General features: G+C 36.6%; 5 protein-coding genes and 1 long non-coding RNA gene across 10 annotated transcripts; 2 read left to right on the forward strand and 4 right to left on the reverse strand.

Annotated features, from left to right (window-relative positions):
- Nucleotides 1-37,104: 37,104 nt before the first annotated feature.
- On the forward strand, nucleotides 37,105-39,290 carry LOC113347169 (protein ECERIFERUM 26-like). The gene is made up of 2 exons (XM_026590772.1): nucleotides 37,105-37,668; nucleotides 38,177-39,290. Exons 1-2 carry the CDS (start codon nucleotides 37,234-37,236, stop codon nucleotides 39,089-39,091), a joined length of 1,350 nt encoding a protein of 449 aa, XP_026446557.1. The 5' UTR covers nucleotides 37,105-37,233; the 3' UTR covers nucleotides 39,092-39,290.
- A 7,946-nt stretch (nucleotides 39,291-47,236) lies between these two features.
- LOC113347170 (dymeclin-like) lies at nucleotides 47,237-53,866 on the forward strand. Of its 3 annotated transcripts, none has more exons than XM_026590773.1 (18): nucleotides 47,237-47,739; nucleotides 47,869-48,120; nucleotides 48,892-48,955; nucleotides 49,048-49,177; nucleotides 49,263-49,410; nucleotides 49,721-49,969; nucleotides 50,059-50,143; nucleotides 50,875-50,977; nucleotides 51,204-51,329; nucleotides 51,408-51,521; nucleotides 51,768-51,886; nucleotides 52,055-52,124; nucleotides 52,225-52,317; nucleotides 52,485-52,574; nucleotides 52,779-52,901; nucleotides 53,007-53,098; nucleotides 53,259-53,316; nucleotides 53,420-53,866. In XM_026590773.1, exons 1-18 carry the CDS (start codon nucleotides 47,553-47,555, stop codon nucleotides 53,477-53,479), a joined length of 2,163 nt encoding a protein of 720 aa, XP_026446558.1. In that variant the 5' UTR covers nucleotides 47,237-47,552; the 3' UTR covers nucleotides 53,480-53,866. The 3 variants fall into 3 exon arrangements, with proteins under 3 accessions (XP_026446558.1, XP_026446560.1, XP_026446559.1); XM_026590775.1 differs by having other exon boundaries at nucleotides 49,266-49,410; XM_026590774.1 differs by having other exon boundaries at nucleotides 53,423-53,857.
- Nucleotides 53,867-59,226: 5,360 nt separating this feature from the next.
- LOC113347171 lies at nucleotides 59,227-64,552 on the reverse strand. 3 transcript variants are annotated; one of them, XR_003358778.1, is made up of 9 exons: nucleotides 64,070-64,552; nucleotides 63,724-63,976; nucleotides 62,732-63,632; nucleotides 61,608-61,677; nucleotides 61,453-61,527; nucleotides 60,717-60,852; nucleotides 60,303-60,393; nucleotides 59,962-60,018; nucleotides 59,227-59,548 (listed from the first exon to the last, which is right to left on the reverse strand). It is a non-coding gene; the product is annotated as an uncharacterized LOC113347171 (long non-coding RNA). The 3 variants fall into 3 exon arrangements; XR_003358777.1 differs by having other exon boundaries at nucleotides 60,303-60,852; XR_003358776.1 differs by having other exon boundaries at nucleotides 59,962-60,852.
- A 2,737-nt stretch (nucleotides 64,553-67,289) lies between these two features.
- On the reverse strand, nucleotides 67,290-68,590 carry LOC113350751 (secreted acidic protein 1A-like). The gene is made up of 3 exons (XM_026594874.1): nucleotides 68,421-68,590; nucleotides 67,562-67,677; nucleotides 67,290-67,402 (listed from the first exon to the last, which is right to left on the reverse strand). The coding sequence occupies exons 1-3, from the start codon at nucleotides 68,588-68,590 to the stop codon at nucleotides 67,290-67,292; spliced, it is 399 nt and encodes a 132-aa protein (XP_026450659.1).
- Nucleotides 68,591-82,325: 13,735 nt separating this feature from the next.
- On the reverse strand, nucleotides 82,326-87,298 carry LOC113350752. The gene is made up of 7 exons (XM_026594875.1): nucleotides 86,748-87,298; nucleotides 85,915-86,666; nucleotides 85,677-85,812; nucleotides 84,887-85,069; nucleotides 83,003-83,081; nucleotides 82,726-82,910; nucleotides 82,326-82,620 (listed from the first exon to the last, which is right to left on the reverse strand). Exons 1-7 carry the CDS (start codon nucleotides 87,296-87,298, stop codon nucleotides 82,326-82,328), a joined length of 2,181 nt encoding a protein of 726 aa, XP_026450660.1.
- Nucleotides 87,299-113,660: 26,362 nt separating this feature from the next.
- Nucleotides 113,661-114,618, reverse strand: LOC113350753 (uncharacterized mitochondrial protein AtMg00810-like). The gene is made up of 2 exons (XM_026594876.1): nucleotides 113,939-114,618; nucleotides 113,661-113,742 (listed from the first exon to the last, which is right to left on the reverse strand). The coding sequence occupies exons 1-2, from the start codon at nucleotides 114,616-114,618 to the stop codon at nucleotides 113,661-113,663; spliced, it is 762 nt and encodes a 253-aa protein (XP_026450661.1).
- Nucleotides 114,619-144,179: the final 29,561 nt, after the last annotated feature.

A 144,179-nucleotide genomic window follows, 5' to 3' on the forward strand; every position in this document is an offset into this window, starting at 1 on the left:
ATGTTCAAATCTATAGACAACTGTCCAATCTTAGTATGCAAATATTTAATGGCAGTATCGTTCTTTTGTTGATTTTCCAGTACTGTTTCCTTCATACCCTCCGTGACAGAAGTAAAACCCTGCATAGTTTGTAAGATGATATTGAACTTATCTTCTACAGATGAATATTTATTATGTGCTTGATGTTGTTGTGGTTGCTGAAACTATTGTTGAAAATCATTCTGTCAACCGTAAGCTTACATAGGAGCTGTTGCTTGTTTGTTTGCATAGCTGAAATTTGGGTGATATTTTCATCCAGGGTTATAAATACACGAATATGGATCTGTTTGAGCATAGCTCGGTTGAACACACCAAGCGTTGGTATGTCAAGTTTCATTGTCATATTTTAGTGTGTTCAAAACTCATCCAAAGTCGCTTGATTAAATACTAGAGTCAACTTCATTTAGGTTAGACTAGAAAGTCTAGGAATGTTGAGACATACAAGTATTACTCCGAAGACCTGGAGAATGTGAAGAAGTAGCGAACTACAATGACGACATCATCCTTCCACTTGAGGTTAATAATGTTAACTTGAAATGTTTCATTCCTAACGTATCTTTCAAGTCGTGCTATATTGAAAACATAACTGCGAAGCTGTATATACTATACATATTGTATAATACTCTAGTAATATGACATGATCATAATAGTATGATAATAGTATTAGGGAATTAGACTACGAAGTATAACGCTTATCTTTTGAACTTCGTAGATTTGACATCGACATAATCTTGTATATATTATTATGATTATATGAATGGGTTATGGTGAAGATTTAATCCTAGGAAACAATGTTTTACATTCATTTAAAGGAAGTACATTTATGAACTTGTTTCGTGAATCGAAAGGGAAATAAGTAGGCTTATAAGTCCGTCTATTCATTGCAAATATTTGGATGACCAATATGTGTGAGTTGGTAGAACTGATCGTAGCTATATTATGTATCTTAGTATAACTAATCACAATACCTGACTTATGATTTGGTATGACTGGTTTTTATTAATTAGTGTAACCGATCCTAAGTAATCACCATGTGTTAGTATGATCGATTATTGTAATCGGTGTGACTGATCCTAGTAATTAGTGTAACCGATCCTAGTAATTGGTGGGACCGATCATGAGTATGTGTAATCGATCCTTGTAATTGGTGTAATCGGTCCTGGTAACTGGTGTAATCGGTCCTGGTAACTGGTGTGACTGATCACAAGAATTACCATGTGTAGATGGAATCGATCCTGGTAACTGGTGTAACCGGTCCTGGTAAGTTGTGTGACCGATCACAAGTATTTCCATATTAAGGTATAACCGATCCTAGTGATTGGTAGAACCGATTGAAACCGTGTATGTGATTTGGTATCTGATCAATCACATAATTGTCTTGGAATATAGGGAAACCAATTCTAAACTTGTTTGGAAGTGTGGTATGACCGATTCCAAGAATGTAAATCCATGTGAATATGAAATAAGGATTTACAGTGAAAATATGTCAACATACTTTGAACACGTCCAATAACTCTTATTATTTATTGTTCAAATATATTCCTTAGTACTCAAGGAGATCATGTGCCGAAATATATTGAGAATCTTTTAATTAATATTTTTGGTTTTATATGCTTTAATTACCCGCAATTAAATGCATATCTCTAGAGAATAAAAATTAGTAATGTGCATTTACTAATTGAAGATTTTCTATTGAGAGATTTCGGAAATATTGGACAAGCTTTTATTGGAATTATGAAAGTCGAATCTTGTTATTCATTGCATATCTTGATAATATTTTCGGTTTTGGAAATTCCTTGATGTCCAAACATCCTTAGTCTATAAATACCTAAGTTTGCATTTCTATCAAACTATCATAAGAGCCAGGCAAACCTCATTTCTTGTTGTTTCTGGTGGAGCCGTCTATTAGGAGAGGAAAGTATCCTAATTAGGTGAAATTTCTTACGACCGCTCGTTTAAAGACTTATGTGGGATCAAGAAGCTCTATGAGTACCGTTGGTGGGAAACTAAATAATTGCAGTGTTATTAGTTTTCGATTGATTTGATTGACTAACTGTAGTTTTCAAGTGGTGTTGTGCAGGTTATTTGAAGATTAAAGAAGATTTGAAGACGAAGAAGATTTGCTATTGGTTCTCATATATTATTTTGTGCACAAACCTTAATCGGATGGGATCCAACTATAATCGGATTTATTCGATTGATTAGTTGCGTGAGATAGGCATCGCTTTATAGTTTCTATTTGAGATCTATACTGATTGATTGTAAATCTAAACTTAACTACTTTGGTAGTTATTGGATAAAGTGATCTAACTAGACAAAGGAGTTTATTAGATTAAACGGAAGAGCCTTTGCGTATGACTTAAGACATCTTTATCTTAAATAATCAATAGAGTTGTTACCAAACAGATTCGTTGTTCCTTTGCTGTTTGGAATATGATCAAAAGGAATTGTACCACTGCATGACCTTCGAAGTCGGAAGCGCGGGATACTGAGGAAACTAAGTTAACTAGGGGTAGTTGCTTGGTCTCAACTATACGAAGTTGGTGTAAATTTTTTATAGCGGCTTAATTATGAGAGTATTCAATTTTGGATTAGGTCCCAGGGTTTTTCTGCATTTTCAGTTTCCTCATTAACAAAATCTTGATGTGCCATTTACTTTATCTTTCCGCATTATAATTGTTTTATTATAATTAAAGTAAATTGCACTTTACATTAACTCCAATATACTTGATAGTGATCTTACAGAGTTTGGTTAAGTCCGAACCTATTATCAAGTAACATACTTCATTGTCTTATTGTCTCGATATTTTATCCATAGTCAATCACACAAGTTAGCTTGATGTTGTATTGTCTCGATCTCGTATCCATAGACAATCACACGAAGTGTGAACCGATTATTTGTATTGTCTCTACTTTGTCCATAGACGATCACTTTCGGTAGAGGACTTATAGGTTGAAACAAAAAGATTGTGGTGTATTTGGGTACCCTCGTCTTTTGAGGATCATACCCTTGCCTCTGATTAGGAAATATAGCATTCACCTCGGCTTCATGTTCGAATGTATGAACAACTGTTGAAGCTATTTGTTGGACCATATTTCCATATTACCAATTTGTTGCTCTACATGTGAGAAATCTCCCACCTCGTTAACTCTTCTGATACTCGAATCGTTTCTTGTGTAAAACTGTCGAGCATTCGATGTCATACTCTCAATAAAAATAGTTGCCCGTGAAACTGTCTTTTCAGTAAGTGAACCACCAGCGGTTGCGTCAATCAAGTTCCGTTGCTCTGGAAGTAACCCTTCATAGAAATACTGAATTATGAGTGTTGGTAATATGTTGTGATGGGGGAATCTCGCCACTAATTTTTTGTACCTATCCCAATATCCATAGAGAGACTCCTCAGTAATATGAAGAATACCACTAATCTCTTTACGAACATAGGCTGCCTTAGAAGCAGAAAAATACTTCTCTAGAAATATCTTTTTCATCTCAATCCATGTTGTAATACTCCTTGGAGGAAGGTAATACAACAATTATTCTGCTAGATCTATTAAAGAGAATGGGAAGGCGTGTAGCACTGTCGTATCACTGTCTTTGGTACCTTTTCTGAGACTTGTCATCTTGTGATGGAATTTTTGAAGATGACGGTCTTCGCCTGGAAGTCCCTTGAACTTCGGTAAATGGTGAATAATATTCGACTTCAGATCCATTGTGTCAGATAGAGTAATGCACAATAGTTGTGAATCTAAGCATAGATATGTCAACTCTCGCAGCTTCTTCTCCGAAGGTGGAGGTGGTGGAGGATTTGCATCGTTCACCATCTCTAGCGTAGACGATTCTTGTTGTGGTTGTTGATGTGCTTGTAACATCGTTCCTTTACGAGTTTGAATTCTGCACCTTGGGTAATCCTAATCTTTCAGCGCCAAAGATCAATTAACTGAAACCAAAAATATAGAAAACGAAACTAAAAACTAATAAGAAAATATAAAAACAAAATAATACTATAACAAATAACAACTAAAGATACCGACAGCTCCCCGGCAGCGACGCCAAAATTTAATAGTTTTCGTAAGTGCAATCAAATTAAATCACTTATTTCCATACAATTAACTGGTAATATAATGGAAGCAAGGATCGTTCGCACGAAAAGCATTGAGTTTTAGTTGTCAAAGTGTCACAAAGGGGGGTTTGTTTTAGATTTTGAACAAAGTAAATAAAAGCAATTGAAAATATTAAGTTGTAAGCAATAAAGAGAGAGATGATCGAGGAATCCTTCTTCGTTAATAAATATTCATTGAAGTAGTATATTCATCTACTCGTCATTAATCATAGATTATCACGAACAATAGAATAACAGGTATGCTTAGCTATTCTCAAAATTCCTTAAGTCACTGGATAACAAGCATGCTTAGTCACCAGATTCTATCCGCCTGAACCCCCTTGAGGTACGCTTACAAGATATAATTTAGTAGAATGCTTTAGGGTTTGTGAATTTAGGTTTGGTCCTAGTAGTTAGACTCGGTACGCTCGGCCTACTTGCTAGGGTTGTGTTCACACGTGATTGCTTTACAGAATCCCTCTACAAGGTCTCATGTTCTCTACTTGTGTAAGGAATTATTCAACAATTACGGGTATCCTAACCCTTACTAGCGATAGATTAAATCAACAAAATATATCCAGTTAGCCACCTAAACAATCTATCAATCAGTCATAAGTATTTTTCATAATAAACACAAACGATAATCATATGAAGAAATCAAAATAGATTCATATACTAAATCAAATCTTATTTAAAACTTAAAATTCATCCTAAACCAATAGGTTTTTAGCTACTCATGGATGTAGAAACATCCATGGTATACATATAAGAAAAGTAAAGAGATAACGTTGCGAAAGAGGAACCGCTCTGAAACCCTAGCTTTCGCTTTGTGTGTAGTTTCTTCTCTCCAAGACTTATAATATCTGACCTCCCTTTACATGCCCTAATACCTCTTTATATAGGTTTACATTGCTTGGCCTTCAAGTATCTAAGTTGGTTTAAGAACCCGACCCTAAACTACGAAAGAAAGTCCTACAAGATAGTTCGTGAATTTTGGCCTTTAAGGAACACGTACCAGTATGCATACCATCTTTTTAGAAAAGCGTCCAGGAACTTTTTATTATACATACCAGTATGCGTACCCTCCAGTCTACGAAATTCAGAGTTTTCATGGTACACGTACCTGTATGCATACCCTCTTGTAGACGTCGATATTCGATAAGCTTTTTTTGCCCATAACTTTTTCGTCCGAACTCGGAATGACCTCATTCATTTTGCATTCTTTTTGTAGTTGAATTCTTTTTAAGATGGTGATAGAAAATCCTGAATTTGACTGAGTTAACCTTGGTATTTGTCACGTGTCTTGATTTTGAGCACTTTTGCTCCATTTCGTCGCACTTCTTCCACATCTCTTTGGATTGGGCACTTGGATACTTGGAATATTTCTCTTCTTAGATCTTTTTATCACTTTGTAGCTCATTTTTGGATGATTCGCCTAATAGATACAAATAAGAGAAAACAAGAGCAATAATACGAAAATATGCAAGAATAATAGCTAAAAAAGTATGGAATGGACACTAAAAATATATGAATTATTCAGTTATCATTGCTCAATCTAAAGGTTTTTAAAGTCCAGAATATCCCGATCATGTCCTTAATATCAAGAAGGCATTATATGAATTAATATAAGCACCTCGAGCATGGTATGAAAGACTTACTACTTCACTTCTCAGAAAAAAGAGTTCTCAATAGGTGGAGCAGATAAGACACCGTTTACCAAATGGAGTGGAAAGGACGTTCTTATTGCTCAAATCTACATAGATGATATAATCTATGGATCTACAACCGAGAAGCTTGCCAAAGAATTTCAAACTTCTCTTGGTAAGGAATTTGAGATGAGCAATGTTGGGGAATTAAGATTCTTTTGGGGTCTAAAAATTCAACAACATAAGGATGGAATTTCGATTTCTCAAGAAAAGTATGCAAAGGATCTCGTTCAAAGATTCGGTCTTGAGAAATTTTTTCCCAAGATAACTCCCACACCCACGACTGGGAAGCTGCATAAAGATGAGAAAGGTGTTAATGTTGACCAAAATTATACGGGTCCATCATTGGAAGTCTTCTATATCGAACCACAACAAGACCCGACATTTCTTTTAGTGTTGGTTTTTGTGCTAGATTTCAAGATAGTCCGAAGGAATCTCATCTTGTAGTTGCTGAACGGATCATACGATATGTACATCGTACTATCAGTTATGATCTCTCTTATACGTTCGATACTAACACTGATCTCACACACATATTCTGATACATACTGGGAAAGTTGTGTGGAGGATAGAAAAAGTACATCGGGAGGATTCTGCTAAGTGGAGATAAATCTTGTTGCTTGGCATAGCAAGAAACAAAACTCACAATCTCTATCCACCTGTGAAGCCGAATATATTGCTCCAGGTTCGTGTTGTACTCAAATTTTATGGATGAAACAAATGTTTACTGATTATGGAATCAATACTGGAACAATAAAAATCTTTTCTGATAACTCAAGTGCGATTCGAATAACTGAGAATCCCGTTGAACACAAACACATTGACATAAGATACCATTTTTAAGGGATCTATTTGAAAATGGTATTGTCAACATTGAGTCTGTGCCATAAAAAAATAGTTCATATTCTCACCAATCCTCTAGACACCGCAACGTCTCAACACCTTCGGCAGTCTATTGTTGTTGATTTGGTTCATTAAAAGTTGGAAGCATTTCCCCTGAACTAATTCATATCGTTTGGGCAATAAAACTTGAGCTCCATTTAAGGAATTGTTGTCATCTTATTCCAAAAAAAAAAAAATCTTTTTTTTTATTAAAATAAGGTCACTTGTGTAGTTCTCTTGGGAATGTCCTTTTTTTTTTATTAAAGTAAGGTCACTCATGTTGTTCTCTTGGGAATGACATCAAATGGGGGAGAGTTCTTTTTGAACTTATGCTTAATTGCTATATTTTTGTGAGGAGAGTGGATGTGGAACATAAAGGGGATGCTTGTATCTTAAATCTCCGGGATGAACACTAAGTATTTTATACTTTGTATCATCTAAATTAAAGTTGATATGTATTCATTTTAAGTCTTGAAGTATCTTTTGTTAGAATTTGTTACAATCCCATTATTTTCATACCTTTGCCAATTTTTATTGACAAAAAGAGGGAGAATTAATTAGTAGTTTCGCACTACATACATATGGTTTACGGATCATTATGTAAGGGGGAGTGAATCAAAGTCTATAGGTTTCACCTATTATGCAAAGATGGAAGTATTCACTAAGGGGGGGAAAAATATCACCGTAGTATTACTTCGAAGTTGTGATACAATTGAACTTTGGAGAAGATAATGATATTATGTTTCTGTATAACGACGATTGAAAATATTTGTTTTCAAAGTTTTTATCGATATGTATCTTCAACAACAACAATGTTGAGTTGAACACGTTCAGAATCATTGGCAACTTAAAGTAACGAAGAATTCATGGAGTTGGAGAACCAAGGAAATCAAGCATGACGGATTTCAAAGTTTTGAAGCTTTATTTTTTAATCCATATGTATTGATAGTTTTGTCACTAAAATTTACAAAGTGGGAGATTGTTAGAGCATTGCTCGGTCGAACTCACAAGTGTTTCTATCTCAAACTTGTTGTCAAATTTAGTTGATCAAAACTATATCATGATTTATAGTCAACATTTAGTCAAATCTCAGATTAGGATAGAAGTGTGTAGTTGAGTACCAGGCATCACTGAGTTCTACCGTTTGAAGGCGAAGATCAACCGAAGATTTTGGAGAACTCATCAACAAAAGGTAAGTGAATACTGAACCACCTATTACTCAAGTTTTCACCTTTTTATCTATGATATTTTGTCACATGACTAAAGTATATTTTACATGCACAACAAAAATTCCGAGTCAAGTTTATCTTGATTAATTATTCTGGAAATATGTCGAGTAATCTTAAAACATTGGTTCATACTTGATGAGTTTGTTTAAGAACAATTTATTGTTTATGACCTAAATCGTGATTCAAGATTATCATTTGAAAATAGCCTGGAACAGTGATATGTGTCATTGATATTATTCGGGAATGTTTCAAATTGACCATTAAAGAGATATATAACTACTGTAAATATGGATACATGACAATGCGCATACCAGCTTATATACTGGAGCAACTTTTATAGGTCCGGAGCCGCAGTACATGTACCCAGTACACATACCGACGTATGCAAACCATAAAAAGTATGTTGACTCGTGAACTCGGGTTGGTACGCATACCCAGTATGCAAACCAGAAAAAGTATGTTGACTCCTGAACCAGTTTGGTACGCATACCTAGTATGCAAACCGGAAAAGATTTGTTCACTCCTGAACTGTTTTATCTTAAGGGTATACAAACCCGGTACACGTACCATGATAAAATAACTCACGAACTGAAAGTAAGTACACGTACCAGGTACACATATTTACCCATTCAAATATTTTCAGATGCATTAGAATTATTTCTATGAGATAATCGACATTTCAAAAACTCTATAAAAAACACATTTACACATATTTGATCACATTATAACCTTAGTTGTGACTCAAGATTAAAGTCTTAAGTGTTATAGCTTATAGTTTGTCTGGCTAGGTTCGGCTAACCTTTCATGAACAAGTCATTGTACACGGTTCAGTTACGGTTCATCCTAACCAGAGCGTATATTTTGTTGTGTTAATATCAAACCAAAGATTCATCTAACGGTGGATATTAATTGCTTGATTCCAAATCTACTTTAGCTTAAATATAAAGCAAACTTTGATTTTGAAAGTCTATATAAGGAGAACCTCAAGCAACTGGGATCTTTAAATCGCTGACACTTTTCTTTTTTGTCCTAGTAATATACTAGAGTTGTCCTCTCCTCTAAACCTTTTTAGGTTTAGCGACTAAAAATACTTCTCTTAGGGATTCATTAAGCCAGGTCCAACGATTTATCTTGATACTTTGTGTATCCTGATATTGTTACTGATTGTTGAGTCTCACTCCAATTAAGCGAGATAGATAGAAATCGCAAATTTCTTCATCTCAGACTTTGTGATTCCACAACTATATTCATCCATAACGATTCTTTATTAAAATCGGAATATGAATTACTTGTGAGGTGAATAATAATCTAGGCTTCTCTTCGGGAGTCGTAAGTACCGGATTTTGAGGGTTACTAGAATTTGTCTATTGCAAACGATTTCCTATCTCACCTTGATCTTTGATCAAAACGGAAATCACATATAGGCTTATCTGTGGGAGGAATATTGGTTTAAAGTCTTCAATTGAGTTGAAGCAACTCTTAGGATGTAAAGGACGTCAGCTAAGGGAATCAATTCCGCAGAGTCTTGCAATATTCAAGATGCATAAGGAGCACGACTGTAACTGAATTACTGTGACGGTGGATTCAGTCTCAACTACATTCCAGTCTGAAGTTATTTGTAGTAGGCTAGTGTCTGTAGAGGCTTAATACAGTTTGGTGTTCAAATCTGGACTAGGAAACAGGGCTTTTCTGCATTTGCGGTTTCATCGTTAACGAAATTTCTGGTATCTGTGTTATTTATTTTTGCGCGTTATATTGTTTATCTTTATAATTGAAATATCACAGGTTGTACGTAAATCAATCAAAGTAGATACTTCCATCGTAATTGTTTGATACGACTTGATTGATCTTGGATATTGATCTTTGGTATCGTCAAATTACTCTCACATTATAATCAGGTTCACGGATTTGTCTCCATTTACATATTGATTGTGAGAGGAAGATATATAAACTTCTAATATAATTCCTGATTGAGATTCATTAAGTTGTAACCCTCGGAATTGTACTTGAGTTTAATCTATACATGATTCCTAAGGAAAAGTTGATGGTGTATTTTGGTTCCCCCGTACTTTCAACAACTGAAGTTTACTCGTATGGTCGATTCCGTATCAACTACATTCTAGTTCGAAGTCTGATAGCAGGCTAGTGTCTCTAGCATCTTAATACAACGTGGTGTTCAAGTTTTTGACTGGGTCCCAGGATTTTTCTGTTTTGCATTATTTTTCCTCATTATTTTTTTTTTGGGTGACTTGTGTTATTTCGTTTCCGTAATATATTGTTTATCTTTATAATAGAAGTATCACAAGTAGTACGTTAAATAACCTAGACAGTATTTAAGACTAAAAGAATGTATAGAACCTGCAAGATTTATTCATGAGAATTCGTATATTGAGAGATAGATTTTCGGACTCGCTCTTGTTGGAATTCGGATTTATAATAGTTCGTGTACATACTTAGTTATTACTTGGATATTGATTTTTCAGATCATCCGAGTTAAACTTGTCTTCATATCACGTTTCAGATCCTTATTGTTGATGTGTGCTACAGATTGTGACAATCTTTTCCATATAGGTTTCCGATTTAAAATTTGTTGGTATATTTGACACCCCATCTTCTTCAATTGGTATCGGAGCATGCAAACACCGGAAAGAAGTAACAGTTTATATTTGAAGTGATCTGAAATCTATGGACATGAGTTCTGTCTTCATTAACGTACCATCAGCCTTTTATGGCACAAATTACTTATGGTGGAAAATAGCTATGTGTTTCTCCTTACAAGCCGTGATTTTTCTACATGGGTAAAAGTTGTCAAAAGCTATATTTATCCAACAGTTACTGTAGATGGTATAACCGTTTCCAACAATATTGGTGAATATGACGCTAATGAAATTCTTGCTGCAAATCCGAATTAATTATGATCGATTGAATGCTATTATACATGTCATAAGCACAAATATTCAACATCATATATTTATATATAAAACGTCGAAGGTTTTCTGGGATATCTTAGAAACCGTATTCTAAGAAAATACCTCAGAAAAGGAGGCATGGCTTCAAAGCCTAACTTATTGGAAAACCTTCATATGGATGATGAAGATTTGTTTACGAACTTTGTGAAATAGTGAACGGCTCCTATGCGTTAGGAAAAACTATTTCAGAAAAGGATATTGTTTTGAAAATTCTAAGATCTTTACCAGCTTTGTACGAGTCTAAGAAACATGTCATCATACAAAGAAACGATCTTTCGACTCTTTCACAAAGTGATATTGTTAGAAAATTAAATATCTTTGATCATGAATTCCACAGTAATACCGAAAAAGGAATTTCATTTAAAGTCACGAAAAACACTAATAATCCAGAAAAAGGTAAAATTATTTATGTGCCAGAGAAATATCATAAAAGTGATAATGAATATTCTGAGAAGATCTTGAAACATATGTGTTTTTAATCACTAGAGAGTTTATAGATTTTCTACGAAACATAAATAAATAATTCTCTAAAAACCTTTCGTCTCATCAAATCATCCTCACAATAATGATAGTGATGATGAAGATATGCCTCAGTGCTACAAGTGTAGACGTTTTGTCCATCTATCCAATGAATGTCTTAATTTAAGGAAATACACTAGCAAGGATCTTGCAACAACTTTTGATGATGCATCTGATTGTTATGATTCAGAAGAGAAAGAAACTGCATTTGTTTCTCTTATTGCAGAAAAATGTCAATTTTAATAAATGTATCAATGTATACTACAATCTTGATAACGGTATTGATGATCCTTTATCAAAATTTCCGAGTGACATGATGGACGCATCACCCTCTTATGAGAACTTTATTTTTTATTTTTCAGGATCACCTCAAGTGTCTTTGTTTGCATAAAATAATAATTTGATTCCTGCATTAGAACAAGCACTTTCAAATCTAACTTGTGCTTTTTGTTCCCTAAAAGAACATGATTTGAAATATTGTTTCAAATACAAAAAGAAATTGAGAGTTGTCAACAAACTCCAAAGGAATGCGGCTAGACTATCAAATGTGTTGCAACTCTTCCGAGAGTCAAATTTCAAGGTTAGTAAGGCTAAATCTACTTCTCTTTCAAATTTTAATAGAGGGGTTCCTCGGGGTGAAAATAACAAGATCCAAGCATTCTAAAATTCATGGGATTGTTGAATCAAAGCATAATTCTAGTGGTGAGCTAAATACTGCTCACCCAAACACAAACTAATTATACCGGGAAGTGCATCCTTATCTCATGTGCCCATTAATAGTTAAGGAACCTTCACAATAAGGGATTTTGTGAGTGGTTTTTGTTTGTATCTTGATTATATTAGATAAATCATTTCATTCTTTACTTGTGTGATTTGGTGGAGGCTCTAGTATTTCGACTATTTCTTCTGTCAAATATAGCCAAATATTTTGTATTAAAAAAAGGGAAATAATTATTCACATCTCCCTTATTTTTGGGCCTTGCTCTATAAGAGATGAAACCGTATCAAAAGATTACGTGACCTTCTTGAAATAATGGTATTCAGACTTAAATTCCCTATGTGATTATCAGAATTATTTTTATGTAACTAAAATGAGTTGTATCTGACTCATGGTAGTACCATGTTATTATGTGCGTCCAAAAAGACAAATATGGGTACCAACCTACCTTATGCTTTTTGTATAATATTCTCTCTGTCTATCTGACTCCTAAACAAGAGACGAGAACATGATCAATTCGAATCTCTACATAATAAGCTAGGATAGTAATATGCACTTTGAAAAATTTAATCATATTGTTGACATTTGACATTTAAACTTGACTCCTTCGAAGACGTTAAAAGAAATTCTCAATATACTCTGGGACACATTTCTCATCTCAATCAACATTTTCATTCTTAATTAATGTAATGTTGTTAATGGCAAACTAAAACTCTTGCAAAAATAATTTTGAATGTTTCTTTTTAAAAGGATAACTTTTATATTCAAAATTGAAATTCTAGTTCGTGAACGGTAAAATGGTCTATAAGTTCTGCAACTGTTCACTGGACACATGTTTCTTCTTTCTTGGTTTTACTATTTTTGGTATTTCTTCCAAAAATTATGTGTAAAAATATTATTTAAGTATGATTTGTGTGAATTCTAAAAACATATACGACTATTATTTTCCTCAAATCCACTTTCTTCTGGTGAAAACGGTACCCTATGGTTGTTGATAACTCTACAACTATCAAGGAAACAGTGAAAATTGATTCAATGAAAAAGAAATTATGTTTCAAGAGGAAGAAGAAGAATATGAAAAATCCAGGAAAAAATTGTTCTGACCATCATAGGCTTGCATATTTACTTAATCGCAAAAAAAACTAAATTAGAAGGTGAAGAATCTGGAGATGCTTTTATTAAATCACTACAAGTTCAATAAGCATTGTCCTAGCAACATGAACTTCTAATAAAATGTCTCAAAACCAACCATCATGAACCTTACGTACCAATGCCCTTCTCTGACAAAGAATCTGGAGATGATGATGAATTTCAAAAATCTTTGTTCCTAGTAAACTCCTTGTAGGAATTTATTCTTGTTGTCTTAAGGAGGAAAAACTAGTATTTTTAAGTAGTTTGCTAAAACAATTCTTACATTACTACTCCTTATCATCTATCAATTATTGAAGTTTATTTTGTTAAATTTTATTTTGATGATGGTATTTGCAATACTTGATCTTTATTGATTATTACATGTGTATTACTTATTTTTGATGATATGGTTCTTTGTATTATCATTGATGTATGATTAGAATGTATTCTCATGAATATTTCTCTTATTAGTTGCACACTTTACTCTTTGTGTTCTTTATTGGCTAAAAGAGGAGTAAACTATTGAGAAATAAATTGCAATGTTTGATCTTCATGATTATACTCAAATTGCAGGGATTTCAAGAGAATTCTTTGATTTTTACCTTCTTCACTGGCTAGATCATCATATCTTATGAATTTATATCACAAAAATTACATTATTTATTACTCTTTCTTATCTAAACTAATATGAGAACTTTTTTAGTGATGGTTTTTCACATAATGAATAGTATTTTTGGATTCTTCTAAAATCTAAAACCATTATTTTGAAGCTTCATTGTTCGTAACTGAAGAGAAGTGAGAAAAACATTGGAACAAATTTATATTTGTTAATGTCCAAGGAAAACCCTTCTGTTGTTTAGAGTGAGGTTGCGTTTTTCGTTCTCTTTGAGAATGACATTAATGGGGAATAGTGCAATTAAAATTAATGTGAAATTGTATTAGGTTACGACTTTGAAAGACTTTACTAAAGGATTCGTGAATCCCGATCAGGCTATCTTTTAACGGTAGTTTTTGTTATACAAATCTTGTTCTTATTGATCTTCTAAGTTTTCAAAACTTTAAAACAGATCTTTGATTAATAAAAATCACAAAGTACTCTTCGTATAAACTTTGTGATTCCACAAGATAATATCTAAATCACTTCTGGTTTGACTTGTTTAGATTAGGAATCTCTATAACTTTTGAAGATAATATGTTCAACCTAATCTTGAGTTTGCTTGATATCTTATTTTCTTGAAGATCCCTCATAGAATATAAGCTTTCTGTTAGAGGCAGAATTGTCAGAAGAGTGTTCACTTAGGTAAAATAAAATTCTAGGCCTTTAAAGGGTGTCAACTAGGGGAATCGTGTTGCATAGGATTTTGCAAGATCCAAGAGACGTAAAAGAGCACAACTGAAGTTGAATTACACGTAGGTCGAATAGATCTCAACTATATTTCAGTCTAATGGATGATAATAGGCTAGTGTATGTAACAGCTTAATACAATATGGTGTTCAAGTTCTGGACTAGGTCCCAGAGTTTTCGTCTTTGCAGTTTTCCTAGTTAGAAAAAATTTGGGTGCCTTGTGTTATTTCTTTTCCTTATTATATTGTTTATCTTTATAATATAAATATTACAAGTAGCACGTTAAATAACCTATACAGTTTTTAAGCCTAAAAGATTCTACATAACCTGCAAGATATACTGTTGAGAATTTGTATCTTGAAAGATTGCTACAAGACTTGATCTTGTTGGAATCCGATTATGTGATAATTCAGTCACATACTAGGTTATTACTTGGATATTGATTTTTCAGAACGTCTAAGTTAACTTGTGTTCATATCAGGTACCGGATCCTTACTGCTGGTCTGTGCTACTGATTATGACAAATTTGTACATATAAGTTTTTGAATGAATATTTGGTAGTGTACTGGGTACCCCTTATTTTTAAGAAACAAACAAGCTCAAAACCAAGTCAAACAGATGAATATAGAAAAGGATGTTAAAAGAGACCTAATAGGTTAGAAATTTTTACGTCGTCATGGATCTTCCCGAAGAAGCCTGACATGAGAGTATATTTTGGAATCTTATTGCAACAGGTCACTTCATGCCCAAGTTGGACGATAAGTATATGAAACCACCACTATATTACAGGGACGAGTATTTTCTTCAAGGACCATACATGTTAAAATTATGCTACAAGTACAATGAATTTGTCGCTAGGAAAAGCGGAGACAGATTTGCGGCACATGATGCATATATTAAATGGAGAGGAGAGTTATTTATCATTTCGAAGTTTCTTTGATAATTTAATCTTGCACTTGGAAATAGAGAGGATTTTTATGCAATTACAAGATTAATGTGGTAGTCTAGTACTGTAATTTTAGTTTATATTTTCAATGTACTAGTGTAAGCAAGTTCAAATTTGAATCAACCTAGTCTACAATTGGTGGTGGTGTTTATACATATCCTCCGGTCACGCTATAATCGGGCGTTATTTGAAACAACATCAACAAATTTTTGGATTAATAAGATGGGAATTCTGCTATAAAAAAAATTAAGGTACAGTCAGTCGTTGTGGTCATCCATATTCGCCAATTCTGAGGTTTGTCATATTGGTTCGCTGTCAGTCCCAGAATCGACGGATAAACATCCTAGTATGCACCAATTCTGTTGATCATTTAATATATTTGCTTGGTAAATATTTAATGTAACCAAAAAGCAAATAACTTTCATTCATTAACAGTGGTTCGAATTGCAACTAAAATATATGAAAGCGGCAAAACATAGACATCCACATCTGACAATTCATTTCTAAACAAAGTATGAATATTTAATTTAATACTTAGAGACCTTTGATTTGATCCGGCTCGACCAATTCATCCCAACGTTTATGTTTGACTCGTATATTTTTCCAGAAGAGATGGAGCACGTGAAGACATTCGTTTTTGTAGCTTAAAGCTTTAGCAAATAACATATGTTATACATCTTTCTGTTAACGTATATTTTGATTTTAGATATTGTAGAAAAGTAGTACACTATTTTATTTATATCACTTGAAAGATTTCCATCATGAATATTAGAGTGTTTGGTTTAGTCTTTATTATTACTTTATGTAATTAGGATTTTTGATTAGATGATCCGGTTTTAACGCGTCTTAGAATAGACTCTATAGAGGTGATTTAGTGGGCGTCACAAAAGCCTTCTCCAACAAAAACCATCTCCCTGTTGTAGGGCTTACGACCAATGGATGTGCGACCCAAGTAGGAACCTAGGGTTTCCCTTTCACATGTATATAAAGGATATTGTTCCATGTAACCTGATAATTCTATTCAATAGAAACTACACTCCGCCTCTTTACTTTCCCCTATATTTCCACTGCAACACGTTATCAAGCACGATTCTACCAACTTGTGCAAATTTATTTATTTTTCGTTCAAGATTGCTCATGGATTTTTTTCTTGAAGATTTTCGTGGTTCTGATCTTATTTTTTTTATCATCATGGATGCGTTACCAGTATTTCTTTTGAATAAAGAAAAATTTCGTTTTCATAGTATATATTAGGGTTCCACGAATGTATGACTATCAAACATAGAGATTTCGCTGATAGATTTTCATGAAATTTTAAAATGTTCAACCCAATTAGGTAATACATACTTTATAAAAATTTCAATCAAATCGGAATATGATGCAATTTCCAAAATTGGATTTTAATGAAACTGTCTACGTTCAGAAAAAGCCTAGTTTATAACAGCGTAATAAAACTTAGTTATCAAGAATTCCCACCGTTGGATTACACTCTAATTTTAGTATGCTTTACATATTGTATTTCTTGATGCTCTGTAACAATTTCATAAAGATCCAACCATGGGAAATACTCAAAAGTACGTGATATTTCCATCTGTGTCCACAGAAACGTGAATTGGATCAGTCATACGGCGTCATGTGTATCTTTTTATGTAGCCGTTGGATTACTTTGAAATTTTGTCATGTTTAGGAAAACAAATGGATTAATCTTTTGTCAAGTTTCATCATCATCAGATATGTTTACAATTGGTTTCTAATCACCACAGTTGGATGATGAAATTTTCAATTTTATGGTTAACAATATAATTGGGCCTCTATGATAATCGTTTGGAGTTTATTATCAATGGGACCGAGTACTTCATATATAATGGACCATATATGTTCATTTTGTTAACCATGAACTAGTCAACCCAATGGACCGGGCCTTGACCAAACCGTTTATCGGGTTTTGACTAAACCAACTCGATTATAATTTGACCTTTTGGATGGAAGGAGCCTATGATACATAAGTCATTCGTGTCTAAAAAGGATTTAAATAAGGTGACATGAGTTATAAAAATCTTTCCACTTTTATCTTTTCAAATTTATCAATTATACTAAAGTAACAGTCGATGCTGAAGTATGTTAACAAGAGATTCACGGTCTTTAGTAAGCTATTCAACCCGATGTAAGTGGTTGGAAGGCATGTGAGATTCTATTAAACAACAATGTTTACATTGGGATAAAGAAATTTCTCAACTTGAGGTAATTGTGCCAAGGATAAATATGGAAAGAACCTCGAAGAAAAGAGGGTTAGACGTGCAAAATCATACCAATATTGAAAGAGTTGGAAATGAACTTTGTTATAGGTATTAGTACAAGCAATATAATGCGGGTATTGTAATAGCAACGAATTTCCATCTGTGTAGGGAGTTTTAAAGAACCACAAACTCACTGTAAGTTAGAGGAAGGTCATACTGTATACGTTAACTTTAATGGTAAGATGAACTTTTCCTTACCAATAGACTTAGCCAAATTTTATTATCATTTAAACGAGAAAGAAATACTCTAAAGCACTTGAGGTATAAGGATCATCATGTGCATTTCATCCACATGAATCGTAATACTCTAAAGTACTTGAGTTGAACCACACTTTTGTTGCGTAATAAGGCTACACCACTTATTAAGTCTATCAATACTCGATGTCTAGTAGATAGTGGTTTCCCTCCCACTAACTTAAGGAATATACACTAGTTGTTGAACTAGTTCTTTATAGTGCGACTATGATGATTCGATCATTGAGCGAAGCACTACTCAATTTTTTTCTAAGATGGAACAAAGATTAAAGTCACAAGATATCCATATGTATCGAGAGCTAATCACACCTTGTTAAATTCTAAAGAAACCCATGCAAGTGGATATCATGTGGAAACTCACAGTGATGAGAATCTAATTGATTGCGTCTTTTATAGTCTCTAATATATTTGGAAGGAAACATATTTTAGAGAAAATAATGAGTCAATATAGTGAAGTGTAAATCACTATAGTATTTGGATTATCGAATCCATATTGACTGCTACGATGAAATGTTGGGAATTGACTCATACATGGTTTGACATAACCAAAAAGACACTTTGGTTGTGACATGATGTTTCGTTTTGAAATGACTCATACGTACATCACTGTGTTTGAGTGAACGAGACAACGGGAAAAAGATTGACAAAATTCGGAGTAACGACATATCTCTCAATAAGTGTTTTCTAAAGTACTAGATGCACCCCTCTATTGCTTTTAAGTAAGAAAGCACATCACTCATTTCACAAAGTCTTCAGTAAAATAGGATAGAAACCATCCTAAGATGCAAATGGTAAATAATCCATATTACAAAGAAAACAAAGTGAAATTCAGAAAAATATTCATGCAAAATGCGGACCATTAAAGTGACTTATGGCTCTGGCGAATGTTTTAACATTTTGGACTAGTTATAGTTCCCAAAAAAAAATTTGCGTTTTGGAAAACTATTAGTATATATTATACATGTAAGGGCTAACCACCCCTTGTAAATGCTAGCTATTGTACATCAAAAGTACTTGATGGTTATTGCGTATTTAATAGGACCAATGCATAGCATCTTATACCTTATGGCCTCGCAAAGGCTATCATCAAAAGGTTACAGATGGTGCCTACGGCATGTTATGCGTACAAACCTACCTTTAACTTCTTGGGGGAATATGCAATATTACACGCATCTTCACTTATTCGTTTTAGACCCACAATTGGTCAACCATTCTTTGCGTACCAGTTGGTAACTGGATATAAGCCTGACATTTTGTGTTCTTACGTATTTTTGGTTGCACTATATATGCACCCTTACGAATCCACATTGTACTATGATGAGTCATCAAAATGATTAAGTGACTATGTTGAAAAAGAATTTCCAACGATTATCCGCATTTTAAAACCTTTGGCATGAGATTTCTTACCGCTAGATTTGCGGGTTGTTATTTTAATGAGACAGTCTTTCTGTCGTTATGGGGAGATAAGAAAAAGTAGTTTCTAAGGGAACGACAGGAATTGTCGTGGTGTGTTCCCACTGTGTATCACATTGATTCTTGTACTCCACAAATGTAAATGTGAAGTGACAAAGAATAACCAATTTCAGAAAGTGCACTGATATCGGCAACTTGACAAGCTCATACATACTAGCTGAAAATAATCCTGGAAGGTATCCTCAGTATGGGGTACACCATAGACTAAGGTGTTGCAACTACATTTGGTGGAAGTGTAGTTAAGGTCGTGGCTCCACAAAGGAAGATGGAGAGACCACCAGGTTCGATCAATATTCACATATAAAGGAAATAGATGAGTAAGGCACAACCTAATTTGTATCATTAATTAAGTCATCTCATTTTATTGACTCTGACTATGTTCATGAATCAATACCGGAGGACGCTCCGAAGTCTAATGATTCGAGAGAACAATGAAATCCTAAAGGATTATGAGAACACACACGAGTCAATGGAAAGATCGTGTGAGCATATTAATGATTATTTTTATATATATTTGCTCAAGGAAATAGAGAACGAAGAAATCGAATCATGCTTCTTATTGTTTAATTTCAACAAAAAGCATATTTGGCTTATACAATCCAGGTATAACTTGGTTCTCTGACAAATATATAGGTATTTGGTGTGGTAGGGCTAACCAACCAAGTGTAAATCCTATGGGACATACATGATTATTTATCATAGACCACAGTGGGAAGAATGAAGTCTCAAATTATCAAGACTCACCTTGTGGCACGGGGTTTCTCACAAAGCACTGGAATTGTTCTCTTGTAATGAACGTTATATCATTCTGCTACTTAGTTAGCTTGGTAATTTCAAAAGGACTTGAAATGAAGTATATGTATGTGGTTGTTACGTATCTCTGAAAGAATCAAGAGATAGCAGATATTTACAAAAGTACTTGATAGCCTTTTGTTTCCCAAATCAAGTGACTCTAAACCACAGAGTGCGTTTACAGTTAGATATAACGCTCACTTATAGATTGAAGCAATCAGGCGGATGTGGTATACCCGTCTAAGTGGCTATTTGATTCGGAGGGGATAGACAAGTAAGTTATTTTTCTTTGCGTATTCACAAGAAAGTTCCTGAATTGGAATTGCAGATATCTATGTCGATGGTACAGACATGATGGGTACTCTTTGAAAATGCGGGGGTCTAACAACCACACCCAATAATTCGTTTGGCAATCTATATGGACTAACTCCAATATACTTTCAAGAGAATCAACTAGACAGTCAGACTCAATCTTAAGAAAATTATATCAAAGAGTTATATCTCAACTTCTCAATTCAATCCGCAATCAAACAAATAAGAATTTGCGAGCCTGATTGAATATAAGAAATAACTTGGATGGTATCAAAAACCAATATCCAAGTGTCAATCAATTTAATCAACAACCAGAGGTTGGATTCCGAATTGATTAAACTTATACGCACATTTCAATTATAAAGATAAACAATATAATATGGAAAAGAAATAACACAGACATCAGAAATTTTGTTAACGAGGAAACCGCAAATGCAGAAAAACCTCGGGACCTAGTCCAAAATAAACACACACTGATTATAAGTTGTTACACCAAATTCCTACTACCTATTCGGACTAGATGTAATACCTGCTTCAGCAATAATAGAACTCCTAGCACAACACCGATTGTCTTTAGGAATTCTTCTCGTAAATCTTCTAGCAGAACCCGAAGGCCCTCTTTAGAAGATACAACAACACGATTGATAAGATTCGATATTTTGTTTGCACAAAACACCGTTTTGATTTCCCTTTACATGTGAATCAAGGTTTTGGAAATCTTGTGTTTATTTTGATAAAAACAATCACTAGGTAAAAGTAATATCAAAACAAACTTGTAGATTAGGGATTATTATACTCTTCAATAATGGAAGAGAAACCTAATTATTCTACAACAAGAATGAAAATCATTCCCCTTACATAATGATCCGTAAACTATATGTATATGTAGTGAGAACTACAAAATAATTCTCCCCCTTTTTGTCAATATAAATTGGTAAAGGTACGAAAACTGGTGGGATCCTAATAAAATTTTCATAGAGGAACTTCTTGATCAAAAGAAAAACATATCAACTTTACTTTAGATGATATCACAGAGTCGAAATTTAGTGACTTCATCAAGGAGATTATTAAGATACAAGTTAACCCCACATGTTCCATAACCGCTTCTCCCCTCAAAGACATAGCAATTAAGCACAAGTTCATTTAAAAACTCTCCCCCATAAACTGTCATTCCCTAAAGAAAAACAAGAGTGACCTTACTCCAGAGAGAAGGATTTATATGTTGGATTTTAGAAATCCCACAAGGAGATACGAGCTAAGAACCAATCATTGAAAGTCTCTCATGAGATCGTGTTACTAAAAATAATAGAACTATCTCATGGTAACAATATCAAGTATTGTGATCATCTTTTCTAAGATACAATCTTGTATAAACAAGAATAGATATGCTCAGAAGGAAGAATAACCTTTTCCATAAGGATTTACACCAAGAATGGTTACCATAAGAGTATGAAAAAGATTCTTTGACAATAAAAACCAACATCCAATCGCTTTGATTATTGCTTCTAACCAATTATATTCAAGAATTTCAATCACAAATCAAGTTAGGTAATTAAGAATCATACACGTGGTATTTAGCCATATGCAAGGATTCCTCTCAAATGATACATATACATTAGTTATTTGGTTTACAAATAAAATATACAACATAATGAACATAACAGAAGTTAACCAACTAACGAAATCAACCCTTGAAGCTTTTGCTGCGCAACTCTGATCTGTCTCTGAAACTGAAAGTGGGAATGGGTGAGCACATCATCCCTAAAAGGGTGCCCAGTAAGAATCACATTTAACTTTAAAATAATCATAAGCAAGAGTTGGAAAACAATACATGTTCTTATGAAACATTAAACAGTGACCAAGTCACTGAAACAAACAAACATGTATATGGACAAACTCCTTCTTCAAACAATGTATACTATGGTTGTGCAATTCCGAACTCGCAAATCCACACCTAATCGTAAGTATTGATGTCGACAATTCCGAACTCGCAAACTGTCTACCAATATATCATAAAAGCTCTTGGTATAAATGTGAAGGAGCGTATCCTACATACCACATGTGGAAATTCTTATTTCCCGTAACAATTCATATTGACTACAATATATTACAGGTCCTTTCCAAACCATGGAAATATTAACAGAATAAACAGAATTATCATAAAACAAGTTAAACAGTGCATAAAACGCACAAATAGAAATACATAAGTTTGTTAAACATAAACTTTTGTAAAGAAAAACAATAATGGTTACCAAAGAGTCAAATGTATTCCCACCTCTTTTGATGACAAGCCACGCCTACCTCGAGATCCACGATCCACTGGTTCATCCTTTGAATCGATTGTTGTTAATAAAGACTAATTGTTAATCACACAAGAAGTCTAAGAAGCTAACCAAAATGGCTCATACAAGAATCATACAAGTCTATCTAATTGTTCTAAGCCCATTTATGGTTCTACACTTCTTTATTATATTTAAAGATTTAACTAATCCAATTAGATTAGTTCTAAAGTCCATTAGCTAAGTCTTATGAATATCTACAACTTTGTAGATAGGAACCAAAGGTCAATTCGGTCCATAAGGGGTCCAACATATCAAACTAATGAAACTAACTCTAAGCCCAAGTTCACTAAACTCGGCCCAATAATCTAAAGCCCGATCCAACAGTGGCAGCTAACGGTCAATAACAGTCAAAGGTTCAATTAACGGTCAATGCCAGTCAAAGGTTAAAGTCCTGGTCAACTGAGTATAAAGCTCACTGAGTCACTTTCACTCATGTTAACGGTTCAACTCGACTCAGTCATATTAACTGAGTCAGCAAAACTAGTCAGCTAAACAAACATCTGACTGGGATGACTAATATGCAAACTTCTAGAAAACCTTCAACTATGTTTCTTACATTCTCATCTTCTTGTTTAACAATTCGTCTTCAAATCAAATACAAAACAACATTGAATTTCAATTACAAATGTAAACTAAGTTTACCTGCAATTGCAGTAGCAGCAGGCTTCCACAGCAAACACTAACTACATTCTATAATCACCAACCCTCTAAGTTGAGACTACAACCCTAAAACTTCACACATACCACCATCTTTGACACCATCAGTTCAAACATATACAATCTCAGTCCATTGAACTTGTAGTTCAATCAAATTGCAACTTCAGTTGAGATTATACTTAACCCTAACAACAATCCATTCTATTTACTTCCAACCCATGTCATCAACATCTAATCCATAACAACCAAACCAAACTTCAGACAACCTTTGCCACAATAATACTCATCCACCACACTACATTTCCAATTCACTTATTATGCAATCCAACATCAACTTCTCTATAACATCAACCATTTCTCAAAACTGACACTTTAACACACCATAGCTATTTTAACCATTTCAGCACCACCAATTCAAATAACCTTGCCCATACACACAACCTGAATCTCAACAATAACACCACCAGTTCACTTCCAAATCCATACCCTTATCAATCTCAGTTCAAATCATAATTATGCAAACCATAAAACAACAACAATACAACTCAACTACTACAGCCTTGTAATCATGTATACATCCATCTGAAAGTCTACAATCAATCCTCTAAATATCCTTCTCAAACTTAATTCATTAACAACTTCTTAAACTCACAATGAAAATGAATAACTCAACAAAGATTATAGAGAAATATAATTACCGAAAATACAAACCAGTTCTCTCACAGCTTCTCAATCTTCTCTGGTAATTCATCTCAGCTTTAATCAAATCTTTATACCCATCTCCTACTTTCACAATTACCATCTTCTTCATCTTGAATTCATCATCAAGAACTGTTCTTGGAACACTGAAACCCTAACTTCTTTAACAGCTTCAAACTCAAAACCCTAGCTATTAAATTTGTGATGCTCTTCAACCTTTTTCTCTAATTCGAGTCAAACCCACTTCTAATTGAACCTCTACAACTTTAATTTCATCTTCAATATCTTCTCAGAATCTCACGAAACCCTAACCTTTCAATTAATCATCAGAAAAACTTCAATATAATAATTCATCCACAAACCCTCATGTTCTTCATCTATCAGCAACCTAACAATCTATCTAATCCAAACGTATTCAATTAACCAGTTCTACAAAACCTAAGTCACTGGCTTCTCGATTCACTTTCCTCTTAAACTCAAACAGCAACAACACCTCCATCAACCAATACTTGATCTTACGATACTTGTTTTGATAACGAACTCTCTGTTTAATTACTTAAATCACCAGCAGGTGAAGAACAGGAGGAGAAGAAGACGAGAGAAGAAAGAAGAAGAAAAGAGAATGAAAGAGAAATATAATTTCTCAAACTTATCGATTTGCTGTATGAGTTATCCACGGAGGTGCCCTGAGAAGAAAACTCGATTGGCTTGATAACACTTTAATGTGAAATAACCATTTTACCCTGCACGTAAAATAAAAGATATCTTCTCCGTCCGATGTCTGATTAACACGTTCGAGAAGTCCATACTGTGTAACTTGTCGAAACCTATCTAGTGGTACTAGTTTCATATCTAGATCGTTGTTAGATTAATTTCCAATATTAACGTTCGTGTTAAACTAATCGAGTAATTAATGTCTAAAACATCTCTTGACTAGTCTAATAGCGTTGACGAGCTTGAGGGTCTTTACAACGGACTTAAGTACCCGGAATAAGTTTTTAAATACATCACAAACTCCAGCAGATTTTCTCGAGAAGAGAACCTCCGACAGTATGCAGATTGGGTTCCCGGACTCTGTTCCAGTTTTCCTGAGCAGTTGGTTCAAGGAATAAGGACTTATACATGTATGAGTTACCACACAATGCTTATATCCAACAATGGTTATATAATCTAAACTCTCATTTCAATCATTGAAACATTTTTAGAGGACGTTATATAGTTGTTGTTTACAAACCATTTTTCATCAAAACCATTTTCAAGTGATTGAAACTTAATATGACTTTCGTCACTAGTAAAGATGAACTTGGCCAAAGCGAAATCTTGCCAACATATATTTCGAGAAATAGATAAGCGACATAAACTCGGCTCGAAATAGTAAATTGTTCCACATATTCAAAAATTACCCAACATAATATGTGCTCCCCAATTCTTTTGCAATCCTCACTGCATTTCTAAGGGCTTCTTGGTGAGGATGCACTTCCAACACAATCAGGTTGTGTTGAGGTGAACAAAATCTTGATCACCACAGGTATTCGACACAAAATCATGCATGGACTCTAGGAATTTAACAACTTCCTTGAAACTTTCAATAATTGTTTCGTACCTTTTTAAGATGTTATCCCTTGTCGAACTCTTGTCTGGGAGATCCTTCTTAATAGTACTCGTTGCTTTATTGATCTTCTTTGGTACCTATTTCTGAGTAGCTTTTGGACAGGGGCGGCCCTGAGGCAAAGTCAACAAAGTTTGACTTTGGGACATCAAAGGCCTAGGGGCAACAAAATTGCAAAATTTTTAACCAGACATAAGGGCCTGAGTTATAGTAATGTTACTTCTAACTCAATCAAGATCAGTACAGACAATTTTGAACCAAAGCAGTACATACAATTATGATCAGTAGATGCAATTAAGATCAGTACATACAATATCTAGGATCAGTGCATACAATTATGATATGAAATATTAACAAAGCAGATGGTCATGGATACCATGCTATAAATTTGATGCGAAAAGATTAGTACGTAAAAAGAGATCTTTTTTCTACCGAACATAGCCATAGGGGAAACTTTTCAAAAGCCGCTTTATGGCACCAAAATCTCAGGGCCGTCCCTGCTTTTGGAGCAACGTATTTATTTTTCTCCCAAATATAATTATGAAACTTCTTTGATGGAATACTAGAAGAACTGAAATTATGAGACTCGGTTTTTCTCCAGTTTGGAACATCAGATCTTGTCATCTTAACAGAATCATATCTGGTTTTATCTCGTTTAAGAAATATGCAATTCCTTTGCAAGTGACCAGGTTTTCCACAATAAAAGCAATGTTTAGTAGAGTGGACCTGGTTTTCAACTAGACAGTTAGACTCAATCTAGATAAAAGTATCTCAAGGAGTTAATATCTCTCTCTTGATTTGATTTACTCGAGCTAATAGAATCAACGAGTCTTTAATCAAATTCAAGTAATAACTTGGATGGTACCAAAGACCAACATCAAAGGATCAATCAATTTAAATCAACAACCAAAGGTTGGATATTCTAATTGATGATCTACAACGTACAACCTATATTATTTCAATTATAAAGATAAACAATATAATGCGGAAATAGAAATAACACAGACACCAAATATTTGTTAACGAGGAAACCGCAAATGTATAAAAACCCCGGGACCTAGTCCAGATTGAAAACACACTGTATTAAGCCGCTACAGACACTAGCCTACTCCAAGCTAACTTCAGAATGGACTGTAGTTGAACCCCAATCAGTCTCCCACTGATCCAAGGTACAGTTGTAATCCCTACGTCTCTGATCCCATCACGATACTACGTACTTGATTCCCTCAGATGATCTCACCCACAACTAAGAGTTTCTACGACCCAAAGTCGAAAACTTGATAATAAACAAATCTGTCTCACACAGACAAGTCTATCAAAGGATCAATCTGTATCCCACAGATAAACCCTAAAGGTTTTTGTTCCGTCTTTTGATAAATCAAGGTGAACATGAACCAATTGATGATCCGGTTTATATTACCAAAGAACATCCTAGAGTTATCAATCACCTCACAACAATCTTAATTGTATGGTAGCGAAACAAGATGTTTCGGAATCACAAACAATGAGACGAATATGTTTGTGATTACTTTTTATATCTTGCCTATCCGAGATATTAATCTCAAGCCAATCAATCTGATTGTACTTGTACGATAGAGGATGCAAGATCAGATCACACAACTACGATAAAAGTAGTATCGGCCTAGCTTCACAATCCCAATGAAGTCTTTAAGTCGTTAACCTGGTTTTAGAAGAAGAAAACCAAAGGTTAAAGGAGAATCGACTCTAGTACGCAAACTAGTATTACACGTAAGGTGTGGGGATTGGTTTTGCACAGATGCTAGACGTCTCCTTTATATAGTCTTTCAAATCAGGGTTTGCAACCAATGTTAGCTTAGTAACAAAGCATTCAATATTCATCGTTAGATGAAAACCCGATTATATTCAAGCTAATATCTTTCAACCGTTAGATCGAAAACTTAGCTTGTTACACACAAATATAATGCACGTTTCTAGGTTTGTTAACCGTACCCAAACATATGCACTTGTTGGTTCAATAATAGTTAACCAAATGGTTAGCCATATGAGCATTTCGTATCAACCATGTTCTTCTTCACCATAACTAGTTCAAATGACTTCAAATGAACTAGTTAGATATTTGCTCAGTTGCAAGGAAATCTCATGTACTACACAAGACACAATTGAAGCAAAGATGATGTGATTCACTTGAATCGTTCATGAACTTTATAGCCACGGTTTTCATACTACATTCCTTAGTATTTATAAGTATTAGTTCACGATCAACATCTTTAGATATAACCTACTCAAGTTCGCTGACTTAAGTTCACGGAAGGAGTTCACAAACTCCAACAGAAATTCTCGGAAGAAAACTTCTACCGGTTCGCGGACTGAGTTCGCGGAATTGGATACGCCACATTCCGTTTCTCTTGATCAACAAAGTTCGCAAACTTTGGTTCAATGAATAGGACTTGTACATAAATGTGTTTCCACAACAATGCTTATGTCCACCATTGGTTATATAATCTAAACTCTCATTTCAATCATTGAAACATTCTTAGAGGACGTTATATAGTTGTTGTTCACAAACCATTTTTCCTCAAAGCCATTTTCAAGTGATTGAAACTTAATATGACTTTTGTCACTAGTAAAGATGAACTTGGCCAAAGCGAAATCTTGCCAACATATATTTCGAGAAATATATAAGCGAGATAAACTCGACTCGAAATAGTAAATTGTTCCACATATTCAAAAATTACCCAACATAATATGTGTGCCCCAATTCTTTTGCAATCCTCACCGCATTTCCAAGGGCTTCTTGGTGAGGATGCACTTCCAACACAATCAGGTTGTGTTGAGGTGAACAAAATCTTGGTCACCACAGGTATTCAACACAAAATCATGCATGGACTCTAGGAATTTAACAACTTCCTTAAAACTTCAATAACTGTTCCGTACCTTTTTAAGATGTTATCCCTTGTCGAACTCTTGTCTGGGAGATCCTTCTTAATAGTACTCGTTGCTTTATTGATATTCTTTGGTACCCATTTCTGAGTAGCTTTTGGAGCAGCGTATTTCTTTTTCTTCCCAATATAATTATGAAACTTCTTTGAGGGAATACTAGAAGAACTGAAATTATGAGACTCAGTTTTTCTCCAATTTGGAACATCATATCTTGTCATCTTAACAGAATCATATCTGGTTTTATCTCGTTTAAGAAATCTGCAATTCCTTTGTAAGTGACCTGGTTTTCCACAATAAAAGCAATGTTTAGTAGAGTGGAAAAATTTATGTTTAGTGTTACCTGAATGTGTATGTGCTTACTTTGGAGCTTGACATAATTTCCTCTTTTCGTCATCGGAAGTTGGTAGAGATACTTCACTTTTGTCAACCGTGGAAGGTTTTGGTTGAAAATAAACTTTAGATCTAACAAATTTTACCTCTTTACAAATACCAGGAGCGTCTATTCCTTCATAGCCCAATCCTCGTGTATCATGATGGATTCTACATGCTCCCAATATTGAGGTTAATTTATCTGAGCTGCTATTTCTAGACAAACTCTCTTTTAAGCTCGAGTTTTCTTCTTCCAACCTTTTGACCTTTTCAAGTGCAATAACTAGATCATTCTTGGATGATTCATATTGAACTTTAAGATCTTCTCATTCCGAATCAAATAACAAGTTTTGTTAGAGCACTGCTCGGTCGAACTCGCATGCGTTGCTATCTCAAGCATGTTTGTCAATGTTAGTGATCAAAACTATAAGTCTTGATTTCTAGTCTATTATAGCCAAGTCTCGGACTAGGATAGAAAGTGTAGTTGAGCTCAAGGACTTCATGGAGATTCATCGTACAAGTAGAAGAACTACTCAAGGAACCGGTGGAACTTCTCGACAAAAAGGTATGTGAAGACTTGAACTTATCTATCACTCAAAAGTATATCTACTCTATCTCCTACTCTTTGAGACAAGAAGTCGTATGCTATATATATAGACTTTGATTATACACATTTGGTATTTCGATCCGAGTATACCTCGTCTATCTATATCTCGAAATATGTGTTGGTAAGCTTTTCGCTTCGATCAATTTTATCTTTACCTAGTGAAGAAAGTCATGATATGTTTCAATCACTTTGAAAATTGCTTTGACGAGAAATGGTGTAACAATTATATAACGTTCTCTAAGAATGTTTCAATGATTGAAATGAGAGTTTAGATTACATAACATTGTTGTGGAAACACATTTATGTATAAGCCCTATTCCTTGAACCAAAGATTACGAACTTTGTTGATCAAGAGAAACCGGAAAAAGGGCGTGAGCCAAGTCCGCGAACTCAGTCCGCGAACTGCCAAATTTCTCAAACTCGAGAATTTCTGCTGGAGTTGACAAACTACTTGCGTGAAAATAAGTCCGCGAACTCAGTCCGCGAACCGGCGAAGTTCTCATACCCGAGAATTTCTGCTGGAGTTTGTAAACTCTGCCTGGTAACTTAAGTCCGCGAACCTATTTTGCGAACTTGAGAAGGTTATATATCTGAAGATGATTTCTGAACTTAAACTTAAAAAGACTAAGGAATGCAGTTTGCAAACCGTGGCTATAAAAGTTCATGAACCGATTCAGGTGAATCAAATCATCTTTGCTTCAATTGTGTCTTATGTAGTACATGAGATTTCTTTGGAATTGAACAACTCTCTAACTAGTTCGTTTGAAGTCATTTGAACTAGTTATGGTGAAGAAGAACATGGTTGATATGAAATGCTCATATGGCTAACCATTTGGTTAACTATTGTTGAACCAACAAGTGCATACGTTTGGCGGTTAACAAACCTAGAAACATGCATTGTCAAGTGTGTGTAACAAGCTAAGTTTTCGATCTAACGGTTGAGAAATATTAGCTTGAATCTAAATCAGGTTTTCATCTAACGGTGGATATTGATTGCTTTGTTACCTAGGTAACTTAATTGCAAACCCTGATTTGAAAGACTATATAAAAGAGACATCTAGTATTGTGCAAAACTAATCCCCACACCTTAGGTGTGATACTAGTTTGCGTGCTAGAGTCGTTTCTCTTTTAACCTTTGGTTTTCTTCTTCTAAAACCAGGTTAACAACTTAAAGACTTCATTGGAATTGTGAAGCCAGACCGATACTACTTTTATCGTAGTTGTGTGATCTGATCTTGCGTCTTCTATCGTACGAGTACAATCAGATTGATTGGCTTGAGATTGATATCTCTGATGGGAAAGATATAAAATGTAGTCACAAACATCTTCATCTCATTGTTTGTGATTCCGCAACATCTTTTTTCGCTACCATACGATTAAGATTGTTGTGAGGTGATTGATAACTCTAGGCTGTTCTTCGGGAATATAAGACCGGATTATCAATTGGTTCCTGTTCACCTTGATTATTATCAAAATACGGAACAAAACCTTTAGGGTTTATCTGTGGGAGACAAATTGATCCTTTGATAGACTTATTGTGTGAGACAGATTTGTTTACTGTCAAAGCCTGCGATTTTGTAGCAACTCTTAGTTGTGGGAGAGATCAGCTAAGGGAATCAAGTGCGCAGTATCCTGCTGGGATCAGAGGAGTAGGGAGTACAACTGTACCTTGGATCAGTGAGAGACAGATTGGGGTTCAACTACAGTCTAGTCCGAAGTTAGCTTGGAGTAGGCTAGTGTTTGTAGCGGCTTAATACAGCGTGTGTTCAATCTGGACTAGGTCCCGGGGTTTTTCTGCATTTGCGGTTTCCTCGTTAACAAAATTCTGGTGTCTGTGTAATTTCTATTTCCGCATTATATTTGTTTATATAATTGAAATAATACAGGTTGTGCGTTTGAATCAATCAATTGGAAATCGGACCTTTGGTTGTTGATTGATATTGATTGATCCTTGGATATCAGTGTTTGGTACCATCTAAGTTATTCCTTGTATTTGATTAGAACTCACAGTTCTTGCTTGAGTAAATCAAATCAAGAGAGAGATATAAACTTGTTGATATACTTTTAATTGATTGAGTCTTGTTGATTCTCTTAAAAGTATATTCGAGTTTGTCCATACAGATTGCTAAGAGAAATATTGGGTGGTGTTGTTAGACCCCCGCTTTTTCAAGTTCATCTCAATGTTCTCCAAGTTATCTAGCTTTGCTTGAAGAGCAATTTCCCGATCTCTACCTTCGGCAATTTCTTCTTTAAGCTTTCGTATTTCGTTGAGATAATCTCTTGCACCAATAGAATCAAGTTGGTCTTGCAAGTCTTTATTCCAACTATGAAGTCTATCATATTTAACTTTCTCACTGAAAATGGTGCTTTCAGCTTCCGAGAGTTTCTGATGACATTCTTTAAGAAGATTATTAACAACTGGATCAACATGGAACACTTCTTCGTCATAATCAAAATCAGTATCCGAAAGAATTTTTCCAGAAGCCAATGCAACCTCGCCTGCGTAATCTTGGTGATCATAATCATGTCCATTATCAGGAGTAGGAAAAGCTGCTGCATATGCCAATTGTCTACAGCTCCATCTAGGACATACTGAAGACAAGTGCCCGAAACCATGACAATTATAGCATTGTACATAATTATTAGGATATGTTGTAACTTTAGAAAAACTCCTTTTCTTGTCTCTCAAGATTTTTCTAAATTGTCGTGGAGTAACATCCTTAGTATCTGGCGAACTAGATTTATCCTTAGAGGATTCAGAATTGTTTGCAGCTTTAAGAGAAATCACCTCTTTTCTAGATGCGTGTTCATTATCAAAGATCTTTAACTTTCCAACAAGAGTATTTCTGGAGAGTGTAGCAAGATCGTTTGCTTCTTCAATGGCATGTTTCTTAGACTCGTATCTTGATGTTAGAGACTTGAGAATTTTGCACACATTAACTTTCTCCGGAATAGTTCTTCCTAATGAATATGAGGAGTTAACTATTTGAGAAAGTCTTTGGTTAAACTCATCAAAGGTTTCATCATCAAACATGCTAAGGTTTTCCCAGTCAGAAGCTATATTTTAAAGCCTTTCTTCTTTCTCTACGGCATTCCCTTCGAATATGGTTTATAAGATATCCCAAGTATCTTTAGACTTACTACACGTAGTAACGTGGTGCTGAAGATCTAGGATAATGGCATGGATGATAGCATTTAATCCATCAGAATTTTGTTTTGCAGCAAGAATCTCAAGATCATCGTAATCACCAATATCCTTTTCAACAGTCACACCGTCTACTGTAACTAATGGAGGATTATAGCCATTAACAATACGAACCCATGATTGAAAATCTCAAGCTTGAATAAAAGCACACATATCAATTTTCCACCGTAAATAGTTCATGCCATCGAAGGATGGCGGTACGTGTATAGAGATAGCACTTCTGTCCATAGAATCAGATTGCTACAAACACAGACTTATGAGGTCTTAGTGTGTTTGCCTGCTCTGATACCAATTGAAAATGCGGGGGTCTAACAACCACACCCGATAATTTGTTTGGCAATCTGTATGGACTAACTCCAATATACTTTCAAGAGAATCAACTAGACAGTCAGACTCAATCTTAAGAAAAGTATATCAAAGATTTATATCTCAACTTCTCAATTCAATCCGCAATCAAACAAATAGGAATTTGCGATCCCGATTGAATATAAGAAATAACTTGGACGGTATCAAAAACCAATATCCAAGTGTCAATCAATTTAATCAACAACAAGAGGTTGGATTCCCAATTGATTGAACTTATACGCACAACCTGTGATATTTCAATTATAAAGATAAACAATATAATACGGAAAAGAAATAACACAGACATCAGAAATTTTGTTAACGAGGAAACCACAAATGCAGAAAAACCTCAGGATCTAGTCCAAAATAAACACACACTGATTATAAGCTGTTACACCAAATTCCTACTACCTATTCGGACTAGATGTAATACCTGCTTCAGCACTAATAGAACTCCTAGCACAACACTGATTGTCTTTAGGAATTCTTCTCGTAAATCTTCTAGCAGAACCCGAAGGCCCTCTTTAGAAGATACAACAACACGATTGATACGATTCGATATTTTGTTTGCACAAAATACCGGTTTGATTTCCCTTTGTATGTGAATCAAGGTTTTGGAAATCTTATGTTTATTTTGATAAAAACAATCACTAGGTAAAATTAATATCAAAACAAACTTGTAGATTAGGGATTATTATACTCTTCAATAATGGAAGAGAAACCTAATTATTCTACAACAAGAAAACTAGAATAAATCTAGAGATATCTTGTTTAAAACTTCTTAAGATTTTTTACGCGATACCTTAATCGAAGTTTTTCTTTCTAGCTTCCGATTTCGACTAACAAGTGTTGGTATATGATCAGAAACTGAAATCTATCAAAACCTAGGGTTTATGATCAACAACTCTTGAATGGTTTTATATCAGAAGAGAAAACCTTAGAATAGACAACAGGTGAAAAACCTAGATTACAAGTTGTATAATCAATCACGAAGATTAAATCCAACTCGGCTTTGTGATCCCCAGTACAAAGACTTTTATCTCACTCTTGTTCACGAAGAACAAAAGACATGGAAAACAACCTTATGAGCTTACACCAATTTTCCAAAGGGGATAAAAACGTGTAGCACTCATGAACCCTTTATTTATAGTGAAAGGTAGCTTGAAAGCTAACCATAGCTATTTTTCTTTTTCAAGACTCTCTTAATTTTGGGAGTCTTTCCTAAGTTACAACTCTTTCCAAAATAATTAAATAATTAATTAATTAGCAAATATTGTATTTATGTGAATAAATCACATTTTAACTTAGGCAGGAATTAAAAGTTATCACAAACACTTTAATATGGTAAAGCTCCACAGAATACTGAGCTTGTGGTATATTATTCCACCAGTTTGCATATGTCTAAAGTTGTCAGGAAAGTTTACAAAGATATGCATCCTGATAGCACTCCCATGATTATTGGAGGTTCAAATGTAAGTAAGTGACCATCTCGTCTAAAGTAAGTGAACCATATCTAAGTACAATAAACGCATTATTGTACTTAGTATAATATTGTACTCAATTAAATTTTACATCCTCAGGGAACTTGTTAGCTAGATATAGCTCAGCGCCAACGCAACATCATTCGAATGGTATAGTGAATGTAATCATGTACTCAAAAGTAACCATTGACATAAATTTGTTTTATCCCTGCAAAGACATTAAAAGGAATGCTAGAATCAAAAAAAATTTGATTATGAAAGAACAATAATTCCTTCTCCAACGAAAGTAATCAGGGGGAGATATGATAAACTATTTTCTAGGTCATTACCGATGTTTAGTTTCAAAGGAACTGTCTGGAACAACTATGAAAGTAATCAGGGGGAGATGCTGACATCAGGGGGAGGATCCAAGGATATGATGTCGATATATTTACTTCGAAAATTAAGTTGTGTTGTACTCTTTTCCTCCATCGAGGTTACTTTTTCCCATGGGGTTTTGTTACTTGGAAAGGTTTTTAATGAGACAACAACAAACACCGGAAATATAATTTCCCAACTAAGAATGTTGTCTTTCCCACAAGGATTTTCTACCTTAGGAGTTGTGATGCAACTAGTCAACTTCAACGGAGCAAAGTGATCATCTGCAACAAATCACCTTTACTTGCATCTGTCACATTGTACTCTTTTCCCTTCGTCAAGGTTTTGTCCCATTGGGTTTTCCTTGTCAAGGTTTTAATGAGTCCAACTATGTTCTAGGTTTGCTTAATATTGTACTTTTTTCTTTAGTTCTGGTTTTGTCCCTCTGGGTTTCCCTGACGAAGTTTTTAACAAGGCAATTAACTTAGACTTGTCGGTCCTTGAAGATGGTATTGCATGTGATGAACTACATGTAAAGTACGAGACAACATGTGAAATACTACATATGAAGAGTTGTACCAATGTTTTCTCCACTGGGATTTTCCTTATCAAAGTTTTAATGAGGCAATTGATTTCGGCACAAGTCATCAAGGAGATGACAACATTTACAAAGTTCTATTGGACCGCACAAGGGGGAGTGTTGTAGGGCTTACGACCCATGGATGTGCGGTCCAACTAGGAACCTAGGATTTTCCTTTCGCATGTATATAAAGGATATTGTTCCATGTAACCTGATGATTTTGTTCAATAGAAACTACTCTCTGCCTCTTTACTTTCCCCTAAATTTCCACTGCAACACTATGTTGTTTTCTCTTAAAACGAAATCTGATATCTAAAATAAAAAGATCTTAAAAAAATTGAACCTTATATATGGTAATTTTGAAAGCGCAATTTGGGTAGCAAGAAAACACAGAAAATACGACATCAGTAGAAATTTAGACTAACTCAACCAAAAAAAAGAAAAAAATCATTACCGCGCCTGCAAATTAAGACCATAGAGTACTAGGCTTGGGGAGATAGGACTAGAAAATATAAAACTCAACAAAAATAGGATTAAACGCTAATTTTTGTATTTAGTTTTTGCCTGGAACAAAGGAAGTTACAAGCCCATATAAAGCTGCTTAGTGTCGAGCATTTTAGAGTAACATACGGAAATAGTATATCAAAATGAGGTCTATGAACATATATATATATATCGGCTGTTTCGACGTATAGCCATAAATGAGGTCTATGAACATGTTTTAACCCTTATTTTTGAGTTTTACTTGCATCAAATATTTTGGACGACCAATATCATTGTAGTATAGTCAGTGATAAAGTCATTGGATGATGAACGAGTGACTTGCGTTAGAAATTCATTGACACCAAATTCTTTATGGATGTAAAGAAAAAGTTGTGCGGGATGAATGTGCCAGCAACGATTAATTTCTTAAGGAGGGTAGATGCGCATTTCTCTTAGTCAGGACCATATTGGTCCCCTTATAACAACCATGTGAGATGATTATATCATTTCCCAATTGTGGATGATCCAAAAATTGTGGTAATGGCAACATTTATTAGTAGGTGAACATATCAAAATCAATCCATTCCGGTTCCAATTTAGGAGTTGACCCTTGACAGCATTTCAGTACAGCACATTAGTAGTTGCACTAGTGAGCCAAGTGACATAAATTCCCAACTAATACCGCTTCCAGCTTTAAATGCGAGAGCTACCTCCCAACCCTGAAATTTCCACCTTCCGAATACCTTGTAACTTCCTCTATATCTCTCTTAAGATTTCTCTGATTTGATATATTTTCTTGCAGAAGTCTTTTTCTTCCTCTCTTTCTTTTTTCCAGTGGAAGTTGCCATTTTTTCCAGCAAGAAAATGTCAGGAAAGAAAATCGAAGTAAATGTCCACTCTAAACTAACAGTAGTATCAGATACACCGGTTCAACCCGGAAAAACATACCCATTATCCGTTTTAGATCATGCAATGGGCAAACATACACTCCACATAATTTTTTATTACCGGTATGATAGAGTCGACAAGGGGGGATCATCAGATTTAGGCAGACTAAGAGCATCTTTATCAGATGTCCTTTCTTATTATCCACCGGTTACGGGTCGGTTAATGATAGATGAGCAAAACGGTAATTGGGTTGTGAAATGCAATGATGCTGGTGTTAGAGTTTTGAAAGCTAAAGTTAATTGCACCCTTGATGAATGGTTGACGAAATCTGGTGGCGATGAAAGAGATCTAACTGCTTGGGATGATATGCCTAATGAAGATCCACATATTTGGTCTCCTTTTCGTATTCAGGTACATGTTACACCCTCCTGCACTGATTTTCCTCTTACTCTGATAGTGCAAAAATCATTATAGGTTCAGATATGTTAGATATTGAGTGATTCAGCAAACATCTTGACGGAAAATGGTATGGAAGATCTTTGATTGGATCCTAGTGATCGAACAAATGCTCAGGTGGCCTCTTGCTAGTACTCGAGTAAGAATCCCTGTGCCGGCCAACTGAGTTCAGGTAGCTGGAATAGCATTTTCGTGATATAATAATTTGCAGGAAATGCATGCATTAGCTATTTAGCTGTTAGGTAAGGCTGACAAGGCCCAGGGAGCCATATTTCTTATTTAGGGTGGGAATATTTGTGGTTAACAGAGATTTGAGAAAGGTGAACTGTAAATCCTAAGGTTATTACAGTTTCCAATCATCATATATTGTAATCTCTGTTGTTTGGTATTGACTTTTTGCTCCTTTGGATTAGAATACAAGAGTTTGCTCGTTTACTCGTGAAATGTATGTTGGTGTATGCAGCTGAATGATTTTGAAGGAGGAGGTTTAGCCATAGGCTTAAGTTGCCCGCACATGTATGCAGACCCACATTGTGCAACCATACTTACGAAATCATGGACAGATATCTATCGTCGTCAAGCCATTTCTTATTCACCTTTCTTTCACCCCCCTGGACTTCGTGGTCGAACAACCAATCCTAACACAAACACAAAATCTGCCGCTTTTTATGCTGCCAAGTCAAAATATTTTCCTATGGAAACATCTACAAAAATGTCTTCAGCGACTTTCCGTTTCTCAGACTCAATGGTCAAAAAACACCTCTCAGATGTTCAGATTTCATGTCCTAATGCAACTGCATTTGAATTCCTAACTGCACTTTTCTGGTCCGCTATTCTTCATGTGAAATCCACACCATGCAAGATTACAATTGGTGTCGACTTCAGGAAACTCCTAGAAGCTCCACTACCAAATGGCTTTTTTGGAAATGCTCTACATTTTTCTAGTGTTGAATGTAATGAAGAAGATATTAAGAAAAGTGGGTCTGAGTACTTGACAAAGATTGTTCATGAACACTGTTTAAGTTCTCATACTGAAGAAGAATTTTGGTCTGCTATAGACTGGTTTGAGTCGCAAAAAGATGATGCAGGGAAATTTAGTGCACCATTTAGTATGTATGGACCAGAATTAACTAGTCTGAATTTAGAGCATATGTTTGCCTATGGAGCTGCTTTGGATGATAAGAAACCATTACATGTATCATATCACGTTGGAAATTTAGAAAGCGAAGGAGTAATTTTGGTGCTTCCATCACAGGAAGAAGGCCTGGGACGGACAGTAATGGTAACTTTACCCGAAGATCAGATTGCAAATGTTTGTCAGAATGAGGATATTTTACGTTTGGAGCCAATTATGCTTGTAAGTGGAAGACAGTTTTAACTAATTAAGGATTTTAGTTTCGAGGGGGAATAATTTTGTTTGCTGTTGTGATTTTTTGGTATTGAAGGATGGATATTGGCTGTGTGATTAATTAACGGTGTTGTTATTTGCTGTAATACTTTACACTTTTACAGAACATATTGTTTTTTTTTTATGTAAAACCAAACATCTTGTTAAATTTTTACATATTCGGCTTTGATATTTGGTAAAACTATTTTAGTATAGTCTAGTCGAAAAACTAGGAACCGATACGACATAAAAATGAGCAAAAAACAGAAATGAGAGAACAATTTCTGCTATATACTTGTAATATATCCAGGTTCCTGACCAGATGTTGGACTAGAGACTGCACAGCCTGTTTGAACCTGTTTTTTTTTTCTTTTGATCGGAAGAAAAGATTTATTAGATGTAAAAACAGAATGCACAAACTCTACCAGAGGTAGAATGAAACTGAATGATGAAAAGAAAATTACATGAACATAGCCTGTTTGAGAAATTTAATTACAGTACTGGTGAGAAATGAGACTGGTAACCCCCCATAAGATTTTGGCAACTTCTTATACAAACCTAAGAGTATTTCCACCGGGCTCCATCCTATTTCTTATTTTGTTGGCCACTTAGTAGTATTTTCATTCAGATGAAAAATGGACTCTGAGAGCTCCTGTATGGAGGTTTAAAAAATATATTTTGTTGACATGATATTTGTTTTCATAAAAAATGTATGGTAGTTTTTTTTTTTTTTTTGAAACATCAACAACCTAAAAACTCAATACGATCTCTCACTCCAGAATAAAAGTAGCACTGGTGGAGCTTACCCTCTCTCCAATTGATTGGTGAACGTAACCTTGCGCTCTCATTGGCTAATTGAGAAACCATTCGTATTCGTCGGATGAAATTTCGTTAGATATGGTGCATTGATTTAACAATGTGCAGTGTAGATTGGGTGGATTTTTGGGACACACGCGACGGACGGTTCTCATTGTTTATAAAAATTGCTATATTAATTTCGTGTATTTATGGGTCCAAGAGCATAGCTCAGTGGTATCCCATCAACTCTAGTAAGGAGGAAGTCAGGGATTCGATCCCCACCGTAGAGGTTTGTATTTAATTTAGTTGTATAGAGGGGTTTGGCGAGGTTGGGTCTAGCAGTGGGGCTAGTCCAACTGGCTGGATTTGGATAGGAGCCTGGGTCCGGCTTTAGCCTATCAAAAAAAAAATCATGTATGTATTATGAAAATCTAGAAAATAAAGAAAACTACTATATTAATTTGATATTTATGATTAAAATAAATAAAAATCAATTCAACATATTAATTATAACCCTCGCATGTAAACCCTAAACCTCTCGCCTGTAAACCCCTCGCCTGTAGGAACAAGTAAGTCCTAAACCTCTACTCCCATCACCACCACCCCATCATCTCGATGGGTTAGGGTGAGGTGGGTTTTTTTTTTTTTTGCCCTAGTTCCTTTTTTGGGTTTTCAGTTGCGAGAACTGATGTTTTCCTTTTAGTTTTCTGCTTGTACAGTTTACCTTAGTTCCACTGGTTGTGTTGTTTTTCTTTGATTCACTTCGAGAACTGCTTGTTTTTCCGGTGTTTCCTAGATTGGTTTCTGCTGAGTGTGGTAGCAGACTTGCAACTCCCATTACTGTTTGTTTTGGTGCTTGAATGACGACCACAGGTAAGGGAATTCTGCTCTTCCCTTTTAAGGATTTTCATGGGTGTCCAGATGAGGGGATTGGCAGCAAGGGCTTTACATGTTTGGTTCCCCATCTGAAGAGGTTACATCTATGCAATGCTGATAGAATAAATGCTCTTCAGCAAGCCATCAGAAATGATCTGGATGTGTTTAAAGGCTTATAGAAAACTTTGAGAACCTTGAAACAATGGATGTGCTTTGACTACATGAGCATTCAAGCATGGAGCAGGGACTGCAAACATGAGGGGATGGATATTAGGCCTGCAACGTGTGTGGTGTCTAGGGATGTACTCGAAACAATAGTTGGAGTATCAAGGCCTGGTTCAGTTCCGGAGCAGGTGGTGGACAGTGTCTTTGAGCTAACTGTTGAGACAGTACACGCAGTTTTCCAGGCTCCTATTTACACTGTCAAGAGTGTTCCAAAAGGGTGTAGGATGGCATTCTCTCATGTTCTAAAAGCTGCACTACTGAAAGTTGGGGCAGACCCCAAATCAGTCAGGAATTGGGCTAGTTTGTTACTGCTACCTCGCTGCACATTACGTGTCTACAGTCCTACAAACAGAACGGAGAAGAAGTCAGGGAAGCGTAAGGTGCTGCAGCAGAAACAAATCCTTAGTGCATTGGAAACTTGGGGTGAAGCCGGGGGAGTTCAGAGACTTGTTGGGGAGGCTCTACAAGTATGGCGAACAGGGGGTGTTAAGATAGAGGAGGATACCGAGTCTGACAACAGGCGAGTCAATAATGTTTCAGCATGTTTGCGCAAAGTGGCAGACGGACATTTCACGGCGGCTGTTAAAGCCATTAGCTCTTCAGGGGTGGAACGATATAACGCAGATATAGTGAAGGCTCTTGAAGATAAACACCCGTTCATGCCCCCTCCACACAAACCAACTATCCCGATGGATGAAACACACTTACTTGCGGAAGAATGTACTGTTTTAAGATGCATTAAATCGTTCCCTAAAGGTACTTCGTGTGGTAGGGATGGCCTCCGAGCACAACACTTATTGGATGATTTTTGTGGGGATGGCTCCGCTGTTGCTGCTGACCTAGTCACGACAATAACAAGGGTTGTTAATTTGTGGTTGAGTGGAAGATGCCCACTTAATCTTGCGGAGTTTATTGCTTCAGCACCCTTAACTCCTCTCCTAAAACCGGACAAAAGCATCCGCCCCATTGCGGTTGGGATAATTTGGCGTCGTCTTGTGTCTAAAGTTGCAATGAAGGGAGTTGGCAAAGATATGGCAACTTACTTGCAAGATTTTCAGTTTGGGGTGGGGGTTTCAGGAGGTACAAAGGCAGTTCTGCATGCTGTAAACAGGTTTGTTAGTAAGTTTCACTCAGACTCTAGCGTTACTATGTTGACTGTAGACTTCACCAACGCCTTTAACCTAGTTGATCGAACAACCATGCTTCTCGAGGTACGTAGGTTATATCCATCTATATCGTTGTGGGTGGATTATCTATATGGCCAGCCTGCAAGGTTATATGTGGGGGATTATCATATATATTCCTATATAGGGGTGCAACAAGGTGACCCTTTGGGTCCTTTACTGTTTGCTTTGGTTTTTCATCGACTTATAACAAAGATAAATGAACAGTGCACATTATCCCTACAGGCTTGGTATCTTGATGACGGCACTGTTATTGGTGATACTGCAGAAGTAGCAAAAGCACTTGTTGTTGTTCGGACGGGGGGGCCTGGGCTAGGGCTTATATTGAATATCAAGAAAACAGAAATTTTTTGGCCCTCTTGTGATGGACGGAGGATAAAGGATGGGATGTTTCCTTCCGAGATTTCGAGACCAGACAATGGAGTCATATTATTATGTGGTGTCGTCAGTCTTGATAGCCAGTTTGTGAAGGGACTCGCCATTAGGAGAGCAGAGAAAGTTGTGGAGTTGATGCAGGTCCTATCCAAGCTTCGTGATCCTCAGAGTGAATTGTTACCCTTACGTGCATGTATGGGTATCTCCAATCTTCTCTTTGGGCTTCGTATTTGTTGTCCAGAGTACACTTTGGAGGCGGTTGATATATTTGATAGAGGCCTGAGAGAGGCGGTAGAGGGCACAACTTAAACTAAAAGACCGTTAGATTAAAAAGACCGTTGATGATCTAACGACAACTAAAGTGCAGCGGGTAACTGTCAACCGTTTAAACGGTTGACTGTTAGCCGTTTTATTTCTTGTCCGTTAGATCTTCAACGGCTGGAATCATCCTTCGGACAAAAATCAGAAATGGCTAATCATATGCCGTTTTAATACAACGGTAATTTTTTGAAAACGCCTTATATATATGTGATTTTTGGTAACAAATAATTCACACCAATCCAAATCTAGCCATCATATTACTACACTAACCTGAAAAACACTTTAAAATCTTATATCTCTTTGCAATTATTTTATTTTCTTGGTTTGATTTATTGTACTTGTTCCAAAACATAATGGTTAATTTTACACGAGCAGAAGATATGGCAATTGCAAAAGCTTATGTTATGTTTGCATCCGATTCAGTAGTCGGGAGGTATCAAGATTCAGAAACTTTCTGGGATAAAATCGAACCGGAATACCACCGTACTTTTGGAACATGTACAAACCGGACTCGAAAAGCGCTTCAAAATAGAATGAGTTCCCTCAAAACAGATTGCAGAAGAGTTGTTGCAATTGTGGCGGCTTATCTCAAGAACCCGCCTAGTGGATGAACTGATGAACAAATGATAAGTTTCGTCATACAAATAAGGTTATTAATTTTAATTTCATTTCATATGATAATATTAATACAGATGTTTACTTCATTAACACTTTCCCAAAATATGGATGCAATACATAGAATCAAGAGTAAAATTTGTTGAAGGAAGGAGGGAAAACCTTGAAAACATGACGCGGTTTTTGCAGTTTTGAGACAACATGTTGAAGGTTGTGACCCGTAGAATTTAAAAAAACATCAAGGTGAACCTAGGAAGTCCACCCTGATTCCTATGGTTGTTTCAGAAACTGAAGATGGTGATGGCACAGATACAACAACGGAAACCCAAACACAAACACAAACACGTTTTTTTGCAAAAGATAAACCCAAGGGACTTAGCAAAGATAAGTCTAAGATGGAAAATTCCATGGCTAAATTTACGGAACGAGGCTGGAACAACATGATTCACTATTTTGAGAAGAAGGATGCAGTCAAACATGAAGAAAAATTAGCTGAAAATGAGTTAATGCGCCAATTAGTTGGAAATGGGACAAGGGATACCTTGGCTAGAGAGAAAAAGGCCCACAATGAAGAAATTACCATTAGGCATAAAGATATGGAAATATTATTAACGGATGTGGAAATGCTGCCTGAATGGAAGAGATATGTAGTAACAAAGATGCAGGAGGAAATATGTACCCGGATGGGATACGATCCTCACAATTAGTTAATTAATTGTCGTGCTTAATATGGTTAGTTGGTTTTCTTGGTTATTAGTTGTCTCCTTTAATGGTTAATTAGTTGTCTCGGTTATTAGGTAATTAGTGGTCTTGTTAATTAGTTGTGATTTTAATTTCGAGATTATTTTATTTAATTAGAGTGTCTTTTAACTTTAATCCTATTGTATCCATTTGATGTTTGAATTTAAGATTATTCTGCTTATTAAAAAACATGTTGGCACTCATATACTCATTCAAGATTATAACAAGGTACAACATCTTTCAATTGTTCATACAATGCATCAAATTTAAAAGGTTTCTTCTTGTCTTCCCGGTACTCGATTTGAACTTTCATATTCTGAAGAATAAAAAGAAAACATTAACATGATAACTTAACATAAAACATTTGACATTAGAGTATATAGTTAATCAACTTATTAACTAGTATTTATTATATCCTTACTCGAACTTCGTATGACAATGATGCATGCTTCAAGTTGATATCAAACAGAATAGTAACAAAGGTTTGGATTTCAGTATTAATTAGGTTGATTCTGTTTGTTACTGACTTCTTTGTTCTTCCATTGTCGTTTTCGGTAATATCTTCAAAATTTTGGAAAACGCGGTTCCAAAATTCGGTTGATTGATTTACTTCTCCTGGGATCGTGGGTCGATTAATTTCTAAAATACATGCTTCCACAACACCGACATCTTCTTCATTCCTAAACCTCATCACGAATATTTACTTACAAAACTTACTAGAAGATCTTACTGCATATGAAATGATGGTATGCTATTTGTGATCCAATTTAGGGGATTTTATAGAAAAGTATAAAATGTTACCATACTGCATAGTAAAATAATTGAATAATATATAATTCACGCAACAAGAAGCACACCAATATGAAAACTCACTAAAATTTAAGACATTGATCTGATGAGTCTTAAGACAAGTACATTTTTTTTTTTGGAAAGTAGTCGACCAAATATGTTACGACAAAACATAATGAAGATTCAAAAAATCCAAATACATTATGACGATGCTCAAATTGCACTTGACTAGAATACTAGATGGACACGTATAAAAGTGAATGAAAATAAAATCAGGAACAGATATGTCGAAATAATTGATGTGAGTTGATATGTCGAAAGATGAAAAATACATTGATACGCCAACTCAATTACCGAATCTTTAATAGTGTAATAAATTAATGAGTGAACCGACGAAACCGACAACTGGTGGTAAGAAAACTCACTTACATATTTGCAAATAGTGTAATAAATTTATGAGTGATATGACTAAACCGACAACTGGTTATAAGAAAACTTACTTAATGATTCGCAAATAGTGTAATAAATTTATGAGTGATGTGACTAAACTGACAACTGGTGATAAGAAAACTCACTTACAGATTCGCAAATAGTGTAATAAATTTATGAGTGATATGACTAAACCGACAACTGGTGATAATAAAACTCGACCCGACATAAATGCATCAGTAGTGACCACACTAGACCACAATATCAGTAGTAAGATTTGAAAATTGAGATACCAAAAAGACATGCAATGTACTATAAATAACGTTGCTCTATACCAAAACAACACAACCAAATTATCAACATCTTATTTATACTAGATATATTTTTTCTTTAACTTTCAGCACCTCTTTTTATTATTTTAGTAGTCATGTTCGCCAGATTCACCCCTCTTGAAGATGCAGCTATCATTCAGTCTTGGATTAATGTCTTTGTCGCTGAAGGAGAAACAAGAAATATTGTTTCAGGGGTCAATTTATGGGAGCTTGTGGTTCTAAAATTGACGGTTAGGAACGGAAACCCACACCAGAAAACATCTAGATTTTTACAAAACAGGGTACCAAATATTAAGAGAAAGGTTGAGCTGTACCTAAGTTTTTTGGTTCCACTTTTAAGAAACATGCCTTCTGGATGGACAACGAACGAGTGTGTAAGTGTTCTAATTTTGGACTAACATCTTAAATTTTTAAAACATATTTTTAACAACACAATTTTAATATTTGGTTGTATAATATACGAAGTGCAGTCGCAACATAGATACGAAGCTACAACCGGTAAAGCATTCCAATTGTACGAATGTTATTTACTCTTGAAGCAGAGGTTGCCTGAAGAATACGATCCCGAGATATTATGCCGTGAAGAGGATGAATATGGTGACGAAGATTGGTTCGGCTGCGCCAACACTATAGATTTTGTGGGTACATCTCAGGCAAACCCTCCCGAGACTAAACTCGGCCGTTAGGGACACCTAACGGTTTAAAGGGTTGTTGCACCGACTAAGTGCAGTCGTGATGCATGCGACAGTGAGTTAGGTTTAATTTCCAGTAATTTTAATACTACTTAGTTTAAGTACCCAAATAAAATAAAATTATTTACACATCTTTGTCACTTATATTTACATATTCTACGAACTAAATACGACTTAGCAAGTCCATGTGTACACTACAACAAGTCCACAAAAATTGCCAATTTTAATTAAGGTGAGCACAATGCACCTAAGACAAGTGTATCCAACTGTAATAAAAATTTGTGTGCGATATTTAACCTCAGGTGTGTCTACCCGTCTAGCATAAATACTATTGTCAAAACAAAACATAAACTGCAAATGAGTGTATATGTAGTGTAAACGAAAAATGGTCAAGGAATGGGCAGCCATTTACCGTTTTGTGAAAGGAAAAATGGTCGATGATTAGCCGTTCCATTTGAACGGATAATGATTGTCCGTTATTATGAAGAAGAACGGTTAATGATTAGCCGTTTTCTGCTTTTTCAAAACGGCTAATGGTTAGCCATATCCGGAGTCTTACCGCTGGAATTCCCGCACACTAGGGAAATCTTGCGGGAAGACCCACCTTTGGCCACGCTTTTCTTGGCTGGGAAGGGCTTGGGCATGCCCATAAGACCCAGTCTTCGGGCCATCCAAACAAGCCGTAAGGGTACTTTAGGCCAAACAAAAAGTAAAAGTCATCAGTCTGAGTCCTCACGTTAATGTCCCCCATTTTACTGTTTCGTAATTGCCACACTACTAGAAACCAAAAAAACGCGGAGTCTACAGAAATGAGAAAACCAAAACCTTCGTTTCAAAGCTTCATCTGATTCTACTCAACAATAATCACTACAATAGAACTATAATTATTAGGTTTCCAGTTTCATTCTTCATCACGTTATCAAAAGATCTAAACCCAAAATTCCCTTTCTCTAGTTAAAAAAAAAATCTCTTAATCACTTCCTTCTATCAGATTCAATTCTGGAACGGAAAGTCTGCAGAAATCAAATGCTGTTTCTAAGATCTCTGTGAGAAATTGAAGCTCTTTTTTTGAACAATGGGAGGTGTTCCATCAACTCCACGGTATAACGCGAGACCACAAGAAACGGCTGAGTATCTGATTGGTACTTTTGTCGGTGAGAAATCTTTTCCTCTTTCATCAGATTTTTGGAAGAAATTACTTGAAATTCCTCTCATTCTTCAATGGCCTCAACTTCAAGTACTCCAAGCTTGTCAAGCTTTAGGTTAGTATCATCAATTCTTGTTCTCTTCTTTGATCTTCTCCACTACTTTTTACTGTATAGCTAATTTTACATGCTAATTGAACGATTCAACTCGAAACATGAACGATTTATTTGTTTTCATTGATGCAGCAAAGAACAACTCTCATACTAGGCATCTAGCTAAGATTTTGATACATCTTGCTTGCTGTTTGCAAGAATCTATTACTACGACTTTTGATGAGTCAGTCGAAGTTCATATGAAGGCTTTGAATGCAGCTTATTTATCATCTATATTTTTGAAGTACATGATTGAAAACGCCAAGAGTGATCACTTTGAAGAACTGTATCTTTCGTTAGTTGAAGGTGAAGGTGGAAGTACCGCACAAGAAGATTTTTTAAGGGGTAAAGATACGATGCTTCAATTTATTGTTTGTTTCCTATAGAATTTTATTGAGGCTGCTAGTGTGTAATTGCAATGTGTCATTAAAACTGTATAAAATTGAATGTATCGGTTACTGGTTTAAACACTCCCAACAGGATAGAAACTTTCTCTAGCACAGGGAACGTCATGTATAGCAGATGTACTGCAAATAAGTAATAGTGCCGCTTATTTATTCTTTGGATTCGTTTTTTAAGATATCCTTGTTACGAGCATAGGAACAGTCCGACGAAACCTTGTTATGCTTTGATGAATATAAGGTTTGGATTCCTTTAGACGCTTGTTTATTAAGTATTGAAACCTTGGTAATATAGTGGCAATGCCCTTGTTACTTGATGCTGTTTTAAAACCTCTTTAGAAACATACTGTTGATTGAAAGTTCTGAAATACAATGGTGGTTGCAGCATCGAAGAATGAAGTTAACACTTGATGAAAGGAAACTATATCAATATTTTGGGAAGTAGTTCAAAGAATATATTATGTAGATATTAGACTTCAGTTTCAAGGCCTCTGTTACCTGCTAAATCTTAAGATGTTCATGTTTCTTTGGATTTGATGTTCATGTTGATGTTGATGTTGATGCACAACCTATCAATATGCACTTCTTTTGGGGGTCAGTTTGACCTCCACCCGCTTTTGAGTCTCCTGGAGTTTTTATTTGCTTCTCTTTTTATATTGGTTGGTGAAATTTTCTGGGTAGTATATCTTACAGATTTTATTGTTCATTGACGCAGATCAAAAGATTCAAAGTTTTGTTATTGGTACTGTTCTTACATTTATTGGCACATCAGATGTTAGGTATGTTCTGGAACCTTCAAATGTACTCTCCACATTATTAAACTGTTTTTCTATGCTTGCTTCTAATTTCTTGGTTATATTGTCATTGCAAGTTCTCACACATTCCATCTGCATCATGAAGTAATGAACTTTATGCTCGTGGCTATGTCAAGCCAGCTTCGTTCTGGACCTACTCCAGGGCCAAATGATGTACATCCTTTTATTGACGCGGCTATGATTCAGGTGACAAAAAACGCTTTGGATTTACTTACTTAGTGCAAAAATCTGCAAATTAAGCTGTTATTTTGACAAGGCTACTTTTATTTAGCAGGACAGTTCTGTGGTTGGTTTGGTAGTGCGTAGACTACTTCTTAATTATATTACACGACCCCAAGTTCCCTTAAATGCTGCATCCTATTCTGTCTTTTCTGAAGAAGGGCAGCCTGGTGTTCTTCAGAAAGTTGGTTCTGCAGCAGGTAAGGTGTCCATGTATACTGGTATTGATATCTCTTTGTAATTCATTTTAGTGCATTAGGTTCCATCAAAATTTGGTAGTTCATTATCTGTTAGGCACTTATATCGTAAGTTCAAACATTATCTAATTGGAGGCGCTGTTGCATTTCTTTTAAGAGATTACATTAGTGTAACAGAAAAATGTGTAAGTTTAGTCCTGCAGTTGGCTAAACTTATATGCCTTTGAGTTGCATATTTTTGCTTTTCTGCCAAAGAAGAGTGATCATTGATGTTTGATGCCCTTTACGTCTACTTCTTTTCGTTGGCTTGCAGCAAATCTTGTATTGTTGCCCTTCAGTTACTTCAATAGCTCAAGCGTTCAAGGCTCAAGAAATCCATTAGCAGACAACAGTCTTCTTGTCTTACTTGTACTCACTCATTATCGGAAATGTGTTATGATGAGCGAGTCAATAACAAGTAATAACAAGGTCAATGTTGAATCTGATACTGTTTTGAAAGAAACTTCACATTTTATTGACAATCCATATAGCAAGGCTCTACAAACTGCTAGGGATATTGAATGTGAGTTCATCTTTTCATTCCTTACTTTTCAGTTTTGTAGCTTCATCTCTTATTGAGCCATCACTGATTTTGTGCAAATTTACTTACAGTTGATCGCGTGGATGTTGAGGGCAATGCACACAGTGGACCACTCGTAAGATTGCCTTTTGCATCTCTGTTTGACACCATTGGACGGTGAGTAAGTTTTATACCTCATGTTCTAGAGTCTGATTATAATGTATGAAAATTTCGATTCTGGGATACTCATCTGTACCATTACATCCCTACTTCCATTCAACTAAAATTACCTTTTGTTGTTTTTTGGAAAGAGCTCTGCATACAAGATTTATAGATAGGCTAAAGGAATTATAGATAGGCTAAAGGCATTCAACTAAAATTACCTTTTGTCGTTTTTTGGAAAGAGCTCTGCATACAAGAATTATAGATAGGCTAAAGGCATTAAACAAAGCATCATTTAAATATTAATTATCAAATTTCTCTGATTTTAAAAGGAAATTAGAAAGATTGACTTCATTATATAATGTAATTATGTCCTAAACTCGCCAAAAAAGAGTGGAAGCTTAGATACTGCACAGTCAATGAAGTGATATGCCTTAGGGGATGGAATCATAGTATGTGTTAGCGTCTGAGCACCCAGCCTCCTATTTCTTGTTGTGAAGTTCTTTTGACGGGGGCATAGCCAAGGTTAAATTGCTGAATCCTGGTAGAATATGATACATTCTTTACCTTTGATGAACAACCAGAGTCACATGTTTCTAATGCTGAACTACCTGAGCACTTCTTACTTCTTGTATTCATGTGTATTTCCTCCTACACATCCAAAAGGAGCACTTGATTTGATCGATTGATTTGCTTGGGCTGTGAGTAATACTTGTTGCTGCTCTTCTGCTTTTCATATGTTCCAGGTGCTTAGCTGATGAGAGTACAGTTCTACTACTGTACTCGTTAGTGCAAGGAAATTCTGATTTCCTGGAATATGTTTTGGTGCGAACCGATATGGATACACTGGTATGAATCTGCGTCATATTATTGAGTGTCTAAGCTGCGCCTGAGCTTGTTAGGGTTCCAAAACCTCAGGCTCAGTTACATTGATGATATCCTTGAGATTGCTGGTTCAGTTTTATCAAGCTAGATTTATTCACTTTTCATGATTAGATATAGAAGGCACGCCTCTCTAAAATATCTGGCAGAGATAACCGCAATAAGAGCTAATGTGATGTGTTTATGTGACCAGCTAATGCCTATTCTGGAAACACTTTATAATGCTTCACGGAGGACGTCAAGTCAAATCTACATGTTGCTTATTATTCTTCTCATACTTAGTCAGGACTCCTCATTCAATGCCAGCGCTCACAAGCTGGTAATAGCTGCCCCTTTATACTCACATTTTGTATCTGTTGAACAAAAAAGCTATAATTATTTTCTACTTTTCCCGTAGATACTACCCAATGTTCCATGGTACCAAGAACGCCTTCTCCATCAAACTTCTCTCGGCTCCCTGATGGTTATAGTTCTTATAAGAACCATCAAGTACAATCTGTCGAAGCTACGGGTATGATTTGAACATTTACATTAATCGATTGCTATGCATGCATTCAATGTCTTACACATGCATGTATATCAGTGATTGCTGCTTAGAACCTTCGGTTACTTGAGATCTGTTGTTCTGTGTGGTATATTTTGCAAATGTTTTCTTGTTTAAAGTTATGAAGTGTGAAAACACACATTTTTTCACTAATAACCCTTGCAACATACCATCGTGTGTAGCTCTCATTTTTTGTTTCTGTAACTATGGCAGGATGTTTATCTCCATACAAACTGTCTTGCTACTTTGACGAACATGGCACCACATGTTCACAGGTTGAGTGGTTATGCGTCACAGAGGCTTGTTAGCCTTTTTGATATGCTTTCACGCAAGTATGCTTCTCAGCTTCCCCTCCTTTTTTTACCATTTCTGCTTGCATTTCATAGCCTTTTGTTTTTGCGAGATACTTCTTATTTTTAAGGGAAAGTTACTAAGTTTTGTTCAGTTCAATTTAAGCTACATATACCTGATTGATATGAGATCTGTAATCCTGCATATAGGTATACCAAATTAGCGGAGCTAAAAAATGATCAGAAAATTAAAATCGACTCGGCAGATGGAGACGATGTGGTAATATTCAACAACCTATCCTTTAAGTAGATTGCCACTTGTTTGTTGGTAGTTACTTTTTCCAACTTCCTATTGATTAACTAGATTTTGTTTATGACAGGCATCAGAACTTCACATTTATACGGACTTTTTACGAATTGTATTGGAGATCTTGAATGCAATCCTTACATATGCTCTGCCTCGAAATCCTGAGGTATCTTTTATGAACTCTTGAAGTTGCCACTTCACGAGTTATACCTGCTCTTTCTGTACTCTTCTTTTTCATGCTGCATATGTAATATTATTATTGTTGTTTTTAATTATTTTTTTCTTCTAGTAATGCTGTTTTTAACCTCTTTTTTTTTTCTTGAATTGGAGCAGGTTGTATATGCAATAATGCACCGTCAGGAGGTCTTCGAACCCTTCAGGAACCATCCACGTTTTAATGAGCTGCTAGAAAACATATATACTGTATGGCTTCTTGACGTATAAAGAACTTCTTTTATTTTCTTTGGTTGTTGGTAAATTATGCTTTCGTGTCTAAATTTTAATTTTGCAATTTTCTTTCTTTTTCCTGATGAAGACCTTACTATTTTATATGCATAGATCTTTACTTGAACTATTTCATGTCATGTGTTGGTGATTCCAAAAACAAATGTTTTTTGTACCCTGCAGGTGTTAGATTTCTTCAATAGTCGCATGGATGCTCAAAGAACAGAAGGTGGTGAATGGTCAGTGGAGAAAGTCTTGCAAGTCATAATCATTAATTGCCGATCTTGGCGAAGTGAAGGAATGAAGGTAATCTCTCATTGATATGATCATTCTTATACCACAGATCTTCTCATTAATAGATCTAGGAAACTCTTTCACTTGTTTCTGATATTAATATTATGGACTTGGCAGATGTTTAATCAGTTAAGGTTCACATATGAGCAAGAGAATCATCCTGAAGAGTTCTTCATTCCGTACGTGTGGCAGCTAGTTCTATCTGGCAGGTATTATTTCCATGCTAATGATTATCATATGGTATGATAATCATGTTTACAGTAAATCATAATTGACTAGTTTAGCTATAATAATATTCCGAGATTGTGTATGTTGTTCCAAAATCTGATGCTGACATCTTGTTGTAATGACACATTATTAAATGTTCAGCACTTTCAGTTTTAATCCCGCTGCCATATACTTGTTCCCAGCCGGTCTGCCTGTAGAAGTAAGTACTCCGAGATGGAACTACTGACGAATATTTCTAAAAAGTTTACACGCTTTTTGTAATATGAGACAGTAACGCAATAATTTACTTTGCCATTTGGAAGCAGGATAAACACACTGAAGACGGAAACAGTGACGAAAAAGCAGAGGAGTTAAGTGTGTAGACATGATACCATGTTTACCATTGCAGGTGGTATCCTTTAAATAGATCCATCAGAGTGTACTGATAGTTCCTCCCTCGTGGGGAATATGTAAATATACGAACAACAAAAACTGTAGTATTTCTTCTCATTCTTTTCTGTTTATATGATGTGATGAAATTCTAGCTACTCTTAGGGTATTTTCCATTATAAAAAGAAAAGTACATAGATTTAAGGTCAGTAAGGAGTGTGTTTGGAAATGTGTTCGATAAGCTCACAGTTAACAAGCAAACCAGGTCAGATTATATTTCTTGCTAGTGCTTTATGAAGTCTGCATGGAAGCTAAATCTGATTAAGGCAAGGATATGTTTCCTTACATAGAAAGCATTTTGAATTGCATTACCATTTTAATGCAGCATGTCTTTCTTGTATTCCAGTTTTAGAAGATTTCCCGTAGGATTGTATTTGTATATTACCATTTATGTACTGCGAGTCGCAGTCATTAAAAAAAGGGTTGGACGTTTAATCTGATAAGAGGCCATATGTTACTATTGGACATACTGCTATTAGATTAGGTTCACTATTGCAGTTCAATTAAGCTGGGAGTCTGCGAGTTACTGGCACTAAAAAATAAATAAATTTGGGTGCACTCTCCTTTATTTTATTATTTTCACGATGGAAAAATTCTCCAATACTCATTTAGTTCCCTCAGTAGAAGCATAATGTAATTTTATGGATCTGGAGACACATAAAAGCCAGTCTACCGACAAACTCAATAGTAACAGAAGCATAATGTAATTTTGGTGAAATGAAGTGTACTGATTAAAAGGAAAAGAAAATACTAATGTATAAAAACGTGTAAATAAAGATAAAATGGGCCTGAGAGATCGGCTAGAGAACAAGAGGAACGAAAGCTCAAAATGACTAAATCTCGCAACCAATTTCTTTCTGAACGAGGTAGTAATGATTAAGAACGATTTTTTGGGCACCACTGTTTTTTTTGGGACCATGATTTTATTTTGGGTAAAGACATTAGAAATAAATCTAGATCACCCCATATCTAGATATTTATATGAATACCTAAACTACCCTCTTAATTAATTTTAGGTTATGATTAGTGAAATGATTTAGTTAAAAATAATTAGTGAGATTAAATAAAAAGATGGGTTTTTTATTAGATGGGTAGAATTATTGAGAGAGTAAAGTTAGAGAAGATGAAGAAGAAAAACATGGAAAATAAAAAAAAAATCCAATTCACTAAGTTTGGGTATTCAAGTGATGAAAACTCATCTGATTCTTCATCTCCATCCTCTCCTAGAGTATTTTGTTAATCTTCACAATGATCCAGATATGAGTTATTTCTTAGATGGTCATTCTATTCTTCCCCAAACTCAATCTCAAGATGAAAATGATGGATTTTATCAACCACAACCGGAGGAAGAGTATTTGGGTGTCCAGGTATGCTCCACTTAGATAATGTATGTTGAATTGGTCAAAACTTTCCTAAAAATGTAAAATTTTCAATTGGATTTTGGACGGTTAGGTTACCTTATGTGAAGAAGATGTAACCGAACTCTTCTGAAGGTGTAGTTCGGTTCCATCGTGTGAAGAACAGCTAACCGAACTCATCTGAAAGTGCAGTTCGGTTACTTGGTCCAAACACGCAGGTTACCGAACTCTCTATTGATGGAAGTTTCTAGGATTACCAGCGTTATGTTCGGTTGGTTCGCAACAAATTAACAAACCGAACTTTACGTAAACATTAGATCTAACCTAGTGTACAAAGTTCGGTTGGTTCGCAACCAAATAACAAATAACTAACCGAACTTACGTACAAATAAGAGTTAACTTAGTGTACAAAGTTCGGTTGGTTCACAACCAAATAACAAATAACTAACCGAACTTACGTACAAATAAGAGTTAACTTAGTGTACAAAGTTCGGTTACCTAGATAAAATAGGAAGTAACCGAACTTTTTATTTGTTATTTGTTCGGTTACATGTTAACTTTTCTTTAAGAACCGAACCTTGAGTTCGGTTATTGCGATAAAATGTACAAGTAACCGAACTCTAATGTAATTCCAATTGATGTTGTTACATTTCTTGTAGATGGAATGCCAACCTATACCAATGGATGATCAACCTTCTCCGGTTACTATGTTGTTCGAAGATACATCTCATCACTATGCTAATGAGTTGGTATTTTACTTACCTATTGATGCGAAGAATTGGGCTAGAGAACATGCTAAGAGAGTCAAGTGCGTCTTAGTTTTGAATGGAAAAGAAAGCCAACCTCGTTTTGAAATGGTTTGTGAGAGAAGTGGAGATCCCGATGTTAGTCACAAGAGGAAGGGTTATGAGTATAAAGGAAAGACGACGAGGAAGAACACATCATGCTCAAAGAAAATTAAATGCCTGTTCAAGCTAGTATTTAGCAAGAGCAAATTAACGTCGAAATGGTTTCTAGCTATGGATAAGGTGGTAGGTCGTCATAACCACCCTCGTCCGGAAGATCTTGAAGGACATGCAATGGACGTAAGGCTCATTCCTCAAGAAATGGAAAAATTGCTAAGTATAGGAAAATGAGTATTCCACCTTCCGTTATGCTTCACTTATTAAAGGAAGATAACCCGGATAACGTATCATCTTTGTCCACCATTTAAAATGCAATTGAGACAATTAAAAGGAATGAATGTAAGGATAGACAAGTAATGCAACAATTGTTTTTTTTTAGCTCAAGAGAAAGGCTACGCGGTTCAAAAGAAGGTAGGTCCGGAAGAAGAAATAACTCATCTCTTCATTGCTCATCCGAAGAGTGTTCAATTGGCTCAATCCTTCCATGAAGTTCTTATAATGGATTGCACTTACAAGACAAACAAATACGAGATGCCATTGTTGAACATTGTTGGTCGTACGTCGACGAAGTCACCGTTTACCGTTGCTTTTTGTTTTTTAAAGGACGCGCAAGAACCAAGTTACACTTGGGAGATACAACAAGTGAAAGCGATCTACCGAGATGATGATATCCCCGGGGTTATCGTGGCGGACAATGAAGTAGCATTGATGAATGCAATAGAGAAAGTCTTCCCAATGGGACATAATATGCTTTGTACATTTCATATATGGTGCAATGTGATGAATAGGTGCAAGCCTCAACTTTGTCAACCTAAGAGGAAAGGATTGGAAGAGATTAGTAAGCTACCGGAAGATGAACAAGTGGATGCAAAAGAGGCATTCAATAAACAATATACCACAAATCACGCTAAATGGGTTGCCTTCTCTGGGGAATGAGAGGCATTGACTTGGTCTCTCACCGAAGAAGAGTATTATCTAAATTTTGCCGAATTTAGAGAACATTGGTCTAGCCCCGAATATCCGGAGGATATAATAACGTATGTGGTGGAGCAATGGTTGGAACCGCACAAAGAGCGCTTTGTTTATGCTTTTACCAACAGGTATAAACACTTTGGGAATCAAGCGACAAGTTTGGTAGAATCGGCTCACAACCGGTTGAAGAAAAATTTCTTTGTATGTGTCGATAATTTTGTGGTTGTGTTTAACGCAATGAAGTGTTACTTCAACCGCGAGATTGAGAGAATTAAAGAGAAGTTTCAAAAAAGCCGCATCATGAAGTACAAAAAGATTGTAGACAAAGGTGGTAACATCAAGGAAATGGAGCACCTTTGGATTTTCAATGGACTCCACTATAATGTTTCACATGCTTGCATTAAGAGCTTAATGGTTGAGGTGAATTTGATCGACATATGGGGAACCAAGCCGGATGAGGTGTGTGTTTGTAACATGATGAAGTATATGGGACTCCCTTGTCTCCACATGATAGATAAGTATGAGCATGGTGTAATCCCTTTAAGCGATATTGATCTACATTGGAAACAATTAAGTTTTGACGCTCCTCCAAAGGGCAATGTTGGAGAAGAGTTTGGTGACAATGAAATGGGACGAATCGTTATCGAGATGTACCGGAACATGAACAAACTCGAAAGGCAAATCTTTTGGGATGACATGTGGCCAATCGTTTATCCGCACACTTCAGAGAATGCCCAAGAACCGAAAAAAGGCAAGGGAAAAGGTAGGCCAAGCACCAAAGAAACAAAAAAACAAGTAAGAGAATATGCAAAGGTGTTGGCTAAGAGGAAAAGTGAAATGGCCCCTTTTACTATAGATCCTTCGGGGCATGAGCATACCGTGGAGAAGTACCAAGAAGATACTAAGGGGTAGGAATATTATTATTGAAAAGGGCGAAACAAGTGAACGGGATATGAAGAAAAAAGGACCGATGTTACACTCTCCACCAACCCCACCTACTCCATCGGAACCTAGCCAACCAATTCAACGAGACGTGAAGCTAAAGGCTCCAATATGCCGCATCCCAGAAAGGAGTCAACCAATTGATGATACACCACCTCTTGTTGATAAAAGATACTTGGAAGAGCTACCTCCTTACATTAGAAATTACGTCATATCCACCGATGACGTCCCTCCGGATGGTAATTGCGGTTTCCACGTTAGCGTACAACAACTAGGGCCTTTCACTCAAGGTGCCAAGCTATATAATGATAATCACTTATGTCCGGCAAAGGTTGTTGATGAAGCTAAAGGAGAAACCGGAATTTTACAAGACAATGTTGTCCGATGGGGATGCTAGTCTCAATATGCAGTTTGTTAGGTATCAAATCCGTCTCCACGGGGGCAATCCAATCACAAGGGATCATTGGATGGGCATGCCGATATGTGGGAACTTAATCGCCGACGCATTCAATTGCATGGTTCACTATTTCTCAAAAGGTGCTAGTTTCACATACACTCCGTAAAAATCATATGTGTCGAGCAACTTAAACGTAGGAGAGTGGTGATTGCGTTGATTAACAACAACCATTTTATAGGCCTCCGGATAGAAGACAATTATTCATTGCCTCCGATATGTGGAAACTCTTATTGGCCAAGATTTAACCCCGACAAAATATTGGGTTGGTGCATTATGTATGAGCATAACATGGAGATGTGGAAAGCTTTGAAGGATTCCGAGAAAATTATACACGAAGGGTCAATTAGCCTCGAGGATGATTAAATGTACCATTAATTAAACTAAGTATGCTTTGAACATCATATTATGAATTAAAGATTGTGTTTTTTGGAATTTTGTCTTATTTTTGGATGTATTATAGCGTATTACAGTGATAGGTTCGGTTACCTGGTTAAATTGAGCAGGTAGCCGAACATATAGTTCGGTGATATTGATGTATTTGAGATACCACCGAACAGGCAGTTCGGTTGTTTCCGCATAATTACAAACAAACCGAACACCTTGTTCGGTTTCACTACACCATTTTTAGCGATTTTTAACGGCAGAGTTCAGTTGCAAAGTGGGGTTGCAACAGTTATATCTGTTACGAAAGTAGATGTTGCAAATTTTCGCAACGGCTCATAAGCAGTTGCGGATTTTCGGTCGCAACAGTTTGAAGCAGTTGCGAAATTAAGAGGTCGCAACAGTTTCAAACAGTTACGAAATTAGAAGTTCGCGACAGCATATTGCAGTTGCGAAATTTTCGCAACATAAAAAAATAGTGGTTTTGGTCAAAACCAGTGTTCTCTGTAACAAAATCAGCTTAAAGCCAAGTTTCCCTGCAACTTTTTTAGCAATTACTGAAATTCACTGAAATACTAGGAAAAACAAACATGCATAAATTTCTACACCAAATAATTGTTTATTATTGCACAAAGAAATCTTCCAATTCAAAAAGAGAAGGCATACATGGGTTTACTCTTTAGTTTATAAGAAATGAGAAAGGATGTAACTAATAGCAAACATAGAGTTATTTCCTAAATTGTTTTGCTTTTCAAATAATGACAAGTAACAGCCAAATAAAGAAACCTCAGTAGAGAAACATACGGGTGAGCAGGGAGGGAGTGTCATAGTCCATTTTCCAGCTGAGATTCCTTCCTAACTCCCAACTATATGGAATCATCTATACTTTATCAATCCGAGATTCCCTCCCAACTAGTTGTAGCCTTCAAGGACCACAAAGCTTTCAGCTGCTTGTACACCTTCCCCAGTATGTTCCTTTTCCAATTCCTGAAAAACAATTCAAAAAGATAGTCAAGTCTAAATAACCAAAGCATACAACCATAAGTTTCTAAGAGACATAGGCAATACATTATCACGTCATACATTAAATTATGAATGCTAACCATCATTGAACTTGGGAAATTCGTGAAATCATACAATAAAGAGATCTTCTGTATACCTATGCAAAAGAATGACAAAGAACAACAACTTAGGCAATATAAATTTCTTAAGTTCCAAGATGTAGCTAGAAATATACAAATTTTGTGCGTAGTATCAAAAGAATGACAAGTATATAAATATTTCCTAACTTTTCAGAACATGCAAACTCTGCAGTTGTAATGTTAAGTATAATAACAGAAACAGATACAACTTTAAAGGTACAAGAACTTGAGACAAGTTCAATATCATTCTTTACCTACATGCTCAAACAAGTATAGCTTCTTGTTGCAATCAAAGCAGTTTCAGGAATCCGGTTGCTGCGGGAAAAGATACATTCAGGTTAATCTTTTATGTATTAGATTTAAGCTTTGATCAGAGATGATTCTCAAGTATATCTAGAGAATTTGCACAAAGAACATCCACTGTAGGAGTGGTGTGGTTTTAAGCTTTCTATGGCTAACTGAAAATTAGCTATCCACTAACAGTTGGAGATAGTCTTCCACTTTTCCCAGCATGAAGCCGCTTAATATCTGCAGCAAACAACAAATCAACCATTCACACAAGTTATAGAGGACTCCAGTCCTTTAACTATGTTACTTACTCTTTTTTTTTTACAATTCTTTGACGTACTGCAGGACATTTGACTGATTATCAGCATCTCCTTTAACTATGTCCACAATGCCACAAGCAACCTGAGATAGAAAGAGTTGCATCAGTGACATTTTTGCTGCATGACATCTGTAAGTTTTTTGCTGATTCCAATGTGCAACCAAATGGAATTAAAACTTAATAAGGCAGCATTAGGATGCATTCAAGTGAGTTAAGGAAATGTGCTACCTAATTGAGTGTATTTTATAGTTTTTAAGTATATAAAAGGTCACGTTGTTGTTGTTAAAACAATGAAAACATTTAAATCAGCTTAATAGGATTGAGTATGTTTATAACACCCATACGCGTACCAGTACTAAATGAGTCGCATGATAATAGAGGCCCGGTACAGGGTCGTATATGATACCTCTATCGCATTGACCAGGTATCCAGAAAGAACGGAAATCCAAAGAGTTAAAACACCTAGCCATCCAATTGCTTCCCATATTATTATCACAAGCGCCTCATCTTCGACAGACTCTTCTTCCTTATGCTCCATTTATCTAAAAAGATTACATGTGGCAGATATTAAAAATTGTATCTTCATAGAGTTGTTAGCTATGTTCACTAGCCATCACAGACTCTAGTTCATGTATATGTTTTTCTTCAAATTTCTCTTTAGATTGCGCAATGACATCCCAATCATCTCTCAGTTATTCGAGAGAGATACATTACCAAATTAGAGAAGAAACCCATAATCAAGTAGGTAATTCAACCAGTAAACTGAAGAAAACATGATACGAAGAGACTAAAAATCAGTGACAGAGAATGAATGTTACAGAAGACTTCATAGTCTCTAGGCAGTGACATCTCATAAAATATCTATTCACATACTTAAGCTACATATTAGTTGCAATCAAGACTTGAGTCTGAGTGAATGAAAACATCATTTATTGGATGGGTTTGTGATCACCGTCCACATTCAAACCATATAAACATGACAAACTGCAGACTGGTTCAATTTTCTAGCAAATATCAACAAGTTAGCTCAGAAACTAGAGATAACAAACTGCAAACTAGGATAATTTATATCTCGCTGGAAAAGTATGATGAAACATAACTTAGATCAGAAAGAAACATGATACAAAGTCGGAGAAGAATACAGTTAAGCTGTATGATGCTTCCAATTTGTCAAAAATATTTCCCAAAATTCCAGGTTCTAACTCCACGGGAAAAGGCTGCAATAACATCAGAATTCGTAAGTCAGAAGCGTATACTCAATTTCTTTATAAAGGTAAAATTAACTACCCCAAAGTACCTTGTGGGTTCGTAAAACGGGTTCGTAACAACCCTGCCCTTCCATCCGCAACCACGACCGTACCTGATATCTGTTCAACATTAAATAAGCTAAAATAAAACAACCCAGAGAGCTTAAAATTTTCTATTCAACATCAGGTACCACTACGGCATTACAATTCAAGCACAACGAAATTTGGTTTTGCAAGTCCAAATACTTCTTAAAAACATAACCAAATTTGTGCACTTTACAACACCATAGAGCTAGATTCAAGTTCAATACACTGAAAACTTGTGACAATGCATTCATTGGGATCTTCAAACTATCTAATTCACTGATGCCTGTAAAACCATTAAAATTACTGAAAGTTGTAAAAAGTTCCTAAAATGTATTGCAAACTAAATTTTCCTCACTAAGCCATCTCCATAAAGCAGTGGCATAGTTTCAGTTACAGAACAAATGGGAACTGGTTTCGGAATTGGAGGGACACAACATAAGGAACAACTTAAAACCACTGTAATAACTGAATCCTGCATCGCGCATACTAACACCAAAGAGCTGCTCTTATCAGTCTCAGACTGCCTTCATATTAGATTTTAAGGAGTTGTTTAGATTAGAAAATTAAAATTGAAAGCATTCTAATTCCTAATTGAGCTATTCTGACATGTCGCAGATGCTACCCGCACTTCTCGTTCTCGTCTCAAACTCCTTCGGCATTTACTCAACAAAATTGGACCTATAAAACATGTTATATATTCAGTACCCAACTTTCAGGATCCATATGAGTGCGCGCTTTTTCGCATAATCTAGTCCTTGATGTAATTTTGTAGTTATAAACTGAAGGACAAGATTCTAAGCATGCAGGGAGATACCCCCAGATAGCTGCTTAATGAAAATTAACAAATCAAAATGCAAATGTCACGCTGACATTTTTATTATGGAATGCCAACATATAGAAAATGATATATAGAAACAATTGTGTTTTCTGTGAACATTGTACTTTAAAGCTTCTTAATGAAACGATTGTCAAACATGCAAGCATTTTTTATTTCATGGATTACTAGCTATTATGTTTCAGCTGATTTAAAACATAAAGCACAAAACTTGTATTCATGAAGTATAAAAGTATTTTACAAGTTGCGTACCAAAAAAAAAGGGAAAGAAAATTCACTGACAAGCCTGGTGGCTGCTTTCCTTCCATTTTCGTCACCATTCTCAAGTACCTCCTTAACAGCTGCAGGTAGGACTCTTCAAAATTCATTCACATACTCACTTCCTTTCCGTTTACCAATTTTCAAAATATCATTTGCCAAGTATAAAAATGTAACACGTTTTTCTTTTTGACTTTTAAACAGCTTATCCCATGTTTCAAGAACTTGCTTCGCTTTTTTCCGATGAAAAATACACCAACTTGGTAATGCTGACCAGAAGTTAATAAAATATTCGCTATAAATAATAATCGGCAATGCATATAGGCACGAGAATCAAACTTGAAGGATAAAGGCTAAAATGCAGATGCGAAGAGTTTCAGATTCATACCCTAGAAATTCCAATATATACTCCAAAAACAGCTAAACGAGAGAAGAAGAAGAAGAGAGATCAAACACAGGCTCAGTAATTAGATCCAACTAGACCAACCTATTTTCTTTTACTACGGTTTTGATCAAACTCTAATCCTCCTATTTCTGTTTTTCTATCTCATTTTTTAAGTAAAATCCTCCCCTGGGAGTTTGCCCAAAAAAAGAAAAAAAAAAGACAACCAATCTACCGACTAAAAAAACACATTCTTTAAAACCATCTCCTTAGTTAAAAATATTGCTATTCAGAATCGATGTTCCTAACAGTTAGGATCACAAACAAACTAGTCATTTGTAAGACATCAAACTGTTGAAATTATTACATCAGTTAATTTGGATGTGAGAAGAGTCTCAAGGGATACATTCAATGCTTCCCTGTGAATTGTTGAGCTGAGAAAGCTTCTCAGCTAATATCTTCCCGCTAAAACCAGTTGTCATGTTGCCCTTTCTAGCATGTACTCACTGAATTCTACAACATCACAAACAATATTAGCATTTTCATGCTTCAAGGAAGCACATATCAATAAGACATGTAAGTTATAACATAGGAATAAACATACCTCGAAAGAAGCCAATACAGTCTGCACCTTAATACCCCACAAAAGCTACAAACAGATTTCAATGTGAACCTCCATCTTCTCTGAATCTAAAACTCAGATTCACCGTAACCACCACAGTCATTTCCATCTCGGGTCCAAGAACAAGCTCTATTATTCATTCAGAACCCATATTATCAAATCTGAATAATGCCCAAGTTCCATCTTTATTTCTTCAAGCAAAATCTCAACAACAACAATCAAATCACCAAACCTTCTGCAACTCAATTTACACCAACATTTGTAAACTGAATCTCAAACAAAACCTATGTAAAAAAAAAGACAGAGATCATCCAATGCTTATCCATACCTGATCCTTCAACCGAATTAGCTCTTTACTTAACCTATTAATCTCCACCTGCACAGCAAAAACAACAAAAGCAATGAGAATTTACAGTAAAAGATTGAAGAAGAAAATGGTTCACGGTAAAAAGGAAGCAAAAAAATATTGATAGATCGAAGAATATAATGCAACAACTGAGATGAAATCATGGTGGAACGAGTTTACTTCCATTAATAGATCGAATCATGGTGAAGAACTGCGCTGCTAGGTCAGTTCTCGGATTTGAGATTAGGGCTTGATTTTGGATTTGAGATCTCTGAAATCAGTAAATCATTCGACCTTAATCTCGAAGAGATTACTGAATTGAGACTTCATAAGTTCTCTGAAATCAGAGTAGTGGAACCCTAATAATCAGAGAAGAGCACGATAGAGAGAAAGGTCAGAGGAGAATGAGATGGAGTGAGGTTTCTTTCGAATGGGCTGAATAGACTGAGTCAGAACAAATTAGTTCGGTTGCCTAGGAAATTTGTGCAGGTAACCGAACTTCAGCTGGCTATGTCTGGTTTTGGAACCCCTCGGTTCGGTTATATAACATTTTTCGCAGGTAACCGAACAAACAAGTTCGGTTGTCTGCAATTTTTTACCAGGTAACCGAACCTTTCACTGTAACTCTAAATGTTTTTGCACAGCTTGAGTTCGGTTAAATAGCTAAGTTGCGAACAAACCGAACTGTGAGATACCATAGTTCGATTGCTTACGAAATTTTGTGTACTAACCGAACTACCTTTATATTTCATAGAATTATTGATGTAATGAAAAACATATGAGTCTAATAGCCGAACTAATCCCTTAAAACACAAATTAGAAACAAATTATGAAATTCATTAACTAATCCACATAAGTAATTGTTGGAAGTACATGAACATAAGAAAACACACTACCAAATCCGCAATAAAGTACCAAATCCTTAATAAAACAATTTTCTAAACCAAACTACTAATTATTGCAACCACTCATTGGCGACGACCGTTACGAGAAACTTTTCTAGTCTTGCGTTTAGGAGCTTTAGCTTGTCCTTCGTCACTATGAGTGTCATCTCCACTGCTTTGTTGTTCAACCATCCGACTTGAACCTTCCCCTTCTCGACGACCCCTCTTCACCGGTATGGTCTGGCTTGGATCAACAATGTTGGCGGAAAAAACATTAGTCCATTGGTTGTAAAGGTCTGTTTGTTTTCGAGTGTTCATCGGCTCTCCACTCCGGATTTTCGCCATCATTTTCTTCAACAATTTAGCACTTTTCTTCACATTTTTTCAATCAAAAGCATATATAACTATTAATTTTCAATATTCTATAAAATTTTGAAAAGCAAAAATAAGAGTAAATATCTTACCGCCGAATTCTATAGGATCAAGGCCTCATCAGCACCGGTAGGGGTATGCTTCATAATTTTCTGAGCCTCCTTCTCCACTGCCTTCGCTTTCTCCTTCTCAGCACGGGATTGTTGGACACTGTTTATTACACGAGGATGAAAAAAATGTTCATACCATTCCATATATCCCTCATCAGCAGCATTTGGCTCATCAAACGAATCTTGCAACTCTGCAACTGGAACAAGATAATTCCCAAAGTTGTTCCATTGGTCAACTGATGGAGCAGGTTCGTATTTTGGAACAAAATTCTTTTAGGTGTTGTTACTTCCCCGCTTCTTCACCTTGAAGTTGCACTTTTCCTCATTTGGGACACTTTGGACACAAGAAAGTTGTCTCAATACTCTTCAAGGATTATACATTGTATAACCGCCAGGATAAAACAACGGTCCATTATAAGCCGTGATAGGTGAGAAATCAATGGGCTCAACATCTTCCTCTTTTTCATATGATTGAAGGGTGTATGGATGGAAAACCACATCTTCAACTGTTGCATTATCCTATGGCTCTCTCAACCTCAACACCTTGTTTGTCTTACCCTTGACCCGTGAGTTCAAAAACTCATATTTAACAGTTGTAGGCTTCCCATAAGGCCAAGGAGTGAGCATAAGACAATTTCAGTTTAAGGAAGTGGTCATACACCCAAACCTATGAGAAGAAGCCACAAATGACTCATTCAATTATCAAAAACAAAGTTCAGTTTGTTCGCAAATATATTTTGAAACACACAAAGGATAATTTAACGGGGTACCTGAACAAGGGTGTATAAGCCTCAAAAAAAAACAACTCTTAAGCCTCGAATCTTTTCTGAGATCCGCTTGAACGAATGAAAGAACCGCAATACCCCAACTGTAGTTGTTCACTTCATCAAGGGGGTCCAATATCTGGAGTTAATGGGCATTTACCACGTGACCTGAAATTTCGGGAAAGAAAATGGTTCCTAGTTGATATAACAAATAAGTAGTCACATGGTTCTTAGTCTTCTCTGGTGTCATCACCAACTTACCTTGAGCTACCAAATCTTTCGTCCCTCTAAACTCATCTATCAAGGTTTTCATCTTGATCTTTTTCAACTTCTTCTTGAACGACCGGTCTGGGTTGAACTCACTATACTCATCACCTTCCTCGGGCTCTTTTGCAGCTCGTCTAAACTCACATTGTGCCTTGTCATCGTTCCATCCTAGACATTTTCCCACCAACTTTTCAAGTAGTTCATAACTCATCGAGGGATCGTAGCCATCTCGAACACTTGTACCCGTAATTGTTAGGCCTGTGATTCGATGACAATCATCCGGAGTTATTGCCATCTCGCCAAAAGGTAGATGAAAGGTATCCGTCTCTGGATAAACCCTCTCGGAAAATGCAGAAACAGTGACAACATCAAATTTTTGGTGCGCATGTTGTATCGCATTCCATAGTACACAATTAAATACCGCCAACCTAACCTCATCACACTCATCCTCTATATTCCATATCCTATTCTCTTGACGTTTCAAAACAAGAACATCATTATTATGATCTTACAAAAACAAAAACATACCTTATATACTAATATATAGCGAAAAATATATGTCAAAATATAATAAAATGAATGAGAAATCTTGATGGTTAAGATTCAATACCTTTGTCGCAAAGATCTTGGCTGCCCATGAGTTTTTGTAGCCAAATAATACCTCCCCTCCATCTCTTGGAGTACCATAAGTTGGGTTCTTTGGCGTCAAACACAAATTCTCATCAGGAATGTATGCATATCTAGCACAAAGCTTTTTAGGCGCCCTTCTAGGTGCTTTCTTAACTCCCTAGGCTTGTTCCTATTCCTATTCCTCTTCACCCGAGTCCTCCTCTTCACCCGAGTCATCTTCATTATCTCCATCTCCCTCATCTCCTTCACCGTCATCATTGTCATCCTCATTTCCTTCTTCTTCTTCTTCTTCAGCAGGTGGAGCTTCCACAATCTCTTCCTCATTTCCTTGATTATGTTCTTGATTGCTCATCTCTTCCACAATCTCTTCATTAACTTGTTCGATTACATTGTCAACATTATCTCTATTGACAGCCTCTTGGATGACAACACCCGGTAATGACCCACCTCCAAGCTTAACATTTTTGGCTCCACGCTTATCGGCACCTAAGTGTTTTTGTCCTCTAGGCGTGGGAGTTCTCAAATCTTCCAGTAATGGTTGGTTGAATTTCTTACCTTTGCCACTAATAAAGAAAACAAAAGATATTAGGAATAATTCACGAAAAAAAGATCAACTCAAGAAAAAAATTCGTGTTCTAGGGTAGAGTTCGGTTACTCCAGCATTTTTGCGAACAAACCGAACTCCACATATATATGTAATTAGGAAAGAGTTCGGTTAGTCCAGGTTTTTTGCGAACAAACCGAACATATTGGACAGAGTTCGGTTATAAAAGAACTGAACATAATGGGAAAAACAGTAGAGTTCGGTTACATGGTAGTTTCAACATTTTTAGCGAAACAACCGAACAAATTGGAAAAAGTTCGGCTATATGGGTACTAAACATATAGGGAAAAAAAGAACAGTTCGGTTACATGGAAAAAAAATTCTTTTGTAATACGGATAGAGTTCGGTTACATGGCAGTTTTAAACATTTGTGCGAAACAACCGAACAAAGTTGCTAGAGTTCGGTTATGTGGGTACTAAAAATTTTGGGAAAAATAAAACAGTTCGGTTACATGGAAGTTTCAACAATTTTTGCGAAACAACCGAACTCGCAGTTCGATAACCTAATTTTAAATACTATAGAACCGAACTGTTCTTCGTGTTCTTCATTTCAGGGAGTTCGGTTAATAAACTAGGGAAATAATAAAACACGTTCTAACCGAACTCAACACTGTAACTTCCATGTGAACCATATTTTGATGATTTTTATTCAATTGAATCGATGAAAATCAAATTAAAAGTAATGGGTTTTTCGGGAAATACCTGCGGATCGGTCCCATGACAGATTCAGGGTTCTTCTTGCGACTGTTACGCTGAATTAAGGCTTCACCTTCCGGTTCAAGTTCTTCCTCAATTTCATTTGCTTGATTAGCTAGATATCCTAATGGTGGACCTGCTCCTGTGAGTCTTTTGGTTTGCTTTCGAAGAACCATTTATATACTTGGTTGATTAATCGACGATGAAAATTTTATGAATCGACAATTAATCGATGAAGACGATGTTGAAACGAAGAAGAAGAAGAGAAAAAATAAATTTCTCACAAAACTCGTTTGTGCGGCGGGGGTAGGATAGGTCTGATTTTGTGTTTTTTTAATAGATTTAATTAGGTTAAATTTATATTTGGGTAGTTATTAGTCTAGTTATAATCTTAATTAGGGTTTGGGGGTAAATTAGTAATGTACCTTGTTTTAGGACATCCCTTATAAGCATAGGATAGATGGCTTTATAAAACCATGATCCCCAAAAAATCGTTCATGATTAAAGTGAATTTAAGAAGAAAGTTCTTCTAATGCTATAGCAATGGGTCGTTCTTCAAATCAGAGTTTAACACACCATTTTATGACTCTAGTTTCCAATAGGAATAAGAATTTAAAGTTTCACACCCGATTGGTTGTGAGTCATCAAATGAGCACAACCACACCCTCACATAAGATCACTGATATGGAATTCCCCACATTCCTGATAGTAAGTACTCTAAATCCAGAAGAAATGGTTAACAAGCACGACCAGCGTGTCAAAAAAAGAAAGAAAGCACGACCCAAGGCGTTCAACGTTCTGCAAACTACCAACCAAAATATTTGGGATCAAGATTTTGTGCAGTCACTAAGTAGTAGCTATAAGGACAGAATAGTTTACTACTTCGATTGGCATTCTTTTACGCCCACATGCCATATCTAGCTCTTGTGTTTCGAATCTCCTTTTTCTTTTTTATGCAGGACTTCAGTCAATACTATTTGACCAGTACATATATTTGACTTCTGCCCTTATTAAGAAGCATACAGATCTCATAGATGACTTGGGAAATCCATGTTCTTTAAAACTTGCAATTCTTGATAAATAGTCCAGCAAAGAGTTTCTGGAAGTCGAGGCAAAAAAAATTATGTATATCATAACTTATGTTAGTAGCATTGCTTCACTGCTTACTGTGTTTAAATTAATGTAGGACTAGGGGTGATGTGCCAAAAGCAATCGAATGTTACATGCATCAAACTGGTGCTGATGAGTGCATTGCCGTTGAGCACATTAACCATCTAATTAGTGTGATAGTTGGAAGACGGTAAATAAGGAGCGGTTTCTAAACTTCCACGGGCCTTTATGTACCAGGCTACCAGCATGGAGACGGCTATGGTTTCAGATTATAGAACCAAAGAACAGATTATGTCAATTGTTGTTCAACCCATTCAAAATTGAACAAGCAGAAGATTATACCGGTTGTTATTTGTTTAGCTTTATAGATTAGTTATCCGCATAAACTAAAATTTATATTGTTGGAATCAATTGTGTAATTGTAACTTTACGTATTCATAATGATACTCTGAGTATCATACTACCAAACCAAACGTCATGAATTTGAGCTCAAACAGACACTATAGCCAGCAAAAGTCATTACCCAAATTAGAAGATTGACAACTTTAATTAACATAGATATAGAATCATTTCTCTTTTCATAGAATAAAGTAGAAAACAAAAACTAGTGCTCCTACAAAGAAGAATAAAGATCAAACACTCCAAAAAAAAAAAAAAAAAAAATCTCCACAAAATTACAATAAAAGCATGATACTTGAACTTAAAATCATTCCTACTATAGTACTGGTCACTTGATTACTCAGTAATAAATAATTGAAATGCAAAGAATTTGCACAAGATTTACCGTGTTCATCAACAGTAATGTTAACTGATTCACTAACCTTATGTCTCTTAGATTTCCACAACAGACTCTTATATCTGACTTTCGTCTCCAAATTTACTCGAAACAACGCCGGCGCCTTACTCTTATTTCCTTCAGAAGCCTTCATTCTAGCATAGTCCCAAGGAACTCCATGAATCTGAGTGGAGTTTCTACGTGTAGCTGTTTTTTCACGACCTTGATAGAACGGAGGTAATAAGAGATTTCCAATAGGCAAAAAACTCAAGTTTTTTTCGTAGTAATAAAATAATGTAAGGTTCAGAGCATCATAATAAATACCCTTTTCTTTGTTCTGGTTCTTCAGTTTTGCTTCAAAAGATATGGTTGCATTGATGGTTTTTGAATTGTTGAAATCTGATGAGGTTTGGTTAAGTGCGGGAACTGTAAATTTGTGAATGGAAAAACCGGGTGGAGAAGAACGGATAGTAAGCCAAACTACTAAACCTATTATACATGGAGTTAGTAACAATCCTAGATAGCATTGGCAGCGTTCTTTACTCGGCATAGCTTAGATTTTCTTTGAAGAAGAAGTTGATGTCTGATGTGTTAAGATGATAAGAACAAATTTGTTCTGTTCTTATAAAGGAAATGAATGACAAGACTATCCTTATTCAGGTGTTTGAAATGGTTAAGAAGGTAAGGTATCCATGTAATATAAGTAGGAGTCAAGGTCTTTTATTGTGTATTCAGGTCTTCCCGTACAGTCAATGACTCATAATGATTATTGCCGTATACTTTCGCAGTAAATTGGGCCCTGCGCCAACGCGGTATAGCGGTCACGCATTCACTTTCTAATACGAGTGGGTGGACCATATCCAAACATCTGTCACGTCTTTTCTGTTAAAGTTCCCCCCAGATTTACCTCAAGTAATTTTTTATGGCAAGAGTGATGTTACTAACGTGACGGAGGAGGGAAAAAAACATGTAAACAACACTAGAATTTTCTTACCGATTGAACACTTTTATCTAGATTACACTCTGTAATGTGTATCCACTATCCAGTACTAGTGCTACACACATAGAGAACAACATTCATCTAAGTCTAACACTTCACCTCCGTTTTGCTTCCGCATATTCATCGGAATTTCATCATTTTGTTCGATGTTGACTTCAAGTCCTGGAACACTCTCCCATAAGACGTCAGAGTCAGAACAATAAGTACCCAACTTTAAAACTTTCCCATGTTGTGATAAAAACTGATTTTGCAAATGTAGTTGCAACTTGCAAGTGCTATCCAATTATGAGCTCATTTTGTAATTTGTTGAGCTAGAAATGAAGAAAAAGTCAATAAATACTGAATTAAAGTGGGATAATTAGTGTCGGAGAATGTGTTACCTTGAGTCAACCGATACGATGGTTCTCAAGCTTCTTCTCACAGGGAAGATGGGGATCAAACCCCGTGTACCAATATGAACAGTAGGCTAATATATATTTAGGTTTAATTCCAGGGACACTATCCTATGTAGCAAAAGAAGAAATAAAATGGAATAAGTGGTGGTGGGGAATGTGTGGTATCTTAAATAGGGAAATTCCTAATGATTAATTTCTGATGTTCTTTTCTATTCGATAATTTCTCATAATTTTACCTTCTCCGATGCAAGATACATCATCTCTCATTTTTTCTTTTTTTTTAATTGTTGTTTATCATTTCCAATGATAACATAACCATTTATTCAAACATAGCCAACCGTTGCGATGACAATGCCATGGAACCGGAAAACAAACGGCCAAAGTCAAGTGTGAAATTAAGAAAAAAAAAAGTGAAAAAAATTAACAACGGGTTAGTCAACTAAGATTTCTATAGACTTTCATAGATTTTTTATCTGAATGGCTTCCGGAGTTTCTCTGAAAAATCAGAGTTTTCTAGTGATTTTTTGAGAGTATATTAAAGAGTCTTTGTGACTTGTAGAGACAAAAAAATGAAATTTTTAAGGAGTCTCTGCGATTTGTAGAGACAAGAAAATATCTAATAAACTATTCTAAACTTCTAGGGGTTACTTTATTATGCATGTTATAATGTTAATAATGTTGGAGTAACAATTAGAGAAGGAGAATAACTTCTTATTGATAAAGAGGCATAATACATTACATACACATAATGTTCTTTATATACATGTAAGGGAAAACCTAGTCATCTAATGGACCACACGTCCATGGGCCATAGGCTCTATAACACTCCCCCTTGTGCGGTTCAACAATGGAACTCCAGATGTAGTGCTTCACATATAGTGCTTCGAATGTAGTTCTTCAAATTTCGTTGTCTCCTTGATGACTTGTGCCGAAATCAATTGCCTTACTAAAACTTTGAAAAGAAAAAACCCAGTGGGATAAAATCTTGGTACAACTCTTCACATGTAGTACTTCACATGTTGTCTCGTAATTTACATGTACATCATCACATGCAATATGATCTTCAAAGATCGACGAGTCTAAGTTAATTGCCTCGTTAAAACTTCGTCAGGAAAACCCAGAGGGCCAAAACCTGAACTAAAGAAAAGAGTACAATATTAAGAAAACTTAGAACATAGTTGGACTCCAATATGTTGCCTCACTAAAACCTTGACAAGAAAAACCTAGTGGGATAAAACCTTAACGGGGGGAAAAGAGTATAACGTGACAGATGCAAGTAAAGGTGATCCGTTGCAGATGATCACTTTGCTCCGTTGAAGTTGACTAGTTGCTTCACAACTCTTAAGGCTGAAAATCCTCGTGGGAAAGACAATAGCCTTAGTTGGGAAATTACATTCCCGGTGTTTATTGTTGTATCATTAAAAACCTTGCCGAGTAACAAAACCCTGTGGGAAAAACTAACCTCGGTGAAGGAAAATAGTTCGACACACTATTAGATGCTCTCCCTGATGTCAGAAAATTTTCATTAGTCTAATGCAGTCAAAAGGAGTTTATCACACTTTACTTTGGTGATTTGAATGTTTATAAGACCATGTTGTTGATTCTGGAAGTTACGTTGTTTAATAGAATATCGCGTTTCATTTCTTTGATTCGGATATTTTCAGTAATATCAACGCGATCTTTATGAGCGTTCAACATACTTGATGTTTTTAGTGTTGTCTCGCTAAAAACCTTGTCGAGTTACAAAACCCTTTGGGAAAAACTATTCTCGATAAGGGGAAAACTATTCTCCACATCTTCAATTTCGAAGTAAAATATGTCGAAATCATATCCTTGGATCCTCCCCCTGATGTCGGCATCTCCCCATGATTACTTTCAGAATTGTTCCAGACAGTCCTTTAGTCATATACTTTTTAAAAATGAATATCGGTAATGACTTAGAAAATAGTCTACCATATCTCCCCATGATTACTTTCGTTGGAGAAGATATTATTTTTTCTTCATAATCAACAACCTTTGGATTGCAGTTCCTTTAACATCCCATTTTTATGTCTTTGCAGGGATAAAACAAACTCATGTCAGTGGTTACTTTTAAGTATATGATTGCGTTCATTATACCATTCCAATGACGTTGCGTTGGCGCTGATCTATATCTAGCAAACAAGTTCACCGAGGATGTAATATTTGGTCGAGTACAAAAATGCGTCTATTGCACTTAGATAGGGGAATTTCATATCCCAACACATCTTCGTCAACTTTCTTGAGACGAAATGGTCATTTACTTATTTTTGTACTTCAACTAATCATGGGAGTGCTATCATAATGCATGTCTTTGTTAAATTGCCTAACAACTTTAGACATATGCAGACTGGTGAAATAATATACCACAATCTCAGTATTCGGTCGAGCTTTCCACATATTTTTCATCTCAAATGCGGATTTCAAATATCTCTTAAGGTCTCTTATTACCTCAAGAGTACCCATCATGTTTGTACCATCGACATAGATAGCTACAATTCCAAATCAAGAACTTTCTTGTGAATACGCAAGGAAAAATAAATTACTTGTCTATCCCCTCCAAATAAAATATCCACTTAGACGGGTATACCATATCTGCCAGATTAGTTTAATCTATAAGTGAGCGTTCTATCTAACTGTAAATGCATTGTGTCGTTTAGAGTCACTTGATTTGGGAAACAAATGGCTATCAAGTACTTTTGTAAATATCTATTATCTCTTGATTCTTTCAGAGATACGTGACAACCATATACATATACTGCATTTTAAGTCCTTTTGAAATTACCAAGCTGACTAAGTAGCGGAACGCTATAACGTTCATTACTAGAGGACAATTCCAGGGCTTTGTGAGAAACCTCGCGCCACAAGGAGAGTCTTGATACTTTGAGACTTCATTCTTCCCACTGTGCTTTATGATAAATAAGCATGTATGTCCCATAGGCTTTACACTTGATTAGTTAGCACTACCACACCAAATACCTGTATATTTGTCAAAGAACCAAATTCTACCTGGATTATGTAGGCCAAATATGCTCTTTGTTGACATTAAATAATAAAAAGCATGGTTTGATATCATACTGCTTTATTCCCTTGAGAAACTACATATACAAATATTCATTAATATGCGTGCACAATCTTTCCATTGACTCGTGTGTGTTCTCATAATCCTTTAGGATTTCATTGTTCTCTGGAATCATTAATCTTCGGAGCGTCCTCCAGTTTTGATTCACGGACATAGTCAGAGAAAATAAAATGAGATGATTTCATTAATGATACAAATTATAGATTGTTCCCTACTCATCTACTTCCTTTCTAGGTGAGCATTGATCGAACCTGGTGGTCTCTCCATCTTCCTTTATGGAGCCACGGCCTCAACCACACTTCCACTAAGTGTAGTTGCAACACCTTAGTCTATGGTGTATATACCTTATTGAGGATTTGTAACCTTGCAGGTAGGTTGCAGCTGGTATGTGTGATCTCATCACTTTAGTGACATCAGTGTACATTCTGAAAATCAATTATTCTTTGTCACTTCACATTTACATTTGTGGAGTACTAGAGTCAATATGAGACACAGTGGGAACACACCATGGAAATTCCTGTCGTTCCCTTAGAAAATACTTTTTCTTATCTCCCCCTAATGACGGGAAGGTTGTCTCATTAAAATGACAACCCGCAAATCTAGCGGTAAGAGATCTCCTGCCAAAGGTTTTAAAAATGCGGATAATTGTTGGAAATTCTTGTCCAACATAGTCACATAATCATTTTGATGACCCATCATAGTACGATGTGGAGTCGTAAGGGCACATATATAGTGCAACCAAAATTGCGTAAGAACAAAAAATGCCAGGCTTATATCCAGTTACCAACTGGTACGCAAAAAATGGTTGACCAATTGTGGGCCTAAAACGAATAAATGAAGATGTGTGTAGTATTGCATACTCCCCAAGCATTTAAAGGTAGGTTTGTACGCATAAGTATGCCTTAGGCACCATTTGTAACCTTTGATGATAGCCTTTGCGAGACCATGGGATATAGGATGCTCTACATTTATCCTATTAAATATGCAATAACCATCAAGTCCTTTTGATGTGTACTAGGTAGCATTTTCAAGGGATGACGAGCCCTTATATGTGTAATATGTGCTAGTAGTTTTCCAAACGCAAAACTTCTTGGGAACTATAACTAGTTCAAAATGTCAAAACATTCACCAAAGCCATAAGTCACATTGATGGTCCGCATTCTGCATGAATATTTTTTTCTAATTTCACCTCGTTTTTTTATTTTCTAATATGAGAAATATGCCGTCAGTTTGCATTCTGTCAATCTTTTTCCCATTTTCGTTCACTCAAATATTGTATGAGTTCTTTCAAAACAATCATCATGTCACAACCAAAGTTGCTTTATGGTTATGCCATGTATGAGTCAGTTCCCAACATTTCATCGTCGGAGTCAATATGGATTCAATAATCCAAATATTATAGTGAATTACATTGCACTAGATTGACACATTAGTTTCTCTAAAATATATTTTCTTCCAAATATATTAGAGACTATAAATTAAAGATGCAACCAATTATATTCTCATTATTGTGATGTTCCACATGATATCCATTTGCACGGGTTACTTGGGAATTTAACAAGGTGTGATTATCTCTCGGTACGTCTAGAGATTTTGCGACGTCTTTGTTTTATCTTGAAAACAAATTTTGAGCAATATTGCGCCCGATGATCCAATCCTTGTAGTCACATTATAAGGAAATAATTCAACAACTAATTTAAATTCCTAAAGAGTTTCGTGTAATAAGTGGTGTGACCTTATTACGTAACAAAAGAAGATCTATCTCATTTACTTTACAGTGTTACCGTTCATGAAGATGATATACTTTTCATCATAATGTACGAATGATCCTTATAACTCAAGTACTTTTGAGTATATCTCAAGTTCTTTAGAGCATTTCAATCTCATGAAAATGATATACTTTTATTCCATAAGTGCAGACAATGAATTTAATTCTTCGCAAAAAAAAATTTCTTTATTTTAGCTAATGAAATATATGTCAAACTATCATGTAAACGACATTTTAGGATCAAAATATAGAATCTAACTATACGAATTAGATTGAATAAAGGTAAGAAAAAAATGGGTAAGTGTATTGAATTGGCAAATTTCTAGTTGCCATTAATGTTGATGTCTAAGGCATGACCTTCTCCAAGAATATAGTGTGTTCCTTTTCCTTTGAACTCCTTATATCTCTTGTAGTTGACTACTAATATATGATACTTGCATTACAACGCTTGTAACATTCTCAATAAAATTCTTACACCAATATTTGCAACTCTCTTTGGTATGAGTCAGAATTACATCTTTGTCCCATTATAGGTGGATAAATTTACTTTGTATCATTACTACTGGAGCAAGAATTACATCTCTGACTCATGGAAACTTTTGTGAGTATCTTTCCACAAAACATGAGGTGTGATTTTAATTACAACATATCATTGTCAAATTTATTGACTCGTTGTAGTCTAACAAGTGGATTACATCCCACTGAACATTCAAGTTTGGGGGAAAATGAATGTTTTGACAAACTTCCTTCGAAGCATTATATCGTCTGAAGTTAATATGTCGCCTTGGAAATGTATAAGGTATGGCTTCCTCTTTGAAAGGTGTATCTTTACAAGTTGAAGATTTTTATTACGAAAGTATTGTACTTGTGCACACAAACTTCCACATCATAGACTATTTAATGGTGCTCAAGTACGTCTGAGTTCAAAAGGTCAAATTAGAGCCAAATTGGTTTAGTCAAAGTCTGGTCAAATATTTGGACAAGACCCAGTCCACTGGGTTGAAAAGGTCATGGTTAATGAATATAAACATATATGGTTCATTATATATGAAGCCAGGGCTTAACCCGTGCCGTAACGGCACGGGCTTATGTTGTGTTCGATTCATTTCGTGTGTGAATACTTTTTTTCTGTTACATACGTTTTTCATTGTTCAATGTAGAAACGCGTGATCTTTTAAGAGAATTTTAGGTAATAGTTACATGTGCTCTCAGATTTTCTTTCATAGACTTACTAAGCATAATCAATTTAATTTCGCTTCACTTATGATAAACTTTTTCACGTGATATTAATAAAATAATACTACATATCTTGTTTTAACTCATATGCCTCCAGTATAATAAAACTTTTTAACCACTCTATTGTGAAGTTTATATGACACCTCTCAGGATGGCCACTATCCTAGGCTTCACATACAGAATAAATTTACAAAGAATTTAGAACTACCATAAAAATAGTGTAAGTGCAACATAAGAAAATATGAAACAATGGGGAATAGCCCAGTTCGCCAGGGGTCGAGCACTTTCCCTTCCTTCAGAAATCTTGTACAAATGGTAGATTCTCAATAGATTGACACTGGCAATTGTGATTTCTTCTTGAATATCATATCAAGGATTAGAAAAATCAAAACCAAGTAACTCCTTTGATGTTTTTTTGAATATCATTTGCACCAAAAGTACCATGTTATTTGAAGTAACCACGCATGCCCATGAATTCAGTAACAACACCGACATTTAAGATAAATGTAAACTTGCACTTGAAATGCATGTTTGCATCTCAGCGGAGGATTCCGTCAACCAACAATGTCAGGCTTTGTAAGTTACCCAATCACTACACCAAATTTTGGGATTAGAAACAGAACCAAACCGTTACGAATCGGAGCTGTAACGGCCCTCGCCTATTTCAAAAGAGCGTATTATAATTTTTTCGCAACGACAATGGGGCCGTTACGAATTTTGAGTCGCAACGGCGTTCGTAACAGAGCCGAGCCGTTACGAATTTTTTGTAACAACGCAGTCGTAACATGTTGGAGACGTTACTACGTGGCAGTTTAGTAACAGAGCAGAACCGTTACGACTCAGAAAGTTGAAACAGGTTTCAGCCGTTACGAACTTTTTTGTAACATCAAAAAATTACTGCCAGGTCAAGGCTAACTGGCAGTTCATTTTCTGCCGGAAATAAGCCGGAATTCTAAATGCAATACCCTGCATACACCTTTCAATACATTCATCATCCACACTCAACAATCTATTCATATCACATTCATATCAGATTCATATAACAAAATAATTGAAATTTTTGTAAGTACTTTACTGAAATTTCTCTAAGTACCAATTTTTTTTTTTTTGGTTAAGTATCAGATTTCTAAGGGAATACATGGAAGGTTCCAAATTTCTAATGGAACACAGAAACTCACTAACTGCCTACAAAACTTGAATAACTGTAACTTACAAATATTGAAGCTTCTTTGTTCTCCACCCTTTCTGATCAAATAGAGCATCATTCGATTAACCACAACTAAGCTATATATCCTTTGCAGGATTGCTTTGTTGAAAGCTTGGGCATCAGAAAACTCGGTGTAGGTAGTAGGCAATCATTCATAATACAACATGTTGTATTATTATGACAAGTAAACTGGAAGAAATAATGTTCAAAATACGCAGCAAGTAAATGCAAACAAGCATAGGTGTAACAGCAGATAGAAAATTTACTAACCACTGGAAAAGGTTGGAAACAAGATTCTCATTCTAGCCCATCCACTTTGAGACCAGATACTAGAAGCTTCTCATAAAAATTATCGTCAGCTGAGCCAGGCAAATCGCAAAGTCTGCAATTACAAAGTCAATTCTCAGGACCAAAAGTAGATGCACAAAAACCAAAAGAAATTTTATAAAACATTTAGGTACCACCTGCAATTGCGCAAGCCTCGCACAAGGCAAGGAAAAATAGATGGAGATGGGATTTCTTTAAGGAGCTCAAGAAAAAAATGCCTCATCCACTATGCCAAATATTTCTTAGTACTCCTTGGAGAAGCCTCACCAGCTGTCCTTAGTCGACCATCATTGAGAGCATTATCCTGCCGCTGCAGTTTTTTGTACCCTATAGTAAATCCACAGAATCACATGATAAGTGTCTCCATGAATCAAATAAAATGCAGACAATGAGTACTAAAACTATAGTACAATGAGTCAATAACATAAATATAGTAAAAAATTGCACAGTACAATGAGTTGCCAAATCAGTGATACAAAAGTCAATAGATATAAAACATAGAGAAATAAGCTATAGTTCAATTTATACTTACTCCATCTGATGCCAACCCAACTGCAGTTCACTTCCCACCAGCGCAATACCTCGCAAGTATAAACTGAGTGTCAAATCCACAAATTTAAACTTAATAGTACAAAATTTAACCAAGTGAAGTACTTACCAGGGATTGATATTTCCCCGGCTGGCTACTACTGCTTCAAATGACCTTGTGTGAAGTCCCTGTGCATTCACATATAACATAACACAAACCACCTACAAATATATATAAAAAAATGATGAACTGACTGAAAATATCCATTCATAAGCCGTTTTGTGTTCACATATATAGAAAAAAGTTACATTGGACCAAAAAAAGTTGTTTCAGGTAAAGCTCTTCTTATGCACAGCTGCATAAGAGTATGCGCATCAGTCAGCATACTTACAAAAGTGTGAACTACCAAAAAAATCAGAAAAAAAGATCCTTCTTACGCACAGCTGCATAAGAGTATGCGCATCAGTCAGCATACGTACAAAAGTGTGAACTACCAAAAAAATCAAAAAAAGATCATTTATATGCACAACTGCATAAGAGTATGCGCATTAGTCAGCATACGTACAAAAGTTTGAACTGCACAAGTATAACAAAAAAGATCCATTTAAGTAGAGGCGGATATTACGCGATGCTCAAAAAGGCTGAGATCTATTAGCTTAGAAAGAAACAGATGGTGTGTCTTTATTCAAGAGGCACATCTTTGGATGAAGCACATATCCTCCAATTCCAACATATCTGAAGGTCGCTGCATACTTGTTAGCTCTCACAGTGTTTTCATCTGGCTTAAGAATATCATCGATACATACCTTGGCAAGATGTAAAGGTATATGATCTCCGTGAAACTGATTAGATAAAGAACCAGTACATATCTCACCAGTTGCAACTACTTCACCCTCGTAGTCCAGTAACGAACAAAGCGGAAAACCACGTACTCTTGATGAAGCTGGTGATTGAGTATTCCAAACAGGTGAACTTGTTGCATCTGGTGATACAGTATTCCCAACAGGTGAACTTTTCGCAGCATGTGAACCTGTTTGAGGTGAAGCGCATGGAGTATGCGAGGCTACATCTCTTGAGGTGATGGGCACGTTCGAGCCAACTGATACTGTAATTGCAGATTTAATTTCATCCACTACGTGGCACAATTTCATAAAGCCATCAATCGGAACACCCACCTTGCCACCTATTTCTTCCACCATCTCACCAAGAAAACCCTCCTTCGCTTTCAGTTCATTAACCTTGTGACGCGCTGGAGCAGAAAGATTGATTTCCGTACGAGATATAGGACCAACAACACGAACCCTTCCTCTAGAATCCGCCCCAAAATCCTTGGTCATTGCACAAGGTTGTTCTACTGGAAGACCTGCATCCAGTTTTTCTTTGATCTCATCTTGGGCATTTTTGAGCTTCTCCTGTAGTGTTGAGCATAACAACCGATTAAATTTCAATATCTTAACTACCTAGTACATAGTTTTAAAAGAGTTAAAATAATTGTAAAGTAAACTGACTCACAGCGAATGGCGCCGCACTAGGTAAAATAGAACCACCTTCTTGTGTATGAGCTTTAAGCCACACATCCCCATGAGTGATTACTGCACCAGGATTTGCGGCTTCCTAAATTACAAATACAATGTGAATCATATACTTGTTCATAAGAGGTTGAGGTAAGTTGTCGATATAATCGAGTTTCAGTTAAGTTGTGAATATAACAAAGTTTGAGGTAAGTTGTAAATATACGTACCAGTTCAGCTCTCACCATATCATCAGTTTTGCGACCAGTACAATGTGTGTAGACATATTGTTCTCTTTTCCTCTTATGGTCAATTCTACTTTGCGCTGCCTTTTCTTCTCTTTCATTTTCGCAAAATTTTATCCAGTCTTCTGATTTGACACTTGGTGGAACATTTAGAATCCTTTCTTCATGAGTAGGGAGCAAATCGTAGTAGGCAGAGCGCAACTCAGACTTAAATCTCCTCCATGGACCAGCAGCTGTCTTCAGAACATTTTCCTTTGATGTCTCAGGTACACCAAATTCAGCCTGGAAAGACATAACAAATTAATGCCTTACTGATATGAAATAATCATAAAAGAAGTTAAGTATTGTACCTTAAAGGTTTTCCAAATATCCTCCTTATACTTTTGAGGAACAACATTCCATCTTTTGTATGAAATGGACACATGTGTACGAGACAAGGCGCCTTTCCGGTGACCTAATATTGTTGCGTTCCTGGAAACTGGTTGTCCATATTCATTGACCTTTACTTCTGCCATACCTTGTGTAATTCAAACATCAAAATAGGGAAAACCAAACAAAGCTAAAAGAGAGCATCCACGTACACCAAAGATAGCTACCTAACACCTCAAAAATAAGTGATCAGACAAATAAAACCAAACAATTCATGAAAAGAGAGCATTCATGGTATATATTGTTGGGTAGGATAAAACACATCGCGACTGTTTCAGTTCAAAATATAGAATCAGTAATGAGCAGCTTTCTCAAATTCTCATTGTCAGTCAGAACTGACTGAAAAGATATAAGAACTTCAGATTTATCTACTGCAGACGTTAATCGCTGTCGTGAGTGCAACACTACGGACCATCCCTCTTCACTAAGATCCTTCGAGTAGAACACTTGAGTAGCTTCAGATGCAAGGATAAACGACTCATCCACCACTGTATTTATGCTTCTCATTTTTGACAAGTTGACCTTTACAACCTTGGAAACTGCATCAACTTTGCAAGCATTCTTATCTCCAACACTAACCCAATCACAATAAAAAACAGTTTCTTCAAAGTCAATATAGTTCAAGTTGATGATCTCTTTAATTACGCCATAATAAGTTATTTATGCGTCTTCAGTCGACTTCGCATGAAGCCTTGTAACAACTTTCATTGACACACCGCTGTTCTGTGATACATTCTTCACCCCAGAACTGAGTTTGCTAAAAGTAAACCCATTGACTTGGTACTTCTTATATGATTGTGCCTTGAAGAGTGGTCCTTGCAGGAGTCTCCAAAGTGTTGAATCAGTTTCTTTGGCCTTTAACAACTGTAATAAAGCACGGAAGGGTCAGTATCACAACCAAAACCATAAAAAGTTGTACTCAAACCACTAGTGAAAGCTTTACAGTAACATATTACCTCGTTGCTCAACCATAGATGAAAACTCTTTGATCTCTGACCATTAGACTTGTCACCATTAACATAAACATCATACTTCCTACAACCAAATGATGTAATTTTGTAGTGGTAAGTAAAGTGTTCATTTCTCGGACTTGTTGAGACTGATTTCAGATTTAGAAATAGAAAACAATAAAAATAAAGAAAATATATACACAAGGTTTGTCACAATGTCGAAAGATTACTGAGACTCAGGATTCCACCAAACATCATATCATGTGGTTCAAAAATCAATTCTTAGACAATTATAGCTCTTGTTTATTGACTCTAACTCTTTGCTAGGGTATATTTTAAAAATATTAACTGTAAATCACTAGCATGATGCATTAAAAGCACTTAGACCAAACATACATCATCACACGACTTCACAACTAATTAAGAAAAATCATAAAATGATTAAATTAATGCAAAAAGTCATAAAAATAATTAAATATAATTATCACACGCATGAAATATGGATTTCTCCGTCATCCCAGTGTTGGGGTTTAGATCCTCATATTAATCACTTGATCAAAATACATGTTTGTTGCTCAAAAGTTGATTAAAAGAGTGAAAGGTGTAAAGAAGCTGATTTGCAACAGCGTAAAAGTGTTACAGATCTCTGGTACAAAGAGGAACAATGATTTACTGTTGTATATAAACGTTACTGCTCTTCTGTTGTTGAACAACGATATTGTTCTGCGACTGTTTCTCGTGCGTCAATGTTCTTCGTGTTCTTGAGCTGTGCAGCAGCAGCAGCAGCAAAAACAGAGTTTGATAAAACTATGATTTCTTCTTCTCTGGCCCTCCTCAGGTCCCCAAACTCCAGACACCCCTACTATATGACCCAAACAATCTATTTATATCAAAAATACCGATTAAGTCTCTCCCATATCTTCCAAAATCTCTTCCCCTCTCTTCACGGCAAAGTTGCGGCAATTTCTTGTTTTAGAATTTCTACGCGTTTCTGAGCTTTCCTTTTTATTCTAAACTCTTCCTTAGATAGATACAAATCTTTGGGAAAGTTCATAGCACTTTAATCTCTCTAAAATTCCCTAAAACAGGTCACACACGTGACTTTCCATATATTTCTGTTGTGATAAAAATTCGTCGATTGAGCCCAGTCTAATCGATTTCAACACCCATATCAGATTCCTAGACCCATAAGGAGTCTATCCTATGAAAATCAGAGGTTTAATCGATCTCAAACTCCTCCAAATCACGATTGCCAAAACTGCCAGAGATATTTTTATTGGAAATGGGTGCTGAGGACAAATTTGGGTGCTGTGGACAAATTTGAGTTACACATAACCTTGGGTGATCCTTAGCCAATTCTCGGGTCCGTTTAGCAACTGTCCTCCGGGGTGCCTCGAGCAACTTTTCGATCCAATTTCGCCGCAATAGCTTATTTCTCCAAAAACACCTACAAAGACATAAAATAAACAAATAAGCACAAAATCGAGCACTAACAATATATACAATTGGGATCAAAATAGACACATAAATGCGTCTATCACCAAATACCAATTCAAAGACTATCAAAGTTAAGTTTCTCATAACTAATTAAAAATATGACATCATGGCATCACTTCATCGATACACAATTCAGTTCAACGCCATTAAGTTAAGTTATGGGTATATTCATTTATGCTAAAATGAACTAAAATGCACTAAGTCAGAAATGTGCTACTAAGCTCTAACACGGATATTTTCATTTATGCTGAGGAGGACTAAAAAAATTCAGAATTGAATGAGGCATAAGTAAAATTTACCTTTGCCAGTCATCTATTCCAACATACTTGGATAGGATCCAGTTGTGGAATTGTTCAAATTGTGCTTGAGTAAGAGTAATCGGGGTTACAGTACTCATCGGCATCATCACAGTCATCATCCAAAAAAGCCTGCCGAGTATGTTTATGAGTACCATCACCATCATCTGATATGTCCTCCATAAGGTATAAGCTAGCTTCTCGCAATGCATACCCTCTTGCAATGCACCCCTCAATGTACCTTTTATTGCGCACCAATCCTTTAATTCCTTTCATTAACCTACACAAAAAAGTTAAAAGATCAAAAAAGTTCAAAGATCAGGAAAGTTAAAAGATCATTAACCTACAAAATCTCAACTTAAAAATTAAACAAGAACATTAGGGGTTGTATTTACCTCTTAAAGGGGTACATCCACCTAAATCTGACCGGCCCACAGATTAAAGCTTCATCGGCCAGATGAATCATCAGGTGGATACTTATAACAAAAAAAGATGGTGGAAAATATCTTCCCATAACACACATTGCTTCCACCAGACTAGATTTTGCTTGTACAAGTTCGTCTCTGTTGATAACCTTTGCGCACAAAATGTTGAAAAATATACTAATACGGAGAAGAGAAACTCGCAGATCTTTAGGCAATGAAGTCGCAGTATGAACTAACAATGGAAACAGAGATTGCATCATCACATGGTAGTCGTGATACTTTAAATTCTTCAACTCCGGTGGACTAATGCTCACACAGTTGCGAAGATCGGAACAGAAGCTAGAAGGAACCCTTATATTCTTCAGCACTGTACAAAAAGATACCTTTTCCTCTTTTATTAAGGCAAAAGATCCATCCTCCATTGTTGTCTTACCAGTTGCACTATCCTATTTCAACCATAACCGCTTCTTAATACCCATAGCTTCCATATCTTTCCGTGCATTTACACCGTCTTTTGACTTACTGTTACCCATGAGAGTGTTAATGATATGCTCAGTTATATTATTCTTTGTATGCATAACATATGTACAATGACAGACTGTGTTTGACCCCCAATTCGACAAATCATGAAGAATGGACCTTCGAGAAAAGAGTGAGTGGTCAGAAACATCTTCATCGGCTCCCTGTTACAAACTATCACCTTCTGATCCTCTTTTACGTTTCTTTGCTGGTGGTTTACCCTTATCCTGTTTGCTTCTCATAGCCTTCACCATTTCTTGAATTTGCAATCCTGTTAGTGGCCATGGAGCTTTACCATGTTCTACCCCTCCACTGAAGTTTGTCTTGTCATCTCTGTACTTGTGTTTCGATGTCCCATATAACATATTTTTTTTACTATACGACAGCCACTCAGAAACTTTTTCTTCACCACAGGTAGGACACGCATAATATCCATGAGTCACACATCCAGACAGAATCCCTAATGCCGTAAAATCATGAATGGCCCATAACAACCTTTCCTTCAACAGAAATTCAGACTTTGTGAAGCTGTCGAATGTCATAACACCATCATTCCATAACTCTTTAAACTCCTCTATCAATGGTTGTAAGTACACATCAATGTCTTTACCTGATGCTCTTGGGCCTGATATCAACAAACATAACATGGAGAATTCGCGCTTCATACACATTGAAGGTGGAAGGTTGTACGGACACAGTATCACCGGCCAACAGCTGTAATTGAAACCAAAACATCCATTTGGGTTTAATCCATCAATTGCTATCCCAAGAGTAACATTCCGTGCTTCCTTAGCAAATTCTGGAAAAAAGTTATCCGCACACCGCCAAGCTGTATAATCAACCGGATGACGCATTATATTGACATCTTTTTGTGCTCTAGAATGCCAAAGCATCGCCTCTGATATCCATGGTATACTGTAAAGTCTTTTCAGCCTTGCAATTATTGGAAAATGCCTTAAAGTCTTCTACGCAACTTGTGTAAGTTTTCTCTCATCATTAAAAACTCTTACATACCGAGGTTCTTGACATACCGGACATTTCACCAATGAACTATTATCCTTCCAATAAAGTACACAGTCATTTATACAAGCATCATAAGTGACATAGTCCATCCCCATCTCTTTAATAATCTTCTTGATATCTGGAAACTTGGATGGAAGGGTGTTACCTTCGGGAACCAACTCTTTCATCAACTCTAACATTGCTGTAACACCGTTGTCTGAAATTCCAAACTGAGTCTTTATGTTGTTCACCATAATCGCAGCGTACATTGCTGACTTTCCTTTAGGACATGAAGGATATAATGGTTTTCTTGCCTGCTCAGCCGCTGACTTCTTTTTATGATAACACCTGCTGGTTCCAACATTCACATCAGCACCTGCTTCTGCATTCTCATCAACACCTGCTTCTCCATTCTCATCCATCCCTTCCCTACCATTTTCATCCACATCTGTTGTAACACTCTCATTCAAAACTGCTGTGACATCCTTATCGGCTACATATTCAGTTGCAGTGTTACGTGCTCCTTCTAAACTTTCACCATGAAAGCGCCATGTTGTGTACATCTCTTGCATACCATATTTCAGTAAATAAAATGATATCTCACTCAGGGTAATTAAACTTTGAGCATTCATACAATGATGACAAGGGCATGAAAACAAAGTACACCCACCACCATTAATCCTGGCAAACTCTATGAATGACTGCATACCTTGTCTGAAGACACTTCATCCATTTATTATCCACATCATTTGACATACAAACATCAAACAAAATCACTTATTCCTAGTGGTACAGGATTTCCGAAGCCCTGCAAATTAGCGACAGAAACATCCCCTCAAAGAAGAGAGAATGAGCTACAAGTAGCTTTTGCGAATATCCACTAGGACTGTTATCATATTGCCCACTGAGAATCACTCAATATCAAAAAAAAACTTCCTAACTATAGTTCATTTAAACTTAAAAAACTACCTTAACATGAAACTAAAGTTCAAATCATGATGAGCATATTTATGGAACAACTAGCTGGCTATGTTCTCAGTTCAAAACTTCCTAACTTTAGTTCATTTAAGCTTAAAAACTACCTTAACATAAAAATTAAAGTTCAAATCGTGATGAGCATATTTATGGAAAAACTAAACATGGTAGTTCATAAAAACACATACCCCAGCTATCTTCTCAGTTTCAACCTGGACAAAAGTTCTTCAAAGTTCAATAGTTGATGAGCAGCAACAAACCCTGAAGTCATAAAAGAAACACCCATGTTAGAAAAATAAACCTAAAATCAGTTCATACTTTCATTTGAGTTCCATTTACTAAAAGCCATCAATGGACACATTAAATCAAAATCATCATCTCATACATTGTACAACTATTTAACTTGAATTGACTGTTGTTATCAATAGCATAAAAGAATCACAAATTATCCTAATTCACAAGCCCTATTACCTACCAGAAACTAGCAGTTCATTTAATGAGTTTATACTTCAACTTTGTCAAATCAATAAGTTATTGCAGTTGACAAAAGATTTAGTACAACCAAATAGAAAGGAATTAAGTAACCAGTAACCCGAAATCACAAATCACTGCAACAATATTAACTTTGTCAAATCAATAAGTGTATAATCATGGATCAAAAAATTTCAGTAACTTATAGTATGTAACTAATTTCAAGTGAACCTAATGATGTCAATCAACACCCATAGCTTATAAACAAGAAATAGAAATTTTCGACCTAACATAAAACCCTACAATCAGTTCAATTTTTCGAATCTTATACCTTCTAAGTCTTCAAAATTCTTCAATCTTCAAGTCTTCAAAATTCTTCAAACCCTAACAGGAAATTAGAAAAAAAAAATCGAATTAGATTAACAAAATATAACAAAAAAGTTATAAAGCCTTAAACATGGAAAAACTAAAAAAAAAAGATGAAATGAAGCCTTAAACATAGATCGATTAAAAAAATTATAAAACCCTAAAAATCGAAAAACTTATAAAGATTAACACTTTCGCAGATCGATGATTCAATCCTGTTGAAAAAATTACGGTGATTTATGTGATTGTTTCTCAGAGGATACGATCTCTGTGATGAAACTAGGGTTTCATCGCCTGAGATGAGGGAAAAGAGGCAGGAGCAGAGGAGAGAAAAAAGAAAAATGAGAAATGAAAGTGAACCCGATCTCTGCTAAGCTTATCCATTGACTTCACGTGGCACACGCTAGGGAGGAAATATCCTCTGGTATAACTCACCGTGGGTGGAAAAATAATGTTACGCATGTGAATGGCACACGCACATCTTCAAGGTGTTACGATCCATGTGTGACCAAGCGTGTGACTCGCATGCTTAGTAAAAAATTCGTAACGGCTAAAGTTTGTTACGAATTCTAAAAAAATTAGTAACGGCCATTTTCGTAAAGGCCATTTGCAACGGCCATTTTGTAACGGCCACAAAGCCGTTACGAATCTTAGTTACGAATCCAGGAATTTGGTGTAGTGAATGCAGTTTAGAATAACGTTAGCATTGTAATTGTGAATGTAAGCTACCCAATGCAGTTTACGAAATAGTAGAGTGCGTACTTTATCCAAAATATGGTGTGATTGTACTGTTAGCTTACAAAAATGATACCACAAAGTGAGATACTGACAGATCAAGATTTTAAAAACGTTCTAAATCCAAAATATGACGAAAATTCAAAAAACGTTCTAAATCCAAAATAAAAAAGCATAACCACGCAGAGACTGGGAGTAATTGTCTTCCCAATTTTAGTTTCACTCTAATTAATGGCCAATTTCTTTCACTTTACAGACTGCATTAGACCTTCTGATGTGAACAGGACATAAGAATTCAACAGATACCTTTTCCAGCAGCACTTCGGGCTTAATATAAATCACCGTCAGTCGAGACATAAGAAATCCAACAGAAATTACATGTCAATTCACAATGGATCGCTATGAACCTTGCAAAATCTAGTTCTGCAATCATATCAAACAAAAAAAATTACCATCCTCCATAATATGTTTATGCCTTTCTTATCCGGTTCTTTAAATCTCTGTTCATAAGTGAATGTCAGGGACCCAAAAAAATTTAGTGATACTTGTCTCCATAAGTCTCACTACGTTTGCACCTGTATGGTGGATACTTAATGCGGCCAAGTTCCAACCTTCCAATATTTGAGAGACATAATTAAAAATATCTTACCACAGTTCAGTTCTAAGGATGACTTAAAGGAGTCATTGACCAAAATGCATCTGTAAAGTCTTACTATTGATGCTAACAAATATGATTAAGAACAACAAAAGCACCCAATAATAAATCCATGCACTAAGGAATCATTTGACAGGATGAACTAATACTTAATCATGTCCAGCGTCTGAATTGGTTACAACTATCGAGGTGTTGCAAAAGTTACAATGACAGTCGACATCAGTACTCCCAGCTCCACATCATGAACTTTTTTTGTGTTTTATAGTGATCATGATTCAGACATATTATATACCCTTCTTTAGATAATCTACTTCTTTAGATACACAAATAAAAATTTGCTTATGACATAACATGGGAAAAGACACGGAACTTTATAAATATGTAAAATGCTTACAACACTAATTTTTACCTCTCAAGTCATTAGATTCTATAAAAATTCAATTGACGGCGAGATAGAAACTATGGCCTTAAAAATAAAAGAATTGAAGACTGCCAATACCAAAGTCTCATAATCTGTAAGCTTGAGCTATAACGCAAGAAACTGTCACACAGACTTCATAAGAAAACTAAAGGGTTAATTACTGAATTTGCATAAAATATTTAGCATTAGTTTCTTCCATGCACCATATTTGTCTAATTTGGATGTTAAACAAACACATAACTTTGTTGCGAACACAAAACTAATGCGAATAAACCACAACCACCAACAAAAGAAAATCCTAAAACTACAACCATTGGCACCACCACACAACTAAAATATCACATGAAGAGGTTTACTACCGCTTATGGAGATGTTTCAACTATGAGTTATTGTTGGTTTTGGCGGTGGTCGTGGTTGTAACGGTGGCCTACTGGTGTTTGTTTGCCGTTGATGGTGGTGGTTGGTAGTGCTAAGAAGCAAAAGAGTGAAACATTAAATATGGTATAAGTGAAATTATAATTCTCCAGAATTAGGATTTTAAATACCTAAGAATTTTTTTAATTAGTGAGTAAATATTGAAAATAAAGAGAAACGTACAGCAAGAAGACCTTCAAATTCAATCTAAAGTTCTTGTACATTACGATTGTCAACATCCTTCTAAGATTTCCATAAGAAATTGAGGTTCAGAACAAACCCAATTTTTGCAATAAACCTCAGAACAAATCCAATTTTTGCAATAAACAAATTTGTATAGTATTTTAATAAAAAGTACCTTATTGAAGCTCGATTTCCACCGCCTTGCAGATTGCACATGATCTAGCAATAAGACGGCATTCTCATTACCACTTTTTACCAAGTTCTTCTATAGGTTAGTTGAATCTTAATGCATGACAATTGACATGGGAACAAATCTTTTGTAGATATTCATCAAGACTGCTGCAAACCTGTCCCCTATTTTGTTCCCGAAGAGCCTGGAGAACAGAAGGTGATAATTCAACCGGCAACGCCCTAAATGATATCATTAACCTTAAATCCCACCTATCATATTTCAAAAGATTACAAAAGTTATGTGTATACTTCAATGGATAACAATTATCTAAAAAGAAATACACAATTAGACTCCATTCACACTAACAGTAATCAAGAAACCATCAAAATATCTAAATTGAACTTGTTGTTTATCTGGCAAAACAATCCTTTCACATTTCTTCTCATTTGCACATCTGAAAAATCTTGTTGATTTGTTACATAAGGCTTAGTGTAGGTTTATTATTGCTAATGGTTTTAGGTTTTAGTACCCATTGCTGGAAATGTGGAGATGGAGTTGGTAGTGAAGAAAAACCATTCAGTCTTCTTAGATCCAAAATGAGTAGTAGAGCCTTAATTCCCATTTTTTTATGAAAAATTATCCCCCCACAAACAATCGTATTTGTTCCTGTACCTAGATCTACCAACAAACCCACATACATTTCTCTCTGCAGGGATTCGTCACCATTCATTCCCAACAAATTTCCACAATATGATTTACTTAACAACGTACTACCCAAACATTAATAAGAGTATATGAATAATTAAAATTAAGATTATTTACTTTGGCTTTGAGTGTTTCATCACAAATATCATCAGAATTGTAGCTTATTTACTTTTGCTAAGAAGACGCAGAATCGATATTTACAGATAAAAGTTGGGTTTTCTCCCGAGACTCGAAAAGCTAAAGAGGGAGGAGGCGTCTAGACTCTAAACGAAGAAACTAAAAGTCACACGGGCGCAGCGGTGTAACTGGTTCAAAACAAATTAACGCCACACATGCGAGTTGTAGGGAGTGGTCTGGAGAACCACAGCCTTTGATTCATCTTTGTGAGGACAAATCTGGACCACCACTAACACAGGCAAACTTAGCCTAGCTTTGTTTTGTACTCTAGATATTCAGACCCATTGTTAATAAGTTTGAAACTATTAGCATATGAACCCAAAAATGCGATGGTTAATGTGGGTACATGTGGTTTCGTCTCAGTAGGCAGGGGATTGAGACAAGGAGATCCTATGTCTCCCATTCTCTTTGTATTAATGGAAGAAGCTTTAAGTAGAATATTAACTCAGATAGTGAATGAAGGCTTAATTTGTCCAATGGTTGAAAGAAAAGGTTTACATCCAACTCACTTACTTTTTTGCAGATGATGTTTTCATTTTCTGTAATGGTGCTAAGAAAAGTGTTTTAAACCTGATGAAATTGCTTGAAGATTATCAAAAGTGTTCTGGTCAGATAATAAATAAGCAAAAAAGTAAAATGTTCATTGATGGAGCTTCTGAATTGAGGAAAAGTCAGCTTCAAGAAATGATTCAAATGGAAAGAAGTGTTTTTCCAGATAAATATCTTGGAGTTATTCTTTGTGTTGGAAGGGTCAAAGTCTCAACAGTATGGCCAATGGTAGAAATGTTGCAAAAGAAACTTGCTACATGGAAGGTGTTAGAGCATCGCTCGGTCAAACTCGTATGCATTGCTATCTCAAGCATGTTTGTCAATGTTAGTGATCAAAACTATAAGTCTTGATTTCTAGCCTATTTATAGATGTCTCGGAGTAGGACATAAATAGTGTAGTTGATCTTAGATTTCTCGGCGTTCATAATTTGAAGACGAAGAACTATTAAGAGTTTGTGGAACTTCATTAACAATAAGGTATGCGGAGACTTAAACTCATCTATCACTTGGAAAGTTTATTTCTTCTATATCTCCTATATTGAGACATAAGTCGTTTTTACGATATAGTTTTCAACTATACACATTTGAGATTTTGAGCTGAATATATCTCGCTTACATATTTCTCAAAATATGTGTTGGCAAGCTTTCGCTTTAGCCATGTTCATCTTACTCGTGACGAAAGTCATGTTGACATTTCAATATCTTGAAAATTGCTTTGATGAAATATAGTTTGTGAATAACAACTATATAACATCCTCTAAGAATGTTTCAATGATTGAAATGTAGAGTTCATAATGTAACCATCTTCGGATATAAGCATATATAGTGTGTTCGCACATTAGTATATAAATCCATAAACCGAGAACCATGTGTATGCATATGTGTGTATACTAAAAATGGTGAAAGGCGACAAGATAAGTGTGCGTACCTGTACGCATACTGGTAGAGGTTTTCAAACTGAAAATATCAGATGGGTTTAGGAATTACAAACTCCTAAACTAGTCACCTTAAGTATGCGTACCCGTACGCATACTAGAAGAGAGTTTTCGAACCGAAAATATCTGCTGAGTTTAGGACTTACAAACTCATAAACTAGTCATCTTAAGTATGCGTACCCGTACGCATACAATTGAACAACCCTTTAACTAGTTTCATTTGAGTCATTTGAACTAGTTATGGTTAAGATGAATAAGGTTAATATGAGAGTAAGCATGTGGCTAACTTTGGTTATTCATTTGTGAACCAACATGGGTGTACACGTTTGGGTACGGTTACATAAACCTAAATGAAGGTACATTTCATTTGTGTATGACAAGCTAAGTTCGATCTAACGGTTGAAAGATATTAGCTTGGCTGAATCAGGTTTTTCTTCTGACGGTAAATATTGAATGCTTTGTTACTAAGCTAACATTGATTGCAAACCATGATTTGAAAACTATATAAAGGAGAACTCTAACAACTGGGAAACCTAATCCCCACACCTCCTGTGTGATACTAGTTATATACTAGAGTCGATTCTCCTTTAACCTTAGGTTTCTTCTCGAGACCCTGTAGGTTAACGACTTAAAGACTTCATTGGGATTGTGAAGCGAGACCGATACTACTTCTCTTGTAGTTGTGTGATCTTATATTGTTGTTTCCATCGTGTTGAGTACAATTGAAAGAATTGGTTCGAGATTTATATCTCCGATAGGCAAGATAAAAAAGTAATCATAAACACCTTCGTCTCATCGTTTGTGATTCCATAATATCTAGTTTCAATTCCATACGATTTAGACTATTGTGAGGCGATTGATAATACTAGGTTGTTCTTCGGGAATATAAGACCGGTTTATCAATTGGTTCATGTTCACCTTGATTTATCAAAAGACGGAACAAAAACTCTTGGGTATTTCTGTGGGAGACAAATTTATTCAATCCTATAGACTTTTCTGTGTGAGACATATTTGTTTATCAAGTCTTCGACTCTGGGTCGTAGCAGCTCTTGGTTGTGGGTAAGATCAACTAAGGAATCAAGTGCGTAGTATCCTGTTGGGATTAGAGACGTAAGGAGCGCAACTGTACCTTGAATCGGTGTGAGATTGATTAGGGTTCAAATACAGTCTAGTCCGAAGTTAATTGGTAGTAGGCTAGTGTCTGTAGCGGCTTAATACAGTATAGTGTTCAATCTGGACTAGGTCCCAAGTTTTTCTACATTTGTGGTTTCGTCTTTAACAAAAATTCTGGTGTCTGTGTTATTTCTTTTCCGTATTATATTTTGTTATATAATTGAAACATCACAGATTGTGCGTTAAGATCAATCAATTAGAATATCCAACCTTTGGTTGTTGATTTGCATTGATTGACACTTGGATATTGGTCTTTGGTACCATCCAAGTTATCTCTCTTGTATTTGATTAAGACTCGCAGATTTCTATTTGATCGAGTAAAGATTAAATCAAGAGATTGAGATATCAAACTCTTTGATACACTTTTATCTAGATTGAGTTTGACTGTCTATTTGATTCTCTAGAAAGTGTATTGGAGTAAGTCCTCTCAGATTGTCAAACGAATTGTTGGGTGTGGTTGTTAGACCCCCGCATTTTCAGAAGGGTAAATAGTTATCCTTCCAGGAGAGGGTGGTTTTAATTAGATCAGTTCTTTGCAGCATTCCAGTCTACAGTATGGCAATTAACAAATGGTCAGTATCAATTATTAAAATTTGTGAAAGAATCATAAGGAACTTCCTTTGGTCTGGTGATGGAGACACAAGAAAATACATTAAGTTTTCATGGAAAAAAGTATGTACACCTCTAAAAGAAGGTGGTTTAGGAATTCCAAGACTTGAGGTTTTGAATAAGGTTTTTCTTATGAAAATGATATGGAAGATAAACAACACCAACATCATGATCGAATTTTGAATAGTGGTAAATAGAGTTGTCGTTCACTCGGACTTGATGAGATTGATTTTAAGAATTAATAAACTAAAATAAAATAAAAATATATACAAAATATTGTCACAAGATGAAGAGAGTTAATGGGACTAGGATTTCGTCGAATTCATAACATAGGATTCAATTTATTTATTCTCAACAATTAAAGCTCAATAAATAAAATTAACATGGACTCTGATTTTGCCAAGGTAGATTCTCAAAAGATTAGTTGTAAATCCTAAGCATGATGTATCAAAACATTTAAGCTAAGCATACCTCATCAAATTAAATGACAACCAATTAATTCAAATCATATTTCAATTAAAATTATTGCAAAAGTCTTAAAAGAATTAAATAATTTTACCCATGTATGAAATTCGTCTTCCTCCGTCGTCCCAGTGTTGGGGATTAGCTCATCACGTCGAAAACACACTTAAAATATTTATTCATGGCTTAAAAAGTGGTTTACAAATGATGAAAATGTGAGAAAATTATTAAAGCAGTGATTTTCTTTTCTCTCCAAAACTCTCCCCAAATGTGCTCTCTAGCTCTCTATTTATACACACAGATACACATCACTCAAATATATTCTTCCATAACTCCAAAATCTTCTTCTTTTTAATTAGAAATATCTTCAAGAATTTTTCCTTCTCTTTATTCTATATATATCATTACTAAACCCATATCTTCTTTAATTCGCAGAATAAAATCGAAGATAGAATCTTCTAAGGATATCTTTCTTGTTTAATACAAGATAACTTCCTTTTTCTTCAAAACTTCATGTTTGTAAGGCAAGAAGATATTCTTATCTTAAAGATAATAAATCCTTTACTGTTGAAACCAAATTTCCCGCCAATTTTTCTTTTCAAATCAAGGAAGAAGATGGTGCCCCCTTAACCAGTAATGGGGTGTGATTAGCAGTTGGCTCCCTGGGGTGCCCCTTATCAGTTAGGTGACCCTTATCCAAAACTGAGATTTCGAATGACATGTGTCCTCCGAGTGCCTATACCAACTTTTCGACCCGAATTTTCCAAAAATACCTACAAACACATAAAACACCATAATAAGTAGAAAATCGAGTACCAACAATACTGAAAATTGAGGACAATTCGGTCACAAAAATGTGTCTATCAAATACCCCCAAACTTATTATTTGCTAGTCCTCGAGCAAATCTAATCTAGAAAAATAAAAATGACTACACTTAGCACGTGCAGCAAGCCGTTAAACCGCTAGGTGGCCCTAGCGGCGGAGTGTTGTCTCCGGAGGGTTTACCAGAGGTGTACCCACAAAACCTTTACTCCGGACCCTATCTATCTATGCAAAACCTTGGAAGGAACTAAAGAATCTCCTTGGTTGGCATACTGTCATTGACTACAGGAGGAAGTACCCTGATGAGAAATTCCAATTGCTGTACACGAGTTTGCACTCAAGCATACTAAAATTCATATAAGTGACAGAGCTCTACTCAGATAGTTTCTGTACATCATAACCGGAGTCAACCAATCACATGTAAAGATTAAGAAGATGGATGTAGAGAAAAACATAGATGGTTTTGGTGTTGACTAAGGTGAACCTATCCTGATGTACTGAGATACCGGTCTGAATAATATCAACACAGCTGGCATATACAAGGGAACCAGCGGGTGGTAATCCTAAATCTAGGTCTACACAACTGGCATATACAAGGGCTCCAGTGGTCGACTTTATTGAATTTATTCCGGTTAGTCTGATGGTCTGGTCTTTTTTTTTTTGTATCTCAATCACTCTATTTCACCCAATCACTTATAAGAAAATAAAAACAGAAGGTGAAAAGGATTCAACGAGATATGGCGAAACTACCATGTTTTTTTTTTTAAAAATTCTAACACCTGAGCTCTGTGCTTTTATGAATAGACTCTTTAGATGTTTCCATCTAATCATATTGGTTCCTCAACTCCTATAACCAAGATGCTTCCATCCACTTAGATTGGTTAGTGTCATCCTTAATAAACATAAATTTCTAGGCTTTGGAGTTTATTTATTGCAACTAAAAAGTTTCTCCCATACCCCCAAACTTAAATCTAACATTGTCCTCAATCCATATGAACAAGGAGAAACTGTTACCATTCGAAACAAAAGAGTTAAGGAAAGATATTACCGTATTGCATGAGATTGGGTTACCTCCCAAGAAGTGCTAATTTTAAAGTCTTCAGCCAGACTAAGAAAGGATTAGTCACCTTATAGAATCATAAAGTAATAGCCGGAATAACTGCAGATCACCAAAACCAAATAGAGTTATCACTAGTAAAAGGAATATTCACCATTCCAAGAAAGTTAACAAATAAAGCACACCCTTGTCTAGTTTCATGTTTAAGACAACTACATCTAGCCGTGGTTCAGGTTCAGGTTCTACCACTGGGTCTAGATAACATATTTTCCTGGGTTGCATTTCCTCAAAAGTTAGATCCGAATTTTCAGGTTCTAGAGCCTGGAAAAACTCAAATAAAAACTTAGAAGCACATAATAATAGCCTAAATAATTGCGGATCCTTAAAGTCAATCAAATTTGACTTACACAATTGACCACAAAGAGAGTGGTGGTCTTCCTTAAACAAATATGTCGACCCTAATCTCCTAAAGTAATTAGGTTTAGTCTCGAAACTTAATATCTGACACATTTGAATTTCATAAGTTCCCACAATTGGAGAAAAAGTTTTTGGTGGGAAAACAAAGTCAATCGAGGTATCGTAGCCTGGGTTAACCACATCAACCAGAGGATGCGTTTCTAACAACTGAACTTCTTTCTGGACATCATTAGGTTCAGCAAAACGTGTATGAAGATAATCTTGTAAAATGGTTGAGGCATATATGTTAAATTCCAATTAAGGGACTTTTGTAAGAGTTAAAACACATGGAGAATAAAAATCACCCCCAAACTTAGAGTTTTCAGTGTCTCTATAAAGACTAGTCACAACTTCCCTAGTTTCAAGGTCATCAGATTCCTGAAAATGGTCAATTGATTCTTCTAAGTCAGGTACATCCTCCCTCATCTCTACGATTTCATTTTGTTTTTCTAAGACTAGTGTTTTTAAATCGCTAGACTCGAAAACAATATTCTCAGGATAAACCCGCTCCTCTAAACTAGCATCGCCTTCGCAATCAAAAGGAAATACTACATCATCTAAGGAAGTCTTATCTTTAGTCAAATCCTTGTCCTTTTGAATAGGTGAATAATTATTAAAATTATTTGTATTTGAACTAGAAATAATATTATCATTATAAAGCTCAATTGGAGTAACAAATTCCTGATCACTACGCCTAAATATTTCAGATTCTTCATCAGCACTATCCTCATCATAATCATAATAACATGAAAATTGTTGAACCTCATATAAAGTATTGCTTCCAATTCTATCCTTGTCATCTTGATTATGTAAATAAAAATTTTCTTCACTTTCTAGGTTGATTTTTGAAGCAATGTATTGGCAATTCAGTGTAATTCGAGCAATTCTTTCTTCCGTCTTTAACTCAAGCCTAAGTGTTGACTCAGCAAACTCACGTGTTGACTCAGTTAACTTACATGTTGACTCAACTAACTTCCTGAGGTTATCTTCTAAAGAAGGTTCACTCATTGTCACAGTTCTTTCGTTTATAACTAAGTCATCTGTGTCCGCTGACTTATGTGTCGACTCATGTAACTTACGCGTTGACTCAGGGATCTTACGTGCCTCATCTAGAGAAGAGGAATTATAGGAATTTTGCTCGTATGACCAGTATTCATGTGAATAGTAATTGGGCTCACCATGGAATGAGCCATAACCTTCAAAAGTTTGGTGTCCCCAACCACTATTCACACTATGGTCATAAAAAGAATAATTTTCATGTTGCTCAGTCGAATAATCATTGTATTGGATATACCAATTCGACATCCTAACTGCAAGGGAATCCTAAACAAACACAAAGAAGGCTGACTTGACCACAACAAGCCTATTTTATCTAGCAAACAAAAAGCATGATGGCTCCCTTAGATTGTTTCTAGACCAGCTTTTATTCTTTCGAAAAGGAATTCGTGAAAATCTGAGCAAACCTCTCTGGAATCAATCCGAGTTAAAGTAAATTGAATAGAGACGAGGGAAGCTCAGTGAAGGTTTTATACCCAAGGACTCACCGGCGTTACAAGGCGGAGTATTCAACTCACAAAAACCATCATGAACTTCAAAGTATGCTCAAAAGAGTAACCAATATTTTCCGAACGACTTTCCTAATAAGCTCATTACCCTATCGGTCTCGTTCTAGTCCAAATTTTAAGGCTTAGGTTCGCGTATGTTACGTGTTCCTAAGGCGGGCAAGAAGGAAACGGTGATGAAATCCGAGTCCTTATCTTGATTTGGCCAGGCCTTGCCCTTTACCAGAAAATTAAATCCGATTTCAGGTCCTCAACATATATGCATACGAAATCATCCAGTAAACCCACTGACAGGGGATTCGCGGGTGTTTAGAATTCTTACCTCCCGTTCCATACGGGGGATGAACCGTTGAACTCGACTCAGGCCACGACTCCTATGTCATGTACGAACCGGAGGGGCCGAGGCGATATTATAATCGCCGTCATTCTCTGCAAACAGTTTATTTAAAACTACCCTTCCGTAGGGTTTTAAAAATAAAGTCCAATGTTCAATGTCCAAAAGAAAAGAAGAAAAAAAATGTCCAAAAATAAAATATTACAAAAATAAAAACCTTAATTACAGTTTCTAAGAAAATAAAAATAAAATTATTTACAAAATCTTATTCTTCACTCCTTTTGGATTTCTCTTTTCTTTCCTTTTTGGGCTTTTCCTTTTTTTTCAACACTTTCTCTTTTTCTTTAGCTTAGCTCCAAATCTGAAAGCAAACAAAAATACCAAGACGCGTAAAAAAGAACAAATAATATAAAATCTATAAAAAAATCCCCGTCGTCGGCGCCAAAAATTGATCGAATTTTCAATAGTGGTAAATAGAGTTGTCGTTCACTCGACTTGATGAGATTGATTTTAAGAATTAATAAACTAAAATAAAAGAAAAATATATACAAAATATTGTCACAAGATGAATAGAGTTACTGGGACTAGGATTTCGTTGAATTCATAACATAGGGTTCAATTTATTTATTCTCAACAATTAAAGATCAATAAATAAAATTAACATGGACTCTGATTTTGCCAAGGTAGATTTTCAAAAGATTAGTTGTAAATCCTAAGCATGATATATCAAAACATTTAAGCTAAGCATACCTCATCAAATTAAATGCCAACCAATTAATTCAAATCATATTTCAATTAACGATCCAACTCAGGTCAAGATATGGAAAACTCAGTGAGTTAACTCAGTCTACAAGACTGATTCAGGTGAGTCAGTTTCACATTAAACTCAGTCAGATAATCTGACTGGGATGACTAACATGCTAAACTTCAATATGCAACTACACTCCCTACCAATATAATTCTATTCATTTGATTTATACACAAACTTTCATTCTATACAATTCTATAATTTCAATACAACTATAATTTAAGCTTTACTTTGATCTGCACTTACAGGCTTTCACTAAGACCACTTCCATGATAGCATTACAATCTACTTCAGCTTACACAACATCTCATATCACTTATCCATCCTTAACCCTGAGTCTCATTACAACTCTGTTATTTTGCAACTGATTGTTCCGTTAAATAAGGAAAACTCTACACTCATTCCTACAAATATCAATTGTCTCAGTTCATCTCATCCCAGCTCTGCAACTTTATTATCACTCCCATTTCGGCCGCACAGTTCATACTTCTACCCAGCACATTCAAAACATTGCCTTACAATACAACATCACCACATCTACTTCAGTTCCGTTGTCACAATTCCAGCATCTACTAACTCATGTGCAAGACAGAGTAATCTCAACTAAACATCCATTCAACCTCCAATACACACATCAACATCCATTAGTAATATATCATTATCAGACCCCCACCATGTATTCATGACCCACGTGATTCCACCAAATCTGAACTCCAACAGTTCTTACATTCACAATCACCACCACAATTTACAATTACAACTCCATTAATACTTCCACCTCCAACACCAGTTCTGCAATTTTCATAATCTCCTACAACCTAACTAAACTCAGTCATTTCTTAATTCCATTCATAATCATACAAACTCTACAATTCAACTTGAATTACTGAATTTAAACAACACAGAGACTTATCTGGATCGTTGTTAGATTAATTTCTATTAACTAACGTTCATGTTAAACTAATTCAGTCATTAGTGGCTAAAACGTCTCTTAATCGTCTCTTAACCGGTCTAAGAGCGTTGACGAGCTTGAGGGTCTTTACAGTTTCATTCTTATGATATAGAAACGCAACCCAAGTGAATCTGGTGGAATCATCTACCATAACTAAAGCATACTTCTTACCCGCAATCGTGGGTTGTTGAATAGGTTCAAAGAGGTTCATATAAATTAAATCAAGTGGAGATTTAGTGAGAATATTTCGAGATTATTTATGGTCAACTTTCATTTGTTTACCCTTTTGACATGCACCACATACACCATCAATCTTTGCATTTATTTTGGGAACGCCTCTAAAAAGTTCTTTATTAATGATCTTAGTTAGAAGACAATAATTGATGTGACCAAAACGCTCAGCCAAAGATGTGTAGATTCCACCTTAGTCAAATTGCAACAATTACAAACTGGGTATCCATAAGATAACAGTTGTTTTTACCACGAGTTCCCTGAAAAATTACTTTCCCAGCTTTGTATACAATGTCACATCCATTCGCATTGAAGACAACTCTATGGCCTTTGTCACAAATTTGACTAATAGAAAGAAGTTTTGCAGTCATACCTTTTACTATACTACATCATGGATTTCAGGTGCACCGGGAAGTTTGATTGTCCCCATCTTGCTTATGTAGCAGCAACTCCCATATCCAAATGTTACGGGACACCGTTCATAGTCGTTTGAAGTAACAAACCACGAGAGATCACCAGTCATATGTCGACTACATCCACTATTAAGAAACCATTGAAAGGGTGCTGTTGATTTTAAAGCAAAAGCTCCCATACTAACACTACTATCCAGTTTAGGATTTCTTGTTAGTTTTGTACATCCTTTTAGAGAAGCAAACCGTTGTTCAGCTTTCTTATGAAGATTACTTGCAACTTTCAGAATTTTCCAAAAGAAAATACATGTATGTTGAAAGTGATTGCAGGAGTCACAGAACATACATGGACCAACATCTTTAATCTTGTTTGAGTAGTTCGGCGTCCTGTCAGATTTCACAAAGCCTAGACCTCGTTTATCATCTAACTTACAACCATTCTTCAGAGAAGAATAAACAGAGTTATTCAAATCCATTGAAGGAATTTTGATAGATTTCAAATCCTTATACATTGCAATTTCTTCAACAAGATCAGAGTTGATCCGGATTTGTTCATCCAACTTTTTCTGGAGCATAACAAGTTTTTTCAGAACTTTATCTACGATCATAATTTATTCTCGGTGAAGCGTTTATAGAGACTTTACTGTCCATATATTCAGATTGATACAAACACAGAGTTATCAAGTATTTAACCGGGTTTGCCTGCTCTGATACCAATTAAAAAAGTGGGGGTATAACAACCTCACCCGATATTTCGCTTAGAAATATGTATGGACTAACTCCAATATACTTTCAAGAGAATCAACTAGACAACTAGACACTCTTTGATATACATTTATCTAGATTGAGTCTGATTGTCTAGTTGATTCTCTTGAAAGTATATTGGAGTTTGTCTATTCAAATTTTCGAACGAAATATTGGGTGTGGTTGTTAGACCCCCGCTTTATCATTAACATTTACATAGATGAAACCTCTGATTCTTTTTGGAATCGTGTGCATCTTGTTTTTGTGGCGTTAGACAAAAATCGTAATGGAAGATCGATGAAACTCATTAAGAAAATATTCGAGCAGATCTTTCCATAATTGGAAGCCTACAAAAATGAAATGGAAGTCGTAAAGGAAAACAATCCCAATATGCCACGTGCACAAAGAGTAAGTTTGTCAATAATTGGCCCATCAAAAATTGTTTTATGTAAAACCAACTTAAAATTGTTTTGTTTTTCAGTGGGACATGGCCGAAGCTGATTATGAGGATGTCCATGGCAAGAAGTTTGACCTTCATGGTTGCTATCATGTCTTGGAAGAAAGTATCTACACTGATTTCTTCCACTATTATTAAGACCCATGTTTGCAATGATATTTTCTTTAAAGTTTATGTTATGAAATATGTATTCCTTTTCGTTTCAGTGAAAAATGTATGGTCTTTACCTTTCCTTGGTTCCTAAAAATGACACAATTATATAAGAATGGAGAAACGCTAAAATTTCATTCAGACCATTACGGTTAGGAAGCAATACCAAACCCATCAGTTTTTCAGATGACGGCTGGGAAAACTTTCCAACCCAACCGACACAACACTTCACGGCTAGGAAATCCGGAAGACCTTGCCATGAATCCATAAAACGGTCGGGAAACTAGTATAACGGCTAGGAACCTAGATTTACAATGTGGAATTTATGGATGATCCATAAAACGGCCTGGAAACTAATATAACGTCTAGGAACATAGAGTTACGGAGAGGAATTCCTAGCGGATACAAAGGAAAATACTACAGATACAGAATATTTAATGGCTGGAAAAGTCCCAACTGTAATTTGTACTTCACGGTTGGGAGTTCTTTGAGTCCCAACCATTTTTACATATTTACAGCTGGGTTGAAATGAACTCCTAGCCGTAATACGCCCAGATCCAGTTTTCCTAAACCCTAAATTCTTCAATCTTACCTATTAAACCAATTTAAAAGCAAAATAAATGGTGGGTTTTTGAATTGTTAGCATTCTGGAGGATTTAGTGGTGTTTGGACATACTCATTCACCGAATCTTCAATCTTCAATTTGTGGTTCAACACCTTCATAAACATTAGAATCATAACAAGTCTATGATAATACAAATCGTTCTGATCTTATCATATTGAGAATAAATCTTAATAAACATTTTTGAAAATCAATGGAGATTTGATAAAAAAAAAATCGAGATTTTGTTTGATTTTGAGAAGAAAAAGAAGAAGAAAATGGGTGTGGTGAATTAATTTTGGTTTTGAAATTTGATATAGTTTTGATTTTAGGTATAATAATGATCAAGTGTATATTTGACTTTTCATAAGAATTAGGTCCCCCGTATTCCCTTAAGGATGTTAGCTATCATATAAAACCCCCAAATCCAAAAAGATTCAAGCCCCAATAATACGATTCTTGTGTAAGGATATGCAGATTATGGAAGAACAATAAACATATTATTAGAAAGAGAATCAAATAGTCTTTACAGATATTGGTACGACAATATTTATACTGACAGTAAACAAAAGACAACTATACTTGACTAAGTCAAGTCAAGTCAAAGACTATTCTTATACACCCCCGCAAACAGATGCAGGCAGTCAGTAAGCAGGGAAAGAAAAGAAAAATAAACCTCCGCAAACTAAACAAATTTGACTGAAGAAGCTTGAAAGAAAGTCTAACACACACAAAACAAAACAGAAGACAAATCCTTAAGTAAAGGAGATAAATACATCAGTTGATATACGCGTTTATATGTCTATTTTGATCTCAATTGTATATATTGTTAGTGCTCGATTTTGTACTTATTTGGTTATTTTATGTCTTTGTAGGTGTTTTTGGAGAAATAAGTTTTTGCGGAAAATTGGCTCGAAAAGTGGTATTTGAACTTGTGGGAGAAAATTACTATTCGGACTCCCAGTTTGGATAAGGGGCATCCTAATTACTAAGGGACACCCACTTGCTGTTTGCACCCCAGGGCACCCAGCTGATAAAGACACCCCATCAGAGGTTAGGGGACATCTCTTCTTCACAGTTCAAAGTTGGCAAATTGGTGGGAAAAATTACATCCACCGCGTGAAATTCTGGGAAAGATTCAAGCGAGCTATTATTGGACTTTCTCGCTGGATTGGGTCCGAATTAGTCTGTTAGGACAACACAGGCTTGGTAATGACTTCCGTTACGTGAAAAAAGGAAATCTACATGGGTTTGGATAAAACAGAGGAGGTGGAAACTTTGTCGGGTCTGTTGATGATTTGGGAAGATACGTGATATATGAAGAGAGTATATGTATGTCTAGGATCACATCCTATATTTACTAAAGAGGGTTTTAATCAAAACAAGGAAGATACTGTTTTAGAATCGTAAGGAAAGGGAAGTCTAATATTTTCTCGGTTAAACAGGGAAAGAGAATTGGTTGGAGTATGGAAGTTACATGGAGGAAATCAGGGAGAATATCTTATCTTATGACTTGAGTTTACCTTTGGAATAACTCAGCTCCTATTGTAAACGCGTAAGTAGAGAGAAAAAGGAAAAATCCCGAGTCTTTTGGTGAAAGAAAAAAAGATTTGGAAGCAATATTCTTGGACTGTGGTGATATATAGTCTTGGAGGAGTATTAAGAAAAAAGGGTAGAGAGTTTGGGGTTGATACGGAGGCTTAGGGAGAGACAACAGAGGTCTCTGCTCGGAGAAAGAAAGTTGCAGAGTCGTTTCTGCACTTTCAGGGAAGAGAAGAAAGAAGAAGAAGAACTGGCGTCCTAAGTCAGTCGCAGAGAGGTGTAGTTTAGTTACTGCAGCAGAGAAGTATCGTTTAGGAGGCAGTCTTATATTCTCTGTAGTTCTTTGTAACAGTCAGTCTGGAACGCTTATACACGTTGCAATTGATCTGTTTTATCTTTTTCTTGTATTTTCACTCTCTTGAATCACTTTGGAGCCATGAATAAATATTTTGAGCATGTTTTTGATATGAGGAGCTAAACCCAACACTGGGACGACGGAGGAATCCCTTTTTCATCATTGTGGTAATTCTATCAATTCTTTATATGACTTTTTGCACTAAAATTGAATTGATTTATGATTTCTCTTGAATGGTTGTGATTTCAATTGATGGGTCATGCTTAGCTTAAGTGTTTTGATGTCCCATGCTTTAGATTTACAATAATTACTTTCGGAATCTACTTTGGCAAAGAATAAGAGTCAATAATATTTATCATATGAGCTATAATTGTGTAGAATTGATTTTTGAACCACATGAGTATGAAAATTGGTGAAATCCCGAGTCTCAGTACCTCTCATTATTGTGACAACTTTTTTTTGTGTATATATTTTCTTTATTATTAAGTCTGAAATCGAGTCTACACAAGTCCGAGTTGAACGAACTTTATTTACCACTATAAAACTATATCAATTTTTGGCGCAGCCGACGCGAACTTGTATTTAGGCTAGAGTTTTTAGATTTTTTTTTTTAAGTTTTTATTTTTATTTGTTCTTCTTTATTTTTTTGGGTTTTTGTCTTTTTCTTTCATATTTTGGAATTTGGAGCGAAAGAAAATTTTTCCAAAGCTTTTGGTGAATACTTAAAGACTGGAGTAAAAGGCAAAGCGAAAGGAGCAAAAGAAGAAGATTTTTTTTTTATAAAAAAGAGAGACATTTTTATTTTTGTAGATTTTTATTTTTTTTAGACTTTCTTTTTCTTTTGCACTTTATATTTTTGGACTTTGGACTTTAAATTTTGGGACATTATTTTTAAACCCTACGGAAGGGTAGTTTAAATATAAACTGTTTGCAGAGAAGGACGGTGATTACGATATCACCTCGTCCCCTCGGGTTCGTACATGACATAGGAGTCGTGGCCCGAGTCGACTACAAAGGTTCATCCACCGTCTGGTACGGGAGGTAAGTTTGTCGAAACACTCGCGAATCCCCTGTCAGCGAGTTACTCTCTTCCTTTGTATGCATATATTTTGAGGACTTGAAAACGGCTGCTTTAATTTCCTAGTAAAGGGCAAGGACTGGCCATACAAGATAAGGGTTCAGATTTCATCACCGTTCTCTTCTTGCCCGCCTTAGGAAAACGACACCAAACGCGAACTTAAGCCTAAAATTTTGACTAGAACGAGACCGATAGGGTAACGAGCTTAACGGAAAAGTCATTCGAAAAATATTGGTTGCTCTTTTAAGCATAATTCGAAGTTCTTGACGGTTTCTGTAATTTGAATGCGTGACTGCGCCGCCTTGTAATACCGGTGAGTCCTTGGGTATCAAAGCTCCACCGAGCTTTCCTCGCCTCTATTCAACTTACTTTAACTCGGATTGATTCCATAGGGGTTTGCTTAAATTGTAACGAATTCCCCTTCGAAGGATTAGAAGCTTGTCTGGAAACAATCTAAGTGGAGCCATCATGCTTTTTTTTTGCTAGAAATCAGTAGGTTTGCTGTGGTGGAGTCAGCCTTGTTTGTGTTTGCATAGAACATCTCTTCCTTTTTATGGCTTTTCTTTTTGATTTTGTTTTTATAGTGTATGCCCGAAGTTTTTAAACGGGCTTGGAAAAGAAACACTCTAGGTCGTTTGATTAGTGAAAAACCTAGTAGTTCTTCTTGTGAAGGAGAGGAGCTCGAAGACTCTTCTTTTGAGAGCCCCGTTTTCGGAAACTTCAGTTTTGAGAATCTGTCTCTTCGTGAGGAAAGTATCCCTATTACTCCTAGTCCTTTGGTAGTGCTAGAAATGGAAACTTTGAAAGCTTTGCTAAACCCAACTAGGACCTCTCATCCGTCTTGTATCAAGTTAGCTGAAACCGAGGAAAATTATGAACTGAAACCTGGGACCTTACAGATGCTCCCAATGTTTTTAGGGAAGGAGAATGAGAACCCCTATTTTCATGTTAGGGAATTTGAGGAAGTTTGTAGTACTCTGAAAATTAAAAACCTAAGTGATGATGCGTTGAAACTTAGGTTATTCCCCTTTTCCTTAAAAGATAAAGCCAAATCTTGGCTGTATAGTTTGGACTCTGAGTCAATTGAAACCTATGACCAACTTACTTCTGCCTTTATACATAAGTTTTTCCCAAGGCATAAAACATCGTCTATTAGGACACAAATATGTACTTTTGCCCAACAAAAGGGAGAATATTTATATAGGTACTTAGAAAGGTTCAATGACTTGATATCTCAATGTCCTCCTCATGGTTTGGAGAAGGTTAGGTTAGTTCAGATCCTCTATGAGGGTTTAGATTATTCAACAACAACCATGGTTGAGTCCTTATGCACAGGTGGGCATGAGAATAAAACTGTTGATAAAGCGATGATATTTTTGAATGAAATCACCGATAAGACCCAACAATGGGAAAATAGTAGGGAACCCCAGAAAACAATTCTTCTAAGTAGAGGAAATGTTAATAGGGTAGAAGGATCTTATGAGTCAGATGCCAAAATAGCATTTATAGCCAAAAGGTTAGAAGCCTTAGAATTAGGTCATTCTAGTGGTAGTAGTGGTAGAAATGAGCCTTTTTGGGAAGGCCATGTTGTTGAAGAGCAAGCCAATGCTCTTTATAACAACACTAGGTTTGATAACCGACAAAAGTTTGACCCATATTCAGAAACCTATAACCCTGGATGGAGAAACCATCCAAACCTTTCTTGGTCCAAGGGCCAGAATCAAGGTCAGTCTAGTAATGCTCAGGTTCCCCCAGGTTTTGGCTATACTAAGAATCCTTCAGCTCCGGCACAGTTTCAGATCCCTTCAGATAAGAAAATCATGAGTTTAGAAGAGTCTCCTGCCTTGTTAACTCGGAACACTTTAGAATTTCAGCAATCGGTTGCACAAGGATTAGATGAAAATAAAAAGATGGTACAAGCTAACTCTCAGGCTATTTCCGAGTTGAAAACCCAGGTTAGTCAGATAAATGAGACACTGAGAGAAAAAGGATAGTTTCCTAGTCAACCACAACCCAACCCTAGGGGAGTCCATCAAATATCTTTATCTGGTGAGAAATCATCAAACCATGTGAACTCGATAACAACCCTTAGGAGTGGTAAAACGGTAGACAATAAGGTAGCCATGCCTAGTGGACATACTGTAGTTATACCTTCTACTTCCCAAGAGGATCCCGTATACGAGGAAACTGAAACAGTCTCTAAGGATTCCCAAGAAATTCCTGATAGGTCTACCTTTGTGCCTAGAGCCCCGTATCCACATTTGTTAGCCCCAACAAAGAAGGAGTCGACTTTCAACGAGATAATGGAAACATTTAAGCAGGTGAACATCAACATTCCGCTGTTAGAAGCAATTAGGAAGATGCCTGCTTATGCCAAGTTCCTTAAAGATCTTTGTACACGAAAGCGTAAGCTTAATGTCCATAAGAAAGCTTTTTTAGCTGCTCAGGTAAGTTCCATTCTTTTGAACCAAACACCCCCTAAGTATAAGGATCCTGGATGCCCCACCATATCTTGTGCGATTGGTAATCACATGGTCGATAAATCTTTACTTGACTTAGGAGCTAGTGTTAATTTACTCCCTATCATGTATACACCCATCTAGGTCTTGGTAAGTTGAAACCGACTAAAATGACACTACAATTAGCTGATAGGTATGTCAAAGTCCCTTGTGGTGTCATAGAGGATGTTCTGATTGAGGTTGATAAGTTTATTTATCCTGTAGATTTCGTTGTTCTAGACACCCAGCCTGTTCAGGACCCAAGTCGTCAAATCCCAGTGATTTTAGGTCGCCCATTTTTAGCCACAGCTAACGCTGTCATCAACTGTAGGACTGGGCTTATGGATATATCCTTTGGTAATATGACCACTGAACTAAATGTCTTTAATGTTACTAGACAACCTTCTGAGAACGATGATTTAGAAGAAGTGAATATGATTAGCACTTTAGTTCAGGATTTGGTTCAGGATAATTGGCTTGACACTTTACTGGTAGATTCTTTAGATGATTTTGACGAAACCATTCTCTTAGATCAGATATGTGATCAATCTTTAGAAGAAGCTCTTGAGTATTTTAAAGATTCTATGAACCCAGAAATTCAGGCAATAGTTAGAGGTTTGTCTGTGAACCCTAAGTTCGGGGGTAGTGATGGTTCTTGTGATCGTATCGTATCCCTAATTAGAGTCCCTAACTTGGGACTCGATCCTTGTACATCTGAGATATTACTTGAGTCTTTTCATACTCCGCAACCCGATCCTCCTGATACTGTCCAGGAGGTAACCCATGTATTAGAGACCCGTTTTTCGGATGAATCTATTTATCGAGACACACATATGAAGTTCAATTACGCTCCGCAGATAAACCCAGTTGTCTTGACAGAAACCTTAGATGAGGACGTGCTCCTTCTTTTCATTTTTCTAAATCAGTGCAGTTGTCTCATACTGGTGTCAGCTCTATTTGGTCTTATGGACCCACAATTGTTTCGACTATTGATATATGACTTTGGAAGGTGACAATCCCTTTTGAGGTATTTGATGTCTAGCTAAAGACTTTAAATTTAGCATTTCCTGAGAGGTACTCATGCTTACGGTAATATCCTTCCTTATTTATTTTTCCATCCATCAAGTGGTAACAGTTTCTTATTGTTCATGCTTTTAATTTCATCTTTAGAACATTGAGGACAATGTTAGATTTAAGTTTGGGGGTAGGGAAGAAACTTTTTGTTAGCTCTTAGCTACAATAAATAAACTCCAGAGCCTAGAAATTTATGCTTATTAAGGTTGGCACTAACCAATCTAAGTGGATGGGAACATCTTGGTTGTAGGAGTTGAGGAACCAATATGATTAGATGGAAACATCTAAAGAGTCTATTCATAAAAGCACTGAGCTCAGGTGTTAGAATTAAAAAAAAACATGGTAGTTTCGCCATATCTCGTCGAATCCTAATCCTTCTGTTTTATTTTTTAAGTGATTTGGTGGGGTACACGATTCAAGTTGTTACCTTTGCAAAAAAAAAAAAAAAAAAGACCAGACCATTAGACCAACCGGAATAAATTCAATAAAGTCGACCACTGGTGCCCTTGTATATGCTAGTTCTGTTGACCTAGACTTAGGTTTATCGACCACTGGTCCCCTTGTATATGCCAGTTGTGTTGATATTAGTCAGACCGGTATCTCAGTCCATTAGGATAGGTTCATCCTGGCAGAGGCCTTCAGAAAGATATGGGAAACACCGTTCACTTTAAACCATCTTTTTCTTTATCCATCTTCTTGATCTATCCATGTGATTAGTTTTGACTCCGGATATTGATGTCCATAGTGCGACTATCTGAGTAGAGCTCTGTTACTTATATATGAATTTTAGTATGCTTGAGTGCAAACTCGTGTACAACAATTGGAATTTCGCATCAGGGTACTTCCTTTTGTAGTCAATAAGTATGCCAACCAAGGAGATTCTTTAGTGCCTTCCAAGGTTATGCGTAGATAGTTAGGGTCTGGAGTAAAGGTTTTATGGGTATATCTCTGTTATTCCCTCCGGAAACTATAACTCGGCCACTAGGGCCACCTAGGGGTTTAAAGGCTTATTGCATACGCTAAATGCAACCGACGATGCCTGCGACAGTGACTTAGGATTTTATTTTCTAGATTTGATTTGCTCGAGGACTAGCAAATAATAAGTTTGGGGGTATTTGATAGACGCGTTTATGTGTCTATTTTGATCTCAATTGTATATATTGTTAGTGCTCGATTTTGTACTTATTTGGTTATTTTATGTCTTTGTAGGTGTTTTTGGAGAAATAAGTTTTTGCGGGAAAATTGGCTCGAAAAGTGGTATTTGAGCTCGTGGGAGAAAATTACTATTCGGACTCTCAGTTTGGATAAGGAGCATCCTAATTACTAAGGGGAATCCTAATTACAAAGGGACACCCACTTGATGTTTGCACCCCAGGGCACCCAGCTGATAAATACACCCCATCATAGGTTAAGGGACATTTCTTCTTCACAGTACAAAGTTGGCGGGAAAAATTACAGCCACCGCGTGAAATTCTGGGAAAGATTCAAGCGAGCTATTATTGGACTTTCTCGCTGGATTGGATCCGAATTAGTCTGTAAGGACAACACAGGCTTGGTAATGACTTCCGTTACGTGAAAAAAGGAAATCTACATGGATTTTGGATAAAACAGAGGAGGTGGAAACTTTGTCGGGTCTGTTGATGATTTGGGAAGATACGTGATATATGAAGAGAGTATATGTACATCTAGGATCGCATCCTATATTTACTAAAGAGGGTTTTAATCAAAACATGGAAGATACTGTTTTAGAATCGTAAGAAAAAGGAAGTCTAATATTTTCTTGGTTAAACAAGGAAAGAGAATTGGTTGGAGTATGGAAGTTACATAGAGGAAATCAGGGAGATAATCTTATCTTATGACTTGAGTTTAACTTTGGAATAACTCAGCTCCTATTGTAAACGCGTAAGTAGAGAGAAAAAGGAAAAATCCCGAGTCTTTTGGTGAAAGAAAAAAAGATTTGGAAGCAATATTCTTGGACTGTGGTGTATATATAGTCTTGGAGGAGTATTAAGAAAAAAAAGGGTAGAGAGTTTGGGGTTGATACGGAGGCTTAGGGAGAGACAACAAAGGTTTCTGCTCGGGGAAAGAAAGTTGCAGAGTCGTTTCTGCACTTTCAGGGAAGAGAAGGAAGAAGAAGAATACCTGACGTCCTAAGTCAGTCGCAGAGAGGTGTAGTTTAGTTACTGCAGCAGAGAAGTATCGTTTAGGAGGCAGTCTTATATTCTCTGTAGTCCTTTGTAACAGCCAGTCTGGAATGCTTATATACGTTGCAATTGATCTGTTTTATCTTTCTCTTGTATTTTCACTCTCTTCAAACACTTTGGAGCCATGAATAAATATTTTGAGCATGTTTTTGATATGAGGAGCTAAATCCAACACTGGGACTACGAAGGAAGCCCTTTTTCATCATTGTGGTAATTCTATTAATTCTTTATATGACTTTTTGCACTAAAATTGAATTCATTTATGATTTCTCTTGAATGGTTGTGATTTCAATTGATGGGTCATGCTTAGACTAAGTGTTTTGATGTCCCATGCTTTAGATTTACAGTCATTACTTTCGGAATCTACTTTGGCAAAGAATAAGAATCAATAATCTTTATCATATGAGCTATAATTGTGTAGAATTGATTTTTGAACCTCATGAGTATGAAAATTGGTGAAATCCCGACTCTCAGTATCTCTCGTTATTGTGACAACTTTTTTGTGTGTATATTATTATTAAGTCTGAAATCGAGTCTACACAAGTACCAGTTGAACGAACTTTATTTACCACTATAAAACTATATCATCAGTCCCCAGCAATTGATGAAGAAGCTTGAAGAAGATAGGAAAACATTCCCTTGGTAAACAAATCAGCAAGCTTCTCTTCACTGTAAATATTATATGTTGGACATTAAGAAATCCAGACTCCACTAGCTCTCTGATAGTATGATAAGAAACCTCTATGTGTGTTGCCCTAGCATGCAACACAGGGTTAGAAGCCAAAAAGATAGAGCTGGTGTTGTCACAATAAAGTAAAATTGGCAAAGTAACAGAAACATGTAAGTTTGTGAGAACATAAGAGACCCGTTTAAGTTCTGATGCAGCAACAATAAGACATTTATACTTAGCACTGCAGATGATTGAGAGATAGTTGACTGCCTTTTAGAAGACCATGGAATTAAGGATGAGCCCAAGAAAATAGCATAACCAGAAGTAGTTCTTCTGGTCTCAGCGCAACCAGCCCAGTCAGAATCAGTGTAAGTTGTAAGAAAGCTCATATCACCAGCCGTAATAGTGAGACCCAATGCAATAGAGCCTTTTAGGTATCTTAAGATTCTCTTAACCAACATAATATGAATATCAGTGGGAGCATACATAAATTGGATGATATAATTAACCCCAAAACATATACCAGGCCTTGTATGTGTTAGGTATTGAAGACTGCCAACAATAGTCCTATACTCCAAAGGATTACCCAACAATTTTCCATCATGAATAGAGTCCCTATGAGTTATAGAAATAAGGGTATCACAAGGCTTACAGTCTAACATTTGTGCGTTTTCCAACAACTCCAAAGTGTACTTTTTCTCAGAAAACACTAAATAATCTTCATGTATAATGGCCTCTATACCCAAGAAATAATTCAAATACCCTAACTCCTGCATTGCAATCACTTTCTTGAGAGCAGAAATGAGTGTAGACATTAAAGTAAGAGAATTACCAGTCAAAATAATGTCATCCACGTAAAGCAATAGGACCAGCATATCATAAGCAGAATGAAGTACACATATAAAATGACCATTAATGGACTTGAGAAAACCATATGAAAGAAGAAAAGAACCGAACTTTGAAAACCATTGTCTGAGAGCTTGGTTAAGTCCATATAGACTTTTCTTCAAATGATGACATATGTTATTAGGAAAGTCGGGATAAAAAAATCCTGGAGAATGGTGCACATAGACATTCTCATCAAATCACCATGAAAGAACGCACACGATACGACACTTCAAGTTGCTCGATGAATCAATTATTTGTAACAGTAAGACTAAGCATAATCCTTATAGTGGTACTCTTGACAACGTGCCTAAAGGTCTCTGAATAGCCACACCATATATGATTGTACCCCTTAGAAACAAGGCGAGGTTTAAATCTATCAACAAAGCCATCAACTTCAGCTGCACCCTTGTTGATGGTGGTTTTAGTATAGGGCGAAAACTGTAAAAGTTTATCTACCTGACCCGGCATCAGATGTATACATTGATATGTCTATATTCCGAAGGGAATTTGGAGAATATATCAAAATATGATGAGTGGCTATGTCTCTCTTCATATTATATTGAAACTCAAGCTCCTAGATGAATTGTTCACTAGTATAGAGCCTAATGAGTATATAAGCTCCTAGCTGCATTACTCACTAATTCCTATTTGCTGTGTCATTTACTTTTATATTCCGCATTATAATTGTTTTATTATAATTAAAGTAAATTACACAAATGTTAATTCCTATTTACTTGATAAGAAATCCTATTGTGTTTGGTTAAGTCTGAACCTTTGTATCAAGTAAACATACATCGTTGTTGTATTGTATCCATCTCGTATCCATGGACGATCACACGAAGTGTGAACCGATTAGTTTTATTATCTCGACTCAGTCTATAGAAACCACTTTCGGGGAAAGGACTTATAGGTAGTAAAAGTTTTAGCTTGAGGTATATTTGGGTACCCTCTCCTTTTCACAAATAACTTAAAGTTAAGGAAGGATCAAAAACGCAGCTACACTCTCCAAAATTAACCCTGACATGATCATTGTCGAGCATATATTTCATCCATCCATCCTAGGAGTGCAATGGAGTTTGGTAAATTTTGAAATCCACTGGAGAGGTTAGATACTCATTATTCTGGAGACAGAATCTTATTACACATTCTGGAGAAGATCGATGATATTGTTGGGTGGTTGTATGCGAAAAAGAGAAAAGAACACCTACCTTGAGTTCTACTGGCTCGCCTTGCTACTGATTATAACTATTGGAGATTTCTTTGTTGTCGTAGATGCTTACTCTGCTGTTGATGACAAAGAACGTCATTCACACCGAGATAAATGTCCAAGTTTGATCAACTGCTCATGGATATTACACTCATATCTAAAATACGAAGACGATTGGCGCGTGCCTATGATCGAGCTGCTGCAAACGAACACAAGAAGCAGACGAGCGAATGGTAAAATGGGAGGAAGTTCGCACACCTTTTTATAAGCATAGAGATTTTGGAATCCGAGTAGAGGAAGATTATCCTTTTGGACCATGCACGGAAGAAGGCAACTGGGCCCGCAGCGCCAACGCTAATGGCACCAACCTCCATGACCGAACCAGCAGCGCGCCAGCACGAGGAACACCAACCACTCAACCTGCAATACTTCGTGGCCAGGCCAGCCGCTCAACCTGCAACGCTCCGTAGACAAGCCAGCCGCTCAACTTGCAATGCTCCGTAGTCAAGCTAGCAGCGCGCCAGTACAAAGATCACCGTCCGCTCATGCCTCTTGCCAAAGGTCAATCGAATTTTTCCTGGCAATCTCTTCATGTCTTGCCCTTTTGATTTTTTTTATCCTCGTATGTCACCATCTCATACTTACCCCGCAACAATTCCACTGTTACGTGCTAAGCAGGGGACTTGATGTTGAAGGTGGTTTTTAATATAGGGAGAAAACTGTAAAAGTCTATCTACCTGACCCGGCATCAGATGTAGTAGACATTGATATGTCTATATTCCGCAGGGAATTTGGAGAATATATCAAAATCTGATGAGTGCTTATGTATCTCTTCATATTATATTGAAACTCAAGCTCCTAGATGAATTGTTCATTAGTATATAGCCTAATGAGTATATAATATCCTAGATGCATTACTCACTAATTCCGGAGCCTGTCGAGTATTTTTCCTATGTTATGTTCCCTAGCTGAACCCTTAATATTGATATGGCATGACAATTTGTATTCACTCGCGGCAGAGTAACACGAATTTCCAAGTATCAAGGTTAAGGTCCTTGCATAAAAGTACTCAATTAGAAAGCATACTGCTCTCCGCCAATAAACTTAAAGAACTCTGTGTCAGCACATGGAATTCAATCAATTTTGTGATAATTCACAAGATTCAGATATTACCCTGACTAAATTGCAAAAATTAGGGTTTTGTGCCCTACGCAGTATATTGGACCCCGCCGGTCGAAATTAAGCTTAGGGGAACTAGGCAATTAATCCGCCATGGATTAGTAGGTGCAAAATCCTACCCAAAATCAGAAAACAAGGAATAAAAGGAGCCGTGGAATAGGATCAGCAACAAAGGGAGGTGTGGCCATGCCATAGGACAGCCAGCGCCACTTGCAAGTGGCCACACCCCATGTTGCCCGACCGACCCCTGTTTCCCATCGACCAATCAGGTCGCTTTAAACCCTCCACACGCACATGAGTTGTGGCTGGGCCCATACTTGCCGGCCCTATTTCCCATCGAACAATCAGGTCGCTTTAAATCCGCTACGCGCATTGGAAGTGTGGCCACGCCCATGCTTGACCGGACCCTCTTTTTATCGACCAATCAGGTCGCTGTAAACCTGCCACAGTATTAAAAGAGGCAAAATTGCGCCAGATGGTCACAACGCCAAATTGTCTTTCCAAAACTGCACCAACATGCCAATGGCATGCCAAACGTACATGCCAAACATTCCATGCCGCATCAATGTACTAAACGTGCATTCCAAACATGCGAAACGCGCCACTTTGCCGTAGCAGCATGCCGAACGTGCCAACATGCCATAAATAGCGCGCCTACGTGCTAATCCACTTTCTGTTCGTGGCCAACCCCATAACAGAGTCTGGTCAAGGTATCCCAACTAGAACACGATTTTCCTTTAGTGGCATTAGTTGAAACCCTAGCTTTGGTCGTGACCCAAATTACGCCACTTTGGGCCCCACAACATGCCACGAGCCATGCGGGACACATGAAACCCTAAAAATGGCGCCATGGTATGGCCACTCATAGCCGCCCTTGCTCCTGTGGCCATCCCCGTGTTATGTCTTCGCCATAATTCCTTTGGCATGGCCATGGAGCCGTTTGCACAAAAACGTCATGGTGCCGCGACCACATGCCACACGCGCTAATTAGGGTTCGATATTCCAAACCCTAATTTAGCTAAGGTTGCCACGCCAACCAAACCAATTAATGCTCCCTAAGGCATTAAGTTTTATTCGACAACTGGAGCCAATGTTGCCGACCCATATTTGGGTCTAACACCAATATGCCAAAATCTAGCGGCCATGGCTATGCCAGGCGCTACTTGCACCATCGTGTCATTGGCATCCGCTAAATATGCCATTACGCCATTGGTATGTACCAATGGCGCCACTTTGCTATTATCAGGAGCCAACAGAATGTGGCCATAATCAATGGCCACCCTCTCTCATGAGGCACAATCTCAGCCACCCAAATTCGCCACAGAATTAACAGGCCTGTGGCAAGTCTTAGGCGACCAACCAAGACAAGCCTAATAGCGTCACATTCTATTATCCTGCTGCAAGTATCCTGACTTTGACTTTCCACACATAATACTATGCTACACGTTTTCCACGAAAACACTCGAGACATCAAACATGTCACAAACTGGGGGATGCTGATCAGTGTATTGGTCTGGCGGTTTACAGCGTGCGGCGTGCAACACGTCCATTATAAGAAAGTGTCAGAAAGCAGGGCAGTTAGTGGCGGCAAGAAGTAGTGGGTGTAAACTAACCCGTTTTGTAACACCCTATGTTTTTAGCATGGCGCATGCTTAAAGATGCACCATGGACCGAGATGAAGCTTCATCCAAAGATTCTCTGCATAGTAAGATGCGTTTGGACAAGGGCCAATATTTGGTGCCAAGTAAGGCACATCGCATAGGCATATTGACAAAAGTCCAATCTTGCATCATCTTGATGCATTAGGCCAGTTGGGTAGGTGGCCTTGTGCTTGCAGCGTAATCATTGCACATTACGAAAGTTATTGGCCTAGAGCCAATATCACACAATCATTGTGTATCAGAAGAGGGCTGGACGAGATAATATTGCATAATCATTATGCAATACACCAAAGAGAATGTCGCGCAATCATTGTGCGATAACAGGAACCAATGTTGCACAATCACTGTGCAATACGACAGAGTGTGCTAGAAAGGGCTGGCCGGACGAATGTTGCGCAATCATTATGCGCAATCATTGCGATGAACAATGAAGCAGGCATGTCATTTTGGTCCCTAATTCTAACTTTTATAAATTCCATTAAGACATATATAGGGAGGGGTACTTGGTTGAAGGTGCATATGCGGACTATGTACCAAGTAAGCTTCATAGCTTAGCCGGAAGAGTATAAATGATGCCTAAGGATCATTTATAGTTGCGTAGCCTTGAAAAAAGGGCATTTGATGCTTAGGCATCACTATGCCATGTTGCGGACCCGATGATGCATAATCATTGTGCATCTTGACGGAACAACCTATACAGACTAGACAATTTCCATTTTTGCTAGGTTACGGACTTGCAAACGAGTTGGTTAAGTTTCTGTCCCTTCGTGGATGAACTACGGTCTGTGCTTGATCCCTTTAGAGTAGGGAAGGGTAAGTAGGCATCCGCAATGAGTTGCAGCATTCCCGGTCCATCACGTTGGCCCCTCATATCATCTAAGCTCGGTAGCTCGATGCAAGAGATGATTGCGGCCATGCTTGATGAGGCTTAGTTGCATAACAGCAAGTGGATGCTCATACTTCCTATCAAGCTAAGTAGAGTTGGTAAACGAGATAAGGTAGGGAATGACAAGGGATTGGTGCGGCCTATGCCAAAGTCCAAGGCTCACGCCATTACAAGACTCGGCGGTATGATGGTTTCTCAGCTAGATAGGAAATTCAGTGATGAATTCCCCACGTAGAGGCAAGCTAGTGATGCATGCAATATGCGTTGTCCTTGGCCTTATGGCCTTATACCCTTTTGCGGACAAGGGTAAGTTTGGAACGGTGTGGAAGCTAAGTTAGTTGCATCATGCTCCACAATCATGCTTGCAAGGGAATATGGACGTGCATTTTCCTATCTTTGAGGCCCGGATCATAGCTTCATCATGGCTCATCGGGGGAGTTACGTCCTGCGGGGCAACGCGCCAAAGGCGTAATTTTCCGGTCCGCCACATGTTTCCTTCATAGTGGGAATGTGGTTTCTGGTATTTACACATTACCCTAATTCTCCATCACTCAATCATTCTCACTTTCTACGAGATCAGAGTGCACTCAATATGACTTGTATAAATAGGTTTTACCTATTTCGACCAAACAGAAACAATTTGGTTAACAAAAACACAGTATCCAGAAAAAACCAAAGAACTGATAGCTTACATTCCGCAAGCCAGTTCCCAAATTCTGATACAAGTCATATAGTCACACCTTCAAAATTAACCATTCTGATCTCAACACCTTCTTCGCTTCCCTCCCTAAGACAAACCCTTCTCCTTCACTTTGTGACCGAAGCAAGACTGGAACGACCATTATTTAGGCCAAGATTGTACAGATTGATCTCTCGAATCTCATCCACACACCCAAATTTACCAAAACCAGCAGAAACAGTTTTTACCCATAAACAATTGATGTAGTTTTTTAAGTGGTAAATAAAGTTCGTTCAACTCAGACTTGTGTAGACTCAATTTCAGACTTAATAATAGAAAACAATAAGAATAAAGAAAATATATACACAAGGTTTGTCACAATGTCGAGAGATCACTGAGACTCAGGATTCCACCAAACCTCATACCATGTGGTTCAAAAATCAATTCTTAGACAATTATAGCTCTTGTTTATTGACTCTAATTCTTTGCCAGGGTAGATTTTAAAAAGATTAACTGTAAATCACTAGAATGATGCATCAAAAGCACTTAGACCAAGCATACATCATCATACGACTTCACAACTAATTAAGAAAAATCATAAAACGATTAAATTAATGCAAAAAGTCATAAAAAGAATTAAATATAATTACCACACGTATGAAATATGGCTTCCTCCGTCATCCCAGTGTTGGGATTTAGCTCCTCATATTAATCATGATCTCAAAATATGTGTTTGTTGCTCAAAAGATGATTAAAAGAGTGAAAAGTAATAACACAGACTGTTTGCAACAGTGTATTGGTGTTGCAAAACAGCTGTTACAATGGAACTGTTACAGAAAAACTTTTGCTTTGTCGCTGATTTAAGACTGCCCTGAACAGCTTAATGTTCTTCAGATGTTAAAGACACTTTTCTGCGACTGTGTATCGAGGGACAATGTTCTTCAGCCGTTCTTCTTCGTTAACAGCAGCAGCAACAGAAACAGAGTTTGGTAAAGCTCTGATTTCTTCTTCTCTGGCTCTCCTTAGGTTCCCAAACTCTCGACACCTCTTCTATATGACCCAAGACATCTATTTATATCAAAAATACCGATTAAATCTCTCCCAAATTGATAGACACATTTTTGTGTCTAATTTGTCCTCAATGTCTATATTGTTGGAACTCTATTTTTGTACTAATATTGTGTTTTTATGTATTTTTAGGAAATAAACATTTTTGGAAATTTCGGCTCGAAAAGTTGATTTTGGCACCCGGAGGACAAGTGTTATTCGGACTCTCGCTTTTGGATAAGGGGTAACCTAATTACTAAGGGGCACCCCCAGGACACTCCCAAGGCATCTGCTATTCGCACCCCAGTTCAGGATAGGGGCATATCATCTTCAACATTCAAATTCGTGTTTTGGCGGGAAAACCATTTTCACTCCTGACAGATTTTCAATCAGCAAAATGAAGGTGTTCTAGTGCGATTCAATCGCTGAAAATTGGTGAGAAGTTGTGATTTAACATGGAAAAGCTGTTGTGAGTGTTCTCTTAGCTCAAATTTGGCTATAATTGGCTATCCAATTCACTGGCTCAAAACAGGTAAAATACATGCACAAGAGTTTCTCTACGACTTCTGGAAGATTTTGTGTGTGTTCTGCTCGTGTTTCATGCATCGAGCAACCTGTTGGAGCATGTGTAATCGAATTGGAGCGTGCTGGACCAGAGAAAACTCGTGAAAAGCTAAAACAGAAAAGAAAATATCCGAAAATATTTTCTTTCACTGCTTGGGATTTGTGGAGTTATGGAGGAGATTCGATGCATGATTCGGGTTTAAATAGAGTCCTTGGAGGTCAGAGAAAGGGTGTCGAGAGTCTGGGGGGCTGAGGAGATCCAGAGAAGAAGAAATTCGAGTTTTCCCAAACTCGGTTTCTGCTGCTGCTGATGATGATGAACATGAAGAACACGAAGAACGGACCTGCAACAGCAGTCGTTTCTCTACGGTAATAACGACTCACACTTGTGGGTCGTACAGCAGGCAGTCTTACTTTCCACAGCGTTTGCGACACAACGGCAGCAGTCTTATTTTGTCACTAAGGGTCGTAGTTCTCTGGTTTTATTGTATTTCTCATATTCTCCTCATTTGTAAACCATTTTTGAGCCATAATAAATTATTTTGAGAGCATTTTTACTATGATGAGCTAAATCCCTCGTAACCAAGGCAATGGAGGAAGCTATTCACGCAACATAAATGGGTAACTATTTCATTTAATTATATAATTCACCTAATCGCTGCTTTTGCAGAGTTTTAAATTATTTGAATGATTGTCTTAATTATTTGTTATTCAGTTTGATAGGTTATGCTTGGTTTAATCTCTTGATAATCTATGCTTAAGGTTTACAAATAATGTTTGAGAATCTGTATGATTGATAGTGAATTAAAGATAAAAGAGGACTTAAGAATTGAATAGAGTTTTGAAATATTTATCACTCAATTTTGCATAATAGTGGAATCTAGTGTCTTGGTTACCTCTCGCACCCATTGTTAATAATTTTGTATATAATTTTATTAAATCTTTAAATTTAATCTTCACAAGTCCGAGAGTTTGAACCTCATTACTACAACCCACGAAAAATCATTAATCATTTTGGCGCCGCCGACGCGGATTTGTGTTTAGGTAGAATTTTTAGGTTTTTTTTTAATTTTATTATTCCATTTGTTCTCTTTACTTCTCTTTGGTATGTCTTTGTATTACAGGTTTGAAGGTTGATACTAAAGACCTTGGAATCAAAGCTTAAAGCTAAAAGAGAAGGAAAAAAGACAAAGCAAAAAAAAAAAAAAGAAGAAAAAAGAGAGAAAAAGAAAAAAAAGAGAGAATTATTTTTTTTAAGAGACTTTCCATTCTTTTTTTTGTAATTATTATTATTATTTTTTTTCTTTTGTTTGGACTGGACAATCGGGACATTATTTTTATTTATTTTTTTTAAACCCTACGGAAGGGTTATATATATATATAAAAACTGTTTGCAGGGAAGGACGACGATTACTATATCGTTTCGGCCCCTCGGGTTCGTACATGACATAGGAGTCGTGGCCCGAGTCGACTTCAACGGTTCATCCCCCGTCTGGTACGGGAGGTAAGTCCATCGAAACACTAGCGAATCTCCTGTAAGCGAGTTACTGTATTCCTTAAGGTGATTCATTGATTGAGGACGAATTTGGACTGTTTTTAAATTCCTAGTAAAGGGCAAGGCCTGGCCAATACAAGATAAGGGTTCGGATTTCATCACCGCTCCCTTCTTACCCGCCTTAGGAAAACGAAACCTAACGCGAACCCAAGCTTTAAAATTTGGAATAGAACGAGACCTATAGGATAACGAGCTTAGTAGGAAAGTCGTTCGAAAAATATTGGTTACTCTTTTAGCATACTTCGAAGTTCATGATGGTTTCTGTGAGTTTAATGCGTGATTGCGCCGCCTTGTGATAGCGGTGAGGCCTTGGGTATCAAAGCTCCACTGAGCTTCCCTCGCCTCGATTCAACTTACATTAGCTCGGATTGATTCCAGAGGGGTGTGCTCAAATTGTAACGAATTCCTTTTCGAAGGAATAGAAGCTGGTCTAGAAAACAATCTAAGTGGACCCATCATGCTTTTTGTTTGCTAGATTTTATAGGTTTGATTTGGTCGAGTCAGCCTTGTTTGTGATTGTGTAGAATTTCCTTGCAATTAAGAATGTCGAACTGGTATGATAGAAGCCAATACAATGATTATCGACCTGAATTTGAATATGGACATCATCCTTTTTATGACCATGTTGGGAATAGTGGTTGGGAACTCCATCCTTTGGAAGGATATGGGTCATACCCTGGTGAGCCCAATTACTATCCACACATGCATCAGTCTTACGAGCAAGAAGATTATAGTACTAGTTCTTCGTCTCTAGAGGATACAATCAAACTATTGAAAAGTAGTCCTTTTTATGATCCCTCTGTTCCTATTCCTCCTTTAGAAGAGTCCCTCAGGGAGTTAGCTGAGTCGACGCGTAAGTTAGCTGAGATGAATAGTGTAATTCTAGACGAAAGAACTACAATAATGAGTGAACTTTCTATAGAGGAATCCCTCAAGCTGATGGCTGAGACGAACGAAAGAGTTGCTCGAAATAATCTTACTTTCCAATATAGTGTTTCCAATAATACCCTTAAAAATGAGGATAGTTATTTTCATAATCAAGATGACGAGGTTAGAATTGGTAACACTACTTGTTTTGATGAGGTTCGATCTTTTTCATGTTATTATGATGAGGATAGTGTTGATGGAGAATCATACTTATGTAGGAATAGTGATCAGGAAATGGTTACTCCAATTGAGATTTACAATGATAATATTATTTCTATTTCAAATCCAAATAATTTTAATAATTATTCACCTATTCAAAAGGACGAGGATTTGACTAGAGATACCCTCGTTTTAGACGATGTAGTATTTCCTGTTTACAAAGCCGATAATGATTTAGAGGAACGAGTTTATTCTGAGAATAATGTTTTAGAGTCTAGCGATTTAGAAACAATAGTCTTAGACGAAGAAGATGAACTCGTAGAGATGAGTGAGGATGAACCTGACTTAGAAGAATCTCTTGAATATTTTAAGGACTCTGAAGATACGGAAATTCAAGAAATAATTATAGGTCTATCTAGAGACACTGAAAACTCTAAGTTTGGGGGTGATTATCACTTCCATAGTGCCTTACCTTTAACTCTCAGAAAGTCCCCACACTTAGGACTTGATATCTGTGCCTCGACCATTTTACAAGATTACCTTCATACTCGTTTTCCCGAGCCTAATGATGTCCAGGAAGAAGTTCAATCGTTAGAAACCCATCCTCTGGTTGATGTGGTTTGCCCAGGCTATGATACCCAGATTGACTTTGTTTTCCCACCAAATAGTTTTCTTCCAAATGTGGGAATGTTTATATTTCAAATATGTTAAATATTAAGTTTTGAGACTAAACCTAAATGCTTTAGGAAATTAGAATCGACACATTTGCTTAAGAGTGACCATTACTCTCATTGTGGTCAATTTTGTAAGTCAAATCTTATTGACTTAGAGGATCCTCAGTTATTTAGGTTATTATTGTGCGCTTCTAAGATCATATTTGAGTTTTTCCAGACTCTAGGACCTAATGATTCGGATCCCATCTATGAAGAAACGCAGCCAATGAAAATATTCTATTTAGACCCTTTCATAGAACCTGAACCTGAACCGCAATTAGCGATAGTTTTCAGGAAACTAGGTAAGGGCATGCTATTCTTGTCCATTTTCTTGGTTCACTGCAGTTTCCTATGGTCAACTCTATTTGGTTTTGAAGACCCACAGTTATTTCGACTGTTACTTTATGGTTCGAGTTGACCAATCCTTTTCTAAGTCTGGCTGAAGACTTTAAACTTAGCAGTTCTTGGGAGGTAACCCAATCTCATGCAACACGGTAATATCCTTCTTTAACTCTTTTGCTTCAAATAGTAACCGTTTCTCCTTGTTCATGCTGTTAATTTCATCTTTAGAACATTGAGGACAATGTTAGATTTAAGTTTGGGGGAATGGGAGAAACTTTTTAGTTGCAATTATTAAACTCCATAGCCTAGAAATTTATGCCTATTAAGGTTTGCACTAACCAATCTAAGTGGATGGGAACATCTTGGTTGTAGGAGTTGAGGAACCAATCTGATTAGATGGAAACATCTATAGAGTCTATTCATAAAAGCACATAGCTCAGGTGTTAGAAATAACATGATAGTTTCACCATATCTCGTTGAGTCCTTTTCATTTCTTTTTTTTCATTTTATTTTTTCATTTTAAACTATGTTTCTCTAAGTGATTAGGTGGGGCACACGATTCAAGTTGTTACCACTGCTAGGGTGAATTAGAGTGACTGAGTTACTAAAAAAAAAAAAAGAGACCGGACCAGTTAGACCAATCGGAATAAGTATTAACACTTGGATAGCAATATGCGTGTGTTCTCCCTGTTTCCGTCGCCTAAGCAAGCGTGGAATGCAGGACTCGTGGGAACTATCGTGTAATCTGCTGACAAGAAGCATGCGCTTGGATCAAAAAGATCTATTCATGCCGTTAAGTTAAAAAAAAAAAGTGGTTATTGTTCTGTGTAGTCAACTGCTGGTTCCCTTGTATTTGCCAGTTTGTTGATCTAGATTTAAGTTATTGACCACTGGTTCCCTTGTATATGCCAGTTGTGTTGATATTAGTCAGACCGGTATCTCAGGATAGGTTCATTCTGGCAGTGGCCTTCAGACAGATATGTGAAACATCGATCATTTGGTTAACATCAAAACCATCTACATTTTTCTATTTCCATCTCCTTTTTCTATCCATATGATTAGTTTGACTCCGAATATGATGTCCATAGTGCAACTATCTGAGTAGAGCTATGTCACTTTATATGAATTTTAGTATGCTTGAGTGCAAACTCGTGTACAAGAATTGGAATTTCGCATCAGGGTACTTCCTCCTATAGTCAATAAGTATGCCAACCAAGGAGATTCTTTAGTACCTTCCAAGGTTATGCATAGATAAGCTAGGGTCTGGAGTAATGGTTTTGTGGGCACACCTCTGGTAAACCCTCCCGAGATTAACTCGGTTTTTTTATTTTTTATTAGTTTTGCTCGAGGACTAGAAAATAATAAGTTTGGGGGTATTTGATAGACACATTTTTGTGTCTAATTTTTCCTTAATGTCTATATTGTTGGAACTCTATTTTTGTACTAATATTGTGTTTTTATGTATTTTAGGAAATAAACATTTTTGGAAAATTCGGCTCGAAAAGTTGATTTTGGCACCCGGAGGACAAGTGTTATTCAGACTCTCGCTTTTGGATAAGGGGTAACCTAATTACTAAGGGGCACCCCCAGATCACCCCCAAGGCATCTATTATTCGCACCCCAGTTCAGGATAGGGGACATATCATCTTCAACATTCAAATTCGTGTTTTGGCGGGAAAACCATTTTCACTCCTGACTGATTTTCAATCAGCAAAATGAAGGTGTTCTAGTGCGATTCAATCGCTGAAAATTGGTGAGAAGTTTTGATTTAACATGGAAAAGCTGTTGTGAGTGTTCTCTTAGCTCAAATTTGGATATAATTGGCTATCCAATTCACGGGCTCAAAACAGGTAAAACACATGCAGAAGAGTTTCTCTACGACTTCTGGAAGATTTTGTGTGTGTTCTGCTCGTGTTTCATGCATCGAGCAACCTGTTGGAGCATGTGTAATCGAATTGGAGCGTGCTGGACCAGAGAAAACGCGTGAAAAGCTAAAACAGGAAAGAAAATATCCGAAAATATTTTCTTTCACTGCCGAGAATTTGTGGTGTTATGGAGGAGATTCGATGCATGATTCGGGTTTAAATAGAGTCCTTGGAGATCATAGAAAGGGTGTCGAGAGTCTGGGGGGCTGAGGAGATCCAGAGAAGAATAAATTCGAGTTTTCCCAAACTCGGTTTCTGCTGCTGATGATGATGATGAACATGAAGAACACGAAGAACGGACCTGCAACAACAGTCGTTTCTCTACAGTAATAACGACTCACACTTGTGGGTCGTACATCAGGCAGTCTTATTTTCCACAGCGTTTTCGACACAGCGGCAGCAGTCTTATTTTGTCACTGAGGGTCGTAGTTCTCTGGTTTTATTGTATTTCTCATATTCTCCTCATTTGTAAACCATTTTTGAGCCATAATAAATTATTTTGAGAGCATTTTTACTATGATGAGCTAAATCCCTCGTAACCAAGGCAATGGAGGAAGCTATTCACGCAACATAAATGGGTAACTATTTCATTTAATTATATAATTCACCTAATCGCTGCTTTTGCAGAGTTTTAAATTATTTGAATGATTGTCTTAATTATTTGTTATTCAGTTTGATAGGTTATGCTTGGTTTAATCTCTTGATAATCTATGCTTAAGGTTTACAAATAATGATTGAGAATCTGTATGATTGATAGTGAATTAAAGATAAAAGAGGACTTAAGAATTGAATAGAGTTTTGAAATATTTATCATTCAATTTTGCATAATAGTGGAATCTAGTGTCTTGGTTACCTCTCGCACCCATTGTTAATAATTTTGTATATAATTTTATTAAATCTTTAAATTTAATCTTCACAAGTCCGAGAGTTTGAACCTCATTACTACAACCCATGAAAAATCATTAATCACAAATCCTCCAAAATCTCTTTCCTTCTCTTCACGGCCAAGTTGCGACAATTTCTTGTTTTAGGATTTCTACGCGTTTCTGAGCTTTCCTTTTTATTCTAAACTCTTCCTTAGATAGATACAAATCTTTGGGAAGGTTTACAACGTTTTAATCACTCTAAAATTCCCTAAAACAGGTCACACACGTTACTTTCCATATTTTCTTGTTGTGAGAAAAATCTGTCGTTTGAGCCCAATCTAATCGATTTAAACACCCATATCAGATTCCTAGACCCATAAGGAGTCTATCCTATGAAAATCATAGGTTTAATCGACCTCAAACTCCTCCAAATCATGATTGCCTAAACTGCTCTTTAACTACACTTTTTTTCCCGCCAAAACCTGATTTTTGAATGTTGAAGATGGTTGCCCCTTATCCAGAGTAGGGGTGCGATTAGCATATTCCTGGAAATGGGATGCCCCTTAGTAATTAGGTTACCCCTTATCCAAAGTGAGGGTCCGAATAGCAAATGTCCTCCCATGAACGCAAAAAACACTTTTCGAGCCAATTTCGCCACAAAATCTTATTTTTCAAAAAACACCTACAAAGACATAAAAAGCCAAAATAAATACAAAATCGAGCACTAACAATATATACAATTGAGATTATATCAGACAAAAAAATGTGTCTATCAAATACCTCCAAACCTATTATTTGCTAGTCCTCGAGCAAAAATAAAATAGAAATAAAATCCTAACTCACTGTCGCAGGCATCGTCGATTGGATTTAGCATATGCAATAAGCCTTTAAACCCCTAGGTGTCCCTAGTTAAGGAGTGTTGTCTCCGGAGGTATTACCAGAGGTATACCCACAAAACCTTTTTACTCCAGACCCTATCTATCTACACAGAACCTTGGAAGGCACTAAAGAATCTCCTTGGTTGGCATACTTATTGACTACAGGAGGAAGTATCCTGATGCGAAATTCCAATTGTTGTACACGAGTTTGCACTCAAGCATACTAAAATTCATATGAAGTGACAGAGCTCTACTCAGATAGTTGCACTATGGACATCAATATCCGGAGTCAAAACTAATCACATGGATAGATCAAGAAGATGGATATAGAAAAACATAGATGGTTTTGATGTTTACTAGGTGAACGGTGTTTCTCATATCTTTCTGAAGGCCTCCGCCAAAATGAACCTATCCTAATGGACTGAGATACTAGTCTGACTAATATCAACACACTGGCATATACAAGGGAACCAGTGATTGATAATCCTAACTCTAGGTCAACACAACTGGCATTTACAAGGGTTCCAGTGGTCGACTTTATTGAATTTATTCCAGTTGGTCTGATGGTCTGGTCTCTTTTTCTTTTTCTTCTTCTTTTTTTTTTTTGTATCTCAATCACTCTAATTCACCCTAGCATTGGTAACAACTTGAATCGTGTGCCCCACCTAATCACTTAGATAAACATAGTTTAAAAACAAAACAAAATAAAAACAGAAGTGAAAAGGACTCAACGAGATATGGTGAAACTATCATGTTATTTCTAACACCTGAGCTCTGTGCTTTTATGAATAGACTCTTTAGATGTTGCCATCTAGTCAGATTGGTTCCTCAACTCCTACAACCAAAATGCTTCCATCCACTTAGATTGGTTAGTTCCATCCTTAATAAGCATAAATTTCTAGGCTCTGGAGTTTAATTGTGCAACTAAAAAGTTTCTCCTATACCCCCAAACTTAAATCTAACATTGTCCTCAATGTTCTAAATATCAAATTAAAAGCATGAGCAAGGAGAAACTGCAACCATTTGAAGCAAAAGAGATAAGGAAAGATATTACCGTGTTGCATGAGAATGGGTTACCTCCCAAGAAGTGCTAAGTTTAATGTCTTCAGCCAGACTAAGAAAGGATTAGTCACCTTATAAAATCATAAAGTAATAGCCGAAATATTTGTGGGTCATCAAAACCAAATAGAGCTATCACAAGTAAAAGGAATCTGCAACATGCCAAGAAAATGAACAAATAAAGCACACCCTTGTCTAGTTTCCTGTTTAAGACAACTACATCTAGTTGTGGTTCAGGTTCAGGATTTATAACTGGGTCCAAATAAAATATTTTCATGGGTTGCATTTCCTCATAGGTTAGATCCAAATGTTCAGGTTCTAGAGTCTGGAAAAACTCAAATAAAAACTTAGAAGCACATAATAATTACCTGAATAATTGGGGATCCTCTAAGTCAATCAGATTTGACTTACACAGCTGACCAAAATGAGAGTGGTGATCTTCCTTAAAGAAGTATGTCGACTCTAATCTCCTAAAGTAATTAGGTTTAGTCTCAAAACTTAATATTCGACACATTTGAAAATCAAACATTCCCACATTTGGAAGAAAAATATTTGGTGGGAAAACAAAGTCAATCTGGGTATCATATCCTGGGTAAACCACATCAACCAGAGGATGGGTTTCTAATAACTGAAATTTCTTGTGGACATCACTAGGTTCAGGAAAACGTGTATGAAGATAATCTTGTAAAATGGTTGAGGCACATATGTCAAGTCCCAAGTGAGGGATCTCTGTAAGAGCTAAAGGTAAGGCACAAGGAGAATGATAATCACCCCCAAATTTAGAGTTTTGGGTGTCTCTAGATAGACTAGCTACAATTTCCCTAATTTCTAGATCATCAGAATCCTGAAAATGGTCAATTTCTTCGTGTAGATTATACTCAGGTGATGCATCCTCACTCATATTTACAAGTTGTACGAGTTCATCTTCTTCGTCTAAGACTAATGTTTCTAAGTCCTGGGACTCTAAAACAGTAATCTCAGAATAAACTCGTTCCTCTAAACCATTATCGACTTCGTAAACAGGAAATACTACATCGTCTAAAACGAGGTTATCTCTAGTCAAATCCTCGTCCTTTTGAATAGGTGAATAATTATTAAAATTAGAAATAATATTATCATCGTAAAGCTTAATTGGAGTAACAAATTCCTGATCATTATGCCTACATATTTCAAATTCTTCATCAACATTATCCTCATCATAATCATCATTATAAGAACATGAAAATGGCTGAACCTCATCTAAACAAGTAGTGTAACCAATTTTATCCTCATCATCCTGTTTATGCAAATAACTATCCTCATTTTCAAGGGTATTATTGGAGACACTGTATTGAAAATTAAGATTATTTCGAGCAATTCTTTCGTTCGTCTCAGCTATCAGCTTGAGGGATTCCTCTAAAGAAAGTTTTCTTTCATCATAAACTAAGTTATTCATCTCAGCTATCCTACGTGTCGACTCTTCTAATTTCCTGAGAGACTCTTCTAAAGGAATAATATAAGAATTTTTCTCATATGACTGGTGCATATGTGGATAGTAATTGGGCTCACCATGGTATGGACCATAATCTTCAAAAGGCTGATGTTCCCAACCACTATTCAGACTATGGTCAAAGTAGTAACGTCCATTTTGATTGGCTATTGTAATACCGGTTCGACATTCTACTGCAGGGGTGTGAGTTGTCACATAAAATAAAACCCACTGACAGGGGATTCGTGGGTGGATAGAGTCTTACCTCCCGTACCAGACGGGCGATGAACCGTTGAAGTCGACTCAGGCCACCGACTCCTATGTCAGTGTACGAACCCGAGGGGCCGAGACAGTATCGTAACTGTCGTCCTTCCCTGCAAACAGTTTATATTTAATTTTAACCCTTCCTTAGGGTTTAAAAATAAGAATGTCCAAGTCCAAAAATAAAAATGTCCAAAAAGGAAAAGAAAAATTACAAAAATAAAACAAAATAACTATATACAAAATCTTCTTCTTCACTCCTTTCAGATTCATCCTTTCTTTCCTTCTCTGGCGATGCTTTCCTTTTATAGCACTTTTTCTTTCCTTGTAGCTTCGCTGCAAATCTGAAAAGAATCGAAAAATACCAAAACGCATAAAAAAGAAAAAAAATAATAAAAAGAAAAAGAAACCTAAAACAAATCTAAATACAAGTCCCCGGCAGCGGCGCCAAAAATTGATGTAGTTTTTTAAGTGGTAAATAAAGTTCGTTCAACTCGGACTTGTGTAGACTCAACTTCAGACTTAATAATAGAAAACAATAAAAATAAAGAAAATATATACACAAAGTTTGTCACAATGTCGAGAGATCACTGAGACTCAGGATTCCACCAAACCTCATACCATGTGGTTCAAAAATCAATTCTTAGACAATTATAGCTCTTGTTTATTGACTCTAATTCTTTGCCAGGGTAGATTTTAAAAAGATTAACTGTAAATCACTAGAATGATGCATCAAAAGCACTTAGACCAAGCATACATCATCATACAACTTCACAACTAATTAAGAAAAATCATAAAACGATTAAATTAATGCAAAAAGTCATAAAAAGAATTAAATATAATTACCACACGTATGAAATATGGCTTCCTCCGTCATCCCAGTGTTGGGATTTAGCTCCTCATATTAATCATGATCTCAAAATATGTGTTTGTTGCTCAAAAGATGATTAAAAGAGTGAAAAGTAATAACACAGACTGTTTGCAACAGTGTATTGGTGTTGCAAAACAGCTGTTACAATGGAACTGTTACAGAAAAACTGTTGCTTTGTCGCTGATTTAAGACTGCCTCTGAAATAAGAATGCCCTGAACAACTTAATGTTCTTCAGCTGTTAAACAGTGACACTTTTCTGCGACTGTCTATCGAGGGTCAATGTTCTTCAGCTGTTCTTCTTCTTCAACAGCAGCAGCAGCAGAAACAGAGTTTGGTAAAGCTCCGATTTCTTCTTCTCTGGCTCTCCTTAGGTTCCCAAACTCTCGACACCTCTTCTATATGAACCAATACATCTATTCATATCAAAAATACCGATTAAATCTCTCCCAAATCTTCCAAAATCTCTTTCCTTCTACGCGTTTCTGAGCTTTCCTTTTTATTCTAAACTCTTCCTTAGATAGATACAAATCTTTGGGAAGGTTTACAGCGTTTTAATCACTCTAAAATTCCCTAAAACAGGTCACACACGTGACTTTCCATATTTTCTTGTTGTGAGAAAAATTCGTCGTTTGAGCCCAATCTAATCGATTTAAACACCCATATCAGATTCCTAGACCCATAAGGAGTCTATCCTATGAAAATCAGAGGTTTAATCGACCTCAAACTCCTCCAAATCATGATTGCCAAAACTGCTCTTTAACTACACTTTTTTTCCCGCCAAAACCTGATTTTTGAATGTTGAAGATGGTTACCCCTTATCCAGAGTAGGGGTGCGATTAGCATATTCCTGGAAATGGGATGCCCCTAAGTAATTAGGTTACCCCTTATCCAAAGTGAGGGTCCGAATAGCAAATGTCCTCCTATGAACGCAAAAAACACTTTTCGAGCCAATTTCGCCACAAAATCTTATTTTTCCAAAAACACCTACAAAGACATAAAAAGCCAAAATAAATACAAAATCGAGCACTAATAATATATACAATTGATATCAGACACAAAAATGTGTCTATCAACAATCCTATAGACCTATTTACAACCTAGGATGTTCATGTCAGGTGTAGGTTCAACATAATCCCAAGTACCATTCTTGTATAAGGCCACTACTTCATTTTTCATAGACACCACCCACCTAGGATTTTTGGATGCTTCCCTAAAGGTCTTTGGCTCAGAATGATTAGATAAAATAGATGCAAAAGCAGAAGGCAGGGGATGCTTGATAGAAATGTGAGAAACATGATCTAGAAAAAGCTTAGGTTTGGAAATGCCTTTTTGAGATCGAGTGATAATAGTAGAAGGAGGGAGAGACAAAGGCATGGAGCGAAGTTCTTGAATATCAGGCAAGGGATAAGAAGAACAAGATGAAGAAAAATAAAAATTGGATTCATCAAAGACCATGTGTCTTGACACATGTGTTTCCTTAGAAATAGTATTATACCGTCGATAACCCTTATATAAGGGACTATAGCCAATAAAGACACACTCACAGATTTAGGAGAGAGTTTATCAGCTCTAGAATGCCCTAAAAATGAATAGCAAACAGAACCAAAAGTTTTATGAATAGAGAAATCTGGAGAAGATTGAAACAAAACTTTAAATGGGGACTTAAAATCCATAACTTTGGTGGGAGTTCGATTAATAAGAAAAGTAGCAGTAAGAAGTGCATCATACCAGAATTCCTTAAGAATCTCTAAAAAGGAGAGTATTACCCATTTCAGTAATGTGTTGATGCTTACGTTCAACAAGACCATTATGCTCAAGGGTTTTGGACAATAAACTCAAATTTGAATACCATCAGACTCAAGAAACAGTTTAAGAGGGTCATAAATTAATTCAGAGGCACCATTGTTTGAAAAGAAAGAATTTTAGTGGAGAATAGATTCTCAGTAAGAGATTCGAAATGAGAGAAACACTCTTTGGCATCAAATTTGAGATACATTGGATAAATCTAATGATATCTACTAAAATCATCAATAAAAATAATATAATATCCATAGCCTAACAAAGAATCAACAAGGGATGGACCCCAGGCATCACAGTGAATCAAAGACAAAGGTTTTAAAGACTGAGAGTAAGACTGTGAAAATGGAAGATGCTTGCTTTTAGCAAGTTGACAAGAATTACATAAGGAAGAAGATGATGCATAATTAATATTGTTATGCTTGGCAGAATGCAAGAGTTGAAAAATCATTTTAGATGGGTATCCTAATTGATCGTGCCAAGTATCAGTACATGCAGATAAAGAAGCGGCCAAAGAATAATGACAACTAACAGATAATGGGAAGTTATAAATAAGATAGAGATTGTTTATCATGTCACCCTGAGCCAAAAGACTATTACTATGTAAATCTCTAATTTCACATCCAAAAAGATCAAACCCAGAGTAGCATTTGTTATCCTTGGTGAATCTAGCAACATACAACAGATTTTATTTGATTTCTAGCACTAATATAACTTCATTCATCTTAAAACTAGCAGTAGGTGTTGTTAATGTAGAACTACAAGTTAAGGAGATTGGTAAGGACTTACCATTTCTGACAACCACCTTGTTACTGCCAATCTATGTAGAAAAATGTTGTAATAGAGCTTGATCTCCTGTCATATGTGTAGTTACCTCCGATTCTGAAATCCAAGGAGTATCTAAGAAGTTTCATCACAGTGAGCAACAACATCAACAACACTAAGACCAGAGAAAGCATTCTCAATAGAAGCTACATGTGCAAAAGGAGAAGAAGCCTTCTTGTTAGAGCATTGCTCGGTCGAACTCGCATGCGTTGCTATCTCAAGCATGTTTGTCAATGTTAGTGATCAAAACTACGAGTCTTGATTTCTAGCCTATTAAGATGTCTCGGAACTAGGAAATAGATTGTGTAGTTGAACTTTAGACTTCACGTCGTTCATCTCTTGAAGACGAAGAACTACTAAGGGGAGCTTGTGGAACTTCATCGACAAAAGGTATACGGAGTCTGAAACTTATCTATCACTTGGAAAGTCTATTTCTACTCTATCTCCTATATTGGGACATTAGTCGTGTTACGATTTATTTTTCTATTATACACATTTAAGATTTCGAGTTGAGTTTATCTCTCTTATATATTTCTCGGAATATGTGTTGGCAAGCTTTCGCTTCGGCCGAATTCATCTTACATTCGTGACCGAATAAGATCATATGAAAATTGTCGAGTCACATCTTACATGGTTTATGTGATACAATCATTTGGTGTTGTCTTGGAATGTTTCATTATGATAATTTCAATAACATGAAAATCTCTTTGACGAAAAATAGTTTGTGACAACAACTATATAACGTCCTCTAAGAAAGTTTCAATGATTGAAATAAAGAGTTTAGAATCATGTAACCATGTTTGGATATAAGCATAGTGTGTTAATCACATTAGTGTACATTTCCAAAACCGGGAACCTGAAGTATGCGTACCCGTACGCGTACTGATGGTTACTGATGTCTGGGCAAGTATGTGTCTAGCGGAAAGTTCACGTCCGTAAAAATTTGCTGGAGTTTGGAATGTGTTGAAGTATGCGCACCCGTACGCGTACTGGCATAACAAAACTCAAGTCCGGCTACTCAAGTATGCGTACCCGTTTGCGTACTTGAGTGGGTTACTTTCTAAAATTGGTTGTGTACATGAACTTAAACATTTATATTAATAAGGAATGCAATCTTTGCAAACCGTGGCTATAATGTTCATGAATTGATTCGAGTGAATCAAACCGATTTTGTTTCGATTGTGTTCTTGTATACTTCTATGAGAATATAACAATTGAACGACTCTTTAACTAGTTTCATTTGAGTCATTTGAACTAGTTATGGATAAGATGAATATGGTTGATATGAGAGTTATCATATGGCTAATTTCGGTTGACCATTGTTGAGCCAACATGGGTGTACACGTTTCGGTACGGTTCATAAACCTAAATTAGGGTACATTTCATTTATGTGTAACAATCTAAGTTCGATCTAAGGGTCGAAAGATATTAGCTTGGTTGAATCAGGTTTTTCATCTAATGGTGAATATTGAATGCTTTGTTACCAAGGTAACTTGGATTGCAAACCCTGATTTGAAAACTATATAAAGGAGAACTCTAGCAACTGTGAAACCTAATCCCCATACCTCCTGTGTGTTACTAGTTGCATAAGCTAGAGTCAATTCTCTTTTAACCTTAGGTTTTCCTAAACCTTGTAGGTTAACGAATTTAAAGACTTCATTGGGATTGTGAAGCCAGACCCAACTATTTCTCTTGTAGTTGCGTGTTATGATCTTGCCCGATTCTATCGTTTGAGTACTATCTTCTCTAAGATTTGCTAGAGATTAATTTCTCTGATAGGCAAGATAAAACGTGATCACAAACATCTTCGTCTCATCGTTTGTGATTCCACAATATCTAGTTTCGCCATCACACGATTTAGATTATTGTGAGGTGATTGGTAATACTAAGCTGTTCTTCAGGAATATAAGTCTGGTTTATTAATTGGTTCCTGTTCACCTTGATTTATCAAAAGACGGAACAAAAACTCTTGGACATTTCTGTGGAGGACATATTTATTCAATCCTATAGACTTTTCCGTGTGAGACAAATATGTTTATCAAGTCTTCGACTTTGGTTCGTAGCAACTCTTGGTTGTGGGTGAGATCAACTAAAGGAATCAAGTGCGACCGTTCCTAAGGATATTGGTGCGTATGACGCTGCTGAGATACTTGTTGCAAATCTAAACTCCAATGGTTTGAATGCCATCATACATGCCATTACCCCAGATCTTCAGCACCATGTGACTACGTGCACTCGTCTAAAGATGCTTGGGATATCTTAGAAACCGTATTTGAAGGTAATACCAGTGAGAAGGAAGCTAGGCTTCAAAACCTTAATTCCGATTGGGAAAACCTTCGTATGGCATATGAAGATTCATTTGATGAGTTTAGTCACAAAGTGTCTGAAATTGTTAATGCATCTTTGCATTGGGGAAGACTATTCCTGAAAAGAACATTGTGATGAAAATTCTCAGATCGCTGCCATATAGGTACGATTCTAAGAAGCATGCCATCGTTGAGGGAAATAACCTTGATGCTCTTTCCAGAAATACTCTGGTTGGGAAGCTTAAGATCTTTGATCATGAGCATACATCCAAAATCGGTAAGGATGTTGCCTTTAAAGTACAAAAGAACACTAAATTACTTAATAAAAGTAAAATTGTTTGTGTCTCTGAGGATGATCTTTCTGAGGCTGATTCATTAGATGAAGATATTGATATGTCAGTCTCTTTGATCACAAGACAGTTTAGAGATCTTCTATTGAAAAGAAGTAAACAGTTTTCCAGAGACAAACCCAGGTCATCAGTTAAACCTCACAATCGCGTTCCTCCTAAAAACAGGGATGTTGACGAGACTGATAACGAGGATATGCCTCAGTGCTTTAAGTGTAAGGGTTTCAGTCACTTTTTAAATGAGTGCCCGAACCGCAGAAAATACACTAAGAACAAAGGTCTAGATGCAACCCTTGATAAAATGTCGGATCAATATGATTCCAATGAAGACGAAAAATCAAGTGTTGCACTTCTTTGTGAAAATATTGATTTTGATAATTGTAGCAATACATACATCAATCTTGATATTCTTTCAGAAGAAGACTCAACCAGTCTGGAAGAAATAATTGACCTTTCTGTTGGAAACTCTCTGTCTGACTTTTCAGATTCTACCATGTGTCTATCAGCATGCACATCACGGGTGTCTGAATCATCATATGCGTTGACATGCTCTTATTGTTCACTCAAGGGTCATGAACTTTCAAAGTGTTTCAAGTACAAACACAAGATGAGATATGTCAACAAACTTCAACGAAGAGCAAATCGACTAGCAAATAAGCTTAAAGTCGCTCAAAAAACTGTCGAGGTACGTAAGATTTTGTCTTCATCGAAGAAGTTAGTTTCCAAAGATAAGATAAGACCATTAGAAAAGAAAGTATAGTCTAAATGCTCTGATAGACAGGGTTCTATGAATTCCTTCCAATAGGAACTGTTTGAGGGTGAAAATAATTTCTGCTGATTTTGGTAATTTCGTGTATGGGTGAGAAACGAGTCTAAACCCTAAACAATATACTGCACGGGAGTACTTTAGATTCGAGAGATCAATCTGTACAAATCCGGCCTAAACCAAGAAATGGACGTTCCAGACTTGCTTCGGTCACGAAGTGAAGGAGAAGGGTTGGTCTTGGGGAGGGAAGCGAAGAGAGTGTTGAGACCAGAATAGTTGATTCTGGAAGAGTGGTTGTTTTACAACTTGTATCAGAAAATGAAACGTTAGCAATGTGGAAATCTAACAGGTGATTTCTGAGTGTTGTATTCTCTTGATCCAAACTTGTTTTTGGTGGAAATAGGTGAGACCTATTTATACAAGTCGCAACAAAACGTACCCTGGCCTCGTAAGAAGTGGAAACGGTTGAGTAATGGAAGAGAATGGTAATGGGTAACACCTGGAATTGATGTTTCCATAATAAAGGATACGTTTCACCATTATTTCATGTCATTACTAATCGCCTTACTCTTATGACACTTTCTTGTAACGGGCGTATTGCACGCCGCACGCTGTAAACCGCCAGGCCAATGCCCTGATGAGCATCCCCCAGTTTGTGACATGTCTTGATGTCTCGAGTGTTTTCGTGGAAAACGTGTAGCATGTTGCTATTTGTTTGTCAAGTTAAAATTGAGAGGCTTGCCGGTTCGGTGGCAACCTTCAACAACCGATATTTTTTATCTTGAGAGGAAGGGTAGCCGTTCGATTGTGGCTACCTTCCGTCGGTAACCAGTGGCGTGGCCACGGTGCTAGCATGGATTGCGCATGCTCTTGGCGCGACCAATTAGGGTGTTGTGACCAGACAGTTGGCAGCATAGCCAAAAGGTTTCCACAAGTCGTGTGGTTTGGTGGAAATCTTGTACGGCTGAGATCTGTGTCTCAGGAGGAGGGGTAACCGTTGATTGTTGCAACCCTCCGTTTGACAGCCAGCGGCATGGAGGCATGGCTCGTGCATGCTCTTGGCGTCCAAATTAGGGTTTGGCATCGCAGCCAAGAGGTTGCCACAAATCTAGGGATGGCAATGGATAGCCGAAATTCGAGATCCGTTCCGAAAATCCGACATCCTATAGGATTTAATCCGACATATCGGATATCGGATATCGGAATCCGATAAGCTATCGGATAATACCTCTTATCGGAATCGGAATCGGATTGGGGTCCTTCCGTTAGGTTAATATCCGTCATCCGATAGCCTAGGGGTGTACTTTTAATTTCCTACCCCTAGGTATTATCTGTCGGGAGAATAACCTAATCAAAGTCTCAGACTCTTTAGTGTTACTCATTTTTTATCATTCTCTAACACAGAAAACTCAGAAAGATATTCGTGAATCGTGATTTGATCGAGAGAGAGGGACTGAGTGATCGATTTGATCGTGATTTGGTCGATAATATTTATGATCAGAGACTCTCACTCAAGAAGTAAGTCTTAGTCATGAATCTAATCGATTGTTTCGAAGTTAGTTTTTTTTTCCCCAAATCGATTGCGTATTTGCATGTTTGATGTTTGAATATATCTGTTTTTAACTGTTAGAATCAATCATGTATTCATGTTCTTCTTTTAGATTTTTCATTACAACTGAATTCAGTTGAAATTAGGGTTTTCGATTTGATTTGAATTTAGGGTTTTGAGTTGTTTGATTGATTATCAATTTTATATCAACCAACGATACCCTTAAGCTGCTATATATTGTTGTTGCTCGAAAGGAATTTTAATTTTCCTTTTAGTTTAATTTTGTCATTTCTATGTTAATATGTCAACTGATTTCAATAAATCTTTGTGAGATTTTTCCCCCGCTACTTTCATTTTTATACTATTTGGAATCACTATTTGTTTGTGCGCATCACTATTTGTTTTTCTTTCTAATTGATTGTTTATGTTTAATCCTTTTTTATGTCATATGTACATTAATGAACTCATGAATTGTGTGTTTATTTCTGGGTTGTCGTTGTTCTCAGAATGTCTCAAAGTGAAAAAGCATCCAATAGAGTTGGAACTCCAAGCTGCAGTCAACCAATTTCCCAACAACCAGAACAAGAAGATCAAAGTGTTGCTTCAACAACACCTTCTTCGAGTAATAAGAGATCATTAACAGAAGTAGCAGATGAAAATCATCCACTTGTTATTGCTTTATTGAAGAAATTGCGCACAACAAGGTCACCTTCGTGGGATGAATTCACTAGGAAAATCATTGTAGAGCCTGATAAAGATAACCCGGGTAAGGAAGTGGCCAAAATTTTCAAGGCATATGAATCTCAAAACAACACTTCAGCTCCTGCTTTCTTTAGCAACTCTGTCTCTCGCATGGATGTAAGAGGCCCAGGTACAACTAACCCAGATTATGCTACTTTTCTGTTGGAAAATGATGAATATGATGTTCAAAAATCTGAGTTAGAGACGTACTTAGAAGAACCAATTCTTCCAACTTTGTCACCCCAAGATGAATACAATTTTGATATATTGAGTTGGTGGAAGCTAAGTGCCGCTAAGTACCCAATTCTATCAAAGATAGCAAGGGATGTGTTGGCTGTTCCGGTGACCAGTGTAGCATCAGAGTCCATGTTCAGCGATAGTGGAAGGGTTCTAACAACACACAGAGCTTCATTAAGTACAGAATTAGTCCAAGCACTTCTATGCTTAAGTGATTGGATGCCAGGCTTCTTTGATGCAGGTAAATCTTCTTTTCATTTGCTTAGTTCTTTTCCTTTGCTTTTCTGTGATGCATCATGTACCATTAGCTGATCGAACAACAATTGAATCTTTCATTTTCTGCAACAACCAAGGAAAGCATAACCATGAGCATGACCATGAGTAGCATGAGTATGGACAAACATGTATAAACCCTGTTGCTAGTATAACTCCACCTGCAAATGTGCTTTTATCATAAAGAATATATTATTTCGTTTGTTTCGTTTTGTTTCGTTTAAACCATGTTGCTAGTATAAACCATGTTTGCTTCTCTTTTGTTTCGTTTTTCCCCATTTCCGTCACATGAACACTCCGCGGAGACCAGTACTGGAACAACCAATAATATAAGAACCTAAAATGCTTTGAATTCAGTTTTTGGTGTTAGAGTGTAGAAGATGTCTCTCATGTTTAAGACTATTTGTTTTTCTTTTCTAATTGATTGTTTGTGAATGCAGATATGGAAGTCATCGACTGAAGTTGATGCAATGATGCAACATATAACCAGGCATCCAAGGAAGATCATCACTAGCAAGTTGTTTGACATTATTGTTAAGTCTATGTACAAGAAGACATGGTTTTTTCTCTTTTGCTGTTGTGTACTTTAGTTTGCAGACTGTTTGGTTGGGTGTTTGTAGTTTTTTTCTTCATGTGTGATGTGACTGAGACACTGGAGTAGTGTTTGTGTGGGTTTTTCTGTCTTTCAGTTAAGCTAAACACTTGAAAATTCCGTTAAATTTCAGATTTTGCTTCTGTCCAACAAAACCGGATATTAACAGATAAAAATCCGATATCCGATAGGTTAACCTTAACCTTATCGAATTGGATTTTTGATATCCGTCGGATGTTATCGGATATCGAATATCCGATAACCCTTAACCTTAACCTTATCGGTATGGCCAATATCCGGCGGATATTTATCCATTGCCAGCCCTACACAAATCGTTTGGTTTGGTGGCAAGCTTGTACGGCTGAGATTTGCATCTCAGAAGGAAGGGTAGCCGTCGATTGTTGCAACCCTTCGTTTGGCAGCCAGCGGTATGGAGGCATGGCCGGCGTGGCTTTGGCATGTTTTAGGCGCGGCAAAATTAGGGTTTGGCATAAACCGTGGAATTTGGCATTGGGCCAGAAGTTGCCACGCGTTTGGTGGCGAATTTGTACGGCTGAGATTTGCATCTCATAAGGAGGGGTAGCCGTTGATTGTTGCAACCCTCCGTTTGGAAGCCAGCGGCATGGAGGCATGGCCGGCATGGCTTTGGCATGTTTTAGGCGCGACCAAATTAGGGTTTGGCATAAAACGTGGAATTTGGCATTGGGCCAGAAGTTGCCATGCGTTTGGTGGCGAACTTGTACGGCTGAGATCTTCATCTCAGAAGGAGGGGTAGCCGTTGATTGTTGCAACCCTCCGTTTGGAAGGAAGCGACATGGAGGCATGGCTTTGGCATGTTTTAGGCGCGACCAAATTAGGGTTTTGCATAAACCGTGGAATTTGGCATTAGGCCAGAAGTTGCCACACGTTTGGTGGCAAACTTGTATGGCTGTGATTTGCATCTCAGAAGGAGGGGTAAGCGTTGATTGTTGCAACCCTCTGTTTGGAAGCCAGCGACATAGAGCCATGGCCGGCGTGACTTTGGCATGTTTTAGGCGCGGCCAAATTAGGGCTTGGCATAAACCGTGGAATTTGGCATTGGGCCAGAAGTTTCCACGCGTTTGGTGGCGAACTTGTATGGCTGAGATTTGCATCTCAGAAGGAGGGGTAGCCGTTGATTGTTGCAACCCTCTGTTTGGCATCCAGCGGCGTGGAGGCATGGCCGGCGTGGCTTTGGCATGTTTTAGGCACGGCCAAATTAAGGTTTGGCATAAACCGTGGAATTTGGCATTGGGACAGAAGTTGCCGTGCGTTTGGTGGCGAATTTGTACGGCTGAGATCTGCATCTCAGGAGGAGGTGTAGCCATTGATTGTTGCAACCCTCCGTTTGGTAGCCAGCGGCATGGAGGCATGGTCGGCATGGATTTGGCATGCCGTTGGCACGGAGGTGTGGCTGGCATGGTTGGGCCTTTAGCGGGTGAGGTGTGGCTGGCATGTCGTTGGCACGATGGTGCGGATGTCATGGTTGGCATGCCTTTGGCGCGGAGGTTTGGATGGCATGGTTGGCATGTCGTTGGCATGGTGGTGCGGCTGGCATGGTTGGCATGCATTTGGATCGGAGGTGTGGCTGACATGGTTGGCATGCCGTTGGCACGGTGGTGCGGTTGGCATGCCTTTGGCGTGGGGGTGTGACTGGCATGGTTGGCATGCCGTTGGAACGGAGGTGCGGCTGGCATGGTTGGCATGCCTTTGGTGCGGAGGTGTGTCTATCATTCCGTTGGAACGATGGTGCGTCTTGCATGGTTGGGCCTTTGGCACGTGAGGTGTGGCTGGCAAGCCGTTGGCACGGTGGTGCGGCTGGCATGGTTGGCATGCCGTTGGCACGGTG

Source organism: Papaver somniferum, chromosome 2, assembly GCF_003573695.1.
Source record: "Papaver somniferum cultivar HN1 chromosome 2, ASM357369v1, whole genome shotgun sequence".
Classification (NCBI taxonomy): Eukaryota; Viridiplantae; Streptophyta; class Magnoliopsida; order Ranunculales; family Papaveraceae; genus Papaver; species Papaver somniferum.

Excerpts from the sequence above, each read along its gene's own strand:
- LOC113350751 (XM_026594874.1), bottom strand. The coding sequence starts at position 68,590 with ATGGTTCTTCGAAAGCAAACCAAAAGACTCACAGGAGCAGGTCCACCA. Across the intron at positions 67,678-68,420 it reads GTCATGGGACCGATCCGCAG|TGGCAAAGGTAAGAAATTCA; the intron begins GTATTTCCCGAA and ends TTTCTTTATTAG. Across the intron at positions 67,403-67,561 it reads CAAAAATGTTAAGCTTGGAG|AAGAAGAAGAAGAAGGAAAT; the intron begins GTGGGTCATTAC and ends CACCTGCTGAAG.
- LOC113347169 (XM_026590772.1), top strand. The coding sequence starts at position 37,234 with ATGTCAGGAAAGAAAATCGAAGTAAATGTCCACTCTAAACTAACAGTA. Across the intron at positions 37,669-38,176 it reads GGTCTCCTTTTCGTATTCAG|CTGAATGATTTTGAAGGAGG; the intron begins GTACATGTTACA and ends TGGTGTATGCAG.
- LOC113347170 (XM_026590773.1), top strand. The coding sequence starts at position 47,553 with ATGGGAGGTGTTCCATCAACTCCACGGTATAACGCGAGACCACAAGAA. Across the intron at positions 52,575-52,778 it reads TGCTAGAAAACATATATACT|GTGTTAGATTTCTTCAATAG; the intron begins GTATGGCTTCTT and ends TGTACCCTGCAG. Across the intron at positions 53,317-53,419 it reads CAGCCGGTCTGCCTGTAGAA|CAGGATAAACACACTGAAGA; the intron begins GTAAGTACTCCG and ends GCCATTTGGAAG.
- LOC113350752 (XM_026594875.1), bottom strand. The coding sequence starts at position 87,298 with ATGTACACAACATGGCGCTTTCATGGTGAAAGTTTAGAAGGAGCACGT. Across the intron at positions 83,082-84,886 it reads GACTGTGATGATGCCGATGA|GAAGTATGATGTTTATGTTA; the intron begins GTACTGTAACCC and ends ATTTGGTTGTAG. Across the intron at positions 82,911-83,002 it reads ATCTATGGTTGAGCAACGAG|TTGTTAAAGGCCAAAGAAAC; the intron begins GTAATATGTTAC and ends GCTTTATTACAG.
- LOC113350753 (XM_026594876.1), bottom strand. The coding sequence starts at position 114,618 with ATGCTGGTCCTATTGCTTTACGTGGATGACATTATTTTGACTGGTAAT. Across the intron at positions 113,743-113,938 it reads CTGCATCAGAACTTAAACGG|TGAAGAGAAGCTTGCTGATT; the intron begins GTCTCTTATGTT and ends TAATATTTACAG.